The 144,179-nt window shown below is 38.3% G+C and overlaps 1 protein-coding gene and 2 long non-coding RNA genes across 12 annotated transcripts; 1 reads left to right on the top strand and 2 right to left on the bottom strand.

Moving 5' to 3' along the window:
• Positions 1-23,407: 23,407 nt before the first annotated feature.
• On the bottom strand, positions 23,408-33,086 carry LOC134478999 (uncharacterized). Of its 2 annotated transcripts, none has more exons than XR_010051844.1 (2): positions 32,795-33,086; positions 23,408-23,875 (listed from the first exon to the last, which is right to left on the bottom strand). It is a non-coding gene; the product is annotated as an uncharacterized LOC134478999 (long non-coding RNA). The 2 variants fall into 2 exon arrangements; XR_010051845.1 differs by lacking the exon at positions 23,408-23,875 and adding an exon at positions 30,633-32,035.
• On the top strand, positions 30,632-101,010 carry Rasef (RAS and EF hand domain containing). 7 transcript variants are annotated; one of them, NM_001277334.1, is made up of 17 exons: positions 31,165-31,505; positions 50,595-50,741; positions 52,152-52,242; positions 68,254-68,349; positions 70,767-70,844; positions 74,695-74,810; positions 76,099-76,167; positions 77,786-77,870; positions 78,737-78,825; positions 81,592-81,826; positions 82,124-82,261; positions 82,352-82,496; positions 86,174-86,255; positions 87,431-87,545; positions 90,495-90,614; positions 93,929-94,005; positions 100,630-101,010. In NM_001277334.1, exons 1-17 carry the CDS (start codon positions 31,165-31,167, stop codon positions 100,733-100,735), a joined length of 2,130 nt encoding a protein of 709 aa, NP_001264263.1. In that variant the 3' UTR covers positions 100,736-101,010. The 7 variants fall into 7 exon arrangements, with proteins under 7 accessions (XP_038965418.1, XP_063143428.1, XP_063143429.1 ...); XM_039109486.2 differs by having other exon boundaries at positions 31,407-31,561; XM_039109488.1 differs by lacking the exons at positions 31,165-31,505; positions 50,595-50,741 and adding an exon at positions 50,893-51,084.
• Positions 47,512-50,598, bottom strand: LOC120102901 (uncharacterized). Of its 3 annotated transcripts, XR_005504809.2 has the most exons (4): positions 50,320-50,598; positions 49,850-50,104; positions 48,316-48,509; positions 47,512-47,719 (listed from the first exon to the last, which is right to left on the bottom strand). It is a non-coding gene; the product is annotated as an uncharacterized LOC120102901 (long non-coding RNA). The 3 variants fall into 3 exon arrangements; XR_005504808.2 differs by having other exon boundaries at positions 47,512-48,509; XR_010051843.1 differs by lacking the exon at positions 48,316-48,509.
• Positions 101,011-144,179: the final 43,169 nt, after the last annotated feature.

The following is a 144,179-nucleotide window of genomic DNA, read 5'->3' as shown; positions in this document are numbered from 1 at the left end:
ATTGTACAGATCTTTTACTTGCTTGGTTAAAGTCACACCGAGGTACTTTATATTATTTGGGTCTATTATGAAGGGTGTCGTTTCCCTAATTTCTTTCTCGGCTTGTTTCTCTTTTGTATAGAGGAAGGCAACTGATTTATTTGAGTTAATTTTATACCCAGCCACTTTGCTGAAGTTGTTTATCAGCTTTTGTAGTTCTCTGGTGGAACTTTTGGGATCACTTAAATATACTATCATGTCATCTGCAAATAGTGATATTTTGACCTCTTCTTTTCCGATCTGTATCCCCTTGATCTCCTTTTGTTGTCTGATTGCTCTGGCTAGAACTTCAAGAACTATATTGAATAAGTAGAGAGAGAGTGGGCAGCCTTGTCTAGTCCCTGATTTTAGTGGGATTGCTTCAAGTTTCTCTCCATTTAGTTTAATGTTAGCAACTGGTTTGCTGTATATGGCTTTTACTATGTTTAGGTATGGGCCTTGAATTCCTATTCTTTCCAGGACTTTTATCATGAAGGGGTGTTGAATTTTGTCAAATGCTTTCTCAGCATCTAATGAAATGATCATGTGGTTTTGTTCTTTCACTTTGTTTATATAATGGATCACGTTGCTGGTTTTCCGTATATTAAACCATCCCTGCATGCCTGGGATGAAGCCTACTTGATCGTGGTGGATGATTGTTTTGATGTGCTCTTGAATTCGGTTTGCCAGAATTTTATTGAGTATTTTTGCGTCGATATTCATAAGGGAAATTGGTCTGAAGTTCTCTTTCTTTGTTGTGTCTTTGTGTGGTTTAGGTATAAGAGTAATTGTGGCTTCGTAGAAGGAATTCGGTAGTGCTCCGTCTCTTTCAATTTTGTGGAATAGTTTGGATAATATTGGTATGAGGTCTTCTATGAAGGTGTGATAGAATTCTGCACTAAACCCGTCTGGACCTGGGCTCTTTTTGGTTGGGAGACTTTTAATGACTGCTCCTATTTCCTTAGGAGTTATGGGGTTGTTTAACTGGTTTATCTGTTCCTGATTTAACTTCGATACCTGGTATCTGTCTAGGAAATTGTCCATTCCTGAAGATTTTCAAATTTTGTTGAATATAGGTTTTTATAGTAAGATCTGATGATTTTTTGAATTTCCTCTGAATCTGTAGTTATGTCTCCCTTTTCCTTTCTGATTTTGTTAATTTGGACGCACTCTCTGTGTCCTCTCATTAGTCTGGCTAAGGGTTTATCTATCTTGTTGATTTTCTCAAAGAACCAACTTTTGGTTCTGTTGATTCTTTCTATGGCCCTTTTTGTTTCTACTTGGTTGATTTCAGCTCTGAGTTTGATTATTTCCTGCCTTCTACTCCTCCTGGGTGTATTTGCTTCTTTTTGTTCTAGAGCTTTTAGGTGTGCTGTCAAGCTGCTGACATATGCTCTTTCCTGTTTCTTTCTGCAGGCACTCAGCGCTATGAGTTTTCCTCTTAGCACAGCTTTCATTGTGTCCCATAAGTTTGAGTATGTTGTATCTTCATTTTCATTAAATTCTAAAAAGATTTTAATTTCTTTCTTTATTTCTTCCTTGACCAGGTTATCATTGAGTAGAGCATTGTTCAATTTCCACGTATATGTGGGCATTCTTCCCTTATTGTTATTGAAGACCAGTTTTAGGCCGTGGTGGTCCGATAGCACGCATGGGATTATTTCTATCTTTCTGTACCTGTTGAGGCCCGTTTTTTGACCAATTATATGGTCAATTTTGGAGAAAGTACCATGAGGAACTGAGAAGAAGGTATATCCTTTTGCTTTAGGATAGAATGTTCTATAAATATCCGTTAAGTCCATTTGGCTCATGACTTCTCTTAGTCTGTCGACATCACTGTTTAATTTCTGTTTCCATGATCTGTCCATTGATGAGAGTGGTGTGTTGAAATCTCCCACTATTATTGTGTGAGGTGCAATGTGTGTTTTGAGCTTTAGTAAGGTTTCTTTTACGTATGTAGGTGCCCTTGTATTTGGGGCATAGATATTTAGGATTGAGAGTTCATCTTGGTGGATTTTTCCTTTGATGAATATGAAGTGTCCATCCTTATCTTTTTTGATGACTTTTAGTTGGAAATTGAGTTTATTTGATATTAGAATGGCTACTCCAGCTTGCTTCTTCTGACCATTTGCTTGGAAAGTTGTTTTCCAGCCTTTCACTCTGAGGTAGTGTCTGTCTTTGTCTCTGAGGTGTGTTTCCTGTAGGCAGCAGAATGCAGGGTCCTCGTTGCGTATCCAGTTTGTTAATCTATGTCTTTTTATTGGGGAGTTGAGGCCATTGATATTGAGAGATATTAAGGAATAGTGATTATTGCTTCCCTTTATATTCATATTTGGATGTGAGGTTATGTTTGTGTGCTTTCATTCTCTTTGTTTTGTTGCCAAGACGATTAGTTTCTTGCTTCTTCTAGGGTATAGCTTGCCTCCTTATGTTGGGCTTTACCATTTATTATCCTTTGTAGTGCTGGATTTATAGAAAGATATTGTGTAAATTTGGTTTTGTCATGGAATATCTTGGTTTCCCCATCAATGTTAATTGAGAGGTTTGCTGGATACAGTAACCTGGGCTGGCATTTGTGTTCTCTTAGGGTCTGTATGACATCAGTCCAGGATCTTCTGGCCTTCATAGTTTCTGGCGAGAAGTCTGGTGTGATTCTGATAGGTCTGCCTTTATATGTTACTTGACCTTTTTCCCTTACTGCTTTTAATATTCTTTCTTTATTTTGTGCGTTTGGTGTTTTGACTATTATGTGACGGGAGGTGTTTCTTTTCTGGTCCAATCTATTTGGAGTTCTGTAGGCTTCTTGTATGTCTATGGGTATCTCTTTTTTTAGGTTAGGGAAGTTTTCTTCTATGATTTTGTTGAAGATATTTACTGGTCCTTTGAGCTGGGAGTCTTCACTCTCTTCTATACCTATTATCCTTAGGTTTGATCTTCTCATTGAGTCCTGGATTTCCTGTATGTTTTGGACCAGTAGCTTTTTCCGCTTTACATTATCTTTGACAGTTGAGTCAATGATTTCTATGGAATCTTCTGCTCCTGAGATTCTCTCTTCCATCTCTTGTATTCTGTTGGTGAAGCTTGTATCTACAGCTCCTTGTCTCTTCTTTTGGTTTTCTATATCCAGGGTTGTTTCCATGTGTTCTTTCTTGATTGCTTCTATTTCCATTTTTAATTCCTTCAACTGTTTGATTGTGTTTTCCTGGAATTCTTTCAGGGATTTTTGTGTCTCCTCTCTATGGGCTTCTACTTGTTTATTTATGTTTTCCTGGAATTCTTTCAGGGATTTTTGTGTCTCCTCTCTATGGGCTTCTACTTGTTTATTTATGTTTTCCTGGAATTCTTTCAGGGATTTTTGCGATTCTTTCAGGCATTTTTGCGATTCCTCTCTGTAGGCTTCTACTTGTTCTCTTAGGGAGTTCTTCATGTCTTTCTTGAAGTCCTCCAGCATCATGATCAAATATGATTTTGAAAATAGATCTTGCTTTTCTGGTGTTTTTGGATATTCCATGTTTGTTTGGATGGGAGAATTGGGCTCTGATGATGCCATGTAGTCTTGGTTTCTGTTGCTTGGGTTCCTGTGCTTGCCTCTCGCCATCAGATTATCTCTAGTGTTACTTTGTTCTGCTATTTCTGACAGTGGCTAGACTGTCCTATAAGCCTGTGTGTCAGGAGTGCTGTAGACCTGTTTTCCTCTCTTTCAGTCAGTTCTGGGGACAGAGTGTTCTGCTTTCGGGCGTGTAGTTTTTCCTCTCTACAGGTCTTCAGCTGTTCCTGTGGGCCTGTGTCTTGAGTTCACCAGGCAGCTTTCTTGCAGCAGAAAATTTGGTCTTACCTGTGGTCCTGAGGCTGAAGTTCGCTCGTGGGGTGCTCCCCACGGGCTCTCTGCAGCGGCAGCAACCAGGAAGACCTGTGCCGCCCCTTCCGGGAGCTTCAGTGCACCAGGGTTCCAGATGGTCTTTGGCTTTTTCCTCTGGCGTCCGAGATGTGTGTGCAGGGAGCAGTCTCTTCTGGTTTCCCAGGCTTGTCTGCCTCTCTGAAGGTTTAGCTCTCCCTCCCACGGGATTTGGGTGCAGAGAACTGTTTATCCGGTTTGTTTCTTTCAGGTTCCGGCAGTGTCTCAGGCAGGGGTCCTGCCGCTCCCGGGCCTTCCCCCATGGGAGCCCAGAGGCCTTATACAGTTTCCTCTTGGGCCAGGGATGTGGGCATGGGTGAGCAGAGTTGGTGGTCTCTTCCGCTCTGCAGCCTCAGGAGTGCCCACCTGACCAGGCGGTTGGGTCTCTCTCTCACCGGGTCTGGGAGCAGAGAGCTGCTGCGGGCCGGGATCCGCGGGTCGATCATGTGAATTCTTAAAAAGAACATTTAATTGGAAACTGGGTTACGGTTCAGAGATTTATTTCATTGTCATTATAGCAGCAAGTATGGCTGCATGCAGGCAGATATTATGCTAGAGAAGTAGCTGAGAGTTCTAGTGTATACGTCAGATGGTGGCAGGAGGAGTCACACTGGGCCTGACTTGGGCACTTGAAACTTCAAACACTATACTTTCAGTGACACACTTCCTCCCGGTTTCCTGACCATAAGCCCCCATCCCCTCGCTCTCCCCCTTCCAACCCTCTTACCACTGCAACCCCCCTGACATTCCCCTGCAATGAGGGTCCAACCTTGGCAGAACCAAGGGCTTCCCCTTCCACTGGTCCCCCAACAAGGCTATTCTCTGCTACATATGTAGTTGGAGCCCTGTGACAGTCCATGTATAGTCTTTGGTTAGTGGTTTAGTCCCTGGAAGCCCTGGTTGGTTGGCATTGTTGTTCTTATGGTGTCGCAAGTCCCTTCAGCTCTTTCAATCCTTCCTCTAATTCACCCAAAAGGGGTCCTGTTTTCAGTTCAGTGGTTTGCTGTTAGCATTGACCTCTGTATTTGACATGCTCTGGATGTGTCTCTCAGGAGAGATCTATATCTGGTCCCTGTCAGCATGCACTTCTTAGCTTCATGCATCTTATCTAGTTTTGGTGGCTGTATACATATGGGCCACATGGGGGCCAGGCTCTGAATGGCTATTCCTTCAGCCACTGCTCTAAACTTTGCCTCCATATCACCTCCTATGGATATTTGTGTTCCGCTTTTAAGGAGTGGGAGAATCCTTTTGTCTTCCTTCTTCTTGAGCTTCTTGTGGTCTGTAGATTGCATCTTGAGTAATTCAAGGTTTTGGGCTAATATCCACTTATCAATGAGTGCATACCAAATATGTTTTTCTGTGATTGGGTTACCTTACTCAGAATGATATTTTCTAGTTCATTCCATTTGCCTATGAATTTCATGAAGTCATTGTTTTGCTAGCTGATTAGTATTCCTTTGTGTAGGTGTATAACATTTTTTTAATCCATTGCTCTGTTGAAGGGCATCTGGGATCTTTCCAGCTTCTGGATATTATAAATAAGGCTGCTATGAACATAGTGGAGCTTATGTCTTTGTTGTATATTGGATCATCTTTTGGGCATATTGCCAGGAGAGGTATAGCTGGGTCCTCAGGTAATGGACTGTCCAATTTTCTGAGAAACCTCCAGACTGATTTCCAGAGTGCTTGTACCAGTTTGCAGTCCTACAAACAATGGAGGAGTGTTCCTCTTTTTCCACATCCTCGCCAACATCTGTTGTCACCTGAGTAAAAGCCTAGCCATTCTGACTGGTGTGAAGTGGAATCTCAGGGTTGTTTTGATTTGCATTTCCCTGATGACTAAGGATGTTGAACATTTCTTTAGGTGCTTTTTGGCCATTCGATATTCCTCACCTGAGAATGTTTTCTTTAGCTCTGTACCCCATTTTTATAGAGTTATCTGGCTCTCTGCAATCTACCTTCTTGAGTTCTTTGTATATTTTGGATATTAGCCCTCTATCAGATTGGTAAAAATCTTTTCTCATTCTGTTGGTTGCCATTTTGTCCTAATGACAGTGTCCTTTGCCTTACAGAAGCTCTGCAGTTTTATGAGGGACCATTTTTTAAATCACCATACCCTGTGAAGTTTTCAGGCTAGTGAACTCATGAATTTTTGAAAGGAACCTACAACCTATTACTAAATCAGTACAGTTTCAAACTGCATTGTAAATATTTGTACCCACAGATAAGTCCAGTCTTCAGATGTCATGGAGTTAAAATCTCTTTATAGAATTTTCTTCTTTATAGATTTATAGGAAATTCTCATTATAGAAACATGCAACTTACCATTGTCTACCTGATCTGGCCAACACTAACTGGCACATGCAGAAATACCTGACAGATTTCTGGATTTGTTATCAGAACTCCTTCTTCCAACAAACACAACTGGACTGTCTCTCCTTTTAAATGGAATTTTCAAGTTTTAATTGGATTACCCCAAGGATACCAAAGATCAGAACTAGTAACCCTTTGACACCATCAATGTAGAATACAAAGAATTGCCATGATTCCTTTAGTATTTTCCAGGAATTATGGTATTTCAATGAATTCCAGCAAGTCATTTGTCTCAGAAAAATGCCCCATTTAAACAAATTATAAAAATTAAAATTCTTCATTGTGGGCCTAAACTAAACTGTACTAGATACTGTTTTGCTTCAATTTTTATTTAAAGGAAATAATAACCACTTTTTTCTTAGAATCTTAAATAAACATGATTATATTTATGACTATTCCATATTTGGGTGATAAAATCATCAGTAGAGCTATCACTGAGTACAATTGTCTAGCGTACAGTGCTTTGAATTTACTAGCCCCTAATTATTTTGCTATATTAGGGAACTAAATATTCATAGCAATCCCAGGGTAGGTGTTGTTAGCACCATCCTCTTGATGCTGATGAGAAAAGTATGGCAGAAGGCTGAGGTAATAACTAGGCCCTAAGTACACCCTACATAAACAATGCTTTTCAAAGTAAGTAAAGCAAATGTTTAAGACTATTTGCTTAAGTTTTTCTGGAAACTTTTACTCTGAAGTCTTACTGTTTCACACAGAAAAGACCTTCTGTTCTCATTCTTCAAAGTGTATTGAAAAATTAGTGGATATGACCCTAATTTATCTATACCTGTTCATTTCTAACCCATATGTTAATAACAATACAAAACTCATATGATTATACTACAGACACAGGACAAAATGAATGGTGTTCTAAGCTTTCCTTTAATAAAGCAAAGTTGGTTATATGAAGACCACATGCAGAGAGATTGTATAGATCTCTCAAGGCTTTCAGGCATCACAGCAAGATTTTTATCATTTCTAGATTAGAAAATTATTCTCTGATTGAAATAAATCATCTAGCTTTGCCCAAGTCAGGCCATGGTTCCAAGAGTTGCATTAAAATAATGAGACATGAGAGTATGGTATTTGTCATACATTTACTAACATAATCTTTTCTCTACACATTTTAATTGTTAAACATTACCTTGGGTGCAAAAAGAACTACAATACAACTTACTTTGTGTTCACACTTGAGAGCATGAAACGTTTAAGATATGGAAATAAAGCATAAATGAGAGACACTAAGGAGAGATGAACTTGGTAATCCTCTAAGAAAGTGTGCTGAGTAAGATGGTGTTTCTATGGACAGCAGGAAACAGCTTGGATTTTAATACTAGAAAGATAATAAATATGTGGCAAATTAACTATTAAGGCTAGATCATTATCACCTTTGTACATTAATTACTGTGAGCTTGGACTTTAGAACTAAACCAAAATAAAAAATTAAAAGTATCATTGTCTTGTCTCTAGAAGTGTTCTATTCTTGGGAAGTTTTTCCTCTCGACATACTATGCTGCAATCCAGTTTTGTCATTGTGATTCATAAAATTTAGGCAAGTTCTTTTTATTATTTTTAGGTTATTTTGTCTATTTTGGGGAGTGTCTTAGTTACAATCTTTTCCTTCTCTTTCTTCCCTCCAAACTCTCCCCTATAACCTTTCACAATCTCCTCCAAATTCATGGCCTCATTTTCCCTTAATTGTTATTGCATACACATTTGTGTGTGTGAATATGTCTATATTTCTCTTCCTAAGTATAAGCTGTTAAGTCCATATTATATTAGTTGTATGTATGTTTTCAGGGTTGTTTGGTGCTGGAAAACAAATTTGTATGCTCTTCCTAGGAGTGGGATACCTCTCTCATTCCTAGCATACTCAGTTACTTATAGCTGTTTGACTAGGGCTGAGGACTCATGGGCTTTTCTCCATGAAGTTTGGCATGTCTTATGGTATCCTCTTTGTTCATACCTTTGGATAGTAATGTTGGTGAGACTTTAAAGGTATAGCTTCTGATGTTGCTAGGAGAAACAATCTCATAGCAACCACCCTGTTCATTTGGCTTTTATAGTTTTTCTACTCTTCTTCAATGTTTCCTGAGCTTTAGGAGTAGCAGTAATTTTTAGATATATTCACTGGGACTGGGCTTTACAATTCTGCATTTTGATTGTGGTTTTTGGTAGTGATACCCATCTGTTGCAAAGGGAAATTTCCTTAGTGAGGAAAGAAGACTATACTTATCTGTGAGTATAAGGACAAATAGATGGTTGTGAGGGACTATGTTGCTTTAGTAAATTAATCATTGTATATTCTCTGTCAGTAACCAAGATCTCATTAGCACTGATTAGATTGCTAGGGTTACAGTACCAGCCACAGTATCTTTCTTGTTGAGCAGGTTTTCTGTCCAATTATACAGCAGTTACCATCCAAATATGTGTGCCACAACTGCACCCATTGGATTATCATGCCATGCCATTGATATGGTTCATAGGCAGCATACCTGTGTAGGACTCTTGGATACCTCCCTCCTTTGGAATCTTGTATGGTTCCTTCTCTAAGCATGAGGGCTAGTTTTCAGGGAACACATATTTGGGTCACTTCGATCTCAGGGCCTCTAGGTACTGTTTATGAAGTGAATGGTGTGAATATGTTGTAGCTGTTAGTTTGATGTTTAGGAGAGACTCCTAACTGTGGGAGCCAGTGTATCTTTTGTCTCCTCTTGGGATTCCTTTCCTCCTGTTGTATTGCTTTGGCTAGCCTTGGTGTTAGGGCATTGCCTTATTGAATGTTGTTTTATTTTTGTCTCTAGGAGGCCTGCTGATTTCTGAAGAGAGATGACTGGAGAGTGGATGTTGGGGGAGAGAGGAGGTGTGTAGGGAAGCTGTGAGGGATATGATGGAGAAGTACAGTTTATGATTAATTGTTCCAAGCTCTCTCTCCCTCTCTCTCTCTCTCTCTCTCTCTCTCTCTCTCTCTCTCTTTCTCTCTCTCTCTCTTTCTCTCTCTCTCTCTGCTTGATGTCTGGTTTATGGGTCTCTGTATTTTTCCCATCTCCTTTGGGAAGAAGCCTGCACTGATTTATGAGTAGAAGGAGGAGGAGGAGGAGGGGGAGGAGGAGGAGGAGGAGGAGGAGGAGAGGAAGATGAAGATAACATGAAGCTGGGAGAGGTGGGAGAGGAATGGAGTTAGACATAGAATTAAGGACCAACAACTGACAAATGAGACCTGATGAAAGTAAAAAACTTCTGAATAGCAAAGGACAATTGATTAATCTTTGCCATGTGTCATGTCTTAGCTACTGTTAAGAGACACCATAAATAGACATCCAGATAAAAAGGTGGCTACATTAAAATTATACACACAATATATCTGCTTAATGAACAAAATGGAAAATCATGATCACTGATTAGCAAAGTTAAGTGTAAGAACATCTCCACAAGCAATATCAAGAAAAATTAGCAATACCAAGATGTGTTTCAGATCAATCAGCAAAAATTTAATTACAAAAATTAAATTGAAATAACCAGGGCCAGAAATACTCAAAGCCATATTGTTCTCAATGTGTGCTTCATCGTCTTCCTGTATTCATATCCTCTTCTGAATCTATTGAGAACTATGGTGTTGCTTCTAGGAATTTGGCATTTGTCACTAGGCTCAGACAAGGAAGTAGGCTCAGATAAGAATATCAGAAAGAGTGACCATAGAGCTTTGTTTACTACTTTGCTGAATGACTAACTTATGTGATCTCCTTGCTTTCTATTTTACTTCATTATTATCTTGTGTGATCTCCTTGCTTAATATTTTGTTTGATTATTTTGTCTTTGATTAAAGAAGTAACCATATGTTTTGGACGTGCCTAGAATGATATATAAGAAGGCCGGTGAGAAATAAAGCTGTTTCAGCCTCAGTACGGGCTGGAGTCATGTTATAATTTTGTCTAGCTATTTTTCTTTTGCAATCCTCACTCCCTCACTTGAGACTCTGTTGACTGACTGAGATGGCTTGGTCACAGATCCATTTAGTTTGCTGGTCTGCTGCAGTTGTAGAAGTGAAGTTACACTTTTAAATGTCAGTCTGGGTCCACTGTTACCACATGCTACTTAGCTCTGAGTTTTATGTATTCTTCTAATATAATACCTCCATTCTTCTAAGGCAACAGGGCAACTGAGTTTTCCATAATTTACTGAAATCACAGAGGTGAAATGAGGTCTATGAACACTGTATTCAGTTTCTCTCTTTTTTTCTGCTTTATGATTCATTATGAAATACAAACTTCTGACTCAAGTGAGAAGACCAATATGCCCAAACCACACCCTGGCTAACATGGAAACACGATAAATGAACTCTGCTATTCCATCACAAAATAGCATCAAAAGTTTGAACATAACACTCCTCCTTCAGTTCTAATTATGAGCACCATTGAGTGCTGTGGCTGAGATGTAAAGTATTATTTAAACTGTTTGGAACATTGTAAAAATATACATCATTAACTTTCTTATATTAATGTATTATTATTGTGTATTTGTGTTGGCAGAACTAGACAAGCCTTTAGCCATAGGACACATGTGTGTGTGGGCAGGGTGGGATAGAGAACAACTTTCAGGTCCTAATTCAGTTTTTTTTCTTTCACTGTGGGATATCAGGATCTGATGACAGGTTTGCAGCACAAGAGCATTTACCTACTGAGATAACAAACAACTCCATAGTCATGTTTTTATAATGCTAAGAGTTTTACTGGAGTTTGGTATTGCTAACACACTCACAATGTTATATATTAATTACACAAACAAAAATCATCAAAGGGGAAAGTCTCTACTATTTTATTTGAAAACTAGACTAGAAGCAAATGTTGTACAATGTATACATTTGATAATTTTCAATAAGGGGAATCTTAGTGTCAAATTATTTCCTCATGCATTTAAATATATGCTTTTTACTTATGTATACTTTAAATATATTTAACATGCTTATTTAAATATTATATGTTTTAAATTTTTATTGCATATATTATTTATATTTCAAATATTATCCCCTTTCCTTGTTTCCAATCCATAAACCCCTATCCCATCCCACCTCCCCCTTCTTCTCTGGGGATATTCCTCCACCCACCCACCCCTTTCTACCTACCCTTCCTGACAGTCCCCTACACTGGGGCTTCAAACCTTTGCAATAGGGGCTTCTCCTCCTATTGGTGCCCAACCAGGCCATTCTATGCTAAATGTGCAGCTGGAGCCATGGGTCTGTCCGTGTGTACTATTTGGATGGCAGTTTAGTACCTGGGAGCTCTGGTTTGTGGGTACTGAGGTTGTTATGGGGTTGCAAACCCCTTTAGCTCCTTCAGTCCTTTCTCTAACTCCTCCATTGGGGACCTCAACTCAGTTCAATGGTTGGCTGTGAACATCTGCCTCTGTATTTGTCATGTTCTGGCAGAGCCTCTCAGGTGACAGCTATATTATGCTCCTGTCAGCATGCACTTATTGGTATCAGCAATATTGTCTGGGTTTGGTGGCTGTAGGTATATAGGTTGGATCCACTAGTGGGGCAGTCTTTCCTTCAGTCTCTGCTACAAACTTTCTGTATTTCCTCCTATGCATATTTTTGTTTCCCCTTTTAAGAAAGCCTGAAGCATTTTCACTTTGGTTGTCCTTCTTCTTGAGCTTCATGTGGTCTATGGATTACATCTTGGGTAATTTGAGTTTTGAACTAATATCAACTAATCAATGAATGCATACCATGTACATTTTTGCAATTGAGATACCACATTCAGGATGATATTTTCTAGTTCCATTCATTTGCCTATGAATTTTATGTTGTCATTATTTTTAATAGCTGAGTAATATTCCCTTGTGTAAATATATATTTTCTATATCCATTCCTTTGTTGAGGGACATCTGGGTTCTTTCCAGATTCTAGCTATTATAAATAAGGCTGCTATGACCAGAGCCTCCAGGGACTAAGCCACTACCTAAAGACTATACATGGACTGACCCTGGACTCTGACCCCATAGGTAGCAATGAATATCCTAGTAAGAGCACCAGTGGAAGGGGAAGCCCTGGGTCCTGCTAAGACTGAACCCCCAGTGAACTAGACTATGGGGGGAGGGCGGCAATGGGGGGAGGGTTGGGAGGGGAACACCCATAAGGAAGGGGAGGGGGGAGGGGGATGTTTGCCCGGAAACCGGGACAGGGAATAACACTTGAAATGTATATAAGAAATACTCAAGTTGGAGACACCGCCGGAACCTGGAGGAAACAGACCGGATAAACAGTTCTCTGCACCCAAATCCCGTGGGAGGGAGAGCTAAACCTTCAGAGAGGCAGACAAGCCTGGGAAACCAGAAGAGACTGCTCTCTGCACACACATCTCGGACGCCAGAGGAAAAAGCCAAAGACCATCTGGAACCCTGGTGCACTGAAGCTCCTGGAAGGGGCGGCACAGGTCTTCCTGGTTGCTGCCGCCGCAGAGAGCCCGCGGGTAGCACCCCACGAGCGAACTTGAGCCTCGGGACCACAGGTAAGACCAAATTTTCTGCTGCAAGAAAGCTGCCTGGTGAACTCAAGACACAGGCCCACAGGAACAGCTGAAGACCTGTAGAGAGGAAAAACTACACACCCGAAAGCAGAACACTCTGTCCCCATAACTGACTGAAAGAGAGGAAAACAGGTCTACAGCACTCCTGACACACAGGCTTATAGGACAGTCTAGCCACTGTCAGAAATAGCAGAACAAAGTAACACTAGAGATAATCTGATGGCAAGAGGCAAGCGCAGGAACCCAAGCAACAGAAACCAAGACTACATGGCATCATCGGAGCCCAATTCTCCCATCAAAACAAACATGGAATATCCAAACACACCAGAAAAGCAAGATCTAGTTTCAAAATCATTTTTGATCATGATGCTGGAGGACTTCAAGAAAGACGTGAAGAACTCCCTTAGAGAACAAGTAGAAGCCTACAGAGAGGATTCGCAAAAATGCCTGAAAGAATTCTAGGAAAACATAAATAAACAAGTAGAAGCCCATAGAGAGGAGACACAAAAATCCCTGAAAGAATTCCAGGAAAACATAAATAAACAAGTAGAAGCCCATAGAGAGGAGACACAAAAATCCCTGAAAGAATTCCAGGAAAACATAAATAAACAAGTAGAAGCCCATAGAGAGGAGACACAAAAATCCCTGAAAGAATTCCAGGAAAACACAATCAAACAGTTGAAGGAATTAAAAATGGAAATAGAGGCAATCAGAAAGAACACATGGAAACAACCCTGGATATAGAAAACCAAAAGAAGAGACAAGGAGCTGTAGATCAAGCTTCACCAACAGAATACAAGAGATGGAAGAGAGAATCTCAGGAGCAGAAGATTCCATAGAAATCATTGACTCAACTGTCAAAGATAATGTACAGCGGAAAAAGCTACTGGTCCAAAACATACAGGAAATCCAGGACTCAATGAGAAGATCAAACCTAAGGATAATAGGTATAGAAGAGAGTGAAGACTCCCAGCTCAAAGGACCAGTAAATATCTTCAACAAAATCATAGAAGAAAACTTCCCTAACCTAAAAAAAAAGATACCCATAGACATACAAGAAGCCTACAGAACTCCAAATAGATTGGACCAGAAAAGAAACACCTCCCGTCACATAATTGTCAAAACACCAAACACACAAAATAAAGAAAGAATATTAAAAGCAGTAAGGGAAAAAGGTCAAGTAACATATAAAGGCAGACCTATCAGAATCACACCAGACTTCTCGCCAGACACTATGAAGGCCAGAAGATCCTGGACTGATGTCATACAGACCCTAAGAGAACACAAATGCCACCCCAGGTTACTGTATCCTGCAAAACTCTCAATTAACATAGATGGAGAAACCAAGATATTCCATGACAAAACCGAATTTACACAATATCTTTCTACAAATCCAGCACTACAAAGGATAATAAAGGGTAGAGCCCAACCTAAGGAGGCAAGCTATACCCTAGACGAAGCAAGAAAATAATCGTCTTGGCAACAAAACAAAGAGAAGAAAAGCACACAAACATAACCTCACATCCAAATATGAATATAACGGGAAGCAATAATCACTATTCCTTAATATCTCTCAACATCAATGGCCTCAACTCCCCAATAAAAAGACATAGATTAACAAACTGGATACGCAAGGAGGACCCTGCATTCTGCTGCCTACAGGAAACACACCTCAGAGACAAAGACAGACACTACCTCAGGGTGAAAGACTGGAAAACAACTTTCCAAGCAAATGGTCAGAAGAAGCAAGCTGGAGTAGCCATTCTAATATCAAATAAAATCAATTTTCAATTAAAAGTCATCAAAAAAGATAAGGAAGGACACTTCATATTCATCAAAGGAAAAATCAACCAAGATGAACTCTCAATCCTAAATATCTATGCCCCAAATACAAGGGCACCTACATACGTAAAAGAAACCTTACTAAAGCTCAACACACATTGCACCTCACACAATAATAGTGGGAGATTTCAACACCCCACTCTCATCAATGGACATCATGGAAACAGAAATTACACAGAGACGTAAACAGACTAAGAGAAGTCATGAGCCAAATGGACTTAACAGATATTTATAGAACATTCTATCCTAAAGCAAAAGGATATACCTTCTTCTCAGCTCCTTATGGTACTTTCTCCAAAATTGACCATATAATTGGTCAAAAAACGGGCCTCAACAGGTACAAAAAGATAGAAATAATCCCATGCGTGCTATCGGACCACCACGGCCTAAAACTGGTCTTCAATAACAATAAGGGAAGAATCCCCACATATACGTGGAAATTGAACAATGCTCTACTCAATGATAACCTGGTCAAGGAAGAAATAAAGAAAGAAATTAAAAACTTTTTAGAATTTAATGAAAATGAAGGCACAACTTACCCAAACTTATGGGACACAATGAAAGCTGTGCTAAGAGGAAAACTCATAGCGCTGAGTGCCTGCAGAAAGAAACAGGAAAGAGCATATGTCAGCAGCTTGACAGCACACCTAAAAGCTCTAGAACAAAAAGAAGCAAATACACCCAGGAGGAGTAGAAGGCAGGAAATAATCAAACTCAGAACTGAAATCAACCAACTAGAAACAAAAAGGACCATAGAAAGAATCAACAGAACCAAAAGTTGGTTCTTTGAGAAAATCAACAAGATAGATAAACCCTTAGCCAGACTAACGAGAGGACACAGAGAGTGCGTCCAAATTAACAAAATCAGAAAGGAAAAGGGAGACATAACTACAGATTCAGAGAAAATTCAAAAAAACCATCAGATCTTACTATAAAAACCTATATTCAACAAAACTTGAAAATCTACAGGAAATGGACAATTTCCTAGACAGATACCAGGTATCTAAGTTAAATCAGGAACAGATAAACCAGTTAAACAACCCCATAACTCCTAAGGAAATAGAAGCAGTCATTAAAGGTCTCCCAACCAAAAAGAGCCCAGGTCCAGACGGGTTTAGTGCAGAATTCTATCAAACCTTCATAGAAGACCTCATACCAATATTATCCAAACTATTCCACAAAATTGAAACAGATGGAGCCCTACCGAATTCCTTCTACGAAGCCACAATTACTCTTATACCTAAACCACACAAAGATACAACAAAGAAAGAGAACTTCAGACCAATTTCCCTTATGAATATCGACGCAAAAATACTCCATAAAATTCTGGCAAACCGAATTCAAGAGCACATCAAAACAATCATCTACCATGATCAAGTAGGCTTCATCCCAGGCATGCAGGGATGGTTTAATATACGGAAAACCATCAACGTGATCCATTATATAAACAAACTGAAAGAACAGAACCACATGATCATTTCATTAGATGCTGAGAAAGCATTTGACAAAATTCAACACCCCTTCATGATAAAAGTCCTGGAAAGAATAGGAATTCAAGGCCCATACCTAAACATAGTAAAAGCCATATACAGCAAACCAGTTGCTAACATTAAATTAAATGGAGAGAAACTTGAAGCAATCCCACTAAAATCAGGGACAAGACAAGGCTGCCCACTCTCTCCCTACTTATTCAATATAGTTCTTGAAGTTCTAGCCAGAGCAATCAGACAACAAAAGGAGATCAAGGGGATACAGATCGGAAAAGAAGAGGTCAAAATATCACTATTTGCAGATGATATGATAGTATATTTAAGTGATCCCAAAAGTTCCACCAGAGAACTACTAAAGCTGATAAACAACTTCAGCAAAGTGGCTGGGTATAAAATTAACTCAAATAAATCAGTTGCCTTCCTCTATACAAAAGAGAAACAAGCCGAGAAAGAAATTAGAGAAATGACACCCTTCATAATAGACCCAAATAATATAAAGTACCTCGGTGTGACTTTAACCAAGCAAGTAAAAGATCTGTACAATAAGAACTTCAAGACACTGAGGAAAGAAATTGAAGAAGACCTTAGAAAATGGAAAGATCTCCCATGCTCATGGATTGGCAGGATTAATATAGTAAAAATGGCCATTTTACCAAAAGCAATCTACAGATTCAATGCAATCCCCATCAAAATACCAATCCACTTCTTCAAAGAGTGAGACAGAACAATTTGCAAATTCATCTGGAATAACAAAAAACCCAGGATAGCTAAAGCTCTCCTCAACAATAAAAGGACTTCAAGGGGAATCACTATCCCTGAATTCAAGCAGTATTACAGAGCAATAGTGATAAAAAGTGCATGGTATTCGTACAGAGACAGACACATAGACCAATGGAATAGAATTGAAGACCCAGAAATGAGCCCACACACCTATGGGCACTTGATTTTTGACAAAGGAGCCAAAACCATCCAATGGAAAAAAGATAGCATTTTCAGCAAATGGTGCTGGTTCAACTGGAGGTCAACATGTAGAAGAATGCAGATCGATCCATCCTTATCACCCTGTACAAAACTTAAGTCCAAGTGGATCAAGGCCCTCCACATCAAACCAGACACACTCAAACTAATAGAAGAAAAACTAGGGAAGCATCTGGAACACATGGGCACTGGAAACAATTTCCTGAACAAAACACCAATGGCTTATGCTCTAAGATCAAGAATCGACAAATGGGATCTCATAAAACTGCAAAGCTTCTGTAAGGCAAAGGACACTGTGGTTAGGACAAAATGGCAACCAAGAGATTGGGAAAAGATCTTTACCAATCCTACAACAGATAGAGGCCTTATATCCAAAATATACAAAGAACTCAAGAAGTTAGACCGCAGGGAAACAAATAACCCTATTAAAAAATGGGGTTCAGAGCTAAACAAAGAATTCACAGCTGAGGAATGCCGAATGGCTGAGAAACACCTAAAGAAATGTTCAACATCTTTAGTCATAAGGGAAATGCAAATCAAAACAACCCTGAGATTTCACCTCACACCAGTGAGAATGGCTAAGATCAAAAAGTCAGGTGACAGCAGATGCTGGCGAGGATGTGGAGAAAGAGGAACACTCCTCCATTGTTGGTGGGATTGCAGACTGGTAAAACCATTCTGGAAATCAGTCTGGAGGTTCCTCAGAAAATTGGACATTGAACTGCCTGAGGATCCAGCTATACCTATCTTGGGCATATACCCAAAAGATGCCTCAACATATAAAAGAGACACGTGCTCCACTATGTTCATCGCAGCCTTATTTATAATAGCCAGAAACTGGAAAGAACCCAGATGCCCTTCAACAGAGGAATGGATACAGAAAATCTGGTACATCTACACAATGGAATATTACTCAGCTATCAAAAACAACGAGTTTATGAAATTCGTAGGCAAATGGTTGGAACTGGAAAATATCATCCTGAGTGAGCTAACCCAATCACAGAAAGACATACATGGTATGCACTCATTGATAAGTGGCTATTAGCCCAATTGCTTGAATTACCCTAGATTCCTAGAACAAACGAAACTCAAGACGGATGATCAAAATGTGAATGCTTCACTCCTTCTTTAAATGAGGAAAAAGAATACCCTTGGCAGGGAAGGGAGAGGCAAAGATTAAAACAGAGACTGAAGGAACACCCATTCAGAGCCTGCCCCACATGTGGCCCATACATATACAGCCACCCAATTAGACAAGATGGATGAAGCAAAGAAGTGCAGACTGACAGGAGCTGGATGTAGATCGCTCCTGAGAGACACAGCCAGAATACAGCAAATACAGAGGCGAATGCCAGCAGCAAACTACTGAACTGAGAATAGGTCCCCCGTTGAAGGAATCAGAGAAAGAACTGGAAGAGCTTGAAGCGGCTCGAGACCCCAAAAGTACAACAATGTCAAGCAACCAGAGCTTCCAGGGACTAAGCCACTACCTAAAGACTATACATGGAGTGACCCTAGACTCTGACCCCATAGGTAGCAATGAATATCCTAGTAAGAGCACCAGTGGAAGGGGAAGCCCTGGGTCCTGCTAAGACTGAACCCCCAGTGAACTAGACTATGGGGGGAGGGCGGCAATGGGGGGAAGGTTGGGAGGGGAACACCCATAAAGAAGGGGAATGGGGAGGGGGATGTTTCCCCGGAAACCGGGATAGGGAATAACACTTGAAATGTATATAAGAAATACTCAAGTTAATAAAAAAAAAAAGAAATACTCAAGTTAATAAAAAAAATAAGGCTGCTATGAACATAGTGAAGCACGTGTCCTTGTTATATGTTGGAGCATTTTTTTGAGTACATATCAGGAGAGATATAACTGGCTTGTCAGGTAGTATTATGTCCAATATTTTGAAGAACCTTCGGACTGATTTCCAGAGTGGTTTTACCAGCTTGCAATCCCACCAACAATAGAGGAATGTTCCTGTTTCTCCACATCCTTGCCAGCATCTGTTGTCACCTGAGTTTTTGATCTTAGCCATTCTGACTGGTGTGAGGTGGAATCTCAGAGTTGTTTGATTTGCATTTCCCTGATGACTAAGGATGTTGAACATTTCTTTAGTTGCTTCTCAGCAGTTCGGTATTCCTCAGCTCAGAATTCTTTGTTTAGCTCTGTACCCCTTTTAAAATAGGGTTATTTGTCTCTCAGGAGTCTAACTTCTTGAATTCCTTGCATATTTTTGATATTAGCCCTCTATCAGATGTAGGATTGGTAAAGATCCTTTCCCAGTCTGTTGTTTGCTGTTTTTTCATAAGGACAGTGTCTTTTGCTTTACAGAAGCTTTATAGTTTTATAAAGTCCATTTGTCGGTTCTTGATCTTAGATTGTAAGTCACTGGTGTTTTGTTCAGGAAATTTTCCCCAGTGCCCATGTGTTCTTCCCCACTTTTTCTTCTATTAGTTTGAGTGTATCTGGTTTGATGTGGAGGCCCTTGATCCACTTGGACATAAGCTTTGTACAGGGCAATAAGAATGGATTGATTTACATTCTTCTACATGCTGACTTCCAGTTAAACCAGCATCATTTATTGAACATGCTATTTTTTCCCTCACTGAATGGTCTTAGCTCCTTTGTCAAAGATCAGGTGACCATAGGTGTGTGGGTTCATTTCTGGTTCTTTAATTCGACACTACAGATCTGCCTGCCTATGTCTATACCAACACCATACAGTTTTTATCACTATTGCTTCATAATACAGCTTGTGTAGGTTAGGGACGGTGATTCCTCTAGAAGTTCTTTTATTGTAGAGGATCATTTTCATTTTCCTCGGTTCTTTGTTATTCCAAATGAATTTTCAAACTGCTCTTACTAGCTCTATAAAAATTAAGTTGGAATTTTGATGGGGATTGCATTGAATCAGTAGATTGCTTTCACCAAAGTGGCCATTTTTACAGTATTAATCCTGCCAATCCATGAGCATAGGAGGTCTTTCTATTTATTGAGATCTTGTTTAATTTCTTTCTTCAGAGACTTGAAGTTCTTTTCATAAAGATCTTAACTTGCTTGGTTAGAGTCACACTGACGTATTTTATGTTATTTGTGACTATTATAAAGGGTGTCATTTCCCTAATTTCTTTCTCAGCCTGTTTATCCTTTGAGTAGAGGAAGGCTACTGATTTGTTTGAGTTAATTTTACACCCAGCCACTTTGCTGAAATTGTTTCTCAGGTTTAGTAGTTCTCTGGTGGAACTTTTGGGGTCATCTAAGCATACTATCATATATACAAATAGTGATATTTTTACTTCTTCCTTTCCAATTCGTATCCCCTTGATCTCCTTTTGTTGTCTGATTGCTCTGGCTAGGATTCCGAGTACTGTATGGAATAGTTAGGGAGAGTGTGGGCAGCCTTGTCTAGCCCCTGATTTTAGTGGGATTGCTTCAAGTTTCTCTCCATTTAGTTTGATGTTGGCTACTGGTTTGCTGTATATTGCTTTTACTATGTTTAGGTATGGGCCTTGAATTGCTGATCTTGCCAAGACTTTTAAAATTATGGGATGTTGAATTTTGTCAAATGCTTTCTCAGCATATAATGAGATGATCATGTGATTTTTTTGAGTTTTTTTCATAGTAGATTATGCTGATGCATTTCCATTTATGAGCCATCTCTGCATCCCTGGGATGAAGCCTACTTGATCATGATGGATGATTGTTTTGATGTGTTCTTGGATTCTGTTTGCAAGAATTTTATTGAGTATTTTTGTGTTGATATGCATACAGGAAATTGTTCTGAAGTTCTGTTTCCTTGTTGGGTCTTTGTGTGGCTTAGATATAATTGTAATTATGGCTTCATAGAAGGAATTGGGTAATGTTCTTTCTGTTTCTACTTTGTGGAATAGTTTGAAGAGTATTGGTATTAGCTCTTCTGTGAAGGTCTGATAGAATTCTGCACTAAACCCATCTGGACCTTGAACTTTTTTGGTTGCGACACTTTTAATTAATGCTTCTCTTTCTTTAGTAGTTATGGGACTGTTTAGATTTTTCATCTGAATCTGATTAAACTTTGGTACCTGATATCTGTCTAGAAAATTGTCCATTTCCTCCCAATTTTCCAGTTTTGTTGTGTATAGGTTTTTGTAGTAGTATCTGATGATTTTTTTTGAATTTCCTCAGATTCTGTTGTTATGTCTCCCTTTTCATTTCTGATTTTGTTAATTTGGATATTCTCTCTGTGCCCTCTGGTTAGTCTGGCTAAGGGTTTCTCTACGTTGTTGCTTTTCTCAAAGAACTAGCTCCTGGTTTTGTTGCTTCTTTGTATAGTTCTTTTTGTTTCTACTTGGTTGATTTCAGTCTTGAGTTTGATTATTTCCTGCTATCTACTCCTCTTGGGTGTATTTGCTTCTTTTTGTTCTAGAGCTTTTAGGTGTGCTGTCAAGCTGCTAGTGTATGCCCTCTCCAGAAGCATTTTGGAGGCACTCAGAGATATGAGTTTTCCTCTTAGGACTACTTTCTTTGTGCCCCCTAATTTTAGGTATGTTATCTTCATTTTCATTAAATTATAGTCTTTATCTCCTTTATTTCTTCCTTTACAAAGTTGTCATTGAGTAGAGTGTGGTTCAACTTTTATGTGTATGTGAGCTTTCTGTTGTTTTTGTTGTTATTGAAGACTAGTCTTAGTCCATGATTATGTGATTACTATGTGATTACTTCAATCTTTTTGCAGTTTGTATTTTCTCTGACGTTGTGTCAATGTTTTCTATGGTATCTTTTGCCCCTGAGATTTTTTCTTCTATTTCTTGTATTCTGATAATAATGCTTGTGTCTATGACTCTTCATCTCTTTCGCAGGTTTTCTATCTCCAGGATTGTTTCTCTTTGTGATTTCTTTATTGCTTCTGTTTCCATTTTTAGATCCTGGATTTTTTTCAATTCCTTCATATCTTTGGTTATGTTTTCCTCTCATTCTTTAAGGGATTTTTGTTTTTCCTCTTTAAGGGCTTCTACCTGTTTACCTATCTTGTCCTTTATTTCTTTATGGGAGTTTTTTTGTCCTTCTTAAAGTCCTGTAACATCATCATGAGTTGTGATTTTTAAATCAAAATCTTGCTTTTTCCCTGTTTTGGGGTATCCAGGTTTTGCTGTGGTGGGGGAACTGGGTTCTGATGATGCCAAGTGGCCTTGCCTTTCAGTATCTGGTTGTCTCTGGTGTTAGCTGGTCTTGCTCTGACAATGGCTTTAGCCTTCAACAAGTCTTTGTGTCAGCACTCCTGGAGACTTGCTTTCTCCCAGTGGGTTCTGGGCACAGTGACCTGTATCACAGGATCAGTTCAGAGCACAGAGAGAAGCTAGAGGTTTCCTGTTCCAGAGTGCTCCTTGTTTCCTGTGTCCAGAAGGCTCCAGAGAGGTTTCTGTTGGTCCAGGAATGTGAACAGAAGTGCTGGTCTCACTTGTCCTCTCAGGAATGTCTGCACTTCTGAGAATCCAGCTCTTTCTTTACAGGATCTGGATACAGAGAGCTATGTCTCAGGGTCAGCTCCAGATGCAAGCAGAAACAGGAAGGATCCTATCCCAAACTGCTCCTTGGTTCCTGTATTCCGAGGGCTCTGGCCAGGTCTCTGACGGCAGAAGTGGTGGTCTTACCTGTGCTCCCAGGTGTGGCAGAACTCCTGGAGACTGGCTTTGTCCTGGAGGGGTCTGAGTACAGAAAGCTGTGGCACGGCATCAGCTCTGGGAGCAGGACTATATTATACATTTTAAATATATAATTTCATATTATATATTTTAATATATATTTATATGCTATTATATATACATATATTTAATACATATAAAATAAAAAATTATTTGAAATATATATAAATATAGACTCCATATATATATATGTATGCAATGTATTTTATAATGCATTCTTTTTTGTATACCTTCAACATTTTTCATTTCATTTCCTGGAAATGGAAATTCATGAGCCTATATTCTTGAGAAGTAGGGTTCATGCAGTGATAGATCTATTTCTGAGCGTACCTAGACTTACTGGATAGTCCCTCAGTGGCGTGGCATTTGTGGGATATTCAGTTCCATCTTAATTGGCCTATTGGAGCTTTTTAAAGCTGAGTAAGTGCAAAATTAAGTCATTGTGTGAGGAAAGCTCCAATGCCCGATGGAAACTCTACACTGTGGATTACAATCCGTTTCCATTAAACCCTTTTCCCACTTCTCAGGTAAAGAGCAGGTTGCCAGACTGGCGTTTGTTACTGTTATGGGAAAGCAGGCTAATCTACAACAATGAGTCATTTATTTTAAGTCCCTACTTTTTATTAACCTGTAGCTTTACAAAACATATTTTTAAGAACAGTTTTTCCTGTGGGAATTTATTTAAATTAAGACCATATCAAACTCGAAACTAAAGGTTTTCCTAACTAGGCAATATTAATAGTGTTTTATCATTCCTGAAAGGATTCAGTAGAACTGTTTCCCAAATTTGTGTTTGCAGCATTTCAGATCACAAAACTCTTCCTCCCCAAGGAAATCTTTAAGAATCTTGCTCTATGTTTATATCTGATTTCCATACTTCTCAAACAGCCAGGGAGCGGGCTGTTCCTAGAAACCACAGTGGTGACTCTGGCTGTCAAAGGCTCCTGTGTTATCTCCAATTCCTGGCTCACTCCTTTCTTTTGTATTATAGTAAAAGAAGAACTTCTGTGTCTTTCTTGGCTTTCTCCATAGAGCAAGGCTGGTGATGTCCCAAAGGTTCCTGCAGCCTGTTACATGATATGAGAGAAGAGGTTGTTAAGCCTTGAATTTGTAAGTGACAGATTGCAATGAAACTGTGGGAACCAGATTCTATTTCACTGACACTGATAAATATTGTCATTAGATGAAAGAGAGAAAAGGCCAGATTTATGCCAATATTCATCCTGTTAACAAAGAGCTATTAATTTACTTATAGATAAATATGGCTAAAAGGAGAAAGATTTGCATTTATACAATAGCACTAGGTTGCTGAGGACTGGGACTGCCTATCCAGAGAATTCCCCTGCTCATTAATTAAAACACAATAGAATATGTTTTGAGTTAAGGTGTTTTTAAATCTTTGTTCTATTTCTATCTTCACAAGGTACTTCTATGATGGTTAATCTGAGCATTATAGAGTGTCCACAGTGTATCTAGTCTATCTATTAGATTCTGATATCATTTTCCTTTTCTTGAATTAAGACAAATGTCAAAAACGGTTTCCAGGTAGTGCAAAATTGACAGGAGGATCAACACTGCCACATGACTAGGGACCATTAGCTGCTGAATAACAGAATAACAAGTGCTTGAACATGACTACTCAGCTGTGGCAGTGAAATGATCTGAAAGTCAGCCTGACAAGATATATTAGTGCTTGTCACAGTGTCCTTGCTGTGATCTGTTGTTTGGTAATGCTATACAGAGAAGCAAATACCTCAGCATCTATGACTTTATGTGGTGCCCTTTCACATTGACTTAGGTGTTCTTACATGACTTGTTCTGGTTTGTGGAACAGTACCAACAGTGATCTTTAAAACATACGCTGACCTTTAAAGTACACCAGTGTATGGGACTTACCATCTTGGAATGCTGTCAGAATGTGAAATAGCCAGTGTCAGTCTTCTGAAAGCACAGGCTAGCAATGACTCAGCACCTCTCTTCATGTTATAGGAGCTTGATAAGTGACTAGAGAAAGCAACTCTTAAAACCAACAAGCCAAACCCTGCCCAAATGGGTGACAAAGTACTTATGGCACAAATAAATGGCTACTGTTTAAAATAACTGTGTATTGGCTATGTTACTAGGAAATAAACAAACAAAAAAACAAACTCATCTAGCTTGTCTGGTGTATGTTAATGTAGTGGAAATAAAATGACATTTTTACTATCTCTGTTTCTTGATGTCTAGAGAAAAGGCTGGATCAAAAAAGATGTAAGAAATACTGGGTGACAATCATGAATGAAGTTGCTTGAACAATCTTTAAGAATACACTTCAACCTAAGCAGTACAGAAACATTAACTCATCTGTCTTCAAAACACAAACACTCACTGCTATCTAACTGCATGAGACTGAGCTTACAAAGATACAGCTTAATCAGTTTCCATGTAAATCTGTAAAGGTATTTCCAACCTTGTCGTTTTTCACATTGCATGGAAAAATCAATTTTTAGAATCTACGAGAAAGTACATGGAATTACTGCTTACGATTAAAGTTTATTGCAATAATGATAAAGCCCACTGGTGTATTAGGTTTCAGACTACACATTACTACATTCAGTTAGGGATCAGGTTGCTGAGATGAGAACTTCTGGTAGAATGAGTATCATAATTTACTAGTTACATTTTTGGATGGGGCTGTGTAGGTATTAGATCCCAGAGAGTTCTGTGAGTGTGACCATGGCCATTCTACCATTCAGGAAGTGTCAGTATGACCTCACTCAGTGCACCATTCAAGGAGCAAGATTCTTTCAGAAATTCAGCTGTGAGATTTAAGTTTAGTGGCATTTTCTCAGAAGGAATGTGCCAGGCAGACCCCTCTATAATTCCGGTGTTTAAAAAAAAACCCAGTGATTAACAATAAAAATCTGAAATGCTGAGTATGATGTTAATATTACTGTATTGACAAGATTTAGATTCCAGAAGGGACAAGACTCTGGCCATGTCTGTGAGATATTACCTAGATTAAATTAATTGTGGTGGGAGGATTCATTTTAAACAGGCAGTTCTACCTCTCCATAGGTTGAAATACCACTTCTAGCCCGAATGAAAACGGGGGAAAAACAAAGCACAAACACTTGTCCTTGTTTTATGATTGCAAAGGCTGTCTGAACAGTTGCCTCACTGCTTTCTGCTGCTTTCTTACTGAGGTACTTTCTTTAACATGATGGTTTGTATCTTTTGGACTTGTAAACCATAATAAATCTTTCCTTCCTTAAAGTGATTTTGCATTCCATTGTCATAATGCTGTGTGGCAGTTTCCTCTAAAATAGAAATATTGTAATGTTCAGGGAAGGGAATCTCCTTGTGACAGAGTGAATAACTCAAACTGACTTCAGGAAATACTGGAAACGATACACATTCCCTAGCAACTTCCCTCCCAAGAGTAAATATGAAAGATTACTGAGTCATTTTCAGAGAGCTGAAGCTGTAAAGTCAGGTCTCCAGGAACAGATATAGGCAACTAAGCCACCTGGGAGGGAAACCTCAAACTTGATGATTGCTCATAGGCTTTGCAATGTGTTTCAGGTTTCCAACTTTAGTGAGCTGCCACTAGTGCAGGAGTGAGCTTATTGAAACAAGTGTCTTTGAGGTATTTATGCTCTTGTAAGTAATGCTGCAATTTACAGATTTCCCACAGTTTGCATAAACTCCCCAAAATATAACTTTGAGACTTAATTACATATTAATAAGTGTTTCGGTCTGCTTTCCAACTAGCTTATGTTTAAATTATCCATTTATTATCCATTATCTAAGTTCTGCCATGTGGGTGGTTACTTGGTCCTCAGTTTCATATGATGGTCTTCTTCTGTGTCTGGGACAAATCTCCCAGACTTGAGTATTTTCCCAGAATTCATCTCTCTGTATGGGATCTTCCACCTTTCTATTTCCTGCTTGAGTTAATAGGCCAACAGCATTTTTTTTTTTATTGACAAAGGACGCTTCCATACAGGATAAGGATTTTCTCTGCATAACCATTCACCTATATTCCTATAAATAACTACAATTAAACTCTGTGGCTCACTAAATTGAACTTTGGTGGTATCCATACTTTGGTCTGTCATAGGCTCCCTATCTGGGGTGAATAAACAAGTATATTGCATCTCTCCAGGAAAAGTCTTGTGTCCATAACAGGGGGAAATGCCAAGTAACTAATACAGAAAATTGGTACTGTTGCTATGATAAAACTGACCAATGGAAATAGCTTTTGAGTTGAATGTGGAAGAATTTGGAACTGGACTAAAAAGTCCTTGAATACTCTGCATAGAGATCCATGGAGATTCTAGTGAATTCAGCATGAGGGAAAGGCCTCACCTAAGAATGGACCATTTGAAAAGAAGCCTAAACTGAAACTAAAATCTAAAAGACTCCCTGTTCAGAACAGCCACCTAAGGAAGTGTTTTTCAGTGTTGGTACACAGAAGTCAATATAACCATGGCCTAGAAACCCAGGCTTTATCCAGAGCTAGCCCTATAACTTAGTAGTGTCATTCACATTATGCTGGTTCTACTGGCATGAATGATGTAGAATTGAAGGGGTCCTGGAGTCTGAGACCAGGCAGTGTATGGTAGGGCTAGCATGACTGAAGGAGGCTCTTGAAGACCACTGCATGAAGCTTCAAAGGTGAAGCCTAAACTGCAGTACATTTTGTAGATGTAGGAGATGTCAAAGTTCATGGAATTTTCACTGAAGAAATCTCTAGACATTGCTTGCTCCTGTTTGAAGCATAGATGATTCCACTATAAACCTAGAGCTACAGGAGTAGAAAACAAAACAAAATAAAACAAAAAAAAAAACAAAACAAAACAAAAGCTTTCTTAGAAAGCTAAGAAAGTAAGAAACCTTACTGAGTTTTAATTTTGCTTTGGCTGAATCACTTTTTGAGATGACCCCTGTGAAGGGACTCTGGCCAGTGTGGCTCTTTCAAGCCTTGCCCTTCTCCCCCATTCCCTCTGCCTTTCAAAAATTATCAGAATATGTTTCTAAAGCTCGATACCAAGGTCTATTCTTTTTCTTTGGCTACTTCTTCCTCCTGAGGCTAATTACCAAGGTCCAGCTAACCAAAGTTTGAAATCCAGCAATCAAAAACTCCATTTAAGGGGTTGGGGATTTGGCTCAGTGGTAGAGCGCTTGACTAGGAAGCGCAAGGTCCTGGGTTCGGTCCCCAGCCCCGGAGGAAAAAAAAAAAAAGAAGAAAAAACTCCATTTAGTTCATCAAATTAACATAGCCAATCAAAATATACCATTGCATCCCAGGCCATTCTAACACAGCCTTCCCTTTACTCTCTTCTTAAAAATTACGCAGTAAGGACATTTGCTGCTGTTTTTCTGCCCAAGTCAGAAAGTAAGACATTTTTAATTTTCTTTTCCAGTTAAGAAAGGATCTCTCTGGGGAAAGAGGTATTTGGGTAAGGTTTTTGCCTAATCTAGGGTCTGAATGGGATCTCCTGCTGAATGGGGTGAGTGTAGATGTGAGGAGTCTCTTAACACCCTGTCTTCCCTTTTAGAATGTGACTGTTCCCTCTGTGCCATTGTATATGAGGATTGTGCAACTTTTTCTTAAATATCAGCTCATAGTAAGGAGATTGTTTTGAGTTTCAGAAGATACTCTGATGTTGGACTTTTAAGTATTATTCTTTAGAATTGTAAAAGACTAGGGAAACTTTTGAAGTTGGACTGAATTTATCTTGCATTGTGAGATGGCCATAAGCCTATGGGGACAAATTGTGAAAGGTTATGGCTTAAATTGCTGTGCTTGGATGTCAAGGTGACCAGGGGTAGATCTGTGATGCTTAATGGTTGCCAAGTTGACATTATATAGAATTAGTGACATTATATACAATTATTCCCAGAATAAGTTTCTGGGAATGTCAGTGAAGGAGTTTTCTAGATTAGATTAATTGAGGAGGTAAGATGCATCTAAAATGTAGACTACACCATTTTATAGGCAGAGTCCAGGACTGAATGAAAAGAGAATAAGCTAAGGCAGAAACATTCATCATAGTCTGCTTCTTACCTGTGGATGCCATAAGACAAGTCTTATTGCCCGTTTCCGCTGCCATGGCTTCTTTGTCACCAAGGAATGCGTACCTGGAAACCCTAAGCCAATAAACCCTCCTTTTCTTAAATAGCTTTGGTAAGGCATTTTGTCACAGTAATGAATAACCAATGTACAGTGTTACAATGAAAAGAAATGGCAATACATAAAATAAAGCCCTAAAGGTAGAGGAACTGAATAACAAGGCTACCATAAAAGCAATCCAAATGTATTTCAGAGTCCAGGAACTTGACACAAAGAAGTCTTTAAATGAGCCTCAGACAAACTGAGGATTTCCTGGAAATGGAAACACAAGGGGAGTTTTACTTTGTTGTAACTATTATTATTGTCATTATTAATTTTATGTGATTAGGTCTTGCTCTATAGCCAAAACTGTCTTTGAACTCATGGCAATCCTCTTGCCTCAACATTCCTGGTGTTTGAGCAACTCTGCTTATCTGGGCAAGAATTTAAGTAGAACCATTTTTAAAGACACTATGTATTAAGGAGTTATTGTCAAGGAAACAATTAGCATTGTCAAAATAAATGTTTAAGACCAGAGGAATATGTATGTAATATCCTAAATCTTGTTTAGAGAATGTGGTCTTAATCCTGTGACCTATAACAGCAATCTGCCTGCAAGATATTCTGACTCAGTCATGGCAGAAATGTTAAGGAGTGACCTGATTGGATTTAAGGACCACTCCATGAGACAGAACTCATACCTGAAACTGTTAAAGTGGTCAAGAACCTACAAGTAGACAGGTCATGGACCTAGGGGAAATTCCACTACTATTATTCTGGTAAAGAAGATAGCAATAAAATTACTCCTGATTATATATTGCTACACCTATAGATCAGTGCCTTGCTCAGCCCTCATCAGAGATGCTTCCTGCCATAGATGGTAATAACACAAAGACCCACAACTGAACAATGCACAGTCAGTACATTCTGTGGAGCATTCTGCCCTACATTAGACATCCTTATCACACCCCTCTCCTTGAGGTTCAGAGATCTGTGTGTAGCCAGAGATTGACTGCAAGGCAATAGTGTCTTCACAGACAACAGGAGTGGTATCCTCTATGAAGTAATAGGACTGTGGCGACACAAGATATCTGCACATGTTCAACCCAGAAAAATAAAAATCCCAGTGTGAAAAGGGGAAGTGGATGCCAATTCCTACCACTAAGAAACTATATGCAATTGTTAGGTGATGGCAGATGCAAAATCAGTTTTCTCCAATGGAATATTCCTGCACCTATCAACTACACTCCAGTCTAAGCCACAGGCCTTTCATATTTCAGAAAGCCTCCCTCTCCCTTTTGTTTGGATATTTTGTTTTGTTTATTTTGTTGAGATAAAGAGGGAGAAAGAGAGAGAGAGAGGAGAGAGGGAAGAGGGAAGAGAGGAAAGAGAGAAGAGGAGAGGAGGGAGGGAGGGAGGGAGGGAGGGAGAGAGAGAGAGAGAGAGAGAGAGAGAGAGAGAGAGAGAGAAAGAGAGAGAGAGAATACAAAGTTGGGGAAGGAGGGAGGTGACTAGGGGAGAATATGGGAGGTTAGGACAGGCGAAAACGATTAAAATTGTTTTTTTTTTTCAATACAAAAATGAAAAAGAATGCTTTCTCTAAGTGATTTTGGTATTATTTTTTCCCAAAGGCCAAGAAATCATGGAGTGACAAAGTGTTTTTCTATTTAGGGATATCAGAGATCAACATGATAATAAACATGAAATTAGAGAATAAGGTCTTCAGGTACATTTTTCTTTGATTTATTTTAAAAAGAATCATACATAGACAGGCTTTCCACGTGTCTGAAATTAAGAGAGAATACATGACCAAAAACTTTAGCCAATTTGAACTCTTATCCCTACCCAATTTTCCTCTTTGGTGGGTGTGTTTGCACTCCATGCTCAGGCAGGCAGGATTAGTATCTAGGGTGCAGAGGAGAACTTGAGTAAGAGACCTCTATGATCTGTGCAGGGTGCCTCCGGTAAGTCCCCCAAAGCTTAGCAAAGAGATGGTCCAGCTGTTGCAGAAGAAAGCCTGGGTGAGAGCCAGGCTGTGTGTCTTTGCTCCTGGGTAGGGTGGAGCCTACTCGCAGGGAGGTGGCCCGTTGCACTAGGTGGCTCGAGGCAGCAGTTGGCGGCAGCAGCAGTTGGAGGCAAGAGCCTCGCTCTCCTGCGCCCCGCCTCACCCGGACATCCCGTGGCAGGTGGCGGAACCGGCCGGACCTGCTCCACGGGCCGAGCCTCGGAGCTCGGAGCCCGGCGGTGGCCAGCGGCGCCATGGAGGCGGACGCGGACCCCGAGGAACTTGCGCGGCTGCGCTCCGTCTTCACAACCTATGACACGAACTGCTCCGGGCGCCTAGAACGTGCGGAGTTCCGCACGCTGTGCGCGGAGCTGCACGTGGCCGAAGCCGAAGCAGAGGCAGTGTTCCTGGGGCTCGACACGGACCGCGATGGCGCAATCACCTTCCCGGAGTTCGCGCGTGGCTTCCGCGGAGCGCTCGGCCAGGACAGCGGAGAGGCCCAAGGCCTCTGGGACGCGGTAGAGCCTGAGAGCCCCGGCCCCGCCTGGCGGGACTTCCACACGCGCCTCGGAGAGGAGGCCCAGCTCATTCCCAGGTGCGTGGTCGGGCGAGCGCGGGAGGCGTGCGCTTCGCAACCGTGACACCCAATCTGTGAGTTGCTTTTTCTGTTCAACAACTGGCGGTGACTTCTCCGAAAGGGAAAAGAGATCTGGAGTTGCTGATAGTTTAGGAGTTTGCTGCAAGGCTGTGGTAGTTGACACCTGTAGCCTTTGGTGCAGCAGAAGCTGGCACACTCTGGGTGGCTCACAATGACCTCACCGGTCACCTTTTCTGCTCTCTCACTGCCGCACTAAGAAGATATAGCCTAAGTAGGTTGCCAGTTTGGCATTCTATATAATAATAGTTGTACATTTGTTGTTTGTTAAGGCCGAAAAGGAAGCTGCAGCATTACTGGATTCACATACTCATTGATGTGCACTACGTCGCTCCTTTTAAGGATACTTTGGGAAGTGGATTTGTCTGTTTACGACTGAATGAGAAAGAACACTAGAAATTTAAAATCACAAGTTGCAATTGGTTTTCTTAGTTAATTAAAAACAGAAATTTGATCCCGGGTCTTCTAATCTGAAAAATAATTTGTATTCAGTAGATGAAATGACACAATCACAACATGACCTTACAGATAAGAGAAAAATAACTTATTACCAAGTTACTAACTTTATTCCCAACAAGGGAAGGAGTACAAAGGGCGATTTTAGGGTGAGAATTTCACTCTCATTTTCACTTCATTTCTGCTTTTCACTGGAAGTTTTTCTGCTTTGTGTTTGGAATTTGGCTGTGATTTTATTGAGCTCTGTCTGTTGTTATTAAGATCTGAAAGGTGTCGTTTTAAGTGGGAGTTTGTATATCTGAGACTTAGGTTCTCAAAGAAAGGAAAGGATCCTGGGAGGTGTAAGGCTCCCTTAGATAGCTTTACAGCACAGGCTTCATCATCCTAGTTTCTCCCTCAGGTAAGGGAATTTTGTGCAGGGAGGTTGTATGACTCATTATATTGAAAAACTGGGTGTGAGGACTAATCCCTTGCATACACGTGGGGGAAAAACAAACAAACCCCACAGTACCTCAGCTAGAGAAGTAGAAACATTTAAACACTGTTGCTGTAGGCTGTGCCTTTTCTTCCAGACATCTTTCCAGCACATCTAGTCACTATTGTTTCTTTAATTAACCATTTAGAAAACGAAGTAGGGAGAGATTCCATGTATGAGTATGACCATTCCCTTTTTTTTTTCCTTATCAGATTTCAGAGGCAGATGTTTGACACTTAACCTCTCAAGGGTATATTGACTTTTCTAGAATCAGTTGACAAACCAGGACTTACCATACCTAGTGGATGATTATCTTTCCAAATGCTGTCAGAGGTTATTAAACTGTCAGTGTCACCTGATAGACCTGTCCCAAGCCCTTCCGATGGGAGGTTAACAGATACAATGTTTGCCTTCTTGTGTTGGTCTAGTGAAAAAGAACCAAGCTGAGTTGAGCCGCCTGATTGTTGCCATGGCAGCAATAAACTGTTTTGGTAAGTTGGGTTACTGGCACTCTACTTCCTCAAAGTGTTGTTCACTTTTTCATTCTTCCATCTAAACTTGATTTAAAAAAAAAAAGTCACAACAAGATGAAAAGCCCACAACTTTTGTTATCCATGCTCTGCTGCATTATTTTAGGCAAATTCATTCTGTGGACTCCTTTGAATGCACCACAGATGCCAAACACTATTTTCAGCATTTTTTTTTTCAGGCTTCTGGAGGAAATGTCAAGGAACGATGAAGTTCATGTCCTTAATAAGCTTATGGTGTGCCCATAACGCTTCTCAGATATTTCTTTAAATAGTATTTGCAGACCAGTTGCGAATAAATTGTGATTTGCAAATAAGATTTTTTTAATGGTTTGAGAATTTTTTAAAAGAGATTTATTTTCTTTTAAATGGTTTCTATCTGTCTTTGGGTATTCACACATGAGCGCAGCTGCCTTCAGAGACTGGTGGCATTGGATCTGCATAGAGATGGAGGTATAAGTAGTTGTAAGCTGCCTGATGTGGGTGCTGGGGACCAAACTCAGTTCTTCTTGAAGAGCAGCCAGTGCTCTTAACAGCTGAGCCATTACACTAGTCCCACAGCTTTGAATTTTAATCTTCAAGGAAAATGGTACTTTTTAATTTTACTGTGATATATTGGGGTTGTTCTGATATAAAGTATTGTGTGTTCTTCTACAGTAATAGTGAAACCTCCAGAAAGGTTTAGCATTCTAGCTTGTTCCTAGACTGGTCTTCTGTCTTATTTGGGGGTGCACCATCCCTGTCTTTGGATATATCCAGTTGAAAACAGAAATATACTAGATAAAAGAATGTTTCCTTCCAAGCTGAAGGAATTTGCAACCCCATAAGAACAATAGTACCATCCAACGGGAACTCCCAGGGATTAAACCACTACCCAAAGCCTATACCTGGTCTGACCCAGGGCACCAGCTGCATATGTAGCAGAGGATGGCCTTGCTGGGCACCAATGGGAGGAGAAGCCCTTGGTCCTGCCAAGATTAGATCCCCCAGTGTAGGGAATATTAGGGTGATGAGGCGGAAAGGGGTGGGTGGTTGGGTGGGGGAAGACCCTCATAGAAGAAGGGGGAGAGGGGATGGGATAGGGAGTTTATGGGAGGGGGCAGGAAAAGGGGATTACATTTGAAATGTAAATTAAAAATATCCAAGACAAAAGAAAAAAAGAAAAAAAAAAAAGAATGTTTCCTTCCCACAGAATTAAAGCAAGTTAGTACTGACAGCTTCTGCATTTTAGATCATCCAAGCAAAATATGAAGTGGTTTTACGTTTAAACTCCATGGTCCACAATAATTTTGAGATTAGAGAAGACATTAAATTGCACTGTTATTGAGGTAAATATTATTGGGAGTTTCTACCCCATCTGAGATCTCAAAGAAAAGACCCAAACCTTTTTATGGATAATAAACCTAAAAGCACTCTGTGCTACTTTGCCTGCTTCCCTGTCCATAGCCCTGATATCATTTATCATGTTCTAGGCTGCATTTATCATGTCTAGGCTGCTTTTACTCCAACAGGTCAGACCTCATGACCATGTACTCATGGTCCATGCTACCCCTAGGGAACTTCTCTGTTCTCACTTCTGGTTTCTGCCTTAGACCCCAAGCTGGGAACTGAAGACCCACCTGTCTCTTCTCCCTAGCAACAGACTCTAGGCATCTTTATTAACCAATCATGGGTAACTTTTGGGGCAAAGTTTATACAACAAAAGCTAGAATATGTGAGAATCTGCTCAAATCAGATTCATACACAGCCAGGTCTTGTGATACAGAATTTATCATTTGAATATCAGCAGCATCAGACCAATCTATACCACACTGTAAAAGAATGTAAATCTTTGGGGTGTATGCCAATGCATGCTTACATTTGTTTTCTTTTAGGAAATTGAGGGACGACCTATATAAAGAATTACAGCTTTTCTCTTAGATATTCTGGATTTAGGGGGTCATTAACACAGGTTACGCTTTCTTGTCCATGCTCCCTTTCATGTCTTTTTCTCTAAGTTGATTGATTCTTTGGCAATTTCATACCTGTATATAATTCAGTCTAGTTGCCTTATTCCTTCTCACCAATCTTATTCTCCCAATTCTACCAACTCCTCATTCTACCAAGTGCCTATCCCACTTGGAAGTCTTTTTTCTTTTTTCTTTGTGATCTATTCAGTTTAAAGAGGTCCACTCATGTGAGCACAGATGTGAAACTGTTTCCTTAGTTGGAGCTCCTATTGCTGTGATAAAATTCTAAAGTACCTTGGAGAGGAGAGAGCTTATTTCATGTTACACATTTCAGGTCACTGTCCGTTGCTGAGGGAAGTTGAGGAAGGAGCTCCAGGCAGTAGCCCGGGGACAGGAACTGACGCAGAAGCCATGGAGAAGTGCTGGTTATGGGTGCATTTTATTAGTTTGCTAGCCTAAGTTTTATGTACCTCAGTGCCTCAGGGTTGGCACCCTCTATAGTGGGCAGGGCCCTCTCACATAAATCACCAGTAAAGAAAGTGACCTGTAGGCTTGCCTGTGGGATGGTCTAGGGAAGCATTTTTAAAATATGGTTACCTCTTCTCTTTAGCTCTATATTGTGTTCAGTTGACAAAACAACAACAACAACAACAACAACAACAACAACAACAACAACAACAGCCACCACCAAACCAACCAAAGAAACAAAAACTACTACCAGTACAACTGTCACTGGAGCATGATTAATTAACCGGTGGTTATATTACTGAGGACAATGATTTCTGGTCTCCCCTTACAACCCCACTCCTACCATAACCCCCAACTGCTCTCCTGGGTAGTGTGAGGTCCTATAAGGCCCTATACATCTATGATTATATGTCAGCTGGCTCAGTATTGTGTAAGAACTATGCAGGCAGCCACAGATGATGTGAATTTGAGCATCACAACCATATAATGCCCACAAAACAGGCTACCTTCTTTTTTTCCCTCAATTTTAGATAACATTTTTTTTTCAAAAACAGTTCATGTTTCACAAAATAACTATTTTAATTTCGGAGTTCTAGTATATACAAAAGATGAGCTGTAATAATGGAATATCATTAAAATATATGATTTAAGAGTAAATCAAATTCATGGTGAAAATAGATTGTAAAAGGTAAAATATAAAACATACTAAATATAGATAATTCTGGTCCTTTCATTTGGTAAACATTTAGTTCCTCTAGATCTAAAATAATTAAAATATCAGTAAATTATTGTTTGAGGCCAGTATCACACTACATTCCAAAACCTTGCATTCAATTATACAGATCAATGTTGGAAAAATATTAGTAATAGTATTCAATACTAGTAATAGTAATCAATTATTATTATTCTTTTCCTCTTGTATCATATTTTACATTATAGCACACAGGGACAATATTGTCAACTTTGGGTGCTGTCATGAGGTGGACAGTTAGTCTGTTGAACCATATTAGTATCAATTACTGTTTGAAATTGCTTTGTAGGTGCAGAAAAACTCTTGGGCTCACTTTTAAAGGTTGGAAGCTTAACTGGTCAGGGTCTTTCCCCAAGAAAAGTTTTCCATATGTTGCAGAGTAGACTACGTTGTATGCTGGAATATATTATAGCCTTTATTAAAAATTATCTTTAATTTTTTTTAACGGTCCAGTTATTATCCTCCAAGTCTGCTCTCTGACAATTCCTTATCCCCATTCTTTCTCCCCCATCTCCAAAAGGATGTCCCCACCCGACTCCACACCAACCTTCCAGGCCTCCCTACTTCCTGCAGCCTCAAATCTCTCGAGGTATGGCTCATCTTCTCTCACTGAGGCCAGAGCAGGTAGCCCTTTGCTGTCTACATGTCAGGGGGCCGTGGACCAGCTGGTGTATGCTGCCTGCTTGGTGGCTCAGTGTCTGACAGATCGCTCAGTCTTCCTGATTATAGTTGAACTCTTCACATTAATGTGTCATCTTTTAAGTGCTGTGTACTGAGTGTTGGAAGGGGTAATGTTAGTATCTCAGTTAATGATGAGCACTCAACACTGTTTTTCTCAGTACCTTGACCGAACATGAATCTACTGAAACAACTATTCACTGGGTAAAGATTTCTAAATCAAGGCTGATGACAGCACTAATCTATGGATATAAAGATAAATATGGCAGAGGAAGTTTGACAATACGTGCATTCAGCAAAAATGTATTTGTAACTATGGTGATTTGTAGATTGATGTCATTTTGCAGGAAGGGAAGTATAGGATAGAACGAAGCCTGTCATTGGACAAGAAGGAAGGAAGGGCAGGAGAAAGGTTTGAGAAAGGAGAGAGGGAGCCAGAGCCAGAAGGAGCTGGGAGTAAATGGCAGATGTTAAGATTCTTCTCTGAGCATAAATACAGGACGTTATGATTAGTTATAAGGGATGGGTGTACACAGGATTTTGTGCTGTTTAGATGGGCAAAATGTCTTATCAATTGGATCAGAGGTTATTGTGTGGTGTGTTCATTCATGTGGCAACTTAATTGAGTTCAAGAGAGTGTATGGTGGAAGGGCACTGGGCCCTCCACGAAATTGGGATGTGTATGCCTGGCGTGGTAACAACATGAAAAGGCAGCTGTGAATGAGGGCAGGGTGCCGTGCTGGAACAGCCTAAGGACAGCCTGAGACAGAGAGTACTTGAGGGCAGCATGGAGCCACTGAGATAAATTAGTGCTAGTTCCAGTGACCCGCTGGAGCTGGAACTAGCTAACGAGTGACCGCCAGGGTATTCTCGGGAACATTCTGCCTTTTTTTAAAAACCACAACAGTAATTTGATTGCGATATCTCCTGTAATCTTGCCATCTGAATACTTGGTCCTCAGTTGGTCATACTTCTGAGAAGGCTTAGGAATCGAGACCTTGTTGAGGAAGGAGTGTCATTGGAGACAAGCTTTGAGAATTTGAAGACCTTTGCATTTTGAGTTTGCTCTTGAGGCTTACAGCTTAGGGTTCAAGATGTGAGCTTTCAGTTGGTTTTTCAGTTGCCTTGCTTACCTCCTCTGTTCTGACCTTATGTACTCTAACCCTCTGAAACCACAAGTCCAAATAAACCCTTCCATCTAGAAAGGTAACAGGAATGAGTCAGGACTTTATCTGGGGAAGGAGGTGAGCAATACTGAGGAAAAAAGGGAGGAAGATATTTATATTAGTTACCTTTCTGTTACAGTGATAAAACACTCTGACTTCATAGAAGGAAGTGTGATGTAGACCAGCAGGTCATTTTTCAGTGACAAGTCCCTGAGGGGGAGGATTGGGGAAGAGATAATAAAAAAAGACAAGAAAATTGTGACCAGCTCTTGCACAAGTTGATGGCTTATACCAAGCACGTTTATTAAGAAACACACTATCTTTTATACAGTTTTCAGGAGAAAAAAAATGGGACAGACTCACTGGAAGCTAATCAAGCAATGCTGCACAAAGAGTTCTAAAGTGCATCACCAATTCAAGAACACAGTGGCTTTGGAACTGATAACGCCATTCTCTTCAAAAGGAAAATTCAGTTTCCAGGAACTGAAACCTTAACTTTTAAGCTATGACTTCAGTCACATCCACTACCCTGTCAAGTCTGCCTCTGTATAAGGGCATTGATATAGCATGCTCTTTGTACTTCCTCATGCCCTGAGAAAGTCTTGGGTTAGCCTGGCTCCAAACAGAAAGGTTTATTTGGTTCCAGAGGATAAGATCAACCATGGCTCCAAAGCATGGCAGCAAGCAGCAGACATGGCAGCTAGAGAAGAAGCTGAGGTCTAATGCTTGAACATCTGGGAAGGGTGGGTAGATTTGAAACAGCCAAGTTGTTCCCCAGTGACATATTTTCTCCAGCAAGACCACACCTGTTAAACCTACTCAAATAGTGCCACCAACTGGGGACCAAGTATTCAAATAGCTGATCCTATGGGGAACTTTTTGTCTAAACTACTACACAGATCAACAGAAGTAAGTTCACTCCTACTGTTTATAACCTTCTCAGACATAGCTCTTTGATCATGTGCATTAACTCTTTGAACACTTGGTCCCTAGTTGGTAGTACTGTTTGAATAGGTTTAGGGAATGGATTCTCTTTTTAGTGGTGGGTATCAGGTCTGATCACAAATTAGGTGATTTCCCTGAAGTCGTTGTGCTATTGTTTCACCAGTAAGCATCTCTTGTTAGCAAGTTTGTATTGTAGAACACAGGGGATAAAGCTGGGGAAGACTTTTCTTTCTCAGCTGCCAGGGTAGTGACTTCCTATTATATTAAGTATACTGTATATGTCATTAGGAAACTTTGAGGTTAGTTCTAACATCTCTGACCAAAATGTGTCCTGTCTTCAACAGCAGGATTGCCCAGTTGTGGTTAGCAACCAGAAGTAATAGCCATAACCTATGTAATTTGAGGGATCCCTGTTATTCCATCTCTTTGGAGGAGTGGGCATTTTACTACTGTAATGAATTGTAAGGTCACCTTTAAACAGTTAGGAGTGCATCTATTCTTGAATTGTTAATATTATTTCCTTCATTTGTTTTCACAGTCTTTAAGTCATTTGTTCTTATTCTCCTTCATATTCTTAAACTTTTTGCCATTTTCATTTTTGTTTTTGTTGAAAAATTTTTATGCAATGTGTTTTGATTATTTCCCCTTTCCTAATTGCTGAAAGATCTTCTCCTCTTCCCCATCTATCTGACCTTATGTTCTTTCTGTCTTTAAAAACAAGGAGGAAAGAAACAAAAAAGCAAGGAAAAAAAAGAATAAGAAACACAAAGAAACCCATACAATGAAAATCAAAATAAAACACCCATGAGATGAAAAGAATTGAAAACAAAGCAAAATAGAAATACTAGTGAGTTCATTTCACCTTAGCCATCTACTCTTGGGAACTGGGCCTTTCCCTGAAGTGTAGTTATATACCTAACCTAGTGAGTCTGCATTATAAAAAGCTGATTTTCTCTTTGTCAATGGATATCAGTTGTAGATAGCTACTTGAGTAGGGTTGGATCCTGTGCCCACTTACCCCTTTCAGTGCTGGAATCTTGTCTAAATTGAACCGTTGTAGGCCTTGTGCATGGTCTCACAGTCTTTTAGCTCATACATGCATCACTCCTGTGGTGTCCAAAGACACTGTTCGCATGGCTCCTATTTCCGGCTCTTACTATCTTTCTGCCTCCTCTTCTGCATAGCTTCCTGGGCCTTGAAGGATTTGATGAAAATATCTCATCTAGGATAGAGTGATGTAATGCCAGTCACTCTGTACATTGCCTACTTGTGAGGCTCTGTGTTAATTCTCAGGCACTGTAAGAAGAGGCTTCTCTGATGTGTGTTGATTGTTACACTGATTTATGAATATAGCAGCATGCCATTAGGAGTTATTTTATTGCTGTGTGCCTTAACAGAGTAATTATAGTAGTAAGTTTTCCACTAGGCCCCAGTTAATCTATCTAGTCTCAGGCTCTTGGCCACATTAGCAATGTCAATTATGGGTTTCATATTACGGAGTGGGCCTTAGGTCTAATAAAAAAAGTGGTTGTGCTACTATTACAGTAGTGTGTCTTGAAGACAGGTCACTGTAGCAGGTCACAGGGCTTATAGCTGGGTGATACTGATAATTACTTTTCTCCTTCAGCAATGCACAGTATACTCCGCTCCCATGAATGCTAGTTAGTAGCATGATATTTCTAGTTAGGCACTAGAAATCGATTCTATTTTTGAACATCTTTACAGTCACTGTCTTGTAATCGCTGTTTTATGCATTATCTAGAAGCTGAGGGAATATACAACAAAGCGGCTAATTTTTGGAGGAGACGTGTTGTCTTGGTGATTCATCTTGTTTGACTTTTTTGTGATGGGACTTAGGTATCTAGAATATGGACACTGGTAATGTTTTCTGCTCTGAATATCTAGTTTCACATTTGTTAAGTGCTTCTTTTGGATTTTGTTGTTGTTGTCACTCACCTTTTCAGTCAGCAGTGAGTTTGGCTACATTGCTTTGTGCTCCCAGCCTGTTTCATGCTTCCACCTGTGGAACTTTTTGGATTTTTGACTGAAAGGCACACACACATTAGCTTACTTTTGAAATGCCTTGGCTAACTCAATGACTAGGCACGCCTAAACCTTCTGCTGCTGCCCTAAGCCCAGTTGGAGAAGTGGCCAGTGGGCACTCACTGGAATTCTCACATGGTTGGTTGGCTTCCTCTCCTGTAGCTCCTGCATCTGGGGATCTCTCTTCTCTCCACTGCCTCATAGCCCATGCTTCTCTAAGGGTCTCACCCCACCTCCCTTTGCTCAGCCATTGGCCACTGCCATCTTTATTGATTGATTAAAAACCAATTGGGGACAATGACCTTTAGTGTTTGGACATGCAAATTCCAAATTGAATCAAAGCATTAGAACCAATCTCCAATATGGTCCAACAAAATGGTGCTTGATGTTTAGTCTTGGGGTCACTGTCTATTGATGTGGGAGTGGAGTGTCAAAAGTGGTCACAGTTTGCTGGGAATAGGCGAAAAACCTTAGCCTTGGAGTGCTGGACTTTCTCATTTTCAGCAAATGAGAGGTTTTGACTAGATGCCAAAATGAGAGCCTCCTTTTTATTTTCCCTGTTTTTCTAACCTGCTTCTGTCTCAGGACATGTCAGTACACTTCTGTAACTAGAATACTCAAACAAATGGTGACAGTCTAAGTAAAAAACCACGTAATAAGGAAGTCATGTTAGTTGCTTAACAATCAAATTTCAGTTTTCTAAGAACCAGTAGATGTTTGAGAATAAAAATGAAAATAAAGGATTTTGCTATTTGGTTTCCTTAAGGTGAAGATAGATTGAAGGAGGGAGGTATTGGGTTGTGACTGCTTAGTCGTGTTTTCAAGACCAGAGTGAGTACACAAGCACCTGAGAGAATTCAGTGAAGGCAAGAGTTAGCCTCTGTCCACTTGAAAACCAGGGTTCAAGAGGTGTCATCCAGTGTGACTTTCATTCATAGACTGCTATATACAGCTATTGTGGCCTGTTTGGATACAGACTCAAATGAGGCTTGAAGTAAGGCTTACAGAGCATTTGATGGATTCTGAGTTAAAATTTGAGGGTTTTGTGTTGATGTAAAAGGACAGGGCATTACATGTCTCCTGCAAGATACAGTGCGGTGACTTTAGGTTAAAGATTGCAAATGTTATCCAAGTTGGCATAGTGGCTAAAATTAAAATAAGAATCTTAGAAAGTGAGAGGGTATTGAATTAATGATCAACAGAAATTGAGGTTTCAGTCCAGTTTCTGTAAAAAATGTAACCATGTCCTGAGAAGTTGAATTTGTGTAGTTTAGCTCCAGACAGCATATAGTGACTTACACTACTTTACAATTGGAGTTCTTTAGGGAGAAGCAGAACCTGTGCATGAGTAAATACACACTTGTATGTATTACCTGGCTTACTCTGGCTTTGTAAGGAATCTGGCTGATTTCCAAGAATTAACTTGCTATGGAGGCTGTTCCAAACTGCTTGAAGCTGGGTGGAAGGCAGGAGACTGGACCGGAGACTTTGGGAGGAGTTGAAGGTCAGCAGTGTGATTCTGTTTTATCTGGAAGTCAGTACATAGTGTTAAAGGCCTTGGCTAGTTAGTTGAGGCCTACATGTCTACCACTGGAGCAGAATTTGGTTTATTCAAAACCTCTTGATCAAATGGTACTGCAATAATATTCACTTGCTGCTACTGTGTCAAGATACTGAAAGTAGGGATAATTAATATATTTCAAATTATATAATTTTATTGGAATATAATTTATACTCTGACAAATTATTTTTATTATAGGTTGTTTTATAAAATGGTTGAATCCAAATGTTTTCTAAAAGAATATTGTTTCTAACATATGTAAAGATATCTAGGATAGTACAGGTGTGTGTAGTCCCAGCTCCTCAGGACTGAGGCAGACTCTGTCCACACATGTCTGTGCCTCATTCTGTTTGGAGGACTGCTTTCTCCAGTGTGATCCTATTCTACTGTGCTGTGTTCATAGTATGACTTTCAGTGTTGATAGGTGCGTGGTTAGGGTTATTCTTGCTACTATGATTATTAAGTTAAAATTTGCAGACATTAGCAGTTGATTGTTCTCTGAAGATGAGATTGCTTTGGACTAAGAGAACATTCCCGTTGAAGTTAGATGCTTGTTATTTTATTAAGAGATAAATGTTTTTGTTTTTCTTCGTCTGTTGGTGTCAGAAGGATTTATTGCAAAATGTAAACATATTATCATTTAATTAAAACATGACTTGAAAACTTAGACAGACAACTGTCTGAATCACGGAGACAGAGCTCTGACTGCTCAATTGCTCAGGGTCAGGCTAGACTTTTCCTGCCCTCTGCGCTTGTTACCTATAATATCCCAACTTTTCTGGACACCATGTGAGCTCTGAGGAGCTGTTTGTCTCCTGCTTTTGCCTGTGTCTAATTATTTTATGAAAGAGGAGCAGGAAAACAGAATATTTACATTTACTAAAGGTTTGACCTTACAGTATGCGTAAGTGCCAGTTCCTTTGTTAAACTCACTGTCCCAGTGTGGATGCCAGAATAGAAGCAAGGGAGATTAGAGGTTGGCTCTTGCACACAATGCTTTGATGGTGTTGATAGCATTGAAGTCAGCCTGAACTCTAATGCACAAGCTGCTCTCTGTTAATCTATGATGTCAGAAGACGCCAGTGACTCTTGCAGCACACTGCCTTCTGTTCTTTCTCTTTTGCTGTTTTCATTGGCTAACTCCCAAATACTAAATGTCAGTGGTTTTGAATAGGAAGCCATTTGCATTTTGAATTCTTCCTTTTGTTTGAGTGAATCTAGTTAATTTTCTCATCTTTCAAGAACTCTCCTTATTAAAACTTTTGGGAGAATGAGGCACAGATACATACTTAGGTATTTAAAATGTGTTGCTGTGATACGTTTGGATTTCTGTTGACTTACATCTTGTTTTAATCATTTCATGAGCTCTTCCTTAGATCTTTCAGCAGCAGAACAGAGCCGGGGAAGCCCAGGTCTGCCTGTTAGTATTTTCATATGCTCCAAGTACTGACTGTGCCCAATCACACTTACCTGTTCTCTACTGACTTATCATCACAGAACTTTTCAACTTTTATGAGCTTATAGAGGATAGAACTTAGTCTGATTTTTTTTCCTCCTTGAGTTGCATGGATATATTGAATTCCTGTGCTTGGATGTTAGGATCAGACTGCAAGTTTTTTTTTTCTTTTTTGATATTCCTTAAATTGAATAAGATAGACACTTAGTACAGTTTGATTTTGTACACAGAACCAGGATCTATATAATGTGTCATTTCAATAAATAGTTCAGACTTCTAGTGTGAGGCTATATTTGCAGGAATTGTACCACAAGGGCCAGTTTTTCAAGCAGCATTTCTCGTTATTCTGGGTCACTCTGTTCCTCTGGAACTGTGGTGTCTGCATGTGATTGTTCTGTAGGAGTGTCCTGAAACTGGGCATGCAGACATTTGCAGGAGTACCAGTACACTACAAACGCAAACACAAACATATGTCATCTAAGTGAAATGCTTGTTTTATAAAAAAAAAGTGTGACCTTTGAAACCTTTTGCATGCTCTATTTGACATTTTTTCAAGGATCTGTAGCTTTACCCCAACCTCAATAGTAATACTTGCAACTTAAAATGTTAATCCAACAGTATCATTTTAACATTTTAAGTTGTCATTTTTCATTGGTAATAAATCATTAGTACTTTCATACAAATCATGTTTTGATTTTTTGAACTTAAAAAGAAGTACAGGCTTAGATATTAAGTATTTAAGGCTCATCCATAGTTCATTGTGCCTTTCCCCTTGACTCTCATCTGATACCTCAGGCATGCTTTAGATTGCTATCCTTGTTAATGGCTCTATTAACACAGAAGTAAACTTTATTTACTTACTTATTTATGTACTGGTCTTCACTAACACATCACCTGGCTCTTAATCTTTACCTAATCTATAAAGAACTCTCCATTTGTGCATCCATGTGGAACTGGCTGAGACTAGCCCTTGTTGTCTATGAAGGTAGCATGCGTCTAATGTTAGCAGCTACCTGACACCTTTCTTGGCACCCCTGTGCCTGACACTGAGAACTCTGTGCAGCAGTGTGATATTCTCTGCTAGTTTACCCTTTGACATCAAGAGTGAGTGTACTTGGGGAGGCAGATTACTGATACACCCCTGGAACACAAGACTATCATGACATTAAGTCATGACGTAAGAAATTTTAATGACTCCACAGATACCTTGCTTGTGCAGGAAACATTCAGCTCATCTTTTTCCTGGCTGTGATGTGAAAACCTTGCTACCCAGAGAGAAACAGTGAGCCAGGTGAACTGAGTTGGACTCCCTCTCTTCTCTTTTGCGCAGATCCTTTGGAGAATCCAGTCTAGGGCCCAATTCATTTTATAGCCTAGGATGGCCTTGAGTTCCCAATCCTCCTACATTCACCTCCTGAGTTCCGTGTATATTGGTGTGTGCTACCACTTCCTGTTTGTGTAATGCCGAGAAGTGAACCCAAGACTTTGCACCTTAGACAAGTTCCTGGTGTATGAAGTAGGACAAATGAGGATACAGGTTACTCTGATATAATGGTTGATTGTGCAGCATACACAGTTTCTATCAACAGTAGATTTTTCATAAGTAGTCTATGTATATATTTCACTATCAACTGTCTCTAGAATTTTGCACTAAGCACAAATCAAAAAATGATCGAAGGGATTTCATGTCATTATAATTTGCTCTTACTTTAAACATTTACAGAAAGTGAAGGACCTGTTGAGACTAGCTGGTAAAGAAGGACTCTACAGAATGATTTCTTTGACAGATTTGTACCACATAGTATACCTTTAGGTTTTGTATCCTGTTAGTCTAAATGTTCCAGGTAAAGTCATGAAGGGTCCAGCTGTGTAGAAATTGCTTGGGACAGTCTCAGAGAAGACATTTTGTCGGTGCTTTACTATTGTCTAATCATGTGGATCATTCCTGAAACTAGTATTTGTCCTGAGCTTTAATGGGAGGGGTAATGACAGATTTTAATATCATATCATATAATGTGGCTTACCATTATGACTTTATTAATAATATGTAATTTGAACAGATTTTTTAAAAAATATGATTAGCCTCTGAATAAATTGAACAATTTAGAAGAAAAAGTTACAAAGAATTTAAAGCAACATGGAGATATTTTTAAGCTATTCTTGATTAGGCAGCAGAGTTAATATGCAACTCATGTCATACTGTGTTTCAAAATTCTGGGATTAACTTTGAATCCCAGTTATTCTGCCAAAGTGCAGGTATTTAACATAGTTGAGAAGTGATAGTATATTAGTGGCTAATTATGATGTCTCTAGTACAAAAACGAATTATAATTTTGCCATTCAGTTTCTGTGTTCTTGGATCCTATGGGCTGCCCAGGCATTTTTAGTATCAAGTACCACAGTTAGTTTAAACAACAGAAAATTCTCACAACTTTAGAATCTAAAACTCTAGCACCAAATTACCAGAAGGGGTTGTTTGTCATGGTGCCTTTTTTCTGGGTTTATATCTGCTATCTTCCCTTTTGTTTACACACGGTCCTCTCTCTCTCTCTCTCTCTCTCTCTATATATATATATATATATATATATATATATATATATATATATACACATATATATATGTATATATATACATTTATATATATATATATATGTCCAAATCACCTCCTTTTATAAGTCCGCTAGTAAGCCTGGGTTATAATTTACCACATGATCTCATTTTAACTTAATTCCTTTATTAAAGACTCTTGAATATTAGTAGCTAAAGTAGTGGTTCCCAACTTGTGGTTTTCAACATCCTTGAAGGTTGAATAACTCTTTCATAAGGTCTCCTAAGATCATCACAAAACACAGATATTTCCATTACAATTCATGACAGCAGCAAAAGTATAAAATAGCAATAAAAATAATTTTACGGTTGAAGGTTACAACATGATGAACTGTATTAAAGAGTTGCAGCATTTGGAAGGTTGAGACCCACTAAGCTAGAGTTTGAGATCCTATTGAGAGGGTTTCAACTCATAAATTTGGGATCATTAGGGTTAAGATTTATCTTATAACAGAATTTTAGTTCTGCCTGATTTGCAAAATGTTAATAGAAATATACGTTCTGTGGTTATAAACATTGCAATAGATGATATACTCAAGTTGTACAGCAATTAATCTGGGATCTGGTGAGTATGATCTTCCCTACCATAGCCAAAGCCTCTTCTTATTGAAGTCTTACTTCCTGGGACATTCATGAGAGACCATGCAGTCTGGCTTCCTACTGACACCAGTGGAGAGCTAGGCTTGCTGCTATTACCACAATCTGTGGCTGGGTGGGGTCAGTAGCAGAGTGTGGGAACAGTAGCAGAGTACTTTTTTTAAACAAAGAACATTTATTCTAATTCTTCCTGCTTGCCTTTCTACTTGCTGTTTTCTTGTCTATTTCAGATAATGGCGGCTTTGTAGAAAGGAAGTTACCCAATTCTTTGTAGAAAGAATTACCCAGTAGATAAGCTTTATTAGAAGGATTACAGCATCACAGCTTATAGTTTGAGGACAAGTGGTCAGGTCTAGATAAGAATTTTACTGTAAGACACAGCACTCAGGGATACTGTTGATGGGGTCAAGAAGGGACAGAGTCTTCAATTTTCCTCAGGTCAGCAGGACAAGGAGAATAACAGCACAATGGGATCCTGAAAGGAAAGGTAGACCTTTGGATCTTAGGAGCAAAAGATTTCTTGTTCTCAAAGGATTTCAAGGGCAAGTTGGGGAGGCGTTTAAGATCCATACCCTGTAACCTAGTGTGCATGTAACGTCACAAGACACTGATAAAGTAAAGTAATAATTCAAGTTTGTCTTGGGTTTAGGAGCAGATGGTCTGCACCTGCCAGAGGGAGGGAGTGGACTCTGACAACTGCAAGGTCACCAAACACCTTTCTCAGCGTTGTCCAGGGAGTCTGTAACCTGACCCACCCTTCCTGCCCTTTCTTCCTGCCCTTCACCCACTTCAACCTTCAGGTTTTGAATTTCTTTTTCTTCCTTTTAATTAAACACCACCATCACCACCACCACTACCACCACCACCACCACCAACAACAACAACAACAATAATTTGCTACAATTTAGGTAGAATGGCCTTGATTAAACTTATAATCTTCCTGTCTTAGCTACCCAGGTTTTTCTTCTGATCTCTGTGGACTTCAGACATGCCTGGGATACACAGATAGACATTGGAGTAGAACACTCATACACATAAAATGACACATCTAAAACAAACATGAAAACATACTGCCCTCAACAGATTCTGGTCAAAGTGGATGGAGATGATGATGCGAATTTCCTGTTCAGGGTATTTGAGTGATGTGTGGTCATCAAACTGTGGTCCATAGGTACTGTCCATGACTGTGCAAGGTTTGTGAGCTTCTTGGTTTCTTGTCCTGCTCAGGACCATTTCCAGTGTAATACATGCACATCAAGAGTAATCTTTCCATATCAGGGTCAGGAGACAAGAGATATTTCGCATTATTCAGGGAATAGCTATGAAATCAGTGTCAGAGAGCAGCAAGTAGAAGAAATAACCAAGTGCTACTGCTGCTTTTTCAACAGTGCAGTGTGAATGAGAGGATTTGGTGTTCTGTGAGAACTAGCTATCTTTAGCATATTTAACTCTACTGAAAACTCGTAACGTTTCTTTTGTGCTGGTGTTGTGATAAGTTATTTCAGATCTAAGGAATAAATTTTTTTCAAATACCTGCTGTGTCTTTTAGTCAGTATATATGTTATTTGCTTTTATAAAAGAAATCCCTGCTACTATCATGTGCTGTCACAGTCACAGTTTGTGTCAAATTACAATACTCCTAGTCCTCTAGTAGAGTAAGAAGGAAGGATAGACTGCATTGTCTCTGATGTAGCCTGTCAACGGAGATCAGTGTACAGCCCATCTGTTCGGGAAAATGTTGGTGCTTGTAGACAGTCCAGTGGTTATTAAATTCACACAGAGTGTGTGTTTTAGCTGGGGTTACTATTGCTGTGATAAAACATCATGGCCAAAAACAACATGGGGAAGGGCGGGTTTATTTCACTCATAGTTCCATATAACATTTCATCATCCAAAGTAGTAAGGACAAGACCTCAAAGTGGACTGGAATCTATAGGCAGGAGTTGATGCAGGGGCATTGGAGGGGTCTTTCTTACTGGTTTATTCTCCATGGCTTGTTTAGCCAGCTTTCTTGTAGAACCCAGGATCCCTTGCCCACATCAATCTAGAAATTGCTCTGCAGTTCCATCTACAGCCTCAGTCTATTGAGACATTTTCTCAACTGTGGTTCCCTCTCCTCTCCAGTGACTCTAGCTTGTGTCAAACTGATATAAAACTAGCGAGCACAGTATGTGTTTCTATAAAGACTAAAGAATTTGTTACTCAAAAAACTCCCAATTCCATGCTGGTCATTAGCTGCTGATTTCTGTGGGTGGAAAGCCACTAGCCTGTCTAATCATGTTTTATCTTCTATCATGTAATGGAATCGATGACACCATTAGGCTGTAAGTTGCTTCAGAATGGAGGATGACTACAGACAAGCAAAGGATAGCAAGCCAACCAAACAAAAAACAAATGTAAAGCAGTATCAGAGGACTAGAACTTGGACTTTCATCCCTGACTCTGGAGAAGAAAAAAGGGCTGGACTTGAGTTTGACTTGTGGTTTTAAGAGTGTGCTTGGGGAACTTCTGAGTTGGTGAACACATCAAAGTATAAACAGAATAAGTGATATAGACAGGGCATGAACACTGTTCGGACCTTAGTGTCATCCCTTTATGCCCTTACCATTTTGCCAGTCTTTATGGTAAGTGGTTAAAAGTAAATTGTTTTCTTGAGTTCCATGAGCCATTTTATGAAATTATCAAACCCACACGTATTTCATGGGAGCTGATGATGTACAGCTGTTTAGTTAGAAAAGACTTCACTTGAACTGGTGCCTGGCATCTGAAGTGAGGCAGCCATGTGGATCAGAGCCTGGGAGCTTGTGCCAACTTTCAGTAGTTTTTAACATAATGAAAATGTTGAACATTTAATTGGTGCCTGGAAAATGGAAAATAAATTGGTGTGAGAAAACTCCAAACATTTAGTGTTTGAAGCACAAGAGAGAAAAAGATATATGAATGTATCCACAAAAGTGAATGCGTTTGAGTAATTTTCACTGATCACAAAATAGGTATATAAATTCTTCAAAGTTCAAGGATTAATACATATTTTGTTAGGGATTTGAGAAACACAGATTTTGATAACTAGTTTACCTTTTTCTCAAGTTCTTTACAATTCAATATTTAACAAGTAAAATGAAGACTCTTCATTCTAAGTTGCTTCCACCGCTCTTCCAATGGAGTTCCAGGTAGCCATCTTCCAACACAGAAAACACAGGCTCCCTGCCTTGGCTGTTCTCTTCATTCTGAGTCAGTCTATGGATTTTTATACCCTTCCTGTTTCTTGTTTTTTGGTTGTCTTTCTCTTCCCTATACATTTTCTGTTATATTTTTAAACTGATACCATTTAATTTTCATATTTTTGGCAGAAAAGAACAAGTTAGTACCCTGTATCAGAACATTAACCTTGTGGAACCAAGACTAATCCAGCCATATGAACATGTGATAAGGAACTTTCTCCGTGAGATCAGACTCCAGAGCACAGAAATGGAAAACTTGGCCATTGCAGTGAAAAGGTATCAAACCACTTCTTTCCTGAGGACACAAAGGGTCCTTTAACTTGTTTTGTGACTTGGTGGTAAAAGGATTGAATGGCACAATCATATTATGATGTAAGTGGACTTCCTGAACTTTAGGAATCTAGAACATTCTAGAATATTTCAAACAGGGTAAGTTTTGTCAGGTAGTAATTGCAGGGTTAAACAATCTATTTGTAGATCATTGCCATCTTATAATGTCAACTCCTCAGAACTGATAATCTATCCTAAAAATTTCAGAATGCTTGTTTCTATCTAGCTACTTGACAGATGCTATGGGCTTATCCTGACACCTAGGTCACAGAGGAAGGCAGTGAAAGGGGTATGGAGTTGGTGATGACGACCAATGCTGCTTTACCTTTGGCAACAATTCTTCTATTGGTGATTACATAGCCAATACTTCTGGCAATTTTTTTCATCTTTAACTCTTTGCTATTCTGTGGCCAAAAGCTACTGGGGTTTGGGTGATTTGATTCCTGCAGATAGCAGCAGGGGATTAAGAAAAAGAGGCTTTATTACTTGAACTCTTTTCTCTCTGGCTCAAGGGTCCCTCTCCAGAGAGAGGAGAGGCTAGGAGTTCCTTAACTCTTTGTGAGCCAGGGAGAAAAGAAAAGGAAGCAAGGGAGAAGTTACCTACACACACAGACATACAGACACATGGACACACAGACACACAAACACACAGACGTACACACACACACACATACACTGGGTGTGATCACTTGTTTCATCAATTACACAAATGTTCATGCATGCTTACATACATACACATATACCTATACATATATGTATGTACATATATATAAACAGATAAACAGACATATACATATATACATTTGGTGAATGGGGCAGAAGCCCCAAATCACACTTTATTTCTTCTCTCTGGCCATTTATACCTTCTAGATAAAAGTTCTTCTAAAATTAACTCATAGATAAGATACAGAAGGATATTGATAGTTGAAAGCAGTGATTAGAAACCATTCCTGAGAGTGTTCCTTCCACCTTTAACTTTAACTTTAGCCTACTAGTGTGAAAATTCTATAATAGAAATTTAAAATTAGATCTAATTGTTTGATGCCGTGAAGTTCTTCCCTTCGTCTTGGTTTGTCTCTTAGTTGTGGCAACAATATTTTCAGATTTAATGACAGTCTCCCAGAAACTTTCTGGCTTTAGTTAGTTTGTTTCAGCCTAATATTCAATCTCTTTCCATTGTTTAATGTCATTTTACACTCGAGTAGTCACATTGACAAGCTTAGTTTATTTATGTAGATAGATTGGGAAATATCAGATACATCATCTCTGTAATTCAAAGCCTGATGTTGATGAGTTTTGAATTTCTCTTCACAGTTTTAGTCCAAGTGTACAATGCATTTTTTTTTTTAATTTCAGAGCCCAGGACAAGGCGGCCATTCAGCTAAGTGAGCTGGAAGAGGAAATGGATCAGAGGATTCAAGCTGTGGAAAATGAGACCCGAAAAGATGTGAGTTTGTGGATGAAACATTCATTCATTTAGCAATACCTTTTCTGTGGAGCTCCGGGCATTCCTCTGGGTACTAAGGAGTGGATACAGCAGGCCTCACTATTTAATACTCTATGTAAAAATATCAATGTACTAGATTTTTATCACCAGAAGTGTTTTGTGCTCATGAGTTAGAGAGGTACAGAGATGATAACCAAGTAAGTGAAGGGCATACCACATGAGGCATGGCATGATGTTCAAGTGAGTTGGAAAGGAGTCAGCTTTCATGGGAAGCAAGAGGCCTTTTTGAAAAGAATGTCATGGAGTGGAAGACTGTTGAACTATGAGTTGGCTTTGGTGAGAAGATGGCTGAACATCTCTTCTTATATTGGTTTCACTACCCAACTTTAAATCTGAATTGCAATTAATTTAAAGTCTGGCCTCCTGTCTTGTTTATTATTGGAGGAACTCTCCAGTTGAAAGTGTCTTGCTATCTTTAGTGATTTCCCTAGAAAGGTGTGTTTTTCAGTATAAAATATATTTGGGCAGTTGATGTTTGCTGAAGGTAGAAAATTATACATTTCTCTGAGTAAGAAATATTACGACTTAAATTTTGTTTTGATGCTGAGAAGGCAATAAGAGTGTAAACCTAAGTGCTGGCATCTGACACACTTACGTCTATGTCCTGAGGTTACCCTTACCAAGGCCAGGAGGTGATGGCAAAATTATCTCTTGTCAGTCAAATTTACAGAACAATTATGCCACCTATCAGCCTCAAGGAGGATTAATCATCATGATGTATGCAAAGTACTGAGAACTGTTGCCTGTGATAGGCACAACCATGGTGGTTATGATTTTTTTCTGTGCCTTCATAGTTTCCTTTCAGATAATTTACCTTACTTGTCTTTATGACATACTTAGATCCCTTTATTGTCCTATCTCTTTTTATAAAATATATTTATTAATTTTTTGAGAATTTCAGACAATGTATTTTGATCATCTTCAAAATTTACATTTATAACACAGTCCAATTGTGTTTGGAAACAGTAAATTCATTTTTAGTCTTTCTTTAAAACTCTCTACCACTGTTGAATTTTTACATCCATTAATGAGTCAAACAGTTGTCATAGTCACATATTATACTGACCACCTCTCCTTCCTTCCAGTGCCTGCCATATCAATTGTTAGTAATGTGGATAATAACATGGCCTCTCCCTCTTATTATTTCATGCTTTACTGATTAGATTATCTTAATTTCCTGGCTTTGCTCTAGAAATAAAAAGGAAACATATCACTTATAGTTTCTTTTCTGTATTCTACTTGTGCCCAGTCAGTTTCAATGCACACAAACCCTGAGACTATCATGCCATTCAAGGACTTTCCTGCCAGGAGAACATTTTGGCACTGGGAAAAGCTGTGTTTGCCAGCCTTTGACAGTACCAACCTCACACTGTTAATCATGTTTTCTCTGGATTCACACATGCTGGCTCATTGGAAACTTTCCCTAGTTTCCTCCAGTCACCATAGCATCCTTCTGCCTCCTGGACTCTTCATCCTGTATACCTACTCCTAGTGGCATCACTTCACTGCTTGTGAGTCTGATTTTATTTCATCTGTTTCTTTAACTTGGTGATTCTATCTATCTATCTATCTATCTATCTATCTATCTATCTATCTATCTATCTATCTATCATCATTATCTATCTATCTATCTATCTATCTATCTATCTATCTATCTATCTATCTATCTATCTATCTATCTATCTATCATCTATCTATCATCTCTGGATGTTCTGGAAATCACTCTAGTCCAAGCAGCCTTGATCCACCTGTCTCTACCTTCTGAGTTCTGGCATTAAAGGTTCAAGTCACTACTGTCTAGCTGCCTTGGTGATTTTTTCCAGACTCTTCTACTTAACTACATTCTGCAAAATTGAGTCTCCATCTTGTACCAATTTCCTCACCTCATTCTCTAGCCAAGGGACTCTCTCTTCCCCATGACTTTTTCTTTTTGCATGAAATGAACAATTTTTTTCATTGTAACAGTTTCAGTGACTTATAATTTGTTTTCAGTAAACTCTACTTATATAAGTTATAAGAATATGGCAACTGTGGGCATGCACATACATGTGTGTATGTGTTTGTGGTATGTGTGTGTGTATGTGTGTGTGTTTGTGGTGTGTGTGTGTTTGTGTGTGTGTTTGTGTGTATGTGTTTGTGTTGTGTGTGTGTATTTGTGTATGTGTGTGTGTATGTGCATGTGTATGTGTACGTCTCTGTGAATGTAATAAAACTGTCATAACTGAGATACTGACCATTTTCTCATATTCCTTTGTTATGTTGCCCATTTTGCCACCTTTGTCTTTGTCTGACAACCACTCTGCGAATTTTTTTATGTCACTCTAGATTCACTTGAAACTTTAAAACTGTATGTCAAAGGAGTCCTACAGGATTGCTATTTATTCCCTGCCTGCTTTTATTCAGCATAATTATTGTAAGACTTAGCCATGTATCAGTACTCATTTGTATTATAGTAAAGTAGTAACTTTACATTGTGTAATATGAAGCATGGTGTGTGTTCATGCATCTCTTAATAGTTCAGTTCCCTTCAGTTTTAGAATAGTACAAGATGGTGTAAGTACTCATGTATGAAGATTTATGTAGGTAAATACCTTTTATTTCTTTTTAGAATTCTTAATGTAGAATAGTTTGTTCTTTGCTGATATTTTCCTTTGTAAGACACTGGTGGAAATTGTACAGCCAAAGGTGAGAGTCCTTTACTTACATGGTAGATCTGTGGAAGAATCTGGATACATTTCCCTAATGACTAACCTACTGACATGTACATACATTTGTGTATATATGCTTTGATGCAATATGTTGCTAATCAAAAAATAAATTTTTATCCTTGAGCTTGAGTTTGTCTAAATTCTCTGAACATCTCTTATCTGATATTCTCTCTCTCTCTCTACATATATATATACATATATATATATATATTCTTTAGTATTTTTTACAGTTCAGAGTTCATCCCCCTGTGCCCCACCTGCCTGTCTGCCCCCAACCCATCCCCTCCCATCCCCTCCCATCCCATCCTATCTCTTCTCCCCACAACTCTTCAAGAGGATGTTTCCACCCACCACCGCCAACCCCACCCCACCCGACCTCCCCACTCCCTTGGGTCTCAAGTCTCTTGAGGGTTAGGTACATCTCCTCTAACTGAGGTCAGACCAAGCAATTCTCTGATGTATATGTGTCAGGGGTCTCATATCAGCTAGTGTATGCTACCTGGCTTGTGGCTCAGTGTCTGAGGGAACTCAGGGGTCCAGGTCAGTTGAGACTGCTGCTCTTCCCATGGGGCTGCCCTCTTCCTCAGCTTCTTCCAGCTTTTCCCCAATTCCACCACAGGGGTCCTCTGCTTCTGTCCATTGGTTGGGTGCTAGTATCTGCATCAGACTCTTTCAGATTGGGCCTCTCAGGGGGCAGACATGTTAGACTCCTGTCTGCAAGCACACCACAGCATCAGTAATAGTGTCAGGGCCCCAGGTTTGCCCTTGAGCAGTATCTCATTTTGGGCCTGTCACTGGACCTCCTTTCTCTCATGCTCTTCTCTGTTTCTGTCTCTGCAGTTCCTTCAGACAGGAACATTTCTGGGTCTGAGCTTTTGACTTGGGATGGCAGCCCTATCCCTCCACTTGTTGTCCTATCCCTCCACTGGAGGTGGACTCTGCAAGTTCCTCCTCCTCACTATAGAGCACTTCATTTAAGGTCCCTTCCCTTTGAGTCCTGAGCATCTCTCACCTCCCAGGTCTCTGGTACACTCTAGAGGGCCCACCCACCTCTTATCTCCCCAGGTTGCCTGTTTCAATTCTTTCTCATATCCCACAGAGCTTTAGTCCTGCCCTCCCTCCCCCAACCCCTCGCCATACTACCTGATCATGTTTCCCTTTTCTCCTTCCTGTCCCCTCTCCTACCCTCTCCTTCCTGTCCCTCCCTCCCTCTGACCCCTGAATGCTTTCTTCTCCCTCTCAAGTGGGACTGTGGCATCCTCCCTTGGATCCTGTGGCTTATTAACCTTCATGGATCCTGTGGGATGTATCCTGGGTGTTCTGTATTTTTTGACTAATATCCACTTATTAGCGAGTACATATCATGCATGTCCTTTTGAGTCTGAGTTACCTCACTTAGGCTATTTTCTAGTTCCATTCATTTGTCTGCAAATCTCAGGATGTCCTCATTCTTAATAGCTGAGTAATATTCCATTGTGTAAATGAACAGCATTTTCTGTATCCGTTCTTTCATTGTGGGATATCTGGGCTTTCCCAGCTTTTGGCTGTCACAAATAAGGCCACTATGAACATCATGGAACATCTACCCCTGTGGCATGATGGGGCATCTTTTAGGTATATTCCCAAGAGTAGTATAGCTGGATCTTGAGGTAGATCTCTTTCCAATCTTTGAGGAACCTCCAGATTGATTTCCAGAGAGGTTGTATCACTTTCCAATCACACCAACAATTCAGGAGTGTTCCTCTTTCTCCACATCCTCACCAACATGTGCTATCACCTGAGGTTTTGATCTTAGCCATTCTCCTTGGTGTAAGGTGGAATCTCAGGGTCATTTTGATTTGCATTTCCCTGATCATTAAGGACTTTGAACATTTCCTTTTACCCGAATGAATTTCTTTAATGTATCTTTGAGAAATACATGGTACCCTACATACTTACATAGATATAAAATACACAGTGTATCAGTTACTGTAATGACCAAAGCACTTACAGATGAAAATATTCATTTTGGGTGGAAGGTTTTGTGGGTGGGTTGATGTGTTCCTCTATCCTCTGGAAGCACTGTCTGGTAGCAGGGGATGGCTACTCCAGTCTGTATTTCCCTCTGGTAGGAATCTTATTTCGTCAAGTGCTTCTCAGCCCTTCAAGATTCCTATATTGTGGCTTCTCCGTTTAGTTTTATACCCCATTTTTTTGATTGGATTGTTTGGTGTTTTGGTGGTTAACTTCTTTAGTTCTTTATATATTTTGGATATTAGCTCTCTATTGGATGTGGGGTTAGTGAAAAATTTTTCCCAATCTGTAGGTTGCCGGTATGTCTATTGACAGTGTCCTTTGCCTCACAGAAGCTTTTCAGTTTCATGAGGTCCCATTTATTGATTCTTGATCTAAAAGCATGAGCCATTAGAGTTCTGTTTAGTAAATTTCCCTCTGTGCAAATGAATTCTAGGCTCTTCCCTACTTTCTCTTCTATTAGAGTCAGTGTATCTGGTTTTATATTGAAGTCCTTTATCCACTTGGACTTGAGCTTTGTGCAAGGTGACAAATATGGATCTATTTCCCTTTTTCTACACACAGACTGCCAGTTAGAACAGTACCATTTATTGAAGATGCCTCCTTTTCCCCCCCATTTTATATTTTTGACTTCTTTGTCAAAGATTAAGTGTCTGTAAGTGTGTGGCTTTATTCCTGGGTCTTCAAATCTATTCACTGATCAACATGCCTGTTTCTGTAACAATACCATGCTTTTTTATCATAATTTCTCTGTAGTGTAGCTTGAGGTCAGGGATGGTGATTTCCCCCAGTTCTTTTATTGTTCAGAGTTATTTCCACTATTCTGGGCTTTTTTCCTGACCTTGTATTTCCTTTGATATATTTTATGTTTTATACTCTCAATTCACATTGTACTATATACAGTCTCTTTATGTACATGATGCATGTACATGCTATATTATTTGATCATTGTTTTTTTCTGTGTGTTTATATAACTATTCTAGTACTGCTTGCTAAAAGCAGCATTTGTTTGTTGTGGTGCACAACACTTGTGTTTTGCCTAAGCTGTGTTTGTGTAAGTTTGTTCTGCCCTAGCTCTGCTCTGTGCCTGGGTCATCGTTTCCCTGTGTTTACATCTGTTGCTTCATAGTGAATCTCTTTTTTTCATAGTGAATCTTGAAGTCTACACTTTCCTTATTTCAGTCCTTACTTTCCTTCTTTTACCAATTTACTTTCATTGCTTTGCCAATTTTACTTACTTAATTTTCATAGAATCAACTTTTATTGATTTATAAAAGCAAATTCTAAAACAAAATCCCACTGAGGGTTTGAATTCCCAGTTATCTGTAGGTTACAGTAGAACTGTAACATTGTAATACCACTGAGTACTCTCTACAAATGAACTATTATCTTTACCTTCCTTCTCAGAAGTGTCTGATAGTCTTCAGTATGCAGATTCTTCACATGATTTTTCTAAATTGTTTTATTCTGATATATTGAAAAGGTTTTAAATTTTTATGTCTGATTGTTACTAGTAAATCTGTGGAAAAATATAAAATATTAGTATATATATAATATGTGTATACACACACATACACACACACACACACACACACACACACATACACTGAGTAACATCTGATGGATTCCAGCAAGTTCTTTTGGTTGATGATAACAATCTATGAACAGAGACATTTTACTTCTCTTGTGGATAATGTTTTCTCATCTTACTATTATATATTACATTTGTAATGTTGAATTCAGTTTGCTGAATTATATTTGTGTATATCATTATAGCTTATTGGAAAGATAATTATGTAATTTTTGTTGTGCTGAGATAGCCTGCCATGGAACAAGTGTAAAGGAATTTGTGAGACCAGAATTGACCGTTTTTCTGGTGTCATATTTATGTACACAGGAGGCAAGCACTCACTAGCCAGTTAAGTAGTATTTTATAGCACCATTGATCTCTACTGGGACTAATTATTTAATTCAAGGGCCAGGGGTCATTAGGAGTTAGAGATTATTATTCTTTTATAAAAGATATCAAAAGTCATTGGGTCAGATGACTAGCAATTAGGGCCTGGTTATTGGCAGGTGGAAGATTTTTATATTTTGGTCTTTGCTTTTGGTCAATGATGTCATTTTTACTAAGAAAATAATAGACAGTGGAAAGGCAATTATTTATTTATATTTGTATTATATTAATATTGATATTAAAAATATAAAATATTATAATATTATTGAATACTAGATTGTTTTTTCTTAATGTATTTGTGTTTTCTAAGATTTTCTTTACTAAACATCAATCTTTTTAATACTTTTTAGAAAAAGTTTAAAATGAAATGACATCATTTACCCCTTATCTTTTGTCAGTCAAACACCTACCATGTTATCAACCTCATTTTTTTCTCAAATTCATGTCCTCTTCTTCTTTAATTGTTACTGGTACATACTTGTGCTTATTGTATGTACATAAATACTACATGTTGAGTCTGTTTAGTGTTGTTTGTGCATATATGATTTCTGGCCTGTCCACTTAGTACTAAACAGTAAAATAGATAATTCCTGCGGAATACTGTCTCCTCTCATTATTCCATTGTAGTTTTTATTTAGAGTTTGGGACTCATGAAATTTCCCCCTCCTACTTTAGCATGCTTATTGGTGTTAGCTTCTCATCTTTCTAGAAGACACACTTTCAGGTGACTTAATAGTTTTCTGGCTTTTTCAATATTTCATCTCTCTTCTGCATGATTTTTCCTGTGCCTTATAGACACAGGAGTTGTGTTTTGGTATCCCTTGTGACTGGGTACCCTACAATCAACTTTCTTTGTATTTTGACCAGTTGTGGTTCTCTGTACTTTATTGTTCCTTGGCCATTCTTTGATGGGGGGCATGTTAGGGGGAGGCAGTAGCTACTCTTTTGTATTGTAGTAGAATGAATATTTAGAATGCAGTTAGCAGTCACGCTGGGTTAGTAAAGTGGTAGTAGGAGGTTCTCCCCTAAGGACCGTGACCTCATTAGCTTTGGGTAGTTGGATAACTCTCCATATAAAACATGATTTCCTCTTTGTTGAGTGGCCCTTCAGTACAATTACACAGCAGCTGGTTACCACTTAAAATGTGTGTGTCACAATTGTACTTTTAGGGCCATGTCATGCTGGTCATTGTTGTATAAAGGTACAGTAGAATAGGATTTTTGGTTGCTTCCCTTTCTTGGCAGCTTCTATAGCACTTTCTAGTAATAGAAAAGCTATCCTCTAGCAAAGAGATTTTTGGATTAAAGTCATATACATAAAGTGCACGGTATCTTCCTTCAGCAGTAGGTATTTAAATCACACTCTAGGAGGTAAGTAAATGCAACACAATAGCTTATATTGGTTTTGGAGTCTCTATGACTGCCTTGGCTTGAAAGACGGTTTTTTATTCCTAGTGTTGGAGATTTGGATCATCAATGGTTGTAGTGGGGAGCTTTGCCAGTCCAAGTGACATAGTGAAGTTTCAAATTTTATATGTATTATGAATATATATTCATTATATGTACTTTGGGGGTAAATAATGATTCATTTTGTGGCTCAATAACTCTTAGTATTATTTTGTCCCCTTGCTTCCCTTCTGTACTGACTTCCTTTCTTTTCTCCTATTTAAAAGACTGCTATTTTTGTCTTTTCTTCTTTTATTTTCATTCTTATGTCACTTGTGCACTGCTATATTTCCCTCTCTAGGACCAAGTTTTATTTGGTACATTTTTACTTTCCTACTCCCTGTTTTTACTTCAGGCTATATACTCACATCTGAAGATTTGAATCTTGGAACTATAGATGAGAGAGAATATATACATTTTTCTTTCTGGGTCTGGGGTACCTTAGTCAGTTTTACCTTTTCGATGTTGATCCACTTACCTGCAGATTTCATGATTTCATTTTTTTTTCGTTAGAACTAAATCATCTTGAATCATGTATATGAATCACATTTTCTTATCCATTCTTCAAAGGAGGGACATTTAGGTTATTTACTTTTCCTACATATTAGGAATAGATCATCAATGCACATGACTGAACAGCTCTCTGTGGCATATGCCAAGAATTGATATAGTGATACATGAGTTATGTGGCAGAATTATTTTATCTGTTTGTGAATTCTCTGTACTGATTTCCATAGGGCTACACCAGTTTGCAAACCCTACAACAATGAAATAGGGCTCTGTTTTCCATATATCCTCTCTAACATTTGTTGCTATTTGGTTGTTTTTAATCATTATTTCTGGGGTTTGATGAAATCTCAAAGTTGTTCTGAGTTGCATTTTCCTAATTTCTAAAATGGTGAACATTTTAAAATGATTTCTTAGTTAATATCTTTATAAAAAATCTGTTCAGATATATAACCCAGTTTTTGAATGTGTCTTATTGTTGACTCTGGGTTTTTTTTTTTTTTCAGTCTTTACCAATGTATTAGATGTCTGAAGCAAGAAAGGGGTTCTAACTGTTTCCTGGGCTGACTGTTGATGGTATTGTAGATAGGGGAACCTTTATTTAAGCCACTACTTGACTCCTTTGGGACCTGCAAGTTGGTTCAGTAGGCCTTTAACCTTAACTTTGGAATTCAATTTGCTTGGTGAAGCTATATACAGTGCAAAGACATTTTGTTTTTTAAAAAGATACTTTTATTTTGTATATTGTGCTTGCATGTGTATCTGTGTATTGTGTGCACATTTTGTGTCCATGGAGACCAGAAGAGAGCATCAGATTCCCTGAAACTGGTGATTCATTTTGTTGTGAGCTGCCATGTGGATGATGGGAACCAAAGTCCAGTCCTTTGTAAGAGCAGCTGGTGGTCTTAACTTCTGCACCATCTCTCCAGCCTGGATACCTGAGATTTTGATGTTTATGCTGACTCTATGGAAATCACCAGGGGATTTTCAAACTAATGCTAAAAGTCAAATAGCTATAAGATTAGAATAGGAAATATTCTACTGGCCAATAGTAAACAAGAATGTGTACTAGGTTGACTATTTGTTATAATTAACAAAGATTAAATTCCTTTAAGGGCTGACCTTAAATGAGGGGCTTGGGAAAATAGTATAATACTTAATATGACACCAACAGAGAAGGGTTATGTTTGGGTCATACTTTGTAGAATGTGTAAAGTTTTGATTTGTGAGAATATAGCTCCTGATAAGACAATCACCAGTGCCATTGATAGAATATTATCCATCCCAATGAATTAACAAGAGAAACAAAAAAAAAATTAAAAGAGTCTCAGAAAAGAACATTATAAAAGTAAAAGAGAAAAGAAAGAGGGAATTGTAAGAAATGAAGTGCTATGGTCCATTTTATGTCAAACTTAAAAGTTCCACAGGGTTATTGATAAGTAGGGGGATGGGTGCTCACTTCCAGCTGTCCAGAGGCATCTGTTCATCTCAAAATTCAGAGTTGAGAAGTTACACCTAGTTTGCTAGATGACTGAATCAAAGTCAGAAAAGGGGGTAATCTCCAGCTTTAAATTATTCACTAGAAAAGACTTTGTGCCTTAAACCAACTATGACAGTGCATTTGGTAAGGAGGCAAGTCATGGCCTATGAATGAAACGGACAGGAATTTCTCAAAATGTGTTACTTGAAATAAATAAATAAATAAATAAATAAATAAATAAATAAATAAATATCACTGTCTTCAGGGTGATCATCACAACAGCCATTTTTGCTTTTTCTCTGTTATTGGGTATTTCAGTGGAACTGTATATTATTAAAACCCTGCTTTGTTTTCACTAGTGTCTTGAATTGTTATTATCTTATTTCCAACAAATTGTGATCTAGCCTGACCTGGCCTGACCTTACCATATATTTATTTCAAAGCTTCAAGGAAGACTGGCTGCAAGGTCACAGCACAGTTAATCAACTTTGTCCTGCAAACACAGTGTGTATGTGTGTGTGTGAGTGTGTGCGTGTGTGTGAGTGTGTGCGCGTGTGTGTGAGTGTGTGCGTGTGTGTGAGTGTGTGCGCGTGTGTGTGAGTGTGTGTGAGTGTGTGTGTGAGTGTGTGTGAGTGTGTGTGAGTGTGTGCGTGTGTGCGTGTGTGCGTGTGTGTGTGAGTGTGTGCGTGTGTGTGAGTGTGTGAGTGTGTGTGAGTGTGAGTGTGTGAGTGTGTGAGTATGTGTGTGAGTGTGTGTGTGTGAGTGTGTGCGTGTGTGTGTGAGTGTGTGCGTGTATGTGTGTGTGTGTGTGTGTGTGTGTGTGTTGGGGTGGAGATGAAAGAGTGGCTTGATTTGCTTTTTCCTTGTTGCTGCAGGTACTTTTCTGTCAGTTCTTTTTCAGGACAGACTGCAAGGAGACTCAGACTCCCTTTTGGGACAGAGAAAGGCAGCTAATGGATCTGTAATATACAATTCCTGTATGGAGAGAGATGGGATCATTATTACCTTTTATGGATCCCTTATATATTATTTAATTTTCTGGATGACTCTGTTTTCCTCTATGTAGCCAGCAGTCTGGGAAGTTTTCAGTCTTCCACTGTAGTTTTCTTTCATAAATTAATTCCTCTCCTCCCAAGGCCATACCTTCTACCTTAGTGAGGATTTCTGAATAGAAGATTTAGGCCTCCTGGTATGCCATTCTGTCACTGTCTTTTACACGGAAACTTAACATGATACATCAGAATGTGCAACATACATTCACATACTGCGGAATTGTGTCTCAGCTGCTTGTAGTACAATGAATGATCCTATTATTAATGCCAGCTGATGTCGTAGCCACCTTATTTGATGTAAGGAGGTATAAGTGCATTTCACCATGTTTACCTGAGAACAAAAATCACTTAACAACATTTCTCAGACTGAACCATGTTAAGGAACTCTTCTAGCCTATCACAATTTTGCATAGAAATTTTTTTCTTTTATTAATTATTTTGTTTACATTTTTTTTTTCCCCGGAGCTGGGGACCGAACCCAGAGCCTTGCCAGGGCCTTGCTCTTGCTAGGCAAGCGCTCTACCACTGAGCTAAGTCCCCAACCCCTTGTTTACATTTCAAATGCTGTCCCTGTTCCTAGTCTCCTCTTTGCAAACTCCATCCCCCACCCCTTCCCTTTGCCTCTATTTCTTCCCCAGCAACTCACCCACTTCCGGCTCACCTCTACAGCATCCCCTTTCGCCGGGGCAACAGGCCCTCCACAGGACCAAGCACCTCCCCTCCACTGATGCTAAATAAGGCACCTCACCCATGTATATACACTTTGGTTGTTAGTTTAGTCTCTGGGAGCTCTGTGGGGTCCAGTTAACTGCTACTATTATTCTTCCTATGGGGTTGTAATCCCCTTCATCTCCTTCAGTCCTTCCCCTAACTCTTCTTTTGCAGTCTCCAGGCTTAGTCCAGTGGTTGGCTGTGAATTTCTGCATCTGTCTTAGTCAGGAGCTGGCAGAATCTCTCAGATGAAAACCATGCCAGGTTCCTGTCTCCAAGCTCTTCTTGGCATCAGCAATAGTTTTGGGGTTTGGTTGCTGGATGCTAATGGATTCCAACGTGGGGCAGTGTCTGGATGGCCTTTTCTTCAGTCTCTGTTCCCTTTTTTGTCCTTGCATTTCCTTTAGACAAGAATAATTCTTGGTGAAAAAATTTTGAGATAGGTGGGTGGCCCCATCCTTCCACTGGGGGCCTTGTCTATTTATAGAAGGTGGTCTCTTCAGGTTCTATCTTGCTGTTCTTGTGTATTTCAGTGAATGTCATCCCCATTGGGTCCTGGGATCCTCTCTGGTGTCTGTGAATTTCTAGTGGTTCCCCAGTCTCCCACCTCCACTGTAACTTATTTCTATTTCTTCTGCTAGCCTTCTGTATTCCTCTCCTGTCTCTTCCCATACATGGTCCTGCCCTCTTTCTCCCTTCCTCTCCTCTCTCTCACCCTCTCTCTGCCTCTCATGATTATTTTGTTCCCTCTTCTAAGTGGGATTGAAGCATCCACACTTTGGCCTTCCTTCTTTTTAAACTTTATATGGTCTATAAGTTGTATCATGGGTATTCCGAACTTTTGGGTTAATATCCACTTATCAGTGAGTATATACCTGGTATGTCCTTTTTGGTCTTGGTTACACCACTCAGGATGATATTTTCTAGTTCTATCCTACAAAATTCGTGAAGTTGTCAATTTTAATAGCTGAGTAGTATTTCGTTGTGTAAGTATGCCACATTTTCTGTATCCATTCTTCCACTGAGGGACACCTGGGTTGTTTTCAGGCTCTGGATATTATAAATAAGGTTGTTATGAACAAACATAGTGTCTTGGTTATATGCTGGAACATCTTTTGGGTTGAATACCAGTAGTAGTATAGTTGGGTCTTCAGGTACAACTATATCCAGGTTTTGAGTAACTGCCAGATTGATTTCTTAAGTGGAAATCAGCCTCTAATCCCACCAGCAATGGAGGAGTGTTCCTCTTTCTCCATATCTTGCCAGCATTTGCTGTCACCTGAGTTTTTGATCTTAGCCATTCTGATGCATTCTGAGTATGAGCATGGAAGATCTTTCCCTTTTCTGAGATCTTTGATTTCTTTTTCCAGAGACTTGAAGTACTTTTCAGAGAGATATTTGACTTGCTTGGTTAGAGTTATATCAAGAATAGTTTATATTATTTTTGACTATTGTAAGGGTATTGTTTCCCTATTTTCTTTCTCAGCCCATATATCCTTTGTGTAGAGAAGGTTATCTGATTTGTTGAGTTGATTTTATATCAAGTCCCTTTGTTGAGGTTGTTTATCAGCTGTAAGATTTCTCCTATATAATTTTCGGGTCTTTATGTATAGTATCATATCATCTATAAATAGTGACACCTTGAATTCTTCCTTTCTGATTGGTATCCCTTTGACTTCCTTTTGTTGCCTAATAGCTCTCACTAGAACTTTCAAGTGCCATATTGAACAATAGGGAGAGAGTGGACAGCCTTGTCTTGTACCCGATTTTAGTGGGATTGCTTTAAGTTGGTTTGCTGTATATTGATTTTATTATGTTTAGATATGTGCCCTGAATTCCTGATCTTTCTAATTGAGATATTCAGGTGGTTTTTTTCTTTGAGTTTGTTTATGTAGTGGATTATGTTGATGGATTTCTGTATATAGATCCATTCCTGCATCCCTGGGATGAAGCCTACTTGATCTTGGTGAATGGTAGTTCTGATGTAATCTTGGATTTGATTTGTGATAAATTTATTAAATATTTTTGCATCGATATTCATAAGTCAGATTGGTCTGAAGTTCTTTTTCTTTGTTTGGTCTTGGTGTGGTTTAGGTATCAGCATAACTGTACCTTCGTAGAAGGAATTAGGTATTGTTTGTGGAATAGTTTGAAGCGTATTGGTATTAGGTCTCATTTGAAGGATAGAATTTTGCACTAAAACCATCTGGGCTTTTTTTTTTTTTTTTTGGTTGGGAGACTTTAATGACTACTTCTATTTCCTAGGGATTATAGCACTGTTTAGATAGTTTACCTGATCGTGGATTAACTTTGGTACCAGGTATCTGTCTAGAAAATCATCTATTCTAGATTTTCAAGTTCTGTTGAGTATAGGTGTTTGTACTAAGACCTGATGATTTTTAAAAATTTTCTTCAGTTTTTGTTGTTATATCTTCTTTTTCCTTTCTGATTTGGTTAATTTGGATATTGTCTCTTTGCCCTTTAGTTAATTTGGCTAAGGGTTTATCTATTTTGTGTATTTTCTCTAGAACCAGCTGTTAGTTTTATTGATTCTATATACCATTCTCTTTGTTTCTAACTGGTTGATTCCAGCCCTGAATTTGATTATTTCCTGCTGTCTACTCCTCTTGGGTGTGTTTGCTTCATTTTGTTCTAGAACTTTCAGATGTTCTGTTAAAGTGCTGGTGTAAGGATTTCTCTAATTTCTTTATGGAAGCACTCACAATTGTGAATTTTCTTATTAGCACTGCTTTCATTTTGTCCCATAAGTTTTGGTATGCTGTGTCTTCATTTTTATTTGTTTTCTTTGACTGTTGTGGCAATATCTTCTATGGTATCCTTTATGCCTGAGATTCTCTCTTTTATCTCTTGAATTCCATTAGTGATGCTTACATCTGAAATTCCTGATCTCTTTCCTAAGTTTTTCATTTCACAGTGCCTTCCTTTATGATTTCTTTATTGTTTCTATTTCCAACTTTAGATACTGATGGTTCTGTTTAATTCCTTCACCTTTTTGTGTTTTCTTGTATTTTTTAAGGATTGATGTGTTTTCTCTTTAAGTGCTTATACCTGTTTACTTGTTTCCTCCTGTATAGCTTTAAGGGAGTTATTTACGTCTTCCTTATTTTTGGTCAGAATCTTGCTTTTCAAGTGTGTTAGGATATTCAGGACTTGCTGTGGTGGGAGCACTGGGTTCTGATGGTACCAAGAGGTCTTGGTTTCTGTTGCGTATGTTATTGTGCTTGGCTCTTGCCATGTGGTTATTTTTTGGTATTAACTGGCCTTGCTGTCTCTAACTGGATCCTGTCCGTCCTCTGAGCCTGGTTATTTTGGACATCCTGGGGGTCAAGATATTCCTGGATGTGGGCGTGGGGTTGCCAGAGCATCTTGATCTCTGCACAGGTACATTTTTGTTCCTAAGGAATGATGTGTCTCTGGCAGGGTAGATAAGTCCTGCATCTGCTGGACCCTATGGGGGTCCCAGTTATGCCAAGTATTGGGCTGAAGGTGTGTGTCTCACCTAGGAGCCAGGTTATGATGGATATCCTTGGAATCAAGCTGTCTATGGATGAGGGCAAGAGGAGGAGGCTGAAACACCTGACTTTGCTCCTGGTTGCAGTTTGACTGCATAGAAATTTTTAATGATGTGATTTCAATTTAGGTAAAAAAACAAAAAAAAGTTTGTTCCTTCCTGAGTCTTGAGACAACACAGTATGTAGGCATTCAGTGGATCCCATAGATGTTATATTTTTTGACAGTAGTAATTTACAGATTCATTGGTGTGTTGTGGTATTAATACAGTATTAGAGTCTTAGAGTCTGTATTTCAGGATGATGTATGAATCTTGATGTTCTACATTTCCTCTGTTTTTTTAGGTTTCAAGTCCAGTACTGCTACACATCTAAAACTTTCTGGCGTTCTTCTACTATCTAGTCTTACTGTTCTTCTTTAGGAGCATTTTGGTCAGTTTAGGTTGATATAAAATTGCTTCATGTTGTTGTTGTTGTTGTTCATGCTTTTTTGAAGGATATTTAAGAACAGAAATTCTTGACATGATATTTTTTATTTTCCTTCTAGGAAAAACGCAAAGCTGAGGAAGCTCTCACTGACCTCAGACGTCAGTATGAAACAGAAGTAGGAGATTTACAAGTGACCATTAAAAGGTTAAAAAAGGTGTGTATATGGCATCTAGATATTCTAGAAACATCCTTAGTATCTTACTGTATCTAAGCCATTGTAGTTGGAAAACAATTAGAATTATATTAAAGTAGAAGAAAGAATGACATTTATTAGTTGGTCCATCTCCTTGGAAGAGTTATTTTTAAAGGCCCATCTGACTTTTAACATGTGATTAATAAAAGGTCTTATCCTTGGGCAGTTATTATATTGGTTGCTTTAGTTTTCATTCACTAAGTGCTCTGAGTGAATCCTCTGTTTCCAGTAGAAAGTTTGTACTTTACTGAAACATTTTCTGGGTAAGACATGTATTCATTCCTGTACTTTTTTTTACTTGACTTCAAGCTGCATAGCAGATAATTAGTAAATATTAAGTGAGATAAAAATGTTCCTTTAAGTAGAAAGTTCCATGTAAGTAAATATTAAGTGAGATAAAAAATGTTCTTTTAAGTAGAAAGTTCCATGTCTATCTATCTTCTGATCATTGAGAGTTAAGACAAAAAATTGTAGAAATATGAGCAAGAGCATGTTTAAGTACTAATGAACAGTATCTTTGTGCTCTGTGATTTGTTGACACGTGTTTAGAAGTGACTGTGGAGTGAGGCAGCAGGATAAGGGAGATTTGGAGGCCTGCACCTGCCTTGTTTCAGATGTTTATAGTGTAATTGATATTGTGCTATCAAATTGACATCTCCATATACAGAAACAAAAAAAAAAAACAACAAGAAAAATCCCTCTTACTGATACTACAAGCTGGTCTGTCTCAGGGTTAAGGTTACATCTTACATGTGGTTATTTCTGTAAGTACTGTGAATAGCTGATGTATATTTCATATATATCAAAAGAAATGTATATGACTCCAAGAGAATGTCTCAATTTTGAACATCTATGCCCCAAATGCAAGGCCACTGACATTCATAAAAGAGACTTTTCTAAAGCTCAACACATATATTGTACCCTACACAATAAAAGTGGGAGACTTCAGCACCACACTCTCACCAATGGACAGGTCATTGAAACAGAAACTAAACAAAGACACAGTGAAACTAAAACACTTTTAATAATGAATTATCCTGCCTAACTAGTAATTGATATTTCATCAATTATAGATTATTAAGATCATTCTAATAATTTAAAAACTTTAACTATGAACCATTTTCTGATGATCTTATTAAATAGCTTATAAATAGCTTATTAAAAAATTTATAGGAGAGAATTTTAAGGACTCTCAAAAATTATAAATATTATTTACAGATTATTGTGGCTGTCACTAATTTTTACAACAAATTCTGAGATTCTTGAGTTATTTCTTTATAATTTTTCTCTTGTGAAGTCATCATGGATCTCTCTTTTTTTTTCAAAAATACATCATAATAACCAGTTTTGAATTCAGGTTATACTACACATGCATAGTAACAAAAACAACACAGAAGTGGCATGTAGAAGGACACACAGGTTAATGGACTAACATGTCTATAAGTAGGTCCACAAAGCCACAACCGTCTGATTCTCGCAAAGGTGCTAATATTGGAGAACCAATAAGTTGATATTCATATATAGAAGACTATAACCAGATCTGCTTGCCTCTTGCTCTATAGGAGAGTCAACTCAAAAATGTATATGAAAAGAAAGTTTTCTCTGTCTGTGGAAGGATACAGTAGAAAACAATGCCTGGAAAATGAACCAGTCTTTACCAGACATTAAAACCTGATTAATATTAATCTGGTAGTAATGGTTAGGCACATGCTAGTCATATCACATGATACTTTCTGTCAAGAGGAGGACAGCTCATAGCTAAAGTACATGAGCATGACAAAATATTGTAAGCATTTTGGCTAGTACAGAAAGAAGAGTATTGCAAAGATTACAAAGTGAAACAGAAAGTATTAAGCACAGATGTGTTGTAGGAAATTTGATCACATTGTGAGCCCCAAGAAGTGTGTACTGGACAAACCTGGTGGTGATGTGTCTCAGCCCTACCACACACCTTTTATCCAAGAGCTTTCTGTTTATTGTAAACAGGTTGTTGTGGTCAGCCCCAGCATACACCCTTAAGTCTTCATTTGGCAAGTCAAGATTTGCAATTTTGTTTTAGGAAACAACACACAGGATAAAAAGGAATGCCTATATTCCTTTAGCAAACAAGGAAAGCAAGAATTGCTTTATAGTGGAGTGGTTTTGCAAAGGGCTTTTCTAGTGTTTTAAAGAAAATACATTCAGTAATAAAAGTCCCCCTTCAAATGTTTGTATTATTTAAAACAAATGCTTTAATGTTATAGATTTTATGCCATGCAATGATTTGTAAATCTCAAAGTTTTAAAAATTGAAAACTGCTAGAATTCCCACATTCATGTTCAAGAATATCTCTAAACCTCACCAAAGCACTTCTAAATGAGTTTTGTTTCCTTTTTCAGCTTGAAGAGCAGTCAAGAAAAATAAGTCAAAAGCAAGATGTGACTTCATTAAAGAAACAAATTTATGATTTAACAACGGTAAGAATCATGCTTCACTGGAAAAAATTTATTTCCTGTTTTAGTTACCTTCAATAGGTAAGATAAACCAGTATGACTCAAAACAACTTGGGGACAAAAGTTTATCCCATCTTAGAGCTCTGAGTTACTAATCATCAGGAAAAGTCAGGGCAGGAGGAGAAGCAGAAACCTATGAGGAGCACTGCTTCTTGGCTTGTTCCCATGGCTTTTATTCTTATACAGCCTAGGACCACTTGTCCAGAGATGACACCATTCATATCGGAGGCTTCCATATCAATTATTAATCAAGAAAATATCCAACAGACTTGTCTATAAGTCAGTCTTAAGGAGATGTTTTCTCATTTGAGATTTCCTTTTCCAAAATGACTCTAACTTGAATCAAGTTGACAGAAACCTAACTACAACAGACAGCATGCTTGTGGTATTTAGTTTTTCTGTTTCTGGAATAAAGGCTTAAAGAGAAACTGATACTATAATTATAAAAAGTCTTTGAAATATATTTGAGTAACTGTATTATAAAAGATGTTTCCCTTCAATTATGTACCACTTGCATGGTTTTATTATTTTTTTATGTTTATTTACTTAAAATTATGCACACATGATGTTGAAAACTAGCTTATCTGGCTAACAGTGAATTTGTATGTGTGCCTTCCTCTGCCTTCAGCTTTTCTCTCTGGTCTTTTAAAATTATCTGTTCCTACGTTTATATTTCCTTTCTCTGTTGCAAACATCAATGACATTTACCTTTGCTAAGTTATTTGTTTTGATTTTAGATTAATCTCAAAGATTAAAAGTGTTCTGCGTACTTTGTCTCTTGAGTAGGCATTGCCTAGCTTTCTATTGAATAAACACTATTCAATTTCAGAGAGAACTGGCCTAGCCTCACAGTCTTAGCCTGATGTTATTTCATTGTAGTTGGCTTTACACTTGGATCATGACTTTCATGAAGAGTTGGTGCTTTCTTGGCTTTTCTGATTGTGCTTTTAGTTTCTCTTCTTGAAAGATTGTTTAAATAGAGTTGCTGTTGCTGAAACACTGTGAGCCAAAGCAATTTGGAGAGGTTTTATTTCAGTCACAGATCCATTTAACAATTCATCAGTAGCAGTGAGAGCAGGAACTCAAATAGAGCAGGAACCTGGAAGCAGGAGCTGATGGTGAAGTCATGGAACCCTGCTGTTTAGTAATTTGCTGCCTCTGGGTCCTCAGCCTACCTTTTTTATAGAGCCTAGGACTTCAGGTCAGGAAAAGAACCACCTACAATGAGCTGAGTCCTCCCATATTAATCTAATTAAGAAAATGCTCTGCAGGCTTGCCAGATCCAAAAACTCTAGCTCGGGTCAAGTTGATTTAAAACTACGCAACACAATGACACTCAATCATCTTTGCTATGTCATCTTTTCTGTAAAACTTCTTTATTTCCCCCTGAAAATATTAATTGCAAAGGTCATGAAATGACAGTCTTTATTGGATTGTCTTAATTTTGTTGTACTTTCATATCAACCTAAAATTTCTTTACTTTGAGACGTTCATTATAACATATTTTCTTGACTTAATGAACCCTGAGGGTCATTACACTCAGTGTTTCTTGCTTCTGGGAAAAGTGAAGCAGTACACAGCATAACTGATAATCTTATCTTTCCTCCTTCTTGAAATCTTTTTGTTCAAAGAACAATTATTGATTCAACTATTGCACATTATTACATGAATATTCAAATTCTTAACATTGTTCATTATTCTTGAATGTGGCATTTGTTACCAAAATATGATAGACAAGAGCCAGTCACTGTGATCTAATATGTTACTCTAGACAAACAGACAGGCACGCGCACGCGTGCGCACACACACACACACACACACTTGAAAGTTTGTCTAAATGATTAGATAAGAAACTCTATGTAGGAGAACTTGGTCTCAAACTCAAAGACATCTACCAGTCTCTGCATCAGTGTTGGGATTAAACACAGATTCTACCATGCCCAACTGGTTCTAATTTATTTTCCTGTCCCCTCACCTTTTAAAAAATATTTACTTTTATTTCATTTTTATGGTTGTTTTGTGCTGATACATATCTTTATCATAAAATAAAATAAAAATGAATAAATCTGGTATTCATGAAGGCTAAAAGAGGCCTTTGGATCTTCTGGAAGTGGAGTTACAGATGGTTGTGAGTCACTATGTGGGTTCTGGGAGTAGACCACAGGTCCTCTGTAACATCAAGTGTCCTCAACCGTGGATCCATCTCTCTAGGTCCCTAGCTCTACTTCACATTCTCCCTTTGGCTACTTGACCTTTTCTCTGTTTAACAGCAGGACCTCATAAGCATTTGAATGCTGCCACGGTGCCTTTTATTAGTATAATTAAATATTGGAGGCAGGCTAATTTTATAAGGAAAGGGTTTTATTTAGCTCACAATGGGAAGCATTCAAGATGGTGAGGTGGGGTGGTGGTGTTAACTTTGTTGCAGAGCTGGGGATAGACACTTGGAAAAGGAGCCACAAAGGTAAACAGGAAATAACAAGTGACCTCCAGAAATCATTTGCAAGGACAGCATTCCAACTGACCTAATGAACAGGTTTTTTCACTTTACCTCTTAAAGTTTCCATGCCCCTCCTACACCTGGAAACTGTGCCAAAAATTTGTGGGAGGGGGGTGCACTCCTAAAATATATCCTGCTGCCTTTTTTTCCTGAGTCTCTTCTTTGAGGTGGCATACAGTATCTGGTTTATGTTTTCTAGAAATGTGTTTAAGTCACCTGAGTATTCATAGTTTCCTTGGCCAATTCTTTAATCGTTAATGGTTTCATTTCTATTGTAATTTCATATTCATGAGGTTTTCTGGGAGGGGAAAATAGACCATCTATTTGCATGGTCAAATATTTGAACTGCAAGTGTCCAGTAATTTTTCTTTTAAAGAAAAATGTAAAATTTCATAATTATAACTGTTTATTATTAATTATATTTTTAAGAAAAAAGTTAGATGATGGTATTTATTCTTAAAAGCAACTAACATAACCAACTTTGGGAAGATGTCCGGATACTTAAGGTCTTGCTTAATTTTTCCATTAACGTCAGTGGCTTACTGCCAGTTATAGTTTGGAACAGACAGATGTTGAGTACAAAATGAAGAACAGCTTTAAAGTTTAATAATATACAACATTTGAATATATAATTGGTTTTTTGAGCAGGAAAATATTAAGAACTAAGGAAAGGTAGGTGTTATTTTTATGGTATTGCACTATATAGTGTGTAACAGTAATTTTAATATAAATGTAAGCTGTAATACAGCAGCTGTTTTTCTTTATCCTAGCTAGTTCTCCAGTAATGACAAAGAGGCACCAATATATATTCATTCAGTCAAGCATTGCCAAAATATCTGGGAAGTCATTGATCTATGTTAATCCTCTCGGTTAACTGGCTACCTCCCAGACAAAATCCTGAGATACTTGAGTTTTAGTATATTTCTGGCTCTCTGAACTTCAGATGTATTTTTCCGTGACTTCTCTTCTCCCTCTCCTCAAGGCTCAATCTATCTTACTCTTCTATCTCTCTCCCTCCCCTAGCTGACGGAAGTCCCACCCTATTCTTTCTTATGTGCAGCCATTGTGTGATCAGCTTTTATTGACAAGGCAGAGAGTAAATGGTAAGCATTGTTTACACAAACTTGAGAAAGGAGATTTTTGACAAAAGCATTGAAATGTCGTGTCCAGATTGAAAGAAGATATGAGGGTAGAGAAATCAGCATTTGAATATTACAAGGATAAGCCTTACACAGTGCGAAATAATATTATGCCTACATATTTTAGATGCAAAAAAGCCTGAGTCTAATGCCCCTCATGATTTATTCACTTTAGGAAAATCAAAAACTCAAAAAAGATCTTTTGGAGACACAGACAAATTTAGCCTTTCTTCAGAGTGAACTAGATGCTTTGAAAAGTGATTATGCTGACCAGACTATGAATTCTGAACGGTATGAAACTATTCATAATAGAGGGTCATTCTTTACCTTTGGGGAATATATATTGCTTTGTAAGAATGCTACCTTGAGTGACAGATTTCTGCGTGTGTGTGTGTGTGTGTGTGTGTGTGTGTGTGTGTGTGTGTGTGTAAAGAGTAACCGTTTGAATTACAGGTATCTTAGGCCAGTGTAGGGCTTAAAAATTATTTGTTTCAATGGCCTTGGGAGGAAAATACTGTGGCTTAAAAATTATTTGTTTCAAGTGGCTTTGGGAGGAAAATAATGTATAAAAACAAACCTCCATTAAAAGTGCTTGTCAGATAGGAATTCTGGCCTAAAACAAGAATGAGAGCCATTAACTATTCAGTGCTTTAGTTTTGAGGTATTGATATTAACAACGTAAGTTCACGTAATCAGAGATAGACACTTTTACATGAGAGATACAGTTATATGCATATACAGAGTGAGTAAATTTGGACATTTAGGGGAAAGAGGTTTTATTTATTTTTATTTTCAAACTTTCAGAATTAAGGCATTATAGTATTATTAAGTGGTACAACTTTTACTGCATATATTCTGTCTGAATCCTTACATATAATGAGGTGTGGTTTCAACATATATAAAAGAAACATATGCCACTGCTCTTTAAAAATTTTAAGTTCAGCTGAGAAAGTCAAAACAAAAAGTTAAGCAGTGTACACTGAGGAGGGCCAGCAACACCAGGGCCAGTTTCAGCCTTTGTTAAGGAGCCACAGGAGGTGAATACAAGAGAAAAGATCTGCTGTGTTGGCCAAGCAACAAAGGATCCAGGGACAGCAATATCAGCTGAAGCAAGTAGCAGTGCCACCTACCGGGACCGTCCTTGGCACATTATTAGTGTCTATGGCTTCATCCACATATATCCTCTCTTGTAGGGACCTTTATTATTTCCACTTTACAGCTGGGAGGAACAAAAAGTCTTAAATATGTAAGTTCAAGGAAAATCAGAGAAGCAGGGTCACAGAGAAGAAAGACTAGCTTGGAGAAAGAGAGATGGTTAGATCACTGGTTTGAATAATAAAGAACTTTTTAAAACACAAGAAGTTGATAAGCTAGTTTACAGACATTCTGATAGGGATCATCTTTTTGGCTAAGAAACTAAAATTTCTCTATGCAACTGGCTTTTAACTCAGTAGCAAATGACTAGGTTTCTATAAATGAAGCCTGATAGCTCTTGGGGATTGGGAGATACTGATGAGTTTGCCCATGCCCCATGCTCACACCTGCTATCTCATATAACATATAACATATAATTTTGCAGGGATCTGGAACTAATCCGAGAGTTCAATGAAGATCGAAGTAATCTTGAGAGGCAAATTGAAGTCCTCCAGTAAGTTCTATGAAATGCTCACTGCATTTTAGCCCATTTGTGTTAATGAAACCTGTAACACAACCTGCCATGTCCAGTGTTTAGGTAATTGTCTTCTCATTGCCATACATTTGGCATGGCCACTTCCTTTTCTGACTCACCCCTAACTGAATTATTTCTTTCAGTGAAGTCTGTTCTCAAAATCTCTGCAAGTTAGAAAAGCATATGTCATGTGTTTGTTATATCTGTGAGGAATATAGCCCTCAGCCTCAAGGCTCTCTATTGTGTATCTGGAGAGCTCCTCAGGTCTACACACGAATGAGGTCATAGGATAATGTTTAGTTATTTTTTCTTAGTTTGTTATGCTGACTACAGCTGAATATATATATATATATATATATATATATATATGTATACACACACACACACACACACACACACACACACTTTGGTTTTTTGTTTAAAACACTATTGCTTTAGAAATATTATCCTAAACTGTCAACTTCAAAATAAGTAGTAGTACTTTTATTCTCTGAGGTTCTTTTTCAAGAAACCTTGGTGTTCCTCAATTTGTTCACATATACAGTATTTTCTTTGGTTTTCAATCTTCTAAATGAAATAATGTTGGCTTAGCAAATTTTTCTTCTCCAGTTTTTAATATTCAATAAGTCTCAGCTGTGGAAACTGCAGAGGTCATGTGTTCTATAGACTTATGAGTTCATTTACTCATTAACCTAGTCAATAGCTTTCTCAGTTAACAGCTGTCATGTATGAGGCACCCCTGGAATTGGGGATGGAATAGTGAATAGAAAAAAATCTTTCTTCATGAGTTTAGTAGGGGAGGATGATAGAAACTAGTTGCTCATAGAAGTAAATACATATATATATATATACATATATATCACTATATATATATTAATATAGAATATACAAAGAAATGAATGTATATCACCAAATTTAGAGGAAATACAACAAAAGAAAAGTATATATTTCCCCATGGAGAGCTATGGAAGTTCAATGAATTCTCCGTCCTGGTAGAACTGATAACAGAACTGAGAGATTAAGGATGAAGTGGCTACCAACAGGAAAATTAGATACTCTGTGGGGAAAGGGCTCTGAGATCTTCATTTTTTAGCCAAGGGAAGTGGTTTTTAAATGACTTTCATTATATCCTGTGAGATTCTTAAGTTCATATTTAAGCTCTTAATTAGTCTGAGATCACTAGCCAAGTGTTTGCTTGATATAAAATCCCATCAGGACATGAAGAGGATAGGATGTAGGAATAGCCAGTGTGGTACATAGCACACTGCATTATCCCTGCCTGGGACTGAGCTGTGAGAGCTGGATGATAAAGAACTGCATGAAGCCTGTTGACACAGGAGTTATCAGAGGGAAGAGTGAGTGCCTCAGCCCACCATTTGTTCTTAAAATGCTCCCAGATCTACAGGAAAGTAAACTAATTAATCCGTTCATTGCCATTTATATCTGCTTCTGACTTTGTTTCTGGGTTTTGAAGTGAATCAGAAAATTGCAAGAACTGTGACATATCTGTACATTCTGAATGCCACTGCCTGAAAAAAGTGGGAACATTGATCCCCCAGTGCTTCTTATATATGTTTGTCTAATTCTTCCCATACAGAACAGCTAACCGGAAGCTTCATGATAGTAATGACGGCCTTAGAAGTGCCCTTGAAAACACTTACAGCAAGCTCACCAAATCCTTGGTATTCAGTGTCCCCTTTTTCTGTTCTTTGTCTTGATAAAGTGTTTTGGGGCTTGAAAACTCATCTGATATTTTACGATACCTTCATGTTGGTCTTATAGTGAGACAATCTTAACAGAAAATAAAAGAATAATATTTTTAAATTAATAATATGATCTGGCCATTTGAATAAATAAATGATGCTATCCAAATTCTTAAATTAAATGTTCTAAGGGAAAGATGCTAAATGTGTGATTTTTTTTCTAGAGCATTTAATGATATATGAGTTGATTAGTTTGCAAAGAAGGATTGCAAATAAAAGAAAATGAGAGAAATTCTGTGGTCATTAAAAAAATGTTGCCAGTGAGGATGAGATAGCTATGATTCTGGCTAGTGATAATTTCTACAGCACACACTTGACTTTGGGCTTTGGGTGTGCGCTTTTGAACCCTCCTGGCAGAAACAAGTTTGCCCAGATTGCATTTGCAATGAAGCCTCGTACTGTGTTTTTGTGGCACAGCTTTAGGAAAGAGGCTTTAGTGTCAGATTAGGATGTGGAATATCACTCACACAATTTTGCTTCTAGAGGAGATGAATTTGACGAACCTGATGTAGTGCTGTCCCGTCCTGGCATGCCCAAAGAGCAAGCAGACTTTTATAGAGTGCAGTAGAGCTATATAACAGTGAGATCTGATGAGAAAGAGAAACTTTGTCTGTTATGCTTATTGAAACTTTCAAAATGATTTTTTCATGTTCATATTTGTTCATGTGGGGTGGGTCATAGATTTTTTTATGTGTATTGGGAGTTAAATTGTGTGGGTATGCATAAGCATGTCTGTCTGTGATATATAAAATGTCCACATATTAACAACTGCTTGTGTATTACAGCGTATGAATAACATATCACCAGGGAATACAATTTCTAGCAGCAGTCCCAAGTTTAATCATCATTCTTCTCAACCACTGGGCTACGATAGGTATGTAGCACCTGCTTTTTATTATCTGAGTTCTAGATCAAAGTCAAAAGCAAGACAAATTATCTTAGAGCTGAATTAAAATAAAGGAATATATTTAAGTAATAATTAATATTTATTATGATCTTATAATAATGTCTAGAAATGTTAAAAGTGAGAAAACAGTAAGTAAACAATTTTATACAGGACAGTAATTTTCTTGATGTGCTTTGAATGATTTTGCGTGCACACCCATTTATACCTCACCTTGAACTGTGCCCTGTGCTCTTGCATTATGAATGGTGTATTGTGCTGAGACTTTTGTCATGATCTGTCAGTATTTAATATTCAAAACATATAAATAATATGGCTATGTTTATGAGTTACTAAATACTAAAGGAAACATTGAAACATGCCAAAAGTTAGAATTTAACTTGCCTTTTAAGAGATCAAATAAACAGTGATTATTTGTGCGTGTGTGTGTCAGTGTGTCTGCATGTCTGTGTGTATGTGTATGTGTGCATGGGTACACATTTCTTGTGCTGCTAGCTAAAAGTTAAGTTTGTGATACATCAAAGTGTAAAAAACAAAGAAGGTAAAAAGTATACTGTAGTAAATATATTTAAAATCATAGCTCAGTTTCTTCTCTGTTTTTGACCATTTATGTTCTTCGATGAAAAACACACACACTACCTTTATATTTTAATATACCTTAACATCGCAATAGTTGGGCAACTGCCTACCTGCCATGCTGTTAGAATATACCTTCCTATCCATAACCAAGTTATTACTATGTTTCATCTGGGCTGCTCTTAGCTACAATTGGCCAACCCGCATGGCCACGTTTTTATGGCTCAGCTAACCTATGGTAGCTCTCCTTTCTCCTCTCTTGTACGTTCTTCTATCCCATGTTGGCTTCTTTTTTTTGCAAGCCCATGAAACCTCACCTACACCTATGTCTCTTCTGCCCAGCTATTGGCTGATCAGAGTTAACTTGGGTGCAGGTTCACAGAGGCTAGCAGACTCCAGGTCTGGGGCTGGGGGTGGGAGGGCATACTTAACATTACAATAGATTTGTAAAACACCAAGCCTCAATACTATATATTAAAGCTTTCCATGTGTTTGAAGCTGTTAAATTCAGTTTTGTCCTCTTTTGTGTGTTGGGGCAGTACTTTTAATATGGATAAGCATGTTCTTAACTATCCTAATATTGCATGACTTTTTCTTGGGCATCAAAGAAAGGCTAAAGATACAGTTCCATTATAGTCCAACTTGATAAACCAATGAGTTTATAAGGCATACTTATAGGACCAGGAGGGAACCTATATATGTCACTAGAGAATCTCATTCAAGCATATATGATGAGTTGATCCCCCTTTTAATGATGCTTTCCATCCTTTCCTCAGTCCTGTGGGGGTTGCCATCAGGTCCAGTCTTGTGACAAATATGTAATAGCTGCTCAGATTTCAAGTTGTTGATGGTCAGTAGTATTCCACCACTCCTGGTGTTAGCTTATGGTTTTGCTGCCACTGGATATGTCTGTCACTACAGATTGTGTAAAAGCATGGTCTTGTTTTTTGTTTTTTTTTTTTACTGATTCATTAATTTTATTAAAAGAATGGTTTATTTATAAGCAGGTGATTATAAAGTTACTAAAAATATACATTTTTAGAATGAAGATTTGCTGCTACTTTTTCTGTACTAATAGTTAAGAACAGTTATCATCAGCAAGATGTAGAAGAAGCATACAAAACAAAATTACTTCAGAAGTCTCATTAGGATTTATTCTTGAAAGAATGATGCCACAAATGAAGTCTAGTACTGGAATGAGAGTTTGTCTCCAGTATATTCTAAGGGATAGGATCTTCATTGTATCACCAGGATCTCAAAGGCAAGCACATCTTCAGTTCTTAATTCTGAACCCAACTACAAACTACTGTTGCCTGTGAGAATCTTCCCTCCTTGGAGTTAGTTAGTTCGATATATGAAGTTCTCAGGGTGCTTTTTTTTTTAATGCTAATATACAGCTCTTCTTACTTCCAGAAAGTCTTTAGTCTTAGGATATTGACTGTTTATTTTCTGTCATAGAAGAAGAAGTTAGAGACCTAACTATTCAGTCATTGCCCCCAAACCAGTTGAATGTTGTTTTGTACTGATTGCACATGGCCTTGAAGTCTTGGGGAGAGACCAGAGTACCTAATGATTAGGAAAGGCTAATAGAGGTGCTCCAGTTGTGTGGCTGTGGGGAAGCTATCCATACCTTCCAGTTCAGCTTCTTCTGTTCACTCATGATCCTGTCAGTAGCCCCTCACCCATGCTCTGTAAGTAAGCACAATATGATCAGGACATTGAATAAGGATAGGCTTTGCCTAATTGCCCCTCCTATGCCTAAGAAAAAATTTCCCAACAGCCTGTCTTAAAAATAAACAAATAAATAACACAAAATAGAAAAGAATTATAATCTAGAAGTAGACAAAGTATTCAGAATGTGGTGTGAATGTACTGTAATAAAAATAGTAGTGTTGTATTTGTATCTAGGATACTCATTCTGTGTATCAAGATAGAGATCAGCCAATTTAAATGAGTAACATATATAAGATTTCTCATTTGAGGTCTTTGGTCATCATAGAAAGCTGAGCAACATGAACTGATTGTGCTTTGTACACTTCCTTTGCCAATGCTAATGGAACGTTCTGTCCTATATCTCTGGCAAATGACTGATGAGCCTGCCCCGTTATGTTCTTGTGTATTGTGAACTCCTTGGTAAATTGTTTCCTCTTTTATCACAAGGTCATCCCATTCTTCATATGCAGATGAGGATTGTGACTGTTTGGCTCTCTGTGACCCTCTGCAGAAGATGAATTATGAAGTTGACAGCCTCCCCGAAAGCTGTTTTGACAGTGGCCTGTCTACTCTGAGAGATTCTAATGAGTGTGATTCTGAGGTGGACTACAAGCCCCAGGAAGGATTTCAGAGTTTGCACAGAACAGAGGAGAGCCTTGAGGGAGATACGTCAGACACAGATGTAAGCCAGAAGCCATGATGCTCTGATGCTTTCCTTTGACTGAAATCTTCCACCATGTTTTATGGAACTCTGTCTTAACAGCATATAGCTTATGTTCTTAAGGTCACAAATAGGAAGCTTATTCATTAGAATGGATTTTTCTCCTTAGCATACTAGAGAGAAAAGATTTGCCTTGAAGAGGAGGTTGTTCAGCAACCACACTGGCAGTGGACTCAGTGGCACAGTTTTAATATTTTTTGGTATGTGATGCATACATGTGAAAGATTTGTTTATTTAATGGTTGGTGTTTTTTGACAGGTTCCTGATATGAGGGATGAAGAAACATTCGATTGTGAAAGCGTGGCCTCTGTCTTACACGGGCATCCCCAGGGGTCTGCTGGTGAGGGCAGCACTGTTAGTTCCTCCAGAAAGACCATCTCAGCTCTTTCACCTGAAGTATGTAGCTTTCAACAACCCTTTCTTTATGGCATGCTATTTAAGAGGACAAATGACTCTGTCATCACCTGTGTGGTAATTTCCTTCTAGACAGACATGGTGAATAACACCTTGAAGTCCACATCTCAGAAGGCTTACAAGATTGTGCTGGCCGGTGATGCTGCAGTGGGAAAGTCCAGCTTCCTCATGCGACTCTGCAAGAATGAGTTTCAGGGAAACACAAGTGCAACCCTAGGTATGGCTCTTACTTCACTGACCCCAGTAGAATTGCAATCTCCAGCGTGATTTCTTTTTTTTTTTCAGAATTATGTACACAAATTCACAGATTAAAATACCTGTGTATGAATTCATCTATACAGAGACTGTGTGTATGTGTGCATAGAATAATCTGTTATTTTAATTAAAGTTTATTGTGGAAAAAAAACCAACAGATGATGGAACTCTCTGTGGACAGTTCAATCACACAAAGCCTGCTTAGGTGTAGTAGCGTCTTCTGTGCAGCATGTGTTTCCCAAACCCTTTGTAGATAGCCTGCCTGCTATTACTGGAATGCTGAAGGTACATGCTGAAGAAAGCTGAATAAGTCTGAATCTTTAAGGGACTTTCACACCAGTGGAAATAAGTTGACCAAAATGGATTTCAAAAATGAGATTCAGAAAGAAGTGCCAGACACTTTGATTTAATGCTAAGAACTTTGTAATGACCATGGCAAATGGGAGTTAAAGGTTAAAATTGAATCTGTATTTGTGCTGATTTCCACATGTTGACAAGAAAGTGAGTTGAAGCAGTAGTATTTTTTCTTTGTTTCTTTTCTTTTTCACTCTTCTCGTTCTTTTTATTGAATCTGTTCTAAACACTATTTTTAATTATATTTTGTACACCATATGTTTTGATCATGTTGGCTCCCTCACTCATCTCCTACCAGATACTCCCATATCCCTACCCACCCAATTTCATGTTCTCTCTCTCTCAAAAGCAAAGTCCACATTATATATAAAAAAACCCAAGAAAGAAAGAAAAAGAAAAGAAAAATTAAAACAAAGAAGAAACAAGGCAAAATATAACAAACCAAACCAAAAATCTCTTCCACCCAAACCACGGCGTTCAATTGTGTTGGTTTACTATACCTGGGCATGGGACCTGCCCTAGTGTGTGGCTAATATACTTAGTAACACAGCATTGTAGAGAAAGATTTTCCTTTGGCCAACAGGTATCAATTGTAAATATCTTCATTGTTAGGGGTAGGACCTCATGATGTCCAATATTCTCTGTTTTGGGACCTCATCTGGCTTGAAAATGTGCCGATCCCACGCATGCTAACAGTCTCTGTCAGTTCATGTGTTCATCAGTTCTACTCTCTCTGGACGACTCAGACTCCTTGAAGATATCCATCCAATCTAGCTCTTAGAATTTTTTTGCCACCTCTTCCACATAGATTACTGAGCCTTGATCTCTTTAAGAACTGAGTGCTCCAAAATCTTTCACTTGCTGTACCTCACCCAATTGTAAATCTCTGTGTTAATAGCCATCTACTCTAAGAAGAGTCTTCTCTGATGTGTGTAGCATAAACACTTATCTGTTGATGTAGCAATATGTTATTAGGAGTCATTTTATTGCCTTTTTATATCATATTGAAAGTATAAAAGCTAATAGGCACATATAAGGGAAAATGTGGAATATTTATTTCGGGGTGTCTGGGTGTTGCTCTGGTTGATCTTTTTCTACCTCCAACTATTTGCCTACAAATTGAATAACTTCACTTTTTGTAATAAGTAATAAATGTTTGGCATTTTTATTATCTATCCTCAGTTGATAGACAGCTGGCCTGTTTCCAGTTTCTGACTATTATGATTAGAGCAGCAAAACACGACTGAGCAGGTTATCTGTGTAGTAGGTCATACAGTGTTTGGTTATCTGCCTAATAATGCTATAGCTGTGTCTTGAGGTGGATCTAGTCCCAGCTTCCTGAGGAACTACTACACTCAGTTCCATAGTGACTGTACAAGTTTGCACTCCTACCAGCAATGATTAAGTGTTCCCCTTTCTCTGTATCCTCACCAATATTAGCTGTCATTTATTTTATTCATCTTGACTATTCTGACTGGGTAAGATGAGATCTCTAAGTTGTTCTTATTTACTATTTCCAGATGACCATGAATATTGGACATGCCCTTTAAATGTTTCTCAGGCATATGTGCTTTATCTTTTGAGAACTCTTCACTTCATTCTGTATTATGTATTTTAATTGAGTTGTTTTCCTGGTGTTTAATTGTTTTTAATTCTTTATATATTCTAGATGTTAATTCTCTATCTGTTATATAATTGGTGAGGAGTTTTTAATCATCGTGTGGGCTAAAATGGTAGTGTTCTTATAGTACAGAAGCTTTTCATGAGGTTTCATTTATTAATTGTTAATCACAATAACCATTTTATTGATGTATTTTTTCAGAAAGTTCTTTCCTGTGTCAGTGAGTTCGACCTTATTCCCCTTACTCTCCTGTCTATTTGGGGTATTTGGTGATATATTAAGCAACTTAATTCACTTATATCTGCATTTTGTTCTATGTGATAGTTTGGATCTATTATCATTCTTCCACATTAGTAGCTCTCAACTTTCTTAATACTACAACCTTTTAACACAGTTGATCATGTTGTGGTGACCCCAACCATAAGTTTATTTTCCTTGCTACTACATAAATGTAATTTTGCTACTGTTATGACCTGTAGTGAATAATCCTGTGAAAGGGTCATGACTCCCAAAGAAATTATGACCAACAGGTTGAGAATTTATATGTCCACAAACAAAATAATAAAAAATTAAATTTAAAAGGTAAAAATAAAATAAAATTCTGTATTTTCATCAAATTGGAAAAACATAAAAGAAATGAGTATTTTCATATTTGTAACTTACCCAAGCTAAATCAAGATGAAATAAACAATTTAACACAGCCTATATCCCCTGATGAAATAGTAGCAGTAATTATAATCTCCCAAGCACAATCTAGGGTCAGGTGGATTAAGCAAAGGATTCTGCCAGATCTTTAAAGAACTAACACAAATACTGTTCAAATTATTCTGCAAAATAGAAACTGAGAAAGCATTTCCTAATTCTTCTTACCACTATTATCCTGGTACCAAAGCTACACAAGGAACTAACAAAAACTAGAAATTTTAGTACCATTATTTTCAAATTTACAAAATAATCAGTAGAAGGGGTTTGAAACACATTATCAATTGCTTTTGTTTTTCATGTGAAGAGTTATTTAGACAATGAGAAATGATGAAACAAATTGATTGCTCTCATCACATTGGTCCTTTACAATTTGTAATTATAAATTTATAATTTACTGATAAATTCTGAGATTACAAAACTGGAAGTTTACTTCATTTTAATTCATAAAAGAACTAAAATATTGCTCTGGTTGCTAGAGACCCTGACGTGCATGTGATATACACAACCATATGCATACACACATATGCATACATATATATGTATATATATACATATACATACATGTTTTTGTGTATGTAGTGGTCACATGTGAGCATCCGTGTACCTGTACATACAATGTTATATGCATGTATATACTTAAAATATATAAACAGAACACATATAACATATATATATATATGTATGTATGCATGTGGATACAGATACATACAGCTTTGCATGCACACATATGGGTTTGTGTATAATCATCTTGGAAAAAAGAACTGAGTTTTCACTATTCCATAGAGCCAGTCCTTCCTTGAATCAGCCTGGCTTCAGCTACCTCATCTATCTATACATATGTGATCTAACTTATTTGAACCTCAGTCTTTGAAAGCCAAGTGTATTTCTTTCTACTTTGGCTTTACCTTTCCTATCATTTAAGTCACAAACTTACAGAATTACCTGTATTTCTGTTTCAGGAGTTGATTTCCAAATGAAAACTCTGATGGTAGATGGTGAACCAACAGTCCTTCAGCTCTGGGATACAGCTGGACAAGAAAGGCAAGTGCTGTTCATAGTGTTTTGGATTAAGGTATACAATGACAAGCCTCATAGTTTAGCTATACTATTATTATTTGCAATATATTATGGTGTGTTAAAATATTGAATGTATAACTGTAAGGTATATATGTAATGATGAAGCTCATCTTTCCAATATCTGCTCCTATTTGTATATATCATTTGTACGAGAAGAGGGCCTTTGATCTTCTACTGAAATGATGTTTGGTTGGTACATTATACTTTGCTGTGGAGAGGAGCCAGCATTTCTGAATGCACCATCACTTTGAGGGGTACTTATTTTTGGAGCAGTAAATGATGATTGAAGAAACTCTGTTAATTATTCTTGATTGAAGGGCAGTGACACCAGATAAGGCACACTCTAGTGATTCCATAGCTTAAAATTCTTGCCCAGGACCGTGTATGAAGCACAAGTTTTGATTTTTATCTAGTTCTCTGTAGGTCAAAATCTATTGAAGTAGACAATGAGTGTTTGAGATTCCTGTGTCTATACCAGGCTCTATTCATTGTACTAAGATTTAGTGATGAACATAGGGGACTGATTCCTGTTCTTGGTCACTACAGATTTCACTACACCGTGTTTCTTGTTTTTTAGCCTTTAAAGATAGGCTACAAGCATGATTCAACTTATGTCCAGGTTCCTCTCTGTCGGCCCCTTAATAAATTATCTCCTTTCATGTAAAACAAGCAAACAAACAAACAAAACAAGCACAAGACCCAATACAGCCCTTTCAGAACACTATTACCCAGCATCTAGAAATTTGGGGTATATGTATAAACATATGCACACATGTGCATGTGAAGTTCATATTGCTCAATAACAGATTTCTTTTTCAGTTACTCTCTGCCTCAGTTTGAAGAAGATTTAGATTTCCACCTGCCTGGTAGCTGGTGTCTGGTGTTGAATTTTGTCATTATGCTTTCGTCTTCATTGTGGCTAACGTTTGGGTTTGAGAGACATTCATGGGATTGTCTGATGGAAAAAGGATGGGCTTCTTCAATGTTCTTAATGATACTAATCAGTAATGCCTATTACTAAGGCTTTATTTGTTAGAATTGGTTATAGAAAGTAAAGACTGGAAGGCACAGGAGAGATCGGGTGCACAGCAATAATGATATGGTGGGATGGCAATGAGATTTTGTTTTGTCTTTTCCAGATTTAGAAGTATCGCCAAGTCTTACTTCCGAAAAGCAGATGGTGTCTTACTGCTGTACGATGTTACTTGTGAGAAAAGCTTTCTTAATGTACGAGAATGGGTAGCTATGGTTGAGGTAAGGAAGAAATAGACAACTACACAAGGGAGTCATAGATTGTAAAGAAATGTCATTGTTTTGTGCTGGAGTGAAGATGATTAGGACCAAGGGACTTTTCTGAAGTTGAAGATACTTCTTGAAGTAGTTTCTGAAATCAACTTCTGGGTTCTTTGCTAAATAAAATAAAGAAACCTTGTGTAATGAAGTGGGGACTCAAGTAGCTAAAAAAGCAACTTTTACAAAAATGAAAGTAATAGAATTGGATGTACAGTATCACAGGAATTTTATAAACAGTTGAGTTACCACCAGGGTATTAGTAAGGGTTAAGATTGAAAGCTGACCTTATTTTAGTTGCAATGTGGGATTTTTAGACATCACAGATATGAATGACTTCAGTGTCAAGATTATTATGTCTCCACTTAAGGACCTTTCATATCATTTAGTTTCACAATCAGAATTTTTTAAAATAGGAGGTATATTAATAAGTGTTACTGACAATCATAAACCAATAGGGTGCTTTCTTTAAAATATAAACGAGTGGTGAATACAACTTCCCAATCAAGTATAACACTTTTATTTTAAACAGTAAGTTACAGTCATGGCTGAAGACAAGTGCTGTCTGATCTCAAGTGTACCTGTGGATTAATATTCTCTTTCTGACTACAGCATTAATCAAAGAGATATTGTGTGATTGGAATTTTTAAAATGTGAAACATAAATATGTCCTTGTTCTACCAGACCACCCTATCTTTTTTTTTTATTAACTTGAGTATTTCTTATATACATTTCGAGTGTTATTCCCTTTCCCAGTATCCAGGCAAACATCCCCCTCCCCCCTCCCCTTCCTTATGGGTGTTCCCCTCCCAACCCTCCCCCCATTGCCGCCCTCCCCCCACCAGTCTAGTTCACTGGGGGTTCAGTCTTAGCAGGACCCAGGGCTTCCCCTTCCACTGGTGCTCTTACTAGGATATTCATTGCTACCTATGAGGTCAGAGTCCAGGGTCAGTCCATGTATAAACCACCCTATCTGAAAAGACACTATAAATTCAATTAACCTCATTTCTGTAATTTTTTACTTGATAAAATTATTTATATATTACATTATTTCTACAACTTCTGAAAAATAAGACAAAAATAAATAAAATTTACATATTATCAGTACCTGGGGCATAGGGAATAAATGACACTTGTTTGTGTTCATATATGAAGAGATGGAGTGGAGCTCAGAACCTTTTGATTCAACATCGTCTATTACTTTGGTAAAGAACAAGAATGAGTTACAAATGAATAGCAGTTGTCTTGATGAAATTAAAGGAAGCCTAAGGAGTGAGCAAGAGAGCCTCTTACTACTGAATAGAACTCAGTGAGCAAAGAGTACTCTGACAAACATCTTATCATTAATATTTGGGACATAGTCTCTGTTTTCAGGCTTTGTATATGCTGAAGAGCATGCTCAGAAAATCACAAGGGCAGAAAAGGCAAGTGCGGCCAGTAAGGAAAATGTCATTACACTAAGTGAGGTACTACTTATACACAATATAAGTGAGATTTTTTTCAGCCCTCCATATCTTTTTTATGGGGTCTGAAAAGGAAGATAGGAACATGAGCTCTTAGAGTTTTTATGAGATATAAGGTAAGTATCATTGTAGAAAGAGAATTGCAAGAAAGAGCCTTCCCTAAGGCTTGTTCTAAGGTGAGGCATTGAAATTATATGAGTCCCTATTAACTAATTAAAAAGAGTGCAGCCATTCCTAGTAGCAGACATGGTGAAGACAGTTGGCTAAAGTAAAAGTATACTAAAGAAATGGCATGACAAGAAGGGACAAGTGTTGTAGAAGAGTTAAGAATGTAGAATCCAAGCATGTGAAGAGGCAGTGAGACCAAGAGATCTTCATTGAGAAAGCAGTGTTTGTCAGTACTTGAAGGTGTGCTACATTCTGTTTATAAGACATTAGAAACTTATTTAGACACTCAGCTCCTTGGCTAGTGTGACTAGTTATTTGTTTGTATTCACTGAATTCTGAGGAGATCACCAAAGAACATAGTTCATGAGCATCCGAACTTGTGGAACAAGTATGGAGGAGGGCCATGTGCTTTTTGCTGTATTTTGCATTAGATACATTTATATGACTTAAGTCAAAGATACAAAGTCAAATACAGTCTGATGTTTGGCCTGTCTTGATCTTGTATGAGGAACGTAGAAACTGAGTGAGCATGCCATTTATGTTCTTTAGTTTAATTCCTATGTGTTTGTGGTAGGACTGATGCTTATCCTAGCTATGGACCTTGAACTTGTCTTTCTCTTTTGTCATGTGTAGTCAACTTTTAATTACATTGTAGCATGATAAGATGAAATACGCTCTATGAGGTCTTCACATCCAGATGTGGGCCTCTGGCTCCTCTATGGGTTGAGTGGTTTTGGAATCTATGACTTAAGATTGATTATTAGGACTATTTTGCTTTGTTGTAAATTAGAGTAATGAGTCTGGAACCTTGAACCCAATTTTATTCTAGGATAGATGAAGAATTACCTATGCTCTGCACATGGGATAAAGCCATTGATGTAGACTTACCATTGTTTTACTTTTACTATTATCCAGGAATGGGATCCTCCCTAAGTGGGTCAATATAGTCTCTTTGGGCACAACTCTTCTGCTTTACATATTCTTATTTCACCTCTCTGAATTTCATAACTCTCAGTTGTAAAGGAGAAAGAAGGGTGACTCTACTTCAAAGCATATTGAGTTTTAAAAATACTATCTTAAACTTGAGCAATTTAATATTTTTAATTAGCACTAAGACATGTACAATGAAAATAGCTATGAATTTTGTTCTACAACTAAATGATTATGAATATTAAATTGGGCATCTTGAGACAACTGGACAATGATAGCTACTGTTATCATTGTCACAGCATCATAGTTGGTTCAGTGATTGATGTATTTCTACTTATTTTCCTTCCTAAAGGATGGAACCCACAGATCCGTTCCTATCATGTTAGTAGGAAACAAGGCTGATCTTCGTGATGCTGCTACTGCAGAGAATCAAAAGTGTATCTCATCACATCTTGGAGAAAAACTGGCCATGGTAAGAGTCGGGGGTTGTCCAAAATGAGGCAATATTATGCTAGCTCATTGTTCTCAGAATCAGGGAACAAACACTTAAGCCGTTGACAAAACTGTACTCGGTCTGATAGGGCATTTGCCCTTCAGACCAGTAGATTTCTCTAATTCTACTTAACTATAATTAGGAACTCAAGTGAAGGACAGATGACCCCATCACTGTTTTCCTAGTGTTTGGAATTTGTGAAGATAAGGCGAAATGTTTCCCACTTTTCTGGATAGATACTGCTGGCTGTCGGGATCTTTCTGTAGTATAGGAATCCTAAAGAAAACAAAGTTATTTTACAGGAGGTGATTGGCTCCTAAGAGTTGTCTTGCCAGTGATAGAAGTGTAGCAATATCTTGGCTGATGGAAAGGAATTTGAAGACTTGCTTCTTTTCTTTAAGAATTATTCTTAGTAGGAATTATCTGAAGTTGTTTGCAGCTCTGGGTTTGTATAGGGAATGAGGTGCACTCCTCCTCTGAATGCTAGTGTGTGCATTGTTATCCTGTTGTTGCTCTCATTGTTGAAAGATGATTTGTGTTCTTGACTCTTCTGGCTCATAGTAGGAAACCATGCAACAGAGCCAAACAAGGTTGTCTGATGGAAATGTGATTTGATGATGATATTCACTTCTGTTATCAAAACAAAGAGCTCATAGGGGTAAATAATTATGAGAAGGTAAAGAACTGTGTATTAGTTAATAGGAAATGAAGCTAAATGTGACAAAAACTAGACACAGAAGATCAATGCTGTGGTAGAATACTTCATTATACACATACACACACACAGAGACACACACGCACACACACACACACACACACACACAATCACAGCTGAACAAATCAAAACCCACACTACTCCACTACTCTGAATTGTATTATATTGGAGTCTTCCACTGAGTGTGCGTATATGATTGTGTGTGTGTGTGTGTGTGTGTGTGTGTGTGTGTAGCTCACTGTGCTGCAACATTCCTCTCCCTATGTTGTACATCATTTTGGAAACAGTCCTATTGTGTGTGTAGTTCATTATTTTGGATATACCCTTTAGATATTTTTATTTTACCCCTGTATACTTCACTGTTTTGGACACAGTCTTTAACCCTAAGTCCTATACTTTGTTGGAGATAGTTTTCAACTTGAGTCATTCACTGTGTTACACATAGTCCTCTCATGTGTAGGTGGCTGTTTTAGGAACAGTTCATACCTGTCTACTGAGTTGAAACAGTCATCCTTTCTTCTCCAGTTCCTTGTATTTGAGAAAGTACTTTTCCTCTGTGTAGTTCATTGTGTTGGAGAAGTTCTTTATCTTGTGTCATTTGCAGTTTTGGACACAGATCGTATTCTCATGCACTTCACTATACTGGAGATGTTTCTCATCCAGTACATTGCACTTGCTGGAAACAGTCCTCACCTATGAGACAATCCTCTGCCTGTACTTTTTGGTCGCAGGAACAGTCTTTTTTATGCAAAGTTTATTTGTTTTGTTCTTTAATGTGATCTTACCTCTTTGGTTCATACACCAGAGGTTTTCTACTTAGCCTCTTTCACACCTAGGATCTATGCTTGGCATTTGCTAGCTCCAGTCTGAGTTTTCAACTTGCTTCCTCATACATCCTATGACTTAATCCTGTCATTTTCCAGATTTATTTTACTTCTTCCTGTCATCCCTGTCATGCATAACCACCAACAGTGCTGTTTCTACTACATGTGCGTTTGTGAATTGTGTAGCTTTTCCTGTCAGTTTGCTTATATAAACCTGGTGGAATTTTTTTTTATTGACAACTTTTCTCTCTAGGTGCTACAGAGTGGCCTTCAAATCTTTGCCTTGAATTATGTGATATTCATCTAATGTGGTTGTACCTCTCTCTAATTGGATACAAATTCTTTACTAAAAGAATCTGTCTTCATCTTGATTTACAATAGCATATAAAAATAACTGTTCGAATGTTGGAATTGCTGCAAGTACAAAAACCTGTGCGGTTTTATGACAGAAAGATTTGAGACATACTATTCAGAATTAGGAACAACTTAATGATCACCAAAGAATCAAATAAAAAAATAGTAGTTGAAGTCTAATAAGGGCAATTTAACTATTAGAAGGGATAGGTATGAGTGTTCTGAGATCAGTGGAAATTTGGGCCACTAGGGAAGAGATTTATGAGCTAAAGAATATGACCTAAGGTAAAGCTGGAAGATTAATTCGACTCAACATTAAGCGTTGTCTTGTTGGCTGTGGAAAATCACTTGAAGATTATTTCAGCACCCTGTCAGAAGCAAAGGGGAGGAGGAATAGGGTGAAGAACTCAGGGAGAGGGGACATGGAAGGGGGGGTGACATTTGGAATGTAAATAAATAAAAAATAATTTAATAAAAAGGAGAGTCTTTTAAAGGTTAGAAGCAGGGGAGCAGCATAAGCAACTATACATGAGCAACCATTGGGATTTGTCTATGGATGGGAACATTTCACTTCAGCAACACAAGAGCTTTGGTGGAAGAGTATGAAGGAGGAAGCCTAGCCACTAGACTAAGAAATCACATCCTTTCCCCCTCAGTGAGACCAGATATTGCTATATAGTCAAGGCAATCCTAGTAGTTACAACTGATATAACACTGCAAACACCCTTTTGATATTTATATAATTTCTGAATGGCTACCTTAAACTGTCATTTTCATCTGTCTCAAATTATTTGAAGAGAATACATGTGCTTGATTATTATAAATAATAATGAAACTTTAGACTTTTTAAATGTAAAATAGAAATCTTCTGATTAGGAACTATTCCTAGCATTTGTCTTTTGCTTGTTTGTGCCAGGGTCGATGTATCAGGTTGGATTTGAATATTTGCTTATCCCTTTTTAATACTGGTATTTTAGGCATATTCTACTACATGTGGACAGTCAGAGTAGTTTTTTATTGTTTGTTGTTCATAAGTCTTGAATCTCTGGAGTTTTCTTTTTGTAGATGTTACTTTTAGCATTCTTTATAAAAATACACACACACATACACACACAGACACACACATTCAATACACATTCATTTTTCAAGATAGGTGTGTGTGTGTGTGTGTGTGTGTGTGTGTGTGTGTGTGTGTGTGTGTGTAGCACTGATAGTCTTGAAACTCAATCTACAGACCAGGCTGGCCTTGAATTCAGAGATCAGCTTGCCTTTGCCTCCCAAGTGCTGGAAGTAAGGTGTGTGCCACTGTGCTTGTCCTTAACAAGGTTTTTAATGTAACATCAAATTTCAGAAATTTTTGTCAAAGCCTTCATTGGATTGTGTGTGCTTTTTTTCTACAGACCTATGGGGCATTATTCTGTGAAACAAGCGCGAAAGATGGCTCCAATGTGGTGGAAGCTGTTCTCCATCTTGCTCGGTAAAGTTTACTTGTGTTTAGAAATCTCAGAAAGCAAATGTTCCCTTACTTAATGGATATGTCAGATTCCTTCATTATAGCATTCAGTTAAAATATCTGCTGCAAAGCATACTTTTATCTGCCATGGTAATGAAAACACTACATGTGTCTATTATAAAATCTAATAATTTTGCTTGTTCATGGTGAACATTGTCTAAATATTTTCCTACAAAACAAATGAGATATAGTTGTAGTATTTTTAAACTTTTCCCAAAATATCACTAAGAAATATAATAATTGACTAATTGAATCATCCCCTGAAACCAAAATATAAACATAACAGTAATAACAACAGTTATTAATCTAACTATATATTGGGGCATTTTGCTGATCAAATTGGGTACAGAAAACCAAAATCTCAGATTGCATATCATACCAGTTTGCATCACTGTCTGATTTGCTCACTATGTAATTATTAGAAGAAGGCAAAGGTGGAGAACATGTAGCAATTTGGCATGTGGACTAGAATAAAATTCATCATTAGAAAACTTGTATATGTGCATTGTATATGTACATTGTTTTTTTGTTTTTTGTTTGGTGTGTGTCCTGGTTAGGTTTTTGTCAACTTGACATAAGCTGTTGCTATTTGAGAAGAGGGAAACTTAATTGAGACAAGACTCCCACCAAACTCATTGTGGGCAAACTTCCAGGGCATTTTCTTTATTAATAATTGGTTTGGTACCAGTATGTGTGTTACCACCTCTGGGCATTTGGTTCTGGGTTATATATAAGAAAGCAGGCTGAGCAAGCTGTGAAAAGAAAGACAATAGGTGACAGTCCTCCACTGGATCTTTAGTTTCTGCCCAGGTTGTGTTCTGAATCCCATGATGAAGTGTGGTGTGGAACTATAAGCTAAAATAAATTCTTCTCTTCCCACATTCCATTTGGTAATTATGTCACAGTAACTGAAAACCCAACTAAGGAAAATTTGTACCAAAGAGTGAACTGTTGCTGGGATAGACATGACCATATTCTTTTGTGGAGGACTGTGAAAGAATGGAAAAACCTTTAATCATCAAATCTTAATGGACTTTTCTTTGAGAGCTTGGAAGAGAATATTGAGGGTAATTCCGATGATAGGATCTTGAGTTGTGAAGTTTCAGAGTTCTTCCAAGACTCTATCATGACTGTTCATGTGATATTTTGAATGGAGAATATATAATTCTTTTCAGCTAGGGCTGTGATTAAGAAGACACCAGAAACACTAAAATGAAACCTTTGCCTTTTGGCGGAGAATCAGCACTGGTCAGCTTGAGCTGACAAGTTAGTGGTGACTAATGAAAGATTAGTATTAAGGTGAAATCTGGGTCTGCACATAGAATCTCTGGTCTGTAACCAGGGGAGGCTATACCTTATGCTGACAACCAAATTGAATATGTTTCCCAGGTAGTACTTGTTTTTATGGCATGAAAGGATCATGGAGAGCAGTTGGGGCTTGGTATTATGAGAAGCCAAGTGAGGGTATTGGTGAAGGTGCAGCCTCAGTTGCAGTAGAAACCCCGAGATTAATGGGGTCCTGGAGAGAAGTTGAAGCTCAGTACCCTGTGGCAGTGTCAGAGTCCCCGATGAAAGCCATGGAGAGTCTGTTGGTGAAAATGCAGCCCAGTTGCTGCAGGAACCCAGCATTTTGGAGATGCTAATACCATAGGGGTGACAATCAAAGGCAGAAGCAGCTTCAGCATGTAGCTGCCCTTAGTCTGTGAGCCATGCTGTGTGTCTACCCTCCTTTGAATATGATTCTACTGTTAAAGGCTTTGGAATTTTAGAGAGAGTGGATATTTTTGAGAAACATAGAATTTTGAAATGTGTGCTAAAGAGACAATTTTAAAGAAGTTTGAATTTAAAAACTTTAGAATTTTAAAAGTTGGAATTGTTTATATTATTACACTAATATTGAGATTTTGGGGATGAAAAAGAAAGGAAAGGTTATGATTTAACAGTAGTGTGTTTGTATTTTAAGTTGATAAGGAGGCAGTTATCCTCCCTAGGATGTTTTCTTTTGTTTTTTCTTTTTTCTTTTCTTTTTCTTTATTTTCTTTTTTTCTTTATTTCCTTTTGCTCTTTCTTTCTTTCTTCCTTCCTTCCTTCCTTTCTTTCTTCCTTTCTTTCTTTCTTTCTTTCTTTCTTTCTTTCTTTCTTCCTTCCTTCCTTCCTTCCTTCCTTCCTTCCTTCCTTCCTTCCTTTCTTTCTTTCTTTTGTAAACTTGACAAAAAACTTTGGAAAGAGAACAGCACAATCAGGCAAAGGCCTCCATAGTGTAGCTGGTAAGCAAACCTGTGGCACATTGTCTCGATTAGTGACTGAAGTGGGAGGGCACAGCCTACTGTGTGTGGTGCCAATCCTAGGCAAGTGGTCCTGGGGTAGATAAGAAAGCAAGTGGAGAAAACCATGGGAAGTAAGCCAGTAAGCAGCGTTTCTCCATGATTCCTGCTTCAGTTCCTGCCTCCACTTTCCTCCCCTGGCTTCCTTGGATGGTGGACTATGTTGTGGAATTGTAAGCTAAAATAAACTCTTTTCTTTTCAAGTTACTCTTGGTCATGATGTTTTAAAACAGCAATAGAAACTCTTAACTAATACAGTCTGCCACGAATGGAAACATGATTGCTTGCTACAATAAAGGAATTATGTATCTACTAAAACCAAAAACCCGAGAGAATCTCAGTAGGGACAGTAATATCTAATTACAGACAAACAACAACATAGTTTTCTGTATGCAATTCTTTTTCTGATGTTTTTAATCAGTGTTAAGAGTCATTGGTGTGAAAAGTGACCTGTTTTTCTTGCTATATTTTAACTAGTGACTTGAGTTTATAGCATGTATTAAGTCACACTCCTATCAACAGAATGCTTCCAGTGTGGTCTTGGCAAAGATAACTACCCTGACTTGAAGAAATTAAGAAACAGGCCTCAGGTCTTCCAGAGGTCCAAGGAACATCTGTTGTGGCAAGGAACAGAAGGTGTCCTAGGCTCAGACTCGGTGTCATTGAATAGTTTTAGCTTTAGCAACAGTCCAAGGACTCCCACCTCAACCAATAACATCTGTTTAAAGCAAAGCAGCTTTGTGTTATATATAACCTAGAATATGCAGAAACTGGGATATTTAAACTCAGTCTTCCAAACATGTGACTTTTTGTTTTGTTTTGTCCAGATCTAATGTTACATGTACCGGAAAGTAGCCATTTTCACAATTTTATCTATTGACCCAAATGAAGATTATGCGCTTTGAGACCATGGGGGAGCATCAACACTTTTGTCTAAACAAGTTACATATAGTGAAGGGGAGAGTTTCAACAAAATACAGAGTTTGTATATAACTCATTGCAGGTAGTAGGTTTTAACTTTTTAAAAGGATAGTCTTTATGTTAATGCATGGGTAGAGAAGATGAAGCTTCTGGAGCACATATAGGTAGGAAAGAACCCAAAGATCTTAAAGAATTGGTTGACCAAGACTTATAAGAATTGGCATTGTCCTTATAATTAGTTTAAACACTTGTGGGTATTGTTACGATGATCAACACATTTTAATTTTGGAGAATTTCAGATTAGACTGTCTTGTTTTTTTTTTTTTTAATTAGAGATTCTCATCTGGTAAAAATGTATGTAACATTCCCAAACATGCAAAACTCCAAAATCTGAAACACTCTGGGCACAAGCATTCAGAGAAGAAATACTCACAACCTGTTTATAGCAACAAGCTGCTGCCCACATACTGGAAGGGAATAGTAAAGTGAGACACAAAAGCTCAGTTTTTAAAATGATTTTATCATCATCATTTGTTATATGTCACACATGCATGCTTATATTTGTATTTGTGTGTGTGTACATGCGTGCGTGTGTGTGCGTGTGTGTGTGTGATATGCTTGTGAGTGTTAGCATGCGCATGCCATGGTGTACATGTGTGGAGTTAGCGCTCTCCTTTCACCTTTACTTGGATTCTGGTAATCAAATTTAAGATCTCAGGCTTGTGTGAAAGGTGCTATACTTCAGAATCTCTCACTGGCTTTCAACATCTTTTCTTATATATAAAATTTTGTAGTCCTGGAGCTCTGGTGCTTCCCACATATCTTTGCTTTACTGTAGACATCTCTATTCTTTAAAATGAAAAATGAGAACTGGATATGATGGTCTCAAAATCCCATTCAGGGTCTATATGTTTCTGTGTAATAGCCTGCATTCTATTCAATAGTACAGTTGCCAGTTGCCTCATGGGATCACAGTAAATCACATGGATAGAGTATCTTAGTCATATCCAAACTATAGGCTAAATTCTTTTTTATTGTATAAAGATGGAAAGGCCATTGCTGTTTGTCAGTTCCTATGTGGGCTGCAGTGTAGTTTAGATACCAGATTTATTTATTTAGAACAACTTGTGTGCAAGGGTGGAAAAACGGTTCATTGATTAGGAACATTTGCTGTAATTGTTGGTATCCATTTATTTTGTTTTCCAACTATCTGTAACTCTAGTTCTAGGGAATCTGATGCCCTTTTTGGTCTCCACTGGCACCATGTGTATAGGTGCAGAAATATATACATGCAAGACACATATACAGAAATGTCTTTAAAAACAACTGGTGGCAAGACATTTTGATGGAAAGGTCACCTCAGTCATGTTACAGTCATGCCATAGCTGCTTCTGTAGGCTCTTAGGTTATAAGATCAGATGGCTTCTTATGAGTCACTTACTGGGGTTTTTCATTGTTGTAAGTTTTATTGTATTATGACCTAATTTGGACTTCTAGTTTTATTATCACTGTGTCCTCAACATAGTATATGCCTGCCTTTTTGGTAGATTTTAGAAACCGAGGGCCATGTTATCTTCAACTTTTAGTTTAACATTATATGTAAGAACATTATGTATATGACTTGGAGCCATAATACACAGCTGTAGTTAAAGCCTAGTCACACAGGTTGACCTTGACTTGCCTTTACTGCCAGAGAACTGTTGTTTGATTGGTGTTTGTATGTCTCCTGAATTATCCTTTCCTCTCTCCACCCCTTGAATTGGGCTGGGTGTTACACTTTCCTCTGTGGAAGCAAATGTTTGTACTCAGATTTCCTTCGTCATCCTTTCACTCTACATTCCCTAATCACTGTATGTGTGTTCGTTTGGTTGCCTGATTTTGCTTTTCCATTTTTTTTTCTACCAGTGCTGAACTGGACCTTTTGTGAACTGCACATGTTTTCCACCACTGAGATATACCTAGCCCTAGAATAATCTTTATAACTAGGACTGCAATTTCTGGTTTTGCTCATAGGCCCCACCTTGTACTTTATGTAAAGTATAAAGTCCAGACTTTTCCCATGTGGCTAACAATCCTCATGGCCTTGCTTCACCTACCTCTCTACTTGAACCATTTTTTTAATTGCATAATAATTTGTAGACACAGCAAACTTTGTGTCTAGTAAAATCCAAGTTCTTTTAGGCCTTACTTAGCCTTTGTGCATGCTGTTTCTGAATCTGGGATTTCCCTGCTGAAATGACAGCAGGTGAACGTCATTTTCTTTTTTTTTTAATTTATTTAATATTTTTAGAGAATTACATACTTAAATCCTGTATTTACCTTATCTCTATCTTTGTTTCTACTACTTCTATGTTCTCCTGACTCCCTTTCAAATCTATGATTTCCTTAGTTTTTGTTAGCATGCACATATACAGAAACACACACATAGACACACACAGATACAAGATACACACACACATATACACCCTCTCACACAGATGCACACACTTCTACTGAGCCATTTTAGTGTTTCCTATTTGTAGATATATTTAGAATTGTCCACTTTGGGTTGAAAAGGACCTAATAGAGTTTACACTACCTCGAGATGAAGCGCTATCAATAATCCATGGCTTCTAAGAAAGAGGAAACCTTGATACTTACTTTTAAGAGGCTGTTTTAGTTAATTTTCTATTGCTGTGATAAAACACCATAAGAAGGGAATTTCTTAGAAAGAAAAGTTTTGGTCCATTATCATCATCATAGCAGCAATGCATAGCAGCAATCAGCATTGGTTACTGGAGATTGGAAACATAACTGAGGGCTTCCTCAGCTCTCTTCTCCCCTTGAATTAGATAGATATGCCTCTTTAGATATATCTAAAAAGATATATCTTAAACAGGAAGCAGAGAGCAAATATGGAATGGTACCCAGGTTTTGAAACCTCAAAATCTGCTCTGAATGCTAGACTCCAGCAAGGTCAAAGCTCTGTTCAAACCCCAGTCTAACAACTAGGGACAAAGTCTTCAAATGCTTGGCAATATGAGAAACATTTAACTCAAACAACTACAGAAGTTCTTCAACTGTCAGCTTCCTCTAGAAGCACCTTTGTTTCCTACAAGACATTGTACACGTGTATTAGAAACATACTTGTGACCATGCAGTTAGATGTAGATATCTATCTCTTCCTCAGAGCTTTGTAGAAGACAGCCTACATTTCAGCACAGACGGGGCATATTTTATGATAGAATGACCAAGGCTTTACATTGGAAACTGTGTTAATTTTCTATTGGCACTGTAATTAATTTTCGCAGGCAAGTAAATAAGTAATTTCCTTTGGTTTTAATCTTTTCCTCCCATTTCCCAGGGAAGTAAAGAAAAGGGCAGAGAATGATGACAGCAAATCCATCACCAGTCTGGCCACTTCTACTTCCAGAAAGTCACTGCAGATGAAGAACTGTTGCAATGGCTAAAGCCCAGCTGTCCATTGTTCGTAAACTCTTTGCTTCCAGGTTACTGATTGTGGGACACTGACTCTCAAAGAAACAGTGCATCATAATGACATTGGCCTCTGAAGAATCATAGCCTGGCAAAATGTACTGCTCTTCCCTCTTCACAGCAACCGCAGGCTTGCTTTGTTCTATCTCAGTGAGCTATTTGGGACGTCTGGCCTTACAGTTCACTGAGAGAAAATGTGTTAATGTTTTTAATGTGATATAGTAAAATAAAATAACATTCTCAGATCAAAGCTGTTGAGAAACCACTTATAAAATTGCTTCATAAGAAAACCTGTAGTTTGTAGTTATCATGTGACAGTGTTTACTTAAAATTTTGGACAAAAGAGTTTAATACTTTATCTGTATTATGGAAGTCAGTGCTTTAAAGACTGGCAGTATATTATATATTACAGTTTTAAACTATGGCTAGTATAAGGTAGCAAGAATATTATCATTTGCATATCAGCTTTGCTCTTACCTGACAATGTTGTGCATGGCCTGACAATGTTGGGCATGGCCAGGTCACATTAGAGCGTTCCCCTCTGTAAAACAAGGAGGTTGATCTCCAGGGCCTTTCAGATTCTGTAGCGTTTTAAGAAGCAGGAAGGGCTCAGGGGTCCACAGTTATGAAGGAGCCTGTGAATCCTACCTTTTGCTATGGAAGAATTGGTTTTTCAAATTTCTGAATGATGAATATAATTTATTTGATAAAATGAAAATATTTTTTGAATTCAGTGACAACAAAAACTACTTTTTCATGAAAAAAAACATTATGTTTGAAAATATATATATAACAAAAAATACAATTTCAAGAGGACTTGTGAAGTCTGTGGCTTAAACCATATGTGAAAATTTTAGTGAGGAAATGTATAACACATACTGTTTAAAGAACAATGCCACCAAAATGTATCTCACATAGAGCCTGCCAGTGGCTGGGAGAAGTAGGAAGTTTGCACTAATGGCTAGGGGGTTTGTGCCTTCTTAGGAGGATGTCCACAGTCTCATGGAGTCATTGTGACAGTAGTTGTGATATAATTTTAAGTTTAGTAAAAGCCACCAAACTTAGTATTTGAAAAGGATAAGTGTTATGAATGTGAATTATGTTTCATGGAAAATATAATGGTAACTAAAATAACGATATTTTGCCAGATGAATATATTTTGCTATTTCACACTGTCCTGTGGTTTAAATGTATTATCTGTACCATTATGCCAGTCCTTCAGCCCCTAACTTCAAGCATTAACTTCCTCCTTGAGGAGCAATGCAAGCTCGTTACTAGGCATAGCTTTGGGAAGTGCTGTATTTAAAAGAGAACCAGCCTTTAAAAAGTTGAGTCTGGCCTTTAGATAATGTAACTTGTGACTGCTCATCACTAGTTTGGTTTTTCTCCTGGAACCAGCAGTGTCTTCCATTCCTCCTGAACAAAATGTCTTCCAAGAGCCAGAGGCTCCACTACCTGACTCAGGATGGACCAACAAAAACAAATTTCCAGTGGCATGAACCAATTAGAATATTCTTAGTAAGAGACTTACATATCTTGGTTCATAAAGGTCTAGGCTTTGAATAGCTTACCCAAAACATAAATACTCGCTGTTACTTATGTAAGTTGTGTAGTGTATGTTCAAAAAAATTCTTTTTGTTGAATTAAAACAGTTGTTTGGGCTAGTGAGGTGTCTCAGAAAGTAAAAGTACTTGTTGCACAAGCTTGCCAACTCCAGATTGGTGCCTGAACCACAGTGGAAGGGCCGAACTGACTCGTGTACATGGTTCTCTGACCTTCATGTGTGTATTCTAGTGACCAATGATATAAGCACATGCATACACCGGGTAGTAGATTTTTAAAAAATAACACTTCCTTTAAACAACCCCTTCAAACTTAAATTGAGCTTCATTTTTTTTTCTAAATGGGAGCTGACTAGATACATTTGTACACAAAAGTTCCATACCTTATTCCTATGGAAAGACTCTAGGGTTTTAACAAGAAAACTTAATCTTCAGTAACTACCTATGAATTGCTATTTTATGATTAATGGTTTCCAGCTTCAGTTGAAAAGTTACATTTCTGATAAAAAAAAAAGAATACATTCATTGTGATAAATGGACAAAGAAATTGACACACAGGTTGGACTGGTGGTCATTTTTGTAGTATGTGTCACATTTAGAAGTTTGCCATTAGTTTTACCTTTGGGAGTGGGTTTTCTAGACAAGGCTGTCTTACACATTGATAGATTGCACTCACTGAACAGACTCTGCTAGCATGCACGTTTCCATGTTCTCTTTATTTATTTATTTCCCCTGAAGTCCTTTTGTCTTCTATGCTCTGTAACAAATTGTGTATTATTAATGCAGATGTTCTGCCTGGGGTTTTGTCTCTAGTTAAGGGACCAGAGCAGCTGTGTTTATCAGAAAGTTGTCTAGGTAATGTGACCAATAAGCCTACACATTCAGTGATCCGAATATAAAATATTCAAATTAAAGACTACTATCTCAGCTTAACAAACTTGTTTAAGGAGAAAATAATTAAAATATTTTTATCTAATTTGTTGGGAGAGTGTATTTTGATTTCTTGAAAGTGTTCTCAAATTTAAAGTATATTTTAAGTAAAGACAAAAATAATGTTTTCAGCTTAAAGTTACTTTGATATATTTACACATTTCTTGCAAATAACATATTTTGTGTTCATTTTTCCTTAGGCAACTTTTAAAAACCCAATGATGCTATATCCTCCTTTTAAATACACTCTAACACATTGGATAATATATTAATTATCAAAAATAATATTGGAGAAGTAGGCATTTCTTCACTGTTAACTTCTAGGTCTGTTTACTTTCATAATTTATTTTTCTTCTTGCTGCTTTATACAATGTTATACAACATTTAACTAATATTAGGTATGATTTGAATAAATAAAAACTGTTTTCCTTCCTCTGAAGATAAAACTGAGGTTAATAGTAAAGACCCAAATTTCATATTTATGTAGTGATTAGCCTCAGAATATTGTTTTTGTAGGTTTTTGTTGTATATATGTGTAAGAAATTAAGTATGTGTATGACAGTTAAGCAAGTGAGAACTGAGTCACTGTTATGTATATGATTTTGATTCATATGGTTTGCATTTTTCAGTTTGAGCTGTATTTCATCATACTGTTTATATCTTTTCAAACAATTGATAATGATGTCATAAAATATAATTGCATTACAGTGTAGATATTCAAGGAACTACAAAATTTGTGCCTTAAAAATACAATAAAGTTCTTCTTTTGGCCCCTGGGCAGTTTCCTGAGCCTTCGCGTGGGTATTGGGAAGCCACTGATTCCACAGTTTCTGCCGGAGACAGTACTCCTATTGCACTTGTCTTTTCTGGTCATGCCATTCTAGCAGTGGGAGAAAAGAATGAATGAATGTGTGCATTTGGTGCCTCCTCACAGGGCAGCAGGGAGCTCATTGAGGAAACTGGAAGGCCAATAGTAGAATTCTGTAATATTATTGCATATGCTATATATGTTCTTAGATATTTTTGAAAAGAATTTCATATGTTTGTACTGTACTTACATTTCTACTTCACCTCTGTTCTCCTTCCATGTCTTTTCTGCTTCATGGCATCATTCATGAACTCTTATACTGTAATTATTTTTATACACACACAGTGCTGCTGAGTCTGTGCAGTATTGCTTCTCTATAAACAGATTTTTAGGGATTATGGGGGAATGAACACTTGGTATTGGATAACCATTCAGGGTATTTATTCAGTAAGCAACAATATGTCTTAATGGCCACAGTTAAGGACTCTGCAGTCAGCCTGCTTGGCCTCATTTTACAGAAGAGCAACTGAGCAATGAACAGGGCATCTAAATGCCAGGTTTTTTTTATCAGTGAAATAAGCACAATAGCAGACACTTCTCATGGAGTTTTCCTGAGAACTAAGTGAATTCATGTTTATAATTGTCTGTAATTGTTCCTGGTACATTGATCTCCCTCAGGTTGAAACCTTAAGCATCATTGCTTGTTTTGGTTTAGGATCAGAGGTTCTGCAGCCATGCATACTTAAACTTGTAAGTTTTCTGTATAGCATAGGAAATGAAACATACAGAAGAATATCTCCTCTATTAATTGACCTTCTCGCGAATACATTCTTGGTGTTTCAAAAGATTCAAATTAGGATATCGTATACTATAGAATATGGTATACGGAGGAACTGAAGAGGAGGAAAAGGAAGGTTTGAATATCAGAATGGAGGGGTGTGAATGGAATCATGACTGAGGTCAGATCTTCACTAACCAGTGACAAGCAGTGGAGGGATGAAGAAAATGAGGACTCTGGCTGAGACCTCAAATCTGTAAGACAATAAAAGTGTTGGTACATAATGGGCTTTACTAAGCAGAAGTAACCTTTATGATTATACTACATGAGATAGTCAAAAATTCACAAAGGAGTAAATCCCCAGAGAAGTATATCATTCGCAAGCCTTGAAATAATAATTTTCTATTCAGATTTTTAATCTGAGCTATGTTTTCCTATTTGAAACTTAAAGGGGAGTAAAAAATATTTGTGATTGTAGGGTAAAAATCTTTCTTGTGCAAAATTCTAGGAACACCATTTTTCTTTTTCTGCTATTTTTTTATGTGTCAGGCTTATTTACGAATTTGTTTCATAATTTTCTAAAGAGATAATGTAAATAAAAGTCTTTTAACTGTGACTTCTCTGACAGTCCCTCAGCCACATTGATAGGGGACAAAATTGACAGAAGACCTTTCTGTTTTATAATGCCACATTTGAACTTCATATTGTAGAAAGGAATCTACATGTTGCTAATGATGAACCTGTTCTGAGTTACTATTTAACAAGTGGAGAAGAACACAAGACTTAGCAGCCATTGTTCTTCCCTTTGTTCTAATGTGAGAAGGAAGACAATTCTTTAGGTTGTTCGTTTTCTGTCTTTTCAAATTGATCATTCTTTGAATAAAGCAAAATTTAAGGACTAAGTTTCTCTCTGTGCTTTTACTGCATCCATAGAGAGATACACAGACATAAATATACAAAGGGGATTCCCACTAGACTCTGGGAGAACTGGGTGGTCAGGCCAGCCTATGTTGTTCTCCCAATGGGGTTGCAATCCCTCTCTGCTCCTCCAGTCCTTCTGCCAGCTCCTTCACCAGGTTCCCTGAGCTCAGTCTAATGGTTGGCTCCAACTATTTGTCACTTGCTGGCAGAACCTCTCAGGAACTGCCACACTAGGTTCCTGTCAGAAAGAGTCTCTTGCCCATGGCAACAGTGCTGGACTTGGTGTCTGCCGACATAATGGATCCCCTGAGATAGCCAATGGCTGGCCCTTCCTTCAGTCTCTGTTCCATTTTTTTGTCTCAATTCTTCCTTTGAAATGGAACATTTCTAGGTTAAAAACTTTGAGATGGGTGAGTGGCCCCATTCCTCGACCGACCAGATGCCTATCTACTTCAGGTGGTCTCAAGAAATTCTATCTCCCTATTCTGTGCTCATTTAGGCTAAAGTCATCCCTTTGGGTCCTCGGAGCCTCACATTTGCCTGGTGTTTGGGATACTTCAGTGGCTATCCCCAGTTCCTCATACCCCCTCCTAAACATTTTTGTTTGATTTTCTGATCTCTGTACCCCTCTTGTATCTCCTCCACTTCCTGAAACTGCCACCCTTATTTTTTCCTCCTAATTTCTCCCTCTGTGGTCACCCCCTCACTCCACTTCCCACAATTGTCTTATTTCCTACTCAACTCAGGACTGAAGCATCCACACCCTGGTCTTCCTTCCTTCTATGCTTCATATGCTCTGCGAATTCTATCATGGGCATTGTGGGGTTTGGACTAATATCTACTTATTGGTAAGTGCACCCAGGTGTGTTCTTATGTGTCTGGGTTATCTTCATCAAGATGTTATTTTCTAGTTCCATCTATTTGCCTGTAAATTTCATAGTCAATGCTTTTAATCGCTGCTTAGTACTCCATTGTGTATATGTACCATATTTTCTGTATTCATCTTTCTGTTGAGGGATATCAAGTTTGTTTCTAGATCCTGGCTATTATAAATAAGGGTGCTATGAACATGTGAAGCATGTGTCCTTGATAAATGTTGGTTCATCTTTTGGGTGTATGCCCAGGAGTTGTATAGCTGGGTCCTCAGAACTATTTCCAGTCTTCTCAGGAACTGCCAGACTGATTTCCAAAGTGGTTTAACCAGCTTGCTCTCCCACTGGCAATGGAAGAGTATTACTCTTTCTCCACATCCTCCCAGCATCTGCTCTGACCTGAGTTTTTGATCTTAGCCATTCTGACTGGTGTGACGTAGAATCTCAGGATCCTATTGATTTGCACTTCTCTGATGACTAAGGATGTTGAACATTTCTTTAGGTGCTTCTCAGCCATTCTATATTCCTCAGCTGAGAATTCTTTGTTTAGCTTTGCACCTCATTTTTAATGGGGTTGTTTGGTTTTCTGAAGTCTACCTTCTTGAGCTCTTTATGTATTTTGGATATTAGCCCTCTATTGGATGGAGGGTTGGTATATATCTCTTCCAAATCTGTGGGTTGCTGTCCTTTGCTTTACAAAAGAAAGCAAGTTCAGGAAGTTTTCCCACATGCCTGTGTGTGTGAGGCTCTTCCACACGTTCTGTTCTATTAGGTTCAGCATATCTGATTTTAGGTGCAGGTCCTTGATCCACTAGAACTGGAGTTTTGTATAAGAAGATACATAAGGATGGGTCAATTTGCATTCTTCTACAGTCTGACCTCCAGTTAAACCAGCGCCATTTGTTGAAAATGCTGTCTTCTTTTCACTGGATGGTTTTAGCTTCTGTTTCAAAGATCAAGTGACCATAGCTGTGTGGGTTCATTTCTGGGTCTTTAATTCTATTCTATGGATCTTCTTGTCTGTCTCTGTACCAACACCATGCAGTTTTTATCACTATTGCTCTGTAATACTGCTTGAAGTCAGGGATGCTGATTGCCCCCAGAAGTTCTTTTATTGTTAAGGATAATTTTTGCTATCCTGTTTTATTCTTGTTCCAAATGAATTTGCAAATTGCTCTTTCTAACTCTATGAAGAACTGAGATGGAATTTTGAAGGGGATTGCATTAAATCTCTAGATTGCTTTTGATAAATTGGTCATTGTTACAATATTAATCCTGCCAGTCCATAAGCACGGGAGATATTTCCATCTTCTGAGGTCTTCTTTGATTTCTTTCTTCAGGGATTTGATATTCTTGTCATACACTTTTCACTTGCTTGGTTAGAGTCACATCAAGGTATTTTATAATATTTGTGATTATTGTGAAGGATGTCTTTTCCCTAATTTCTTTCTCAGACTGTTTATTCTTTGAGGAGCAGAAGGCTACTTATATGTTTGAGATAATTTTATACCCAGCCACTTTGCTTAAGTTCATCAGCTGTAGGAGATCTCTGGTAGAGTTTTTGGGGTTGTTTATGTATATGTCATATCATCTGCAAATAGTGATACCTTGACTTCTTCTTTCCCAATGTGTATCCCTTTGGTCTCTTTTTGTTTTCTAATTGCTCGGGCTAGAATTTCGAGTATTATATTGAATAGGTAGGAAGAGAGTGGGCAGTCTTGTGCCTAATTTTAATGGGATTGCTTTGAGTTTCTCTCCATTTAGTTTGATGTTGGCTATTGGTTTGCTCTATATTGCTTTTATTACATTTTGGTATGCACCTTGAATTCCTGATCTCTCCAATACTTTTAACACAAATGTGGGCTGTATTCCTCAAAGGCTTTTTCAGCATCTAATGAGATGATCATGTGGTTTTGTTCTTGGAGTTTGTTTTTATAGTGGATTACCTAGATACATTTCCATATACTGAAACATCCCTGCACTCCTGGGATGAAATGTATTTGGTCAGGTGGATGATCATTTGATGTGTTCTTGGATTTTGTTTGCAAGAATTTTATTGCGTATTTTTGCATTGATATTTATAAGGGAAATTGTTCTGTAGTTCTCTTTTTCTTTGTTGGATCTTTTTGTGGTCCAGGTATCAGTGCAACTGTGGATTGATGGAAAGAATTAGGTAGTGTTCCTTCTGTTTCTACTTTATGGAATAATTTGCAGAGTATTGGTATTAGATCTTCTTTGCAGTTTTCACAGAATTCTGCACTAAAATCATCTGGCCCTGGGCTTTTTTTTTTTTTTTTTTTTTTTTTTTTTTTGGTTGAGAGATTTCTAAAGACTGCTTCTTTATCCTTGGGAGTCATGGGTCTGTTTGGATGGTTTATCTGATCCTAATTTAACTTTAGTACCTGGTATCTCTCTAGGAAATCATCCATTTTATTCAAGTTTTCAAGTTTTGTTGAATATAGACTTTTGTAGTAGAATATGACTTTTTCTGAATTTCCTCAGTTTCTGTTGTTGCATCTCTCTTTTCATTCCTTATTTTGCTAATTTGGATATTGTTTCTGTGCCCTTTGATGAGTATGACTAATGGTTTATGTATCTTGTTTATTTTCTCAAAGAACAAACTCCTAGTTTTGTTAATTCTTTGTATAGTTCTTTTTGTTTCTACTTGGTTGATTTCAGCCCTGAGTTTGATTATTTCCTGCTGTCTACTCTTCTTAGGTGTATTTGCTTCTTTTTGTTCTAGATGTTTCAGATGAGCTGTTAAGCTGCTAGTGTATGATAACTCCAGTTTCTTTATGGAGGCACTTAGATATGAGTTTTCCTTTTAGCACTGCTTTCATTGTATCCTATTAGTTTGGGTATGTTGTTCTTTCATTTTCATTAAATTCTAAAAAGTCTTTAATTTATTTATTTCTTCCCTGACCAAGTTATCATTGAGTAGATAGTTTTTCAGCTTCCATGTTTATGTAGGCTGTCTGTTGTTTTTGTTGCTATTTAGTCTGTGGTGGTCCGATAGAATACATGTGATTAATGCAATGTTCTGGTATATTCTGAGTGTTTTTTGGGGGCGTGGGTACTTTTTATTTACATTTCAAATGTTATCCCCTTTTCTGGTTTCTGTCCATAAACCCCTTATCCTACTCCCTCTCCCCCTTCTTCTATGAGGGTGTTCTCCTTTCTATCCACCCACCCCTTCCCACCAACCTGCCCTGATATTACCTTACACTGGGGGGGGTCAAGCCTTGGCAGGACTAAGGGTTTCTCCAATTGGTGCCCAACAAGGCCATCCTCTGCTTCAAATGCAGCTGGAGCTGTGGGTCTGTCAATGTGTCCATGTTGGGTGGTGGTTTAGTCCCTGCGAGCTCTGACTGATTGGTATTGTTGTTCTTATGGGGTCTTCAGTTCCTTCAGTTCTTTCTCTAATTCCTCCAATGGGGACTCCATTCTCTGTTCAATCGTTGGCTGTGAACATCCACCTCTATATTTGCCATGCTCTGGTAGAGTCCCTCAAGAGACAGCAATATCAGGCTCCTGTTGGCATTCACTTTGGCATCAGCAATATTTTCTGGGTTTGGTGGGTGTATGTGTATGGACTGGATTCCCAGGTGGGGCAGTCTCTAAATGGCCTTTCCTTTGGACTCTGTTCCAAACTTTGTCTCCATATCTCCTCCTGTGCTAATATCCATTTATCAATGAGTGCATACCGTGTGTGTGTGTGTGTGTGTGTGTGTGTGTGTTTTGAGATTGGGTAACCTTACTCAGGATGATATTTTCTAGTTCCATCCATTTGCCTGTGATTTTCATGAAGTCATTGTTTTTAATAGCTGAGTAGTACTCCATTGTGTAAATGTACTACATTTTCTGTATCAATTCCTCTGTTGAGGGACATCTGGGTTTTTTACAGCTTCTGGCAATTATAAGACTGCTATGAACATAGTAGAGCATGTGTCCTTGTTATATGTTGGAGCATCTTTTGGGTATATGCCCAGGAATGGTATAGCTGGGTCCTCAGGTAGTACTATGTCTATGATTCTGAGGAACCCCCAGACTGATTTCCAGAGTGGTTGAATCAGCTTGCAATCCCATCAACAATGAATGAGTGTTATTCTTTCTCCACATCCTTGCCAGCATCTGTTGTCACCTGAGTTTTTGATTTTAGCCATTCTGACTGTTGCGAGATGGAATCTCAGTGTTGTTTTGATTTTTATTTCCCTAATGATTGAAGATGTTGAACATTTCATTAGATAATTCTGAGCCATTCGATATTCCTCAGCTGAGAATTCTTTGTTTATCTCTGTACCCCATTTTTTAACTAGGGTTATTTGATTCTCTGGAGTCTAACTTCTTGAGTATTTGTATATATTGGATATTGGCCCTCTATCAGAAGTAGGATTGGTAAAGATCTTTCCCCAATACGTTGGTTGCTGTTTTATCCTAGTGACAATGTCCTTTGCCTTATAATTCTTGATCTTAGAGCCTAAGCCACTGATTTGTGTTCTGTTCAGGAAAATTTTCCCAGTGCCCATGTTTTTCAGGCTCTTCCCCCTTTTTCTTCTATTTGTTTTCTTTTTTGTATCTGGTTTGATGTGGAGGTCCTTGATTCACTTGGACTTGAGTTTTGTACAGGGTGATAAGCATGAGTTGATTTGCAGTCTTCTACATACTGACCTCCAGTTGAACCAGCACCATTTGTTGAAAAGCCTATCTTTTATCCCTGGGATGGTTTTAGCTCCTTTGTAAAAAAAATCCACCATAGGTGTGTGGGTTCATTTCTGAATCTTTAGTTCTCTTCCATTGACCTACCTGCCTGTCTCTGTACTAAAACTATTCAGTTTTTATCATGATTGCTTTGTATTACAATTTGAGGTCAGTGATGGTGATTCCCCGAGAAGTTCTTTTATTGTTGAGGATAGTTTTTGCTATCCTGGGTTATTTGTTATTCCAAATGAATTTGCAAATTGCTCTTTCTAACTCTATGAAGAATTGATTTGGAATTTTGTTGGGAATTGCACTGAATCTGTAGAATGTTTTTGGCAAAATGGCCATTTTTACAATATTAATCCTGTCAATCATGAGCATGGGAGGTCCTTCCCTCTTTTGAGATCTTCAATTTCTTTCTTTAGAGACTTGAAGTTCTTGTCATACAGATCTTTCAGTTGCTTGGTTACAGCGCAGTGAGGTATTTTATATTATTTGTGACTTTTGTGAAGGGTGTTGTTTCCACAATTTCTCTTTGTTCATTTTTTGAGTAGAGGAAGGCTACTGATTAGTTTGAGTTAATTTTATATCTAGCCACTTTACAGAAGTTGTTTATCAGGTTTAGGGGATCTCTTGTCAAACTTTTGGGGTCATTTAAATATACTATCTTACCATCTGAAAATAGTGATATTTTGACTTCTTCCTTTCCAATTCTTATCCCTTTGATCTCCCTTTATTGTCTCATTGCTCTAGCTAGGATTTCAAGTACTATATTGAATAGGAAGGGAGAGAGTGGGCAACGTTGTTTAGTCCCTGATTTTAGTGGGATTGCTTCAAGTTTCTCTCCAATTAGTTTGATGCTGGCTACTGGTTTGCAATATATTGCTTTTGCTATGTTTAGGCTTTAGCCTTGAATTCTTGATTTTCCCAAGACTTTTAACATGAAGGGATCTTGAATTTTGTCAAATGCTTTCTCAGCATCTAATGAGATGACCATGTGGTCATCTTTTTTTTTTTTTTTGTCCAAGTATATGGTGGATATGTAGGAAGGTATCCTGAGGTGCTGAGAAGGTATATTCTTTTTGTTTTATGGTGAATTTTTCTTTATTTATCAGTTAAGTCTATTTGGTTCATAACTTCTAGTTTCACTGTGTCTCTGTTTAGTGTCTGTTTCTGTGGTCTGTCCATTGGTGAGAGTGGGGTGATAAAATCTTCAAGTAGGGTGTAGTTTCCCTACCTGTATTGGAATTTTCCTTCTATTATCCTCTGTAGGGCTGGATTTGTGGAAAGATATTGCTTAAATTTGGTTTTGTCTGTGAATACCTTGGTTTCTCCATGTATGGTAAGTATGAGTTTTGCTGGGTATAGTAGTCCGGGCTGGCATTTGTGTTCTCTTAGGGTCTGTAAGACATCTGCCCAGGATCTTCTGGCTTTTAGAGTCTCTGGTGAGAAGTCTGGTGTAATTCTGATAGGTCTGCCTTTATATGTTACTTGACTTTTTTCCCTTACTGCTTTCAATATTCTTTATTTTTTCTGTGCATTTGGTGTTTTAATTATTATGTGATGAGAGTAATTTCTATTCTGGTCCCATCTGTTATGTGTTTTGTAGACTTCTTATATGTTTATGGGCATTTCTTTTTTTTTTTTTAGGTTAGGAAAGTTTTGTTTTGTTTTGTTTTGTTTTTCTATAGTTTCGTTAATGGTGTTTGCTGGCCCTTTGAGTTGGGAATCTTCACTCTCTTCTATACCTATTATTCTCAGATTCAGTCTTTCCATTGTGTCCTGGGTTTCTTGAATGTTTTTAGAGAGGAGCTTTTTGTCTTTTGTATTTTTCTTTGACTATTGTGTCAATATCTTTTTTTCTATCATCTATACCTGAGATTCTCTCTTCTATTTCTTGTATTCTGTAGGTGATGTTTGCATCTGTGACTCCTGTTCTCTTTCCTAGGTTTTTCATCTCCAAGTCTGTCTCCCTTTGAGATTTCTTTAATGAATCTATTTTCATTTTTATATCCTGGATGCTTTTGTTCACTTCCTTCACATTTTTTTGTGTTTTCATGTATTTCTTTAAGCCATTTATGTATTTCCTTCTAAAGGGCTTCTACTTGTTTACATGTATTCTCCTATATTTATTTAAGTGAGTTATTTATGTTCTTCTTAAAGTTCTCTATTATAATCATGAAATGAGAGTTTAAGTCTGAATCTTGCTTTATAGATGTGGTGGGGTATCCAGGACTTGCTGTGGTGGGAGAACTGTGTTCTGATGTTGCCGAGTCAAATTGGTTTCTGTTGCCTATGTTCTTATGCTTGCCACTCGCCATCTGGTTATCTCTGGTGTTATCTGTCTTCCCTGTCTCTGACTGGAGCTTGTCCTTCCTGAAAACCTGTGATCCTGCAATCCTGTGATCCTGGATGTGTCAGAATACTTGGGGAGTGGAGCTGCAAGTGGGATATGGGGCTCTGCTCCCATTAATGGTGGGAACTGGAAGGTCTGAGGATCTCCAACTCCCATGTTTTTTTTTTCATATCTCTTCACTTTTACATTCCCTCCTTTTTTGTATTTTCTATCTTCCCCCTCTCTTAAGAGCACCCTTCCCATTTCCCTGATCAGGTCACTTGTATATTACTCTTCCTCTTACTATTGCTCCTCAATCTTCCTTTCCTGCCCATGGTCCTGGTTTACTTGCTGGATTCTTCAGTTCGTCCAGTTTAATGTACTCACATCTGAACATATGGAGCTAGGAGCTTCAAGTGAGAGATAAAATGTAACGTTTGTCTTTTGGGGACTAGCTTACCTCACTCAATATGAACATTTCCAGTTCTATCCATTTATCTGCAAAACTCATGAGTTTTTTTTTAAATAGCCAAATAGTGTTCCAGAGTGTATATGTACCACATTTTCATTATATAGTTGTAGGTTGAAGAACATTTTGATGGTTACCATTTACTAACAATTGTGCAAAGAGCAGCGATGAACATGGCTGAATAAGTATTTGTGGAGTAGGACATCAAGTGCTTTGAGCATATGTCAAGGAATAGTATTGCTTGGTCATACTGAAAATTTATTCTGATCTATTTGAAAAATTTCCACACTGATTTTCATACTCTCTGGACCAGTTTACAATTCCTCCAACAATGAATGAAGATCCCATTTTCCTATATCTGCTCCAGCATTTGTTGTCTGTTGCTTTGTCTATCTTTGTTATTCTTACTGGGTAAGATGAAGTCTCAAAGTTGTTTTGATTTGCATTTTGCTAATTGATAAAAACAATGAAGACATTTGGAGATTTACCATATTGTAGTATTTCTTTTTCCTTCTTTTGAGAAGTCTCTGTTTAGGTCCAAGGTATATTCATTGAATGGTAATTTTTTTAGCTTTGGTTTTTGAATTATTTATATATTCCGGATATTAATCTTCTAGCAGATGTATGGCTAGCAAAGATTGTCTTCCATTTCAACTTAACCTAGTTGTTTCTTTAGCTCAGCAGAAGTATTTTATGAAGTTCTGCTTGTTGATTGTTTGTCTTAATTGTGCAGCAAATGGAGTCCTATTTCAAAACTCTTTTTGACACTTCTAACATGTATGGTACTTCTTATGATTTATATTAACAAATTCACTATTTCAGAGTTCATGTTTAGGTCTTGGATCCATTTGGAGATTTATTTTGTGCAAGCTGAATGGCTAAGTTTCCTCTGCATATGGACATACAGTTTTCTTTCCCAGCAACATTTGTTTGTTTGCTGAAGTTTTTTTTCTTTTTTCTTTTTATTTACTTCATCTTATGTTTTTGGTATCTTTGTCAAATATTAAATAGAACGAGTTATATTTAATCATACTTGGGTATTCAATTTTGTTCCATTGGTGTCCATATTTTGTTTTGTATCAAGATTATATTGTTTTAATTTCTATAGCCCTGTAATATATCTTAACATCTTGAATAGTAATCTCTCCATCATTTTTCTCTTCCTTTTGCTCTTGATTGTTATCACATTATGTGGCCTCTCCTGGTTCCATATGAATTTTATGATATTATTATTATCATTATTATTATTTCATAAAATATTTTATTTTTATTTTAAATACTGTCCCCCTTCCCACCTCCCCTTTACAAGTTTTTACATCCCCCTTTCCCTTTGCCTCTAAGAGAGTGCTCCCCCACCCACCTACCTGCTCCTGCCTCACCCTTCTAGCATCCCCCTTCTCTGGGACATCAAGCCTCTGTAGGACCAAACACTTCTACATCCAGTGGGGCCAGACAAGACAGTCCTTTGTTACATATGTAGTGGGGGCCACGAACCAGCCCATGTATGCTCTTTGGGTCATCACTTAGTTCCTGGGAACTCTGAGGAGTCTCCTTATTTGATACTGATGTTCTTCCCCCTAACTTTTCCATAGGGATCCCCAGGTATAGCCCAATTGCTGACTGTAAGTATATGCATTAGCCTCAGTCAGGTGTTGGCAGAGCCTCTTAGAGGACAGCCATGCCAGGCTCCTGCCTGCAAATACATCATGGTATCAGCAATAGTGTAGAAATTTAGTGTCTGAGGATCTCTGGGTGAGGGGGTCTTTCTGTCAGTCTCCGTTCCATTTTTTCCCCTGCATTTCCTTTAGAAAGGAACCATTCTGGGTCAAAAATTTTGAAGTTGGGTCACCCCATCCCTCAACTGGAGCCATGTTTATCTAGTGCGGGCATCTCTTCAGATTCTATCTCACTACTCTTCAGCGTTTCGGCTAATTTTATCCCCATTGGGTCCTCGGAGCATCCCACATCCCTGGTGTGTGGGAACTTCTAGTGGTTCCATCCATTCCCCACAGCACACTGCTGCATACTTCTATTCATTCTCCTGGCCCTCAGAGCTTCTTTTCTATCTATCCCCATACTTGATCCTGCCCCACTTTTCCCTACCCCTACCCTTTCCCATCCAGGTCCCTTCCTTCCTCTGCTTCCTATGATTATTTTGTTCCCCCTTCTAAGTGAGACTGAAGCATCCACATTTAGCTTCCTTCTTGTTAAGCTTCACATCATCTGTATGGTCTTCATATGCTCTTCCTATGAGTTGTACCAGGGGTATTTTGAACTTTTGGGCTAATATCTGCTTATCAATGAGTATATACCCTGAATGTTCTTTTGGGTCTGGGTTATCTCATTAGTGATGATATTTTCTAGTTGCATTCATTTGCCTGCAAAATTTGTGGTGTTCTCAGTTGTGTAAATGTACCACATTTTAAAAATAATTTTATCTCTTGGATATTTTACATATTTACATTTCAAATGTTCTCCCCTTTCCCCCTCTCCTATACCCCCTTCCCCCTCCTCCTGTTTCTATGAGGATGCTCTCATTCCCACCCACCCACTCCAACTTCAATGCCCTGACATTACCCTTGGGGAAACAAGTCTTCATAAGACCAAGGGATTTTCCTCCAATTGATGCTTGACAATGTCATTCTCTACCACATATGTGGCTCCTGTGAGCACACATTCTTGGCCTCAGTAATAGTGTTTGGGTTTTGTGTACCACACAAATAGATACACATTTTCTGTATCCATTCTTCCAGCTGGGGGACATCTGGGTTATTTTCAGCTTTTGAAAGGCCATGTGTTCATGATTTACTTCTTTTTATGTTTATTCTTGCTGAATAGACAAGCTATTATTTTGTGCTAGTTGATTGTATATACACATTGATAAATTTGATTATCATTTTTTGAAATTTTTGATAGTGTTTTTTAAAGATCTCTAGTGTATAGTATCATGTCATCTGCCAATTGGGATTGTTTGACTTATTCCTTTCAAATCTATATCTCTTTAATTTCCTTCTCTTGTATTATTGCTATAGCACAATTTTGAAAAGTAGTGGAGATAGTAGATATCCTTTCTCCTCTTCCTCTTTTCTATCCAACGCCTCTCTTTTCTTCTCCCTCCAATTCTTTCCATCTCTCCATGTTTGTCTGAGCTCAACAACCTCTTTTTCTTTATTACTGTGTCACATATATATATATATATACATATATATGATAAATACACTAATATGTAAATACAAGGGCTTATTATTTTTATTTTTGTGTATATAATTTCAGGGCTGACCACTTTGTATTTGTCAGCCAACTAGCAGCCTTATCCCTGGGAGAGGCTGATTCTACCTTTCTGGGCAGTCATTATTTATGTATAGTTATTTGTCTAGGGTGGGATTCTGTAAAATTATCCCCTTCAATGTTATTATACCTATTGATATTGTCATTGCCCAGGCATACAGGCAGCCATTTCTAGGACACTCAATCTTAGAAGACTTCCTGCTCCTCTAGTCCTCCCTCTTGTATGATATTTTCTGAGTCTCAGATGCAAGAGTTTTGGGCTGACCCCATGGAACCTGTGACCAATTTTGCTTTTTTGTTGTAGATCATAGAGTTCTTTATCATCTTTAGTGTTGGACTTCATAATATCTTCCCACCAACTTTTTTACTTGCACAGTTCCTATCTTTATGCAACAACCATGATAGGAACAAAGAATCTTCTAGGGAGAATCTCATGGATGATTTCAATGTGATTTTAGTGACAAAATATTATTAAATTTGCCATAGGTACTTTTTGCTAATTATTAAAGAAACAGTTACTTAACTCAGTAAAATTCAGAAAATAGCATGGTTTGTGACTTAGCTTCTGCCTGACCATTGACTGATAATTGAATCAGTGAACATTTGTTGAACACTAATGTTTCCTGAGTAATCTTATAAACAGTTGCACTATCATTTGGATCTAAATGGCTGCCACATTAGTTTCCTCATATTTCAAAGAAATCAGGAAGAAGTATGGGGAAGAAAATAAAAATCTTTATAATTTATTTAAACTAAATTGGGAAAGATATCAAATTGTATTCCTTGCATGCCGTTGACCATTGTACAATTTATCAAAAATTAAGGGAATAGACTGTGAGCTCACCTTTCTTTAGTTTATAACTTTTTTTATGAATTCAAAATTTTATTTCATTATTCTAAATGTAAGTTCAAGTGCAAATGCCTCATTATGTTTATTACTATAACTTTATACTTTTTTCTTCTGTTCTGATATTTTTTTATCATTATTAACTTGAGTATTTCTTATTTACATTTCGATTGTTATTCCCTTTCCTGGTTACCTGGCCAATATCACTCTAACCCCTCCACTTCTATATTGGTGTTCCCCTCCCCATCCTCCCCTCATTACCGCCCTCCCCCCAACAATCATGTTCACTGGGGGTTCAATCTTGGCAGGACCAAGGGCTTCCCCTTCCACTGGTGCTCTTACTAGGATATTCATTGCTACCTATGAGGTCAGAGTCCAGGGTCAGTCCATGTATAGTCTTTGGGTAGAGGCTTAGTCCCTGGAAGCTCTGGTTGCTTGGCATTGTTGTTCATATGGGGTCCCGAGCCCCTTCAAGCTCTTCCAGTCCTTTCTCTGATTCCTTCAACGGGGGTCCTATTCTCAGTTCAGTGGTTTGCTGCTGGCATTCGCCTCTGTATTTGCTGTATTCTGGCTGTGTCTCTCAGGAGAGATCTACATCCGGCTCCTGTCGGCCTGCACTTCTTTGCTTCATCCATCTTATCTAATTGGGTGGCTGTATTAGTATGGGCTACATGTAGGGCATGCTCTGAATGGGTGTTCCTTCTGCCTCTGTTTTAAACTTTGCCTCCCTATTCCCTGCCAAGGGTATTCATGTTCCCCTTTTAAAGAAGGAGTGAAGGATTCACCTTTAGGACATCCCTCTTGAGTCTTATGTGTTCTGTGCATCTAGGGTAATTCAAGTATTTGGGCTAATATCCACTTATCAATGAATACATACCATGTGTGTTTTTCTGTGATTGGGTTACCTCACTCAGGATGATATGTTCCAGTTCTATCCATTTGCCTATGAATTTCATAAAGTCATTGTTTTTGATAGCTGAGTAATATTCCATTATGTATATGTACCACATTTTCTGTATCCATTCCCCTGTTGAAGGGCATCTGGGTTCTTTCCAGCTTCTGGCTATTATAAATAAGGCTGCTATGAACATAGTGGAGCATGTGTCTTTGTTATATGTTGGGACATCTTTTGGGTATATGACCAAGAGAGATATAGCTGGGTCCTCAGGTAGTTCAATGTCCAATTTTCTGAGGAATCTCAAGAAGGGTTTCCAGAATGTTTATACCAGTCTGCAATCCCACCAACAATGGAGGAGTGTTCCTTTTCCTCCACATCCTCGCCAGCATTTGCTGTCACCTGAGTTGCCATTCTCATTAGTGTGAGGCGATATCTCAGGGTTGTTTTGATTTAAATTTCCCTTATGACTAAAGATGTTGAACATTTCTTTAGGTGTTTCTCAGCCATTCCGTATTCCTCAGCTGTGAATTCTTTGTTTAGCTCTGAACTCCATTTTTTAGTAGGGTTATTTGTCTCCCTGTGGTCTAACTTCTTGAGTTCTTTGTATACTTTGGATATAAGCCCTCTGTCTCTTGTAGGATTGGTAAAGATCTGTTCCAAATCTGTTGGTTGTTGTTGTGTCCTAACCACAGTGTCCTTTGCCTTACAAAAGTTTTGCAGTTTTATGAGATCCCATTTGTTCATTCTTGATCTTAGAACATAAGCCATTGATGTTTTGTTCAGGAAGTTTTCTTCAGTGACCATGTACTTGAGATGCTTCCTCACTCTTTCTTCTATTACTTTGAGTGTATCTGGTTTGATGTGGAGGTCCATGATCCACTTGGAATTAAGCTTTGTAAAGGGTGATAAGCATGGATCAATCTGCATTCTTCTACATGTTGACCTCCAGTTGAACCAGCACCATTTGCTGAAAATGCTACCTTTTTTCTATTGGATGATTTTGGCTCCTTTGTCAAAAATCAAGAGCACATAGGTGTGTGGGTTCATTTCTGGGTCTTCAATTCTATTCCACTGGTCTATCTGTCTGTCTCTGTACCAATACCATGCAGTTTTTATCACTATTGCTCTGTAATACTGCTTGAGATCAGGGATAGTGATTCCCCCAGAAGTCCTTTTATTGTTGAGGATAGTTTTAGCTATCCTGGGTTTTTTGTTATTCCCGATGAATTTGCAAATTGTTCTGTCTAACTCTTTGAAGAATTGGATTGGTATTTTGATGGGGATTCCATTGAATCTGTAGATAGCTTTTGGTAAAATGGCCATTTTTACTATATTAATCCTGCCAATCCATGAGCATGGGGGATCTTTCCATCTTCTGAGGTCTTCTTCAATTTCTTTCTTCAGAGGCTTGAAGTTTTTATTATACAGATCTTTTACTTGCTTGGTTGAAGTCACACCGAGGTATTTCATATTATTTGGCACTATTATGAAGGGTGTCATTTCCCTAATTTCTTTCTCAGCTTGTTTCTCTTTTGTGTAGAGGAAGGCTACTGATTTATTTGAGTTAATTTTATTTATTTGAGTTAATTATATTAATATTTGCATGTGAGGTTATGTTTGTGTACTTCTCTTTGTTTTGTTGCCAAGACGATTAGTTTCTTGCTTTTCTAGGGTGTACCTTGTCTCCTTATGTTGGGCTTTTATTCAGCCACTTTGCTGAAGTTGTTTATCAAGGTTTAGTAGTTCTCTGGTGGAACTTTTGGGATCACTTAAATATACTATCATATCATCTGCAATTAGTGATATTTTGACTTCTTCTTTTCCGATCTGTATCCCCTTGACCTCCTTTTGTTGTCTGATTGCTCTGGCTAGAACTTCAAGAACTATATTGAAAAAGTAGGGAGAGAGTGGGCAGCCTTGTCTAGTCCCCAATTTTAGTGGGATTGCTTCAAGTTTCTCTCCATTTAGTGTACTGTTAGCTACTGGTTTGCTGTATATGGCTTTTATTAGACTTAGGTATGGGCCTTGAATTCCTATTCTTTCCAGGACTTTTATCATGAAGGGGTGTTGAATTTTGTCAAATGCTTTCTCAGCATCTAATGAAATGATCATGTGGTTTTTATCTTTTAGTTTGTTTATATAATGGATCACGTTGATAGTTTTCCATATATTAAACCACCCCTGCATGCCTGGGATGAAGCCTACTTGATCATGGTGGATGTTTGTTTTGATTCAGTTTGCCAGAATTTTACTGAGTATTTTTACGTCGATATTCATAAGGGAAATTGGTCTGAAGTTCTCTTTCTTTGTTGTGTCTTTGTGTGGTTTAGGTATAAGAGTAATTGTGGCTTCATAGAAGGAACTTGGTAGTGCTCCATCTGTTTCAATTTTGTGGAATAGTTTGGATAGTATTGGTATGAGGTCTTCTATGAAGGTCTCATAGAATTCTGCACTAAACCCGTCTGGACCTGGGCTCTTTTTAGTTGGGAGAACTTTAATGACTGCTTCTATTTTTTTAGGAGTTATGGGGTTGTTTAACTGGTTTATCTGTTCCTGCTTTAACTTCGGTACCTGGTATCTGTTTAGGAAATTGTCCATTTCCTGCAGATTTGCAAGTTTGGTTTAATATAGGCTTTTGTAGTAGGATCTGAAGATTTTTTGAATTTCCCCTGATTCTGTAGTTATGTCTCCCCTTTCATTTCTGATTTTGTTCATTTGGACACACTATCTGTGTCGTCTCGTTAATCTGGCTGAGGGTTTATCTATCTTGTTGATTTTCTCAAAGAACCAACTTTTGGTTCTGTTGATTCTTTCTGTGGTCCTTTTTGTTTCTACTTGGTTGATTTCAGCCCTGAGTTTGATTATTTCCTGCCTTCTACTCCTCCTGGGTGTATTTGCTTCTTTTTGTTCTAGAGCTTTTAGGTGTGCTGTCAAGCTGGTGACATATGGTCTCTCCTGTTTCTTTCTGCAGGCACTTCGAGCTATGCGTTTTCCTCTTAACGTAGCTTTCATTGTATCCCATAATTTCGGTATGTTGTACCTTCATTTTCATTAAATTCTAAGAAGTCTTTAATTTCTTTCCATATTTTTTCCATGACCAGGTTATCACTGAGTAGAGTATTGTTCAAGTTCCATGTATATGTGGGCGTTCTTCCCTTATTGTTATTGAAGACCAGCTTTAGCCCATGGTGGTCTGATAGGATGCATGGGATTATTTCTATCTTTCTGTATCTGTTGAGGCCTGTTTTATGACCAATTATATGGTCAATTTTGGATAAATTACCATGAGGTGGTGAGAACAATATGCATCCTTTTGTTTTAAAATAGAATGTTCTATAAATATCAGCTCAGTGCATTTGGTTCATGACTTGTCTTAGTCTGTCTATGTCTCTGTTTAATTTCTGTTTCCATGACCTGTCCATTGATGAAAGTTGGGTGTTCAAATCTCCTCCTCTTATTGTGTGAGGTGTAATGTGTGCTTTGAGCTTTAGTAAGGTTCCTTTTATGTATGTAGGTGCCCTTGTATTTGGAGCATAGATATTTAGGATTGAGAGTCCATCTTTGTGGATTTTTCCTTTGATGAATATGAAGTGTCCTTCCTTATCTTTTTTGATGACTTTTAGTTGAAAATTGATTTTATTTGATATTAGAATGGCTACTCCAGCTTGCTTCTTCAGACCATTTGTTTGGAAAGTTGTTTTCCAGCCTTTCACTCTGAGGTAGTGTCTGTCTTTGTCTCTGAGGTGTGTTTCCTGTAGGCAGCAGAATGCAGGGTCCTGATTGGTTATCCAGTTTGTTAATCTATGTCTTTTTATTGGGGAATTGAGACCATTGATGTTGAGAGATATTAAGGAATAGTGATTATTGCTTTCTGTTATATTCATATTTGGATGTGAGGTTATGTTTGTGTACCTCTCTTTGTTTTGTTGCCAAGACGATTAGTTTCTTGCTTTTTCTAGGGTGTAGCTTGCCCCCTTATGTTGGGCTTTACCATTTATTATCCTTTGTAGGGCTGGATTTGTAGAAAGATATTTTGTAAATTTGGTTTTGTCATGGAATATCTCGGTGTCTCCATCTATGTTTATTGAGAGTTTTGCAATGTACAGTAACCTGGGATGGAATTTGTGTTCTCGTAGGGTCTGTATGACATCTGTTCAGGATCTTCTGGCTTTCATAGTCTCTGGTGAGAAGTCTGGTGTGATTCTGATCGGCCTGCCTTTATATGTTACTTGACCTTTTTCCCTTTCTGCTTTTAATATTCTTTCTTTATTTTGTGCATTTGGTGTTTTGACTATTATGTGACAGGAAGAGTTTCTTTTCTGGTCCAATTTATTTGTAATTCTGTAGGCTTCTTGTATGTTTATGGGCATCTCTTTCTTTAGGTTAAGGAAGTTTTCTTCTATGATTTCGTTGAAGATATTTACTGGTCCTTTGAGCTGGGAGTCTTCACTCTCTTCTATACCTATTATCCTTAGGTTTGATCTTCTCATTGAGTCCTGGATTTCCTGTATGATTTGGACCAGTAGCTTTTTCCACTTTACATTATCTTTGACAGTTGTGTCGATGATTTCTATGGAATTTTCTGCTCCTGAGATTCTCTCTTCTATCTCTTGTATGCTGTTGGTGATGCTTGTATCTGCGGTTTTGTGTCTTCTTTTGGTTTTCTATATCCAGGGTTGTTTCCCTGTGTTCTTTCTTTATTGCTTCTATTTCCATTTTTAATTCCTTCAACTGTTTGATTGTGTTTTCCTGGAATTCTTTCAGTGATTTTTGTGATTCCTCTCTATAGTCTTCTACTTGTTCATGTTTTCCTGCGTTCCTCTATGGGAGTTCTTCATGTCTTTCTTGAAGTCTTCCAACATCATGATCAAATATGATTTTAAATCTAGATCTTGCTTTTCTGGTGTGTTTGGATACTCCATGTTTGTTTTGGTGGGAGAATTGGGCTCTGATGATGCCATTTAGTCTTGGTTTCTGTTGCTTGGGTTCCTGTGCTTGCCTCTCGCCCACAGATTGCCTCTGTTGTTACTTTGTTCTGCTATTTCTGACAGTGGTTAGACCGTCCTCTAGGCTGTATGTCAGGAGTGTTGTAGACACTGTTTTCTTTCAGCCAATTATGAGAACAGAGTATTCTGCGTTCTGGCGTGTAGTCTTTCCTGTCTACTGGTCTTCAGCTGTTCCTGTGGCCTGTGTCCTGAGTCGACCAGGCAGGTCGCTTGGAGCAGAAAATTTGGTCTTACCTGTGGTCCCACTGCTCAAGTTGCTCATGGGGGACTGCTTTTCAGCTCTCTGTGAGGGCAGCAACCAGGAGGGCCTGCACCACCTTTTCCCGGAGCCCCTGTGCACCAGGGTCCCAGATGGTAGTAGGTGTTTTCCTCTAGAGTCAGAAATGTGGGCAGAGTGTAGTCTCTTCTGGCTTCCCAGGCATGTCTGCCCGTCTGAAGGTTTAGCTCTCCCTCCCACGGGATTTGGTGCAGAGAACTATTGATCTGGTCCCTTCATGTCCTGTGAGTGTCTGGAGCGTGGGGGCCTGCAGCTCCAGTGCCCCTATCTTCTGGTTACCAGAGGATGTATACAGTTTCCTCTTTGGCTAGGGATGTGGGTAGGGGTGGGCAGTATTGGTGGTTTCTTCTGCTCTGCAGTCTCAGGAGTGCCCACTTGTCTGGGCGGTGAGCTCTCTCTCCATGGCTTTGGGAGCAGTGAGCTGTGGGCTGGGACCAGAGAGGTTGGGGCTCCAGCTAAAAAACGGAAGTGTCTGGTCCCAGAGGAATTTTGCCTCTGTGTGTCCTTAGACCACCAGAGAGTTGACTTGGAGCAGAAAAGTTGGTCTTACCTGTGGTCCCACGGCTCAAGTTTTCTCGTGGGTGGTTGCTTTTGAGCTCTCTGTGAGGGTGGTGACCAGCAGGGCCTGCGCTGCCTTTTCTTGGAGTCCCCGTGTACTGGGGTCCCAGATGACGTTAGGTGTTTTCCTCTGGCGTCAGAAATGTGGGCAGAGTGTAGTCTCTTCAGGCTTCCCAAGCATTTCTGCCCCTCTGAAGGTTTTCCTCTCCCTCCCATGGGATTTGGGTGCAGACAACTGTTGATCTTGTCCCTTCAGGTTCGGGCGGTGTCTCAGTTTATAACTCTTAATTTATAAGCTGCTTCTGCTTGAAAGCATTTTCTCCTCACAGGTAGAGATGAGTACAGGATGAAGCTTGGCATCTCTGCCTTTACCTTGGGTCTCTTCCTTTGGTTCACACTCCTGCTTGATTCTACACATGCTGGTTAATCATTCAAGTAGTATCAGTCTACCTAACCTATTCTGTATTCCTTAAAGTCTAAAGGAACTGTAAATAATGTTGCCAGAGTTTCTACATTCAAAATCTGAACCTGTGCAGCTACAATAAGCTAGTGCTTCACACCTGTCTTCAATAAGACAATTAAAACAAGTAATAGTGAAAATGTGAGAAAGGAAATGCATTTGGAAGTGTAATGAATAGTGAGTGATCCCTTACCTCCTCTCCAACTTACACAAAGCCATCTTGGAGTCCTGAGATATCTGGGTTTAAATAGATTATAAATAGCATGCATAATCAAGCAGTCCTGTCAAGGTGTGGTTCTGTCCATCATTTGACAGAGAAACCCATGGTTGTCTCCAGTGTACTGTGCAAAGGCCACCTTCAACATTACAGGGTAAACCAAGGAAGGCTGAGTGTAGACTTGGTGATTAGTCACTTAGCAGTCTTCTTCTGAGGGAGCAAAACAATTCTCTGGGGCAACAAACATACACATTGTTGATCAAGCAAGTTCTGACAAACTCCCAATAATTTTATATACATACATTTATACATACATACACATATACATATTTGTTGGATAGAACAAAGCCCTAATAGCTTTACACATACACATACCATACATACATACATACATACGGATAGATGGACAGACATATACATATTCACACATAGAGTGGATGAAGCAGAACTTCAACAAGCAGAATTGAACAACTTTATTTTTTCCTTAGGCCTTTTATACCCCGTAAGACAAAGTTTTCTATGAAAGAACAAAATTACCTCATAGCCAAAGGTTATATTATATATTCTCTAAAAAACTTTCAACATAAAAATATTCTTCATAAACAGACTAAAATTATTACACAAAGAAATTATAAAATTATTGACTATATTCTTTATTTGAAACTCATACCTAACAATTCCATCTATTTTTCTCTACACAAGTGCATAATATCTCCAAAGCAATAACTTTTTTCTCATAGATGAACAGTTTAAGCAAGACAGTCTCTAGTAGTAAGTTCTTTTCTAGGCTTAGCTGATAATTTGAATTTATGAAGAAACAGACCATTATCTATCTTACATTTTATTTTTGAAGTCTTGATAAACTAAACTGGCTGATCCTCTGTTCTCTGTTCTTACATATACAATAGAATTACCTGTTCTTCTTCCTTTTCAAGGTGCACAATGAAACCTGTGGTCATATCCCTAGATACAAAAGCCAAGAACTCAAATGCAACTTAGAACAATTTTTCCTTGATCATTAACTTGTTCCTAGCCAATTTTTCCTGCTCCTACAATTATATGTTTACAATGCATGAAAGTTCACTGTTCTCTTTTGCTATCCTATGCAACCCTTGCTACTTTATGAGGCAAGAGCACACTCTAATTTTGACTCTCACTTTAAACTTTCTATCAACTGCCGAAACTTCCCAAATATATTTAAACCAAACTAGCTTCCTAAAACTACTTAGGTCAAAACAGTAATTCCATAAAGTCATTAACTCATCTAAACAGCATTATCTCAAGAACATTTATCTTCATGTTGAACAACAGGAAATTTGCCCAACAGAACAGGATGTCACCCAAGAAGTAATCACACTGGATCTCCCCAAGCCCAGTAAATGAGGAATATGGCAATGACAAACAAGAAAGGGCACATCAGTATCAAGTACCATTCCTGGGACAAAGCCTCTGGGGTTGAACCTCTCCAGGGTATACCCATTGCAGCCAAGCAAAATGGTCAGCCATCTCCAGGAAGTTCACTTTCTCACTGAAGCTCTTCCTGCATGGCATCTGCCAATACTATGTGAACTCTCTCCTAGAGCCAAGCTCTAGCACATTGCTGCAGCCTTGTCTCCTTAGAGAATGAGAATCCTGGGCTAAATTCCACATTAAGATGGTGTATTTATTCACTAGTTTGATAGCAAGGGAAGGAAACAAATGTCTCTGTAAAATGTCTACCAGAATAGTTATATTCTAATTACAGTCACCTTTCATTCCAGAGAGAATTATGGACTCTAGCAGAATAAGCTATCCTTTAGGCGGAGTGCCTCCCTATAAGGAAGAGTCTTGACCTTGGAACAACAATGATAATTTTATATGTACCAGCATATTTCTAGCAATTACAACAGGAAAAATTTCTTCAGTATCTTTATGAAAAAGACCAGAGAAACTGATGTCATATTACCTAGTCATAAGTTATTCTATATTGTATAAAATAGTAGTTGCTCCAAGAGGCTCCATTTTACAAGCAACTTTTGACTTTGCCTTGATAATAAAGAATGAAGCTGCACTTTGGTCAACATTAAACAACAGTCCAGCACACACACACTGTAGTAAATAAAGGGATAAATAACCTACCTCTTATGCTGGCTGTTGTATGCTATCTTGACCCAAGCAAGAGTCATTATGAAGAAGTAGGGACCTAAACTGAGAAAATGCCCCTGCTAGACTTGCCTTTGCGCAAACCTGTGGAGCATTGCTTTCATAATAGATAACTAATATGGGAGGGCCCAGTCCATTGTTGGGGTTTCACACATATCATGGTATTTCTGGGTGCTATAACAAAGCAGGGCAAGAAAGCCATGCATATCAAACCAGTAAACATTCCTCCATGTTCCAGTTCCTGTCTCCATGTTCCTTGAGTTTCTCCTTGTCTTTGGCTGATGGACTCCAAGATTTAAAATGAAATAAACCCTTTTCTTCCAGGTTGAATTTAGTCACTATATTTTGTACGGAATGGAAACTCTACCTAAGACAAATGCTGGTACCAGGTTCATTGGATATAAATCCTTAAAGTCAGCCTCCTATAATGTACTATGTCCTGCAGGGGTCCACTTCCTTAAAGTTTTATAATTTTTCCCAACCCATACTACTGATGAGGAAACAAATATTCAAGTGAGCACTGGGGACATTTCTCTTTCAATCAGCAAATTGTGAATAGGTATAGTTCTTTTCAGGACAGCAAGTAAGAACAGATGATATCTACAATGATATCTGTGTTATGTTTTTAAAACAGGGATTGCTTTAAGGACAAATGATGAAGAAGGGAGACGTTAATACTCTTTCTGACATGTTTGTTGATTAATTGCCTTTTAAGGTTATTTTATTAAAAATTGTCAATTGAGATACAATATATTTTTAATATATTTTTCTCTCCAACAATTCCTCTCAGGTTTTTCTCAACTTCCTACCCAGGCAACTTTATGTTCTTTTTTTTCTGTCTCTGTTTCAGAATAAAGAATAAAATAAAAACAGACAGACATGCAAAAAAAATCCACAAAACCAGAAATTAAAATAAATAAGCAAAGGACTAATTATACAAAAAGAATGTCTAAACAAAGCAAAAAGAGACAAAACTTTATAAAACCACCAACAAGTTAGTTTTATGTTGACAAACTACTCCTGGATACAAGGCCTACACCGAAGTTTAGTTAATATATCCAGTGAGAATCCTTTTGAGGATATTGAGTTTTCTTTGATACCAGATATCAATTTCAGATAACTTACTGGTAATGATAGAAGCCTATGTCTTCTTCCCCATCTCAGTACTGTGATTTCATCTGACTTGTACCTGTGCAGGTATTGTACATGCCTTGAGAGTATCTGTAAGTTCATCTGAGCATCAATCCTATTGTTTCTGCAAGGCACTGTTTCCTTGATGTCATCCATGACATCTGGTTTTTACAGCCTTTCTGTATCCTCTTCTGTACAATTGACTGAGCTCTGAGGGTAGGTATTTGATAAAGACTTTCTATTAGGATTGAGTGTTTCAAAATCTCTCACTTTCTGCATGTTGTTCAGTTGTATGTCTGTGCATTAGCTCCCATCTACTGCAAGAAACCTCTCTGATGAGGAGGGCTGAGCGAGCTTATTTGTGAAATATATATATTTTCATGGAACATGGAAAAGCCAAGCTGATACTTACCTAGAAACTTCATCCCTACTGACTGCTGTTTGTTATATTAAAAGGTACTGCACCTTACTGGAGGAGAAAATCATCAGCATCTCCCAGCTACAATAGTGACTAGTCTGCAATAAATACAGGTGCAATAATGTCACCTGTAACTAAGCACTGTGTGGTTAGATTTACAGCTCACTAAATAAGATGGAATACATGTCTGACCTCGCCAAAGTGTCCTGCAACCTGACACTAGATAGTACATTAACCTAGGGGAAAACATACTATTATTATGCCAAAGGAACATAACAATAAAATGATTCTTAATGACAGCCTCCTATACCCATAGACATTAATAATCTTAAGACTCAAATAGTAATTGAATTTGGTCTCAGAGAACTGAAGGTCAACATTTGAATTACCAAATGAATGATAGTGTTCCTTAGATTTCTGTTTTGACTTTTATTGGAATCTTTATCCAAGATGATTAGGTCTGAAGAAATTAAATACAAAATACAATTAAATAAAATGAAAGTTCTTGAAAAATTCATTTCTATGGCAAATCATATCCATTTCCTTTATAGCCTCATAGAAAGATGAAATAAAAGGTGGGGAACCAGTAAAGAGCAACAGGGAGAGGATAGGGAGATGGCTTGGGCCCAATCAAATGGAGATAGTTATCTTGTTTTAGTCCTGGGGAAACCTGGAGTTAGGGTAGTACCTCAACAAACTCTTATGTGAATGCTTTCCAACCTGAACATCACAGAACATTTATTAGGATTTTAATTTTAAAGTTATCAGCCCATTAATGGACTATTTGATATTAATAAAACCTTAGTTTTTAAGGTGCTTCTTTGTCAGAAAGAAATGAAGAGGGAGGAATAAAAGGAACAAAGAAGAAGCTACCCCCAATTAAGGACATATTGAATCAGTGTTTTTGAAAATTTCCATACCCAACATACACACATACTATTCCAATAATAGACATAATTTTCAATCATTTCATCCCCATAATAATTTAATGCCACAGCTACACTTCATGTCTCCTACATACAGAATATACCCATGCTTTATACACTAAAGAAGACTTCCTGTCCTCCTCCATCTCTCACAAAAACCTTCTGCCTCTTAGGGGACTCTGTTGATAGTTCATAATCTAAATGAGACGTGAACGCAGGAATCCTTGAGTTATGACAGAGATTACTGGCTTGCTCAGTCTTACTGCGACCTGCATTTTTGCCATTTTCAGATTTTGTGGTGCTTGGAGTATGCTCTCAAATCTTTCTTTTCTTTTTCTTTTTTTTGGTTCTTTTTTTTCGGAGCTGGGGACCGAACCCAGGGCCTTGCGCTTCCTCGGTAAGCACTCTACCACTGAGCTAAATCCCCAGCCCCAAATCTTTATTTTCTTTAGAGTTAGATATTAACTAAAAAACAAAAAAAAACAAGACCAAAACAAAAGAAAGCACAGCCAAGTAAAGTATAGTGGTTCCTAAAACTGCCTGTCTTAACTCCTGCGTGTTTAGTCCAATTTACTTGACTTCTCTGTTGCTGATATGAAATCCTGTTGGCCCTGGAAGTTCTCCCTCTCTTTATCTCCACTAGTCTCCTTTGTTCTGACAACTCTTCAAATTTACTTCTCTGGCATCCATTGCTTGAGATAATGCAAAGTGCCCTGTCTCTTTGAAACATACCTGGCTAGAGCCTACCATCTTGAGGCCAGGTTTGTCCTGTTAACAGAATCATGTACCTCACAGTCTCAGAAACTACCTGGATACCAGGAGAAACGATCTATATGATTGGTCATAGCACAGATACATAAGTAAGAATGTCAATGGCAACTTTTTAAATCCTTATTGGAGAACTTGTTTTCTCTTTTATTGGTTACTTTATTTATTTACATTTCAAATGTTATCCCTCTTCTCAGTTTACCCTCCACAAATCCCCTATCCCCTCCTCCTTCCACCTACCTCTATGAGGGTGCTACCCCACTCACCTACCCACTCCTGCCTCAGCAGCCTAGTTTTTCCCTATCCTGGGTCATCAAGCCTCCACAGAACCAAGGGGCTCCCCTCCAGTGATGCCAGATAAGGCAATCCTCTGCTACATAGCCAACTGGAGCCATGGGTACCCCCTTTGTACTCTTCAGTTGGTGGTTTAGTCCCTAGGAGGTCTGGTTGGTTGATATTGTTTATCCATGTGTTTCTTCCTTCATTGATTTGTTGATGCTTTTGTTCATTTATTCATTCAGTTCTTCTGAACAAGAGAAGCAGTACCCATATTTCAATAGACTTTAATATTAGAAATGGACCTAGAAGTTTTATGTCCCTTCATTTTTTTCCACATTTGCTTATTATTGTAGCCTGAGCTTTAATGATCATTTTTCCAGGTACAACAAACAGATACTTAGTTCAGTGACCATTGCAGATGAGCTTTGTTTCTGCTGGCTGAGGTGTTTTTCTTTTTCACAAGTAAGATTCTCATTATTGAAATATATAGAGAAAAAATTCCTCACACACCAGGTGTCTTGATTAAGGTAAGAAATTTTGTCCAGAATCTCATCAATATGAAAGAGACTTTGGTTTGATATCTCAGAAATAAATCCAATTATCCTATTCAAATATGTATTGAATACACACCTCAGACATGAGATATTAATTGACCTAAGAAAACTTACTTATGTGTAATTCATAGTAAGAACTGACAAATGAGTGATGTTTCAGTTCCAAACAAGAGCAATCCAGAAGAAAAAGATGCTGGATTGAGAACACTAATAAAGGTTTATGACCATTGTCAAAAGCTATACAATCTCATTGGAATGGTCTCCCAAGAAGTAAAGAAAAGGCATGCAAAGGCAACAGTGATACCATATTGAACAGGACACAGAACTACGTATTTGTTACTTGGAATGTCCCAAGTTTAACTCTCTTAAACTTGGAGTTTATAAGAGAAAGACAATCTAAGTTTGGACCCAGGTTGTTTCCCTCTGTGCTTCACAATCCCATCTGTAAAATGGTGACATAGCAATATCTTCCATATGAGCTATGTTGAAATTGAGTCAAAGTCCTAAAATAGTGGTAGAACCACAGTAAATATTTTCAAATGGAAGCAGTTATGTTAGCGGTTATTAAGTTTTTCTCATCCTCAAAGGTCCACATTTTTCAGAAATAGGACTGTTAACTTACTTAATTTTGAGTTCTGCACTTGCATAGGCAGTAAGATTTTACTTTACAGAATACTTCAAAACTTTGTGGCTTTGTGCCATTACTCTTTCCACATCCTTTTTATTTTTTTGATCACTACATGCTTTATTTTTTGTCCCCCTCTCTGTCTCCCTCCCAGAAGTCTTCCCTCCACACCCCTTCTCTTTCCCCCTGAGAGGGTGCTCCACATCCCTGGGCATCTCCCTTCCTTGGGCCAAAACATCTCTACATATTTAGCCTCATCCTGTCCCACTGAGGTCAGACAGGATTGTCCTTTGCTATATATGTGCCAGGGGCCTCAGACAAGTCCATGCGTGCTCTTTGGTTGGTGGCTTTGTCTCTGGGAGCTTCCAGAGGTTCATGCTATTTGACACCCTTGGTCTTCCTATGGGAATGTTATCCCCTTTAGCTCTGTCAATCCTTCCTCTAACTCTTCCATCGGGGCCCCTGACATCAGTCCAGTGCTTGGCTGTAAGTATCTGCATCTGTTTCAGGCAGCATTGGTAGAGCCTCTCTAAGGACAGTCATATTGGACTCCTGTCTGAAGGCACAACATAACATCAGGAATAGTGTCAGAGTTTGGTGGCCATCCATAGAATGGATCTCAAGTTAGGACCGTCACTGGTAGGTCATTCCTTCATTTTTGTCCTGCTCCATTTTTGTTTCTGCATTTATTGCAGGTTATCAAGCTTTGAAAAATGAGGACATCATGAATTTTGCAGGCAAATAGATGGAGCTAAAAAAAGGGCAGGAATATTATGTACTCCTCACTGATAAGTAGATATTATCCAAAAAATACAGAATACCCATGATACCATAAACAGTTTAACAAAAAGGAGGGCCCAAGTGAGGATGCTTCAATCTCACTTAGAAGGGGGAAAAAAGTAATCATGGAGGCAGAGGAAGGGAGGGACCTGGGTGAAAGAGGTGACAGGATGGGGCAGAGGCAAGTACCGGGGGGGGGGGAGCCAGGAGAGAAGCCCACGGGGCCAAGAGAATTGATGGAAATATGCAGCTGCCAGGGATGGGGATTTGGAGGTGGGAAGAACCTCTAGAAAGTCCCGGAGACCTGGAATGTGAGAGGCTCCCAGGACTTAATGGAGGTGATCTTAGGAGAAAGTGCCCAATAATGGGAAGACGGAACCCGAAGAGCCTGTCTCTAGTAGTTAGACAGGGCCCGCAGTGGAGGTATGGAAACACCAACTCACCTTCAAAAAGTTCCATCTTTTTATCTCAAAGAAGGTATTAAAAAAAGGAATTTCAATATACGTGGTTGCCTACACTGAGTTTTTATGTGCTCCTGAATTGAAATAGGGGCCCATCATCATTTGGCTTAAAATGTGACAAAGTTTCTGTACTGTAAATAGTCATAGTAAAACTTGGTCTTACAATGTTCTTCATTTCTTATTTCAGTCACAGTTAACAATCTTTCCCAGACCAGTGTTTGTTTTACTAATAGTTTTGAAAAGAAGAATCCATCATGAAATACATGTTCCTAGTGTTTACTAAAATCTTCCGTATTTACTAAAACCCTCTGCCTTTGTGTGTAGTTAACACAGAGTGAAGAGTTTCCATTCTAGAAGGAAGAATACTGGGCTCTATTTCCCATGAAAGCAACAGACCATGTCTTCACTAGCACCGCTAGGTGGCAGTACAGCATAAACATAATGTTTCCAAGGCCTCTGGGTTTTCCTTCCCTCCCACTGTTGGCAGCAGAGACTAGATTGGCATGGAGAAAATAATCATTAAAAAGAAATTCAATAAAAAGGAGTAGGTTATTATAGTGGTACACTGGAACTGCTTTAGTTAGAAGTATATCAATTTCCCATTAGAAATGTTGATTGGGCAGAGTTTGCTGTTAGATGATAAAAATACGTTAGAGGTTAAAAGTGATGCTGGCACCCAGCCTTAAGCATGGTTTTTTTTCCCTCTTAAGTTTGATTTTAGATATTGCATATCTTTGAGGATTTGTTTTGCTTCAGGTGATTCATAATTGTTTCTGCCACACTGAAGTATATATACTGTGACCCAATGATATGCTGCAACCCCATTGGCCATACCAGAGTGTATGGCTTTATTAGGACTTCAAATTGAAATTCTGAAAAATGATTGGGATGCGTAAGAGGAATGATTTAAAACTACTACACAGTAAAAAAAGAAATTAAAATCCAGTTATTTTTAGCACCAACCTCCATCTCAACTTTACCTGAGGCCAGTGTTTCCCCACATCTTTTTCTTTTTAAAACTAAAAATAGATTCTTTTCTCCTACAACATATCCTGATTATAGTTTACTTCCCCCCCCCCCATCTTTTTGCAATTCATCCCACCTCCCTTCTCCCCTGGATGTACTCCCTTTCTGCCTCTCATTGGGAAAGAACCGGTTTCTAAGAGATAATAACCAAACACGACAAATTAAAATAGGATGAGATGAAGCAAAAATGTTCATATCAATGGAGGAAAACTCACAAGAACAAGCAATACAGAGATCCATTCCTTCTGCTAGTCAGGAGTCCCTTAAACATACTAAGCTAATAGTTATAACATATGTGCAGAGGACCTTTTGTAGACATATGTAGGCCTTGTGCTTGCTGTTTCAGTTTGGACAGTTCGTATGTGCCTTGCTTAGTTGACTCAGACGGCCATTTCATCCTGGTGTTCTTCATGCTCTATGACTCTTGCAATCTTTCTGCCTCATCTTCTGTAGGATTCTCTGAGCTTCGATGGGAGACATTTGATGGAGACCTCCAATTCTGGATAATATCTGGCTGTGGGTTTCTGCATGTGTTTGTATCTCCTACCAGAGAAATACTCTCTGATGAGTAGATAAAGCTACTACTCCATTCTACTACTAATATAGTAGAAGATCTTTAGGAATTATTTATTGATTTTTTTTTGTTATTTTAGACCAGTCATGTTTGGTTTACATCTAGACCTCTTGGCTATCTAATCTCTGGTTCTTTGTTCCCCAGGCAGTGTCAGATATGTGTTCCTTCATGTGGAGTGGGCCTTAAGTCAAATCAGACATTGGTTGGCTACTCCTCTAACTTCTGTGTCACCATTATCATAGAGTATTCTGCAGTCAGGGAAGACTGTGTGTCTGAGATTTTGTGGCTTGGTTGGTGTCCACATTTTTTTCTTTCCACAGCCTGCCAAAAAGACTAGAAATTAGTGATAAAGATGCCATGTAGGCACCAGTTTGACTTCTCCATGTTTAATCAGTTTGGTAGACATTGTCTTCAGCAATGGGGACCCCACTGTCAATTTGTGGAGAGCTAGACTTTTTCTTAGCCTTTATTGTTTCAGATTTACATGGCTCCTCCTCGACCAACAATTCATCTGAATACAATCCAGTCCTTCCACTGGAAGCCTTGACTGGCTATAAGAGATGATAACCTGGTCAAGGAAGAAATAAAGAAAGAAATTAAAAACTTTTTAGAATTTAATGAAAATGAAGATACCACATACTCAAACTTATGGGACACAATGAAAGCTGTGGTAAGAGGAAAACTCATAGCGCTGAGTGCCTGCAGAAAGAAACAGGAAAGAGCATATGTCAGCAGCTTGACAGCACACCTAAAAGCTCTAGAACAAAAAGAAGCAAATACACCCAGGAGGAGTAGAAGGCAGGAAATAATCAAACTCAGAGCTGAAATCAACCAAGTAGAAACAAAAAGGACCATAGAAAGAATCAACAGAACCAAAAGTTGGTTCTTTGAGAAAATCAACAAGATAGATAAACCCTTAGCCAGACTAACGAGAGGACACAGAGAGTGCGTCCAAATTAACAAAATCAGAAATGAAAAGGGAGACATAACTACAGATTCAGAGGAAATTCAAAAAATCATCAGATCTTACTATAAAAACCTATATTCAACAAAATTTGAAAATCTTCAGGAAATGGACAATTTCCTAGACAGATACCAGGTATCGAAGTTAAATCAGGAACAGATAAACCAGTTAAACAACCCCATAACTCCTAAGGAAAAAGAAGCAGTCATTAAAGGTCTGCCAACCAAAAAGAGCCCAGGTCCAGAAGGGTTTAGTGCAGAATTCTATCAAACCTTCATAGAAGACCTCATACCAATATTATCCAAACTATTCCACAAAATTGAAACAGATGGATCACTACCGAATTCCTTCTACGAAGCCACAATTACTCTTATACCTAAACCACACAAAGACACAACAAAGAAAGAGAACTTCAGACCAATTTCCCTTATGAATATCGACGCAAAAATACTCAATAAAATTCTGGCAAACCGAATTCAAGAGCACATCAAAACAATCATCCACCATGATCAAGTAGGCTTCATCCCAGGCATGCAGGGATGGTTTAATATACGGAAAACCATCAACGTGATCCATTATATAAACAAACTGAAAGAACAGAACCACATGGTCATTTCATTAGATGCTGAGAAAGCATTTGACACAATTCAACACCCCTTCATGATAAAAGTCCTGGAAAGAATAGGAATTCAAGGCCCATACCTAAACATAGTAAAAGTCATATACAGCAAACCAGTTGCTAACATTAAACTAAATGGAGAGAAACTTGAAGCAATCCCACTAAAATCAGGGACTAGACAAGGCTGCCCACTCTCTCCCTACTTATTCAATATAGTTCTTGAAGTTCTAGCCAGAGCAATCAGACAACAAAAGGAGATCAAGGGGATACAGATCGGAAAAGAAGAGGTCAAAATATCACTATTTGCAGATGACATGATAGTATATTTAAGTGATCCCAAAAGTTCCACCAGAGAACTACTAAAGCTGATAAACAACTTCAGCAAAGTGGCTGGGTATAAAATTAACTCAAATAAATCAGTTGCCTTCCTCTATACAAAAGAGAAACAAGCCGAGAAAGAAATTAGGGAAACGACACCCTTCATAATAGACCCAAATAATATAAAGTACCTCGGTATGACTTTAACCAAGCAAGTAAAAGATCTGTACAATAAGAACTTCAAGACACTGAGGAAAGAAATTGAAGAAGACCTCAGAAGATGGAAAGATCTCCCATGCTCATGGATTGGCAGGATTAATATAGTAAAAATGGCCATTTTACCAAAAGCAATCTACAGATTCAATGCAATCCTCATCAAAATACCAATCCAATTCTTCAAAGAGTTAGACAGAACAATTTGCAAATTCATCTGGAATAACAAAAAACCCAGGATAGCTAAAGCTATCCTCAACAATAAAAGGACTTCAGGGGGAATCACTATCCCTGAACTCAAGCAGTATTACAGAGCAATAGTGATAAAAAACTGCATGGTATTGGTACAGAGACAGACAGATAGACCAATGGAATAGAATTGAAGACCCAGAAATGAACCCACACACCTATGGTCACTTGATTTTTGACAAAGGAGCCAAAACCATCCAATGGAAAAAAGATAGCATTTTCAGCAAATGGTGCTGGTTCAACTGGAGGGCAACATGTAGAAGAATGCAGATCGATCCATGCTTATCACCCTGTACAAAGCTTAAGTCCAAGTGGATCAAGGACCTCCACATCAAACCAGACACACTCAAACTAATAGAAGAAAAACTAGGGAAGCATCTGGAACACATGGGCACTGGAAAAAATTTCCTGAAGAAAACACCAATGGCTTATGCTCTAAGATCAAGAATAGACAAATGGGATCTCATAAAACTGCAAAGCTTCTGTAAGGCAAAGGACACTGTGGTTAGGACAAAACGGCAACCAACAGATTGGGAAAAGATCTTTACCAATCCTACAACAGATAGAGGCCTTATATCCAAAATATAAAAAGAACTCAAGAAGTTAGACCGCAGGGAAACAAATAACCCTATTAAAAAATGGGGTTCAGAGCTAAACAAAGAATTCACAGCTGAGGAATGCCGAATGGCTGAGAAACACCTAAAGAAATGTTCAACATCTTTAGTCATAAGGGAAATGCAAATCAAAACAACCCTGAGATTTCACCTCACACCAGTGAGAATGGCTAAGATCAAAAACTCAGGTGACAGCAGATGCTGGCGAGGATGTGGAGAAAGAGGAACACTCCTCCATTGTTGGTGGGATTGCAGACTGGTAAAACCATTCTGGAAATCAGTCTGGAGATTCCTCAGAAAATTGGACATTGAACTGCCTGAGGATCCAGCTATACCTCTCTTGAGCATATACCCAAAAGATGCCTCAACATATAAAAGAGACACGTGCTCCACTATGTTCATCGCAGCCTTATTTATAATAGCCAGAAGCTGGAAAGAACCCAGATGCCCTTCAACAGAGGAATGGATACAGAAAATCTGGTACATCTACACAATGGAATATTACTTAGCTATCAAAAACAACGAGTTTATGAAATTTGTAGGCAAATGGTTGGAACTGGAAAATATCATCCTGAGTGAGCTAACCCAATCACAGAAAGACATACATGGTATGCACTCATTGATAAGTGGCTATTGGCCCAAATGCTTGAATTACCCTAGATCCCTAGAACAAACGAAACTCAAGACGGATGATCAAAATGTGAATGCTTCACTCCTTCTTTAAATGAGGAAAAAGAATACCCTTGGCAGGGAAGGGAGAGGCAAAGATTAAAACAGAGACTGAAGGAACACCCATTCAGAGCCTGCCCCACATGTGGCCCATACATATACAGCCACCCAATTAGACAAGATGGATGAAGCAAAGAAGTGCAGACCGACAGGAGCTGGATGTAGATCGCTCCTGAGAGACACAGCCAGAATACAGCAAATACAGAGGCGAATGCCAGCAGCAAACCACTGAACTGAGAATAGGTCCCCTATTGAAGGAATCAGAGAAAGAACTGGAAGAGCTTGAAGGGGCTCGAGACCCCAAAAGTACAACTATGCCAAGCAACCAGAGCTTCCAGGGACTAAGCCACTACCTAAAGACTATACATGGACTGACCCTGGACTCTGACCCCATAGGTAGCAATGAATATCCTAGTAAGAGCACCAGTGGAAGGGGAAGCCCTGGGTCCTGCTAAGACTGAACCCCCAGTGAACTAGTCTATGGGGGGAGGGCGGCAATGGGGGGAGGGTTGGGAGGGGAACACCCATAAGGAAGGGGAGGGAGGAGGGGGATGTTTGCCCGGAAACCGGAAAGGGAATAACACTCGAAATGTATATAAGAAATACTCAAGTTAATAAAAAAAAAAAAAAAGAATGTGTACTGAAAAAAAAAAAAAAAGAGATGGTCAGTTGAGACTCAGTAATCCCCAATTACTAGGAGTCTTCATTACAATCACCCAATATAGATTCTAGGAAGTTTCCACTGCATTGAATTTTCACCCCTCCCCCAAAAGATGGAACTAAATGATCAAACTGAAAGCTGAAATCAATAAAATAAAAACAAAAAGATACAAATAATCAATGAAACAAATATGTGTTTCTTTGAGAAAACCAACCACATAGAAAAGCCCTTATCTAACCTAACTAAAAGGCAAAGAGGGAATATTCAAATTAACAAAACCAAAAAGAAAATTGCGAACATAACAATTGACACCAAAGAAATCCAGAGACCCATAAGAACATATTTGAAAATACTATATTTTCCCAAATTAGAAAACATAAATGAAATGGGTAATTTTCTTTTGATCGATAACACCAATGTTAAGTCAAGGTCAGACAAAACAATTTAAATAAACTTATAACCCTTAGTGAAATAAAAGCAGACATTAAAAAGTCTCACAACTAAGAAACAGAACAAAAAAAACCAAAAAACAAACAAACCAAACCAACAGAACAAAGACCCCTCAGGGCTAAATGATTTTAATGCAGAATTCTACCAGACTTTCAAAGGAGTTTATAAGAATCCTCCTCATATTATTTCATAAAGTAGAAACAGAATGCACATTGTGCAATTTATTTTAAGAGGCCAAGGTTATCCTGACTCCCTACATCATCCATGATGTGTCCCCGGTCAGTAAGAAGTCATTCTCTGAGGACATGATTATCCAGGTATCAAGGCAGATAGTCTGAGTTTGGAGTGAAACAACCGATTCACCTTACCAGTTGTATCTCATATAATACTTGTAACTGGTCCACAATGACAGTGCTCTATGATATAATTGAAAACCTACGAGGTAAAACTGTACCTGTAGTATGCGTTCTCTGGCCTTTTGTCATATGTTCCATCTGGACCAGAGGCTACGAGTTATTAATTTTGCTTCCTCCCCTACCTCCTACAACTATCTCTACCCAACAACCTTGACTATAACTCCATTGCTCAGAGCCAATTACAAGTTCCCACCTCTCTGCAAAGAAGTAGAAGAATTGCAGGCAGACATGAGAAACTCTCTCCTAAGTGATCTTAACTCTGCATTATAAGACTCTGTGGTTGGAGGTGGTTATAGGTCTTTCTCCTTTTTGAATGTCCTCACTGGCAACATGAAATGCATTTTAGCTTCTCAGAAACTGAACTGATCGGGTACATTCATAACTTCCAATCTTTCATCAAAACAGAACCTTGCACATTTTTTCTATGAATCATTTCTCTTTTATTGTGGGTAAAATCAATTGCTCCTCATCTCTGCTTTAGGTGAGCTGTACTCACACTGGTGTTTTTGTGTGGATCATAGACAGCTTTGTTGCTTCCTCACCTCATCTGGTACAGAATGACCTTCCTGATAACAAGCTTATTTTATCCACTTTTATATTTTTGATGATGTCTAAAATAGTATATGAGGCAGGATAAAACATAGAAAACCAAGGGAACGTGAGACTTTGGCTTGATTTTCATGTGGACAGTCACATAGCCAGGAAATCTCAAAGATGACTGATAGGAAAAGTGTCTACAGGGACTCTATACCACACCTAAAGCCATTTGTGCCCACTTGAGGCCAGAATGACACGAAATATTGAGTTCTCACATTCTCCTCAGATTCCTAAAGCCATTTGTAGTGACCTATCCCCAGAATGACTTGCAACTATCCATTTTGACACTTCTCTACCTTTATATCAATTTTGACAACCTCTTCAGAACACTTTACCCTTAAAAAGCACACTCTTTGAGCACTGTTGAAAAGGACAAGGGCTCTTAGCTACTATTAGAGATGCAACTAGAGACCTAAGGGGGGGAATATATATATATATATATATATATATATATATATATATATATATATATGCATGCCTATTGTGAAGGCAGCTATGGACAACTCTCCCTTGAGAAGCCTACAGTCACACTTGGATGTGTTTTATTCTCTCCTTGAGCATCTTTTTGTATTAAGCCCTGTGTTTAAGACATGGGTTAAAAATGTCTTTTAATAAACTTGAACTATGCTTCATCTCAACTGATAATGACATTCTTTTCTGTGGTAACAAAGTCCTGGTTTTGCCTGAGTGTACCTACCTGAAAAAAGAGAGAACAATCTAAGCTGCTAGTAGCAACACCATGGAGCTGAGTCTCTCAACCTGCTGCCACTGTCAGTACATATAAAGTAAAATAATAAATGGATAGAAAAATTAATCTATAAATTCTAACAATGATAGAAGTATTATTGAGGATAGACCTAGGTTCTATCCTCATTCCAAACTAATAATGATATAAAAATAAAGTTTTTTATCATATATAAGATAATGAGACATCTTGTGAATTTCAATTCCTGTGAAATCTGTGAAGTAGGTAAATGAAGGCTGTGTTGAATAGGAATCAAATAACTAGGTTTTTGTTTGTCTTGGTTTGTTTTGTTTTTGCCATTATTTTAATTTATTTTTAAGTTAGTGTATCCTATTTAGCTGATCCTGGACATGAACTCATGGTCCTTTTTCATTAGTATCCCCAGAACTGTGATCATTATCTTTTAAAATGCTTGCGCTTCCTATTCAGTTCTTTGATAAGTTATTCATATAAAAATTTAATTAATTTATTGATTTTTTTTTACTTATTCACTTTACATCACTGACCCCCTCCAGGTCACCCACTCCCACAATCCTTCTCTTATTCACTTCTCTGCACTAGTGGGAGTCTCCCTAGCTATCTCCCCCACCCTGGCACTTCAAGTCTCTGGGAGACTAAGCTCTTCTCTCCCATTGAGGCCAGATAAGGCAGCCCAGATAAAAGAACATATCCTGCATGGAGGCTTTTTGGTTAGTCCCCACTCCAGTTGTCCGGGCCCCATGTGAAGATCAACCTGCACATGTGCTACATATGTTCCTAGAGTCCAGCTCCTGTATGTTCTTTGGTTGGTGGTTCAGACTCTGAATTTCACAAGGGTCTAGGTTAATTGACTCTTTTAGTCTTCCTGTGGAGTTCTCATCCCCATCAGAACTTGAAATCCTGTCTCCTGTTCTTTTATGAGAGTCCCCAAGCTTCATCCACTGCTTAGCTGAGGGTGTCTGTGTCTTTTTGAGTTGGCTGCTGTATGGAATCTTTCAGAGGACAACATGCTCCTGTCTGCAAACATAACAGAGTATCTTTCATAGTGCTAGTGATTGGTGATTATCCATGGCATGAATCACAAATTGGGCCAGTTATGGTTGGCCATTTCCCCAGTCTCTGATCCATTTCCCATGCCTGCATTTCTTGTAGACAGGACGAATTTTGGGTTGAATATTTTATGGTTGGTTTGGTATCTCTTTCACTCTACTGGGTTTCCTGCCTGGCTACAGTAGGTGGCCTCTTCAGGTTCAATATCCCCAATGTAGAGAGTAATAGCTAAAGTCACCCCACTGACTCTTGGGCATGCACCTTATCTCTGATCCTGGAGATGCCCCCACCTCTTCACTCTTATCAGTTGTAGATTTCCATTCATTTTCATGAAAATCTAGCCATCTCTGCTGTCCTCCCATCACCTTCCTATCCTTCCTCCATTCTACTTTCCAGACTCCTATGACTATTTTATTCCCTCTTCTAATTGATATTCAAGCATCCTTGTTTGAGACTTCCTTCTTGTTTAAATTTTTTGAGTCTGTGGAGTTTAGCATGGTGCTTGTAGTTTTTGGCTAACACCCACTTACAAATAAGTATATACCCTGAATGTCATTTTGGATCTGAGTTACCTCACTCAGGTTAATACTGTCATGTATTTGCCCACAAAATTCATGATGTCTTTGTTTTTAGTAGACGAATAGTATTCTATTGTGTAGAGGTACCACTTTTTCTTCAGTTGAGGGACATTTAGTGTGTCTCCAGTTTCTGGCTATTATAAATAAAACTGCTTTGAACATAGTTGAGTAAGTGTCTTTGTGGGATGATAGAGCATCCTTTGGGTATATGCTCAGTAGTGGTATAGCTGGGTCTTGACATAGAACTATTTCCAGTTTTCTGAGAAACTGCCAAAATGGTTTCCAAAGAGGTGGCACAATTTTGCACTCCCACAAGCAATAAAGAAAAGTTCCCCTTGCTCCACATCTTCACTGGCATGTGCTATCACTTGAGGTTTTGATTTTAGCCATTCACATAGGTTCTCTTAGTTTCAGTTTTACTACTGTAAACAGATACCATGACCAAAGCAACTAAAGGACAACATTTAATTGAGACTGCCTTACAGGTTTAGAGGATCAGTCCATTATCAACATCACAGGAAGCATAGCAGTTTCCAGGTAGACATGGCATGGAGGTGCTGATAGTTCTACATCTTCACCCAAAGGAATCCAGGAGCAGACATGTCTCCCACATGCCTCGGAGGAGGGTC

Source organism: Rattus norvegicus, chromosome 5 (assembly GCF_036323735.1).
Source record: "Rattus norvegicus strain BN/NHsdMcwi chromosome 5, GRCr8, whole genome shotgun sequence".
Lineage (NCBI taxonomy): Eukaryota > Metazoa > Chordata > Mammalia > Rodentia > Muridae > Rattus > Rattus norvegicus.
Note: the sequence above shows the minus strand (reverse complement) of the source record. Positions and strands in the feature narration are given on the sequence as shown.

What these genes read in the sequence shown, in the direction of transcription:
- Rasef (NM_001277334.1), top strand. Translation starts at nt 31,165, where the DNA reads ATGGAGGCGGACGCGGACCCCGAGGAACTTGCGCGGCTGCGCTCCGTC. An exon ending in AAAATGAGACCCGAAAAGAT is followed by an intron (nt 52,243 to 68,253) that starts GTGAGTTTGTGG and finishes TTTTCCTTCTAG; the next exon opens with GAAAAACGCAAAGCTGAGGA. An exon ending in CCATTAAAAGGTTAAAAAAG is followed by an intron (nt 68,350 to 70,766) that starts GTGTGTATATGG and finishes TTCCTTTTTCAG; the next exon opens with CTTGAAGAGCAGTCAAGAAA.